The sequence below is a fragment of the Triturus cristatus genome, chromosome 5_1 (genome assembly GCF_964204655.1).
Source record: "Triturus cristatus chromosome 5_1, aTriCri1.1, whole genome shotgun sequence".
NCBI classification, from domain to species: domain Eukaryota; kingdom Metazoa; phylum Chordata; class Amphibia; order Caudata; family Salamandridae; genus Triturus; species Triturus cristatus.
In genome coordinates, this window is record NC_140587.1 from 151125551 (window position 1) to 151269729 (window position 144179).

The 144179-nt window shown below is 45.8% G+C and overlaps 1 protein-coding gene across 1 annotated transcript; it reads right to left on the reverse strand.

The window, feature by feature from the left end:
- Nucleotides 1-29479: 29479 nt before the first annotated feature.
- Nucleotides 29480-114025, reverse strand: LOC146830447 (nmrA-like family domain-containing protein 1). The gene is made up of 5 exons (XM_085604685.1): nt 113442-114025; nt 73833-74071; nt 50894-51143; nt 47868-48058; nt 29480-29723 (listed from the first exon to the last, which is right to left on the reverse strand). The coding sequence occupies exons 1-5, from the start codon at nt 113479-113481 to the stop codon at nt 29547-29549; spliced, it is 897 nt and encodes a 298-aa protein (XP_085460811.1). The 5' UTR covers nt 113482-114025; the 3' UTR covers nt 29480-29546.
- Between the last annotated feature and the right edge of the window lie 30154 nt (nt 114026-144179).

Genomic DNA, 144179 nt, shown 5'->3' on the forward strand with positions numbered 1-144179 from the left:
GTGAGTTCAGAGTCACTACAGTGGAATTCCTGGGAGTAATGCTCACTCCTTTGGGTCAAGAGATGGCAGAACGGAAGATCAAGGCAGTGGCGGAATAGCCTATTCCACAGAACATCAGGGATATTCAGCGTTTCTTGGGGTTCACAAATTTCTATCGTAGATTTATAGGTCACTTCTCGAATCTTGTAGCTCCAATCACCAATTGGCTGTGGAAAAAGTCACTGTTCCAATGCACTGTTGAAACTCAGAATAGTTTTGAAGAATTGAAAAAGGTTTTTGTGTCCGTTCCAGTTTTGGCCCATGCCGATCCAGAAAGTCCATATGTTGTAGAAGCCGATGCTTCAGAAGTAGCTGTACGAGCAGTGTTGTCCCAGTGCCATCAGATGACAGGGCAATTACATCCTGTGACCTAAATGTCTATAAAATGTAACCCAGCCAAGAGGAACTACACCATAGCCGAGAAAGAACTATTGCCAATAAAAAAATGCCTTTATGGAAAAGAGGCACTTACTGATGGGAGCCAAACACATAGTCACGGTGTTTACCGATCACCGTAATTTCCAATTTATGAAAGCTGCTAAGCATCTAACCCCATGCTAATTGAGATGGATGCTTTTTTTTGCTGAATACAATTCTGTAGTGATATATCTACCTGGTAGTGAGAATAAGAAGGCAGATGCATTAACAAGGCAAGGATCTCAAATCGCACTAGAAGAGAGACCCACACATGCTATTATTGAACCACAGAAGTTGCTTTGCATCCCATATACTGATACCTTCTTGAATAGAGTAGTCCAAAAAATTCAAACAGAAGAATGGAAGACGTGGTTGCGAAAACATCCCTAGTGGCAGATTAAACAGGGCCTACCCATAAACAGTAACCAACTCCTAATACCCACACTTCCCTTACAAAAACATGTGTTCCATTGGTGTCACAACCTGTCTAGTGCAGGACACAACGGCACAGACAAGACCATTGAGAGAATAGCGAGACAGTTTTGGTGGCCAACAGTACGAAAAGAGATCAGTAAATGGGTGAAGGAATGAATAACATGTACTCAAATGAAGAGTGATAAGACCAAACGGGCAGGACTTTTACAGCCTCTTCTTACGCCTCTGAAACCCTGGGAAAGCATAACTTTGGATTTTATTGTAGGCTTGCCTCGTGATCAAGGGAATACAGTGGTATTAGTGGCTATAGACACCCTTACTAAGATGGCTCACTTCATAGCTTGCAAACAACTCCCGACCGCAGGTCAATTGGCTCACTTACTTTTGACAAACATTGTTAGATTACACGGCTTGCCCCAGGCCATTATATCTGACAGGGAATCACAATTCAAGGTTCAGTTCTGGAGGGTATGTGGGCATCCTTACGTATCTCTTCCAATCTCTCCACTAGCTTTCACCCTCAAACTGATGGGCAGACAGAGGGTTAATCAGACCCTAAAACAATATCTACAATGCTATGTAGACAGCAACACGGAGACATGGGTGGATAGCCTGTGGTTAGCTGAGGTGGCATATATAATAGCTCATCCCATAGTTCCACACAACAGACATACTATTATTGCACATACGGATTTCACCCTCATTTTCTGCCTTTTTTGAACCCCATGAAACATTATCACATCCCAAAAGTAAAGGATAGAATCCATCATATACAGAGTACCTTGAGAGAAGCACGTACGAGGTTGAGAGAGGCTAAATGTACTTATAAAACCTATGCAGACAAACATAGACTTACTGGGTCAACCTATCAGAAAGGGAATTACGTGTGGGTATCCACAAAGAACATCCGTATCAAGAAGTACAGAATTTTCAATCCAAAATACATAGGACCCTATAAAGTAATCAAATGCATAAACCCTGTGGTAGTGAAACTCGCTATGCCATCTAACCTCAGAATACATCATGCGTTTCATGTATCTCTGCTCAAACCCTCTCATACCCCTGTGAAAAGAGCACCTATTCCAATAAGGGTGTACAATGAACCAGAATATGAATAAAGAGGAATAGTGGACTCTAAACTACTTAGAGACAAACTATGGTATTTCGTAGCCTAGAAAGGGTATGGAGATGAGGAGAACTCCTGGGAACCTGCTTTCCGAGTACATGCCCGAGATTTGTTACTGCTTTTCATAAGACATACCCCAGAAAACCTTGTCTCTGTTCTCCAAAGGAGGGTTGTACTGTCAGAGCACATCAGCGCAGAGGTCAGCCTCGCGTAGGAACACTGACACATGCTTAACTAGACAGGAACTACCTGCACTTTGTGCACGAAGGAACGTTGCGGGAAAGAACTACCGTTCCCAGCAACATTTGCAGCGCGTATGTATGCGAGCCAAGGTTACGAGGATGTTGATTCAAAAAGGGAGCTTCCAGGCTTGTACAGGTTCCGAGTATTTTGGATCCTGAGCTACGTCAGACGACCATAGGTCCGGTAAGAGTGCTTGCTGCATCAACAAAGTTTGTTTTACAGCGGTACGCTGTATAGAGATTTGTGTGAAAACATCATTGTGTTGCATGCGCTGGGTAGCGTGTACGACCTATTGACATTTGGCCTCTCCAAGAAGTTATTGGAGAAGCAGTTGGAGAAGCAGTTTGAGCAGTTGTCTCCCCGTTCACTTGAGTTGGAGAGCTGCAAGTTCCGGTAGCTCATGCTGATTGAAGGGGACAAGGGAGTACCCATTTGACTTCACGCACAGCCAAGGCTCAATGTTCAACACTCCGTCCATCATTTCCTTTGGTTTTTGCTTTGTTCGCCATAAGTTGGCAGGGTATGCTCAGATGTGAGTCCCTTGCTCACTTTGCCACTGGATTCAAGCAAGCCTGGCTGAAGACGGCTGAAATGCCAGAAACCGGTCCTAGGAAGCTTGTTTCCGGTCCAGGGAAGACATGGCTTGGCAGTTCAGGCTGGACTGCTCCCATGAGGCACAGGGTCAGACTGATTTGCATATGGCCATGTCTGAACTGGGGTGGCAGAGTGGGCTAAAGAACGGTGATGGATTAAACCCAGATCAGTTGACTGGGGGTGAGTGTTTGCAATGTTCAACACTCCGTCCATCATTTCCTTTGGTTTTTGCTTTGTTCGCCATAAGTTGGCAGGGTATGCTCAGACGTGAGTCCCTTGCTCACTTTGCCACTGGATTCAAGCAAGCCTGGCTGAAGACAGCTGAAATGCCAGAAACCGGTCCTAGGAAGCTTGATTTCGGTCCAGGGAAGACATGGCTTGTCAGTTTGGGCTGGACTGTTCCCATGAGGCACAGGGTCAGACTGATTTGCATATTGCCATGTCTGAACTGGGGTGGCAGAGTGGGCTAAAGAACGGTGATGGGTTAAACCCAGATCAGTTGACTGGGGGGGGAGTGCTTGCAATGTTCAACACTCCGTCCATCATTTCCTTTGGTTTTGCCAAGGATATTGTGCTGCATAACTAGATACTTATAAGGTCCCAAAAGCAAGACCTATTGGCTATGCCAATGCTTGTTCTTTTTTGTATTTGCTTGTATGGATGAGTCCAATGTGCTGGCTCACTTCCTTTACATTATATAGAAATCAAAAGGATGTTGCCAGTGCTTTCTTTTCTATTTTGCTTTTGACAGCAGGGATTGTTTCGAGAGTTCTAGGAAGGCACCATCTCTCCACCCCTGTTAAGACACCAACCACCTATAGTGGGTAGGTGTAATTTTGTTGCATACTTGTGTACACCACCCATACATTACATTGTGGTAACCAATACTCTTTTGTTTTGTTTGGTGTTCTTGACAGTAGATTACATGTGAAGTGGATGACAAGTATCCTTTTCTTCAGACTCACAAAGCATAAGGCGCACCTTTTTATTTTCAGGTATATCATTTGGGTATAATTACCAAAGAAGTATCTGTGAGAATAGCATGCTCTAGCTGGACTTGTATTGATCGCAATTCTTTTGTGTTTTTTGGGTCTCCCTCCCCGCTGTTCCTTTCCTTAACTTCCCCCGCTCGATCGCCTCTAGTGTCTCTAATTCATTCACCAGACACTGGGGATATCGGGAGGTGGACCATAATAGCATCAATCCGATCCTGAGGATACAAGGCCTTGACAGTAACTCACGTCTTTTTTTAAATTCCACAGGTGCCTTTCACAGGGTGACCATGCCCTTTAAATAATCATGCTTATATTTTAAGATTTCTGAAATACATAACCTATAATTCGGTGGATCATAGTCTCCCAGTTACTACAATTAGGGGGTCATTAGGATGGAGGACGGACTTGGGTCCATCCGCCATCCTGTGGTAAACCGGGACCGTCTGCAATATATACGGCTGTCCCGCATACCAAATCAGGATGCGACCGCCACCATGGCGGTCTCATTTTGGTTTTTAACATTGCGGAAGAAGCTCCTCACAGCAGCACCCGCTGCGAAGCGATAAACCATGTTGTGCATTTCACTGCACTACAGGGCAGGCACAACACGGTGCCTGACAAGTAGTGCTGTGAAATGTAGGGGGGTACCCTCACCTCCCCCAACACATGGGGGCCCACAACGGGCCCCCCTAAGTAATACCCACATGCCTTTCCATGGCGGCATCGGCGCCATGGAAAAGCCCGAAATTCACATCATAATTTGGTGGACTGTCCCTGCTAGGCACCGCCACCATTTGATGGTCCCTGAACCGTCTGCCAGGCAATCTGAAAGATTGCTTCTGGAGGACAAGTGGCGGACGGTCTTTCCGTCCACAGTGGCGGACGGTTTTTCTGTCCGCCGCAGTCAGGAAATGATTCCCCCTGCCATCCTAGTTTGGCTGGGGGGAAACTCGCGGTCGCCGGACTGAGGGACCGCCACCGAATGGCTGGCGGTGGCAGTCCTTCCACCATCCTAATCGACCCCTTATTAGTTACTTTCTGTTCGGCTACGAATGGATATTTATTGTGCAGTTACTGGAATTTCAAGTTATGTCCTCACTCTCTGATTTGGAGGTAGTTGGATACCTTACAGATTAATTAACATATATAGGTTTTGTTTTCCATATCTTTTATCTCCCTTTCCATTTGATAAATTATCATGAAACCTTGCCTGTTTTTTAAAATTGGTTAATTGCTTTACAGTCATACAAATAGAATTGGAAGAATATTCTGTTCATTTTACCAAACAATTGGTAGGTATCTACGGTCATGTCTTGTCCCTACGTGTATCTACTCTTCTCCTCCACATGAATGGCTACCGTATCTACTTCATCTTTCATATTTTATGTGCTGGGTACTAAATCTAGGGCATGAATACGACTAATGTATCTTAAAATAAATGAGACAAAGATGTAAAACATTTACTTTGATGTGATTAACCCTTAGAATTAGAACCTTGGGACGAGTATCATTGCTTTTAAATCAATTCGGACACTGATATTTCTCATTCTAGATTTTTATCTTTTTTTGTTAGTTTAGGGTGTGTTTTTTGTATCTTTTGTCCTTCCTTTTGCACATGAATTTTATGGTAATCTGTTTCTAAGCTTTTTATTGTATCTTATTGTCTATTGTCCCTGCTTACTACTGTGTTTTTGGGCATATGTATAAATAGTATGTGTTGCTGTATGTTAATGTGTGTCTGTTCTTTATATTTGTTGTATAAGTGTTTATATATTTTGTATATTCATTGAAATACAGCCCTAAGAAGTCCAATCTCCTTGGTCGAACAGCTTTAGCTGACTAAAAAGAAGCGTGAATAAAGGATAAATAAATACTCTTTGGATTTATGAAAATCATCATGGCTAATTGCTATTTTTTGGAATAATCATGAATATGTTGAATGTGGTGTACCCTTGGTTGTGATGGCTCATTAAATCAGTTATGGTTCATTTGATTGCTCCAGCTGTTACTTGAATAACTGTGGTAATTCTAAAGTTAATACATGCCAACGAGTGCTGTACTCCCAGAATGTGTGCAATTATCAGCCCTAGAGCAACCTAGGCTCACCTGGCCCATTTGGTGACTCTAGATAACCTCAGGCTGATTGCACCCCTCCAATGACAGTGATGACACTTATCAATGACCGCCCTATCAACTTTCGATGGTACTCTCTGTCCCTACCATGGTGGCCACGAGTAAAAGGGAACCAGGGTTTGACTTCAGAGAGGAAATCTGAGAAATGCCTATTACATCCAAGGAGGACAGCAGGTGTGCAAATTACCCACTCCCGAGTCTGGAAGGTGGTGAAAAAAAATATTACAGGACTCTTTATTTGTCCTGTAATTGGAACGAGTGCACTTTAGATCCTTTAACAAGGATTCATTGGAGGGCACATTTGGTTTCCGCAGCCATGGTAATTCCAGCTTCAATAGAATATATTAAAGTTGCTACACTTAAAAAGCTCATAGTTGGATCTTGGGATCAAGCTGGTGGTATGCTGAAAGGCAAGCTACAGCCTGTCCCAGTCCTAGCCTCTTAGCACCCCCTTGATGCTCTTGACTGAGTTTCCTGGGGGTCCGAAGTCTGTACTTTGAAAAAATGTGTGTGTCAAAACAGAACAATCACTTGAATACTTCAGCTAGTAATAATGGAATAGGACTTTGGCTGTACTGTGGTGGTTTTTGGAGCTGGTACCATGATTAAGAGGGTCTGTCAGGTGTATTCTGTATTATGCCAGGAAAGGTGAAACTCTTGGACTGATGCAAGATGAATCAAAGTGAAAGCTTTTGCCAAAATGTTATCATTAATCAAGAACAAAAGATGGTGTTACAAGACGATCAGACTCTGTCATAGTTCCAACCATAAACCATGCTGTCTAGTGATCCAGTGGAATTTTTCTCATGACCCGCTGAACAGCTTCTGGGAAACCAAAGTCTTTGGTCTCCAGGGAGAGTATAGTTGCAAAACTGAAACTTAAAAGAAATGATGAAAAGGCACCACCAGGAGTGTAGCCTGCGGATTAATTTGACTCAACATAGGAAACCTCCCCCAGCCCAGACACGTAAATGATTGATAGATTGCGTTCATTGACAGAACATCAGTAACATAAATATCATGTATACAGAATATTGTGTCAAGAAGTTCGAGGACCAAAATATCAAGACGGTAAGCGCATATAGGTATGTACAGATTTACTATACTTAACTCTACACCTATGTTCCTTGAAGATATATATATGTAGAGTTTTATATAGTAAAAGTTTACTTACTTATTGAAACTTACTGTTGCATCCACTGCTTATATTACAGAAGGCGAAGTATGAAAGAGGAGGCTTCATTAAGTAAGTACCACAGCGAGCGCCTCAGCCACAGCTGTCCAGGTCAGAGCTATTCACAAGACTCACACAAGAGTCTCATATAGAACTTTGGTGACAGTGACATTCCACAGCATTAGCAAAGGGTGCGGGGACAAACCATTAGTGTCGGGAGGAAAGAGCGGGTGAAACTTAACGAGACTCTCCTCCCCTAATATGGAGGATACCACACATCCCCCTTCTTTACAAACAAAAAGTTCACACAAAGGGAAGGCCAGGGGCAGGGCCCATGGACTAGAACAGGAAAGGTAAGGAAAACAAAGAAAGGTGGAGGGAGACCAAATAATCATGAAAACATGAGAAACATTTGAGAGCAGGAGATCTCCCACATTGCTTAGCAACATAATCCTTGAGGTAACTTGGACGACATATCTTCCTTCCACTTGACCTTGGGTGAATTTTGGTTTTCACAGTATCAGTTGCAGTAGGCGTACTAGCTACACCCGGAGTCTCACTCTCATTGCCCCCGAAGTCTCAATGTTTGTAAAAGAAGCAGTATACTTCACCACCCTTCCTAGGTTCCAAATTCTCCCATCCTGAGTTTTGACTGCATTCCTGAACAACTTTATTATTCTCGTGGGCTCTGTGAACTTGGACCACATTGCTCTACCCGTGGGAGCTTTGATTTTGAGGAGATCACCAACCTTGAAACTCATGTCCTTGACGTGTTCTGTCATACCTTGCTTTTCTATCAGCCATGACTCTCTGTTCCCTATCACTCAAAGAAGTCTTCTTAGAGAGAGCTAGCCACCCTTTGTGCCAATTCATCCACCCTGGCACTAATATAGAGTTGGGTTTCCTAGCTTTCAAAAGGCGTCATGTTGGCAGTTTGGTGGGGAGTTAACCTGTATGCCTCCAGTCGCTTCACAACCTCTTCCCTCCAGCACAACCAACTGGCTCTTGCTAACTGGACACCCTCCTTGATGGTTTTGTTTAGTCTTTCCACTATCCCATTAGCCTCCGGGTGATAGAGAGCACATAATTTGTGTTTTATCCCATTGCACTCCAAGAACTCCGTCATCTCTTTGAAGCAGAATTGGACCCAGTTGTCTGTCGGTTTGGTGCTGGGCAACCCCTCCCTAAGAAACACCTCCAGTAGGAACTTAATGACCGACTTTGTGCTGATCTCTGAGACAAACTTCAACCTGGGCCACCAGGAGTCCAAGTCCACCAGCACCAGTACATACGGTATTCGGTTCTCACCTGCTAACAGGCCAACTATGTCTAGAGTAGGGGGGGCGTGGCCGAGCCGAGGACAGAAATGGCCACCTGGCGTTGAAGCTCCGCCAGCCGACCAACCACTCCTGCAATTAAGCCCTTCTCCTGAGTGATTGAGCGGTGGATGACGGGATCGATATCCCCCGGAAACGAAACAGACTCATTACTGACGTCCCCAAGATGCCACGGAGCCTGTGCGATCAAGATATGGGAGCTGACGCCTGAGACGCAGTAATGCAAGAAAATGGCAGCCTTCAGGATCATCGGGCCGGAGCACAGACGCTGAGAACCTCGGACACAGCTGCTTCCCTGTATCGGGCTTTGCATTGCCGGTGAGTGTTTTGGGTGCCAGTCGGGTGTGTCTCTGCTCCTCCCCCCTGCCTCCCCTCTGGCGCTTCGTTTTTGGATGGGGAGCTGACGCAGGTTGATGGCTTGCCGGGCTGCCGGGACACTCCTGGTCCGCGCTTCCGCCTAAACCCCTGAGACTGAAGTACTGGGTATTTTAGACCCAGCGGTGCAGGGGCACACACCCTATGACTTCTGGGTTCACCCTGTTCCGGACCTACAGAAACACAGAGTCTTCTGGGTGAAGTCAAAGATTCGTTTATTGGCTGCAGACCAATGACAGGTATCCTAGAAGTACAACAGCGTGTATGTTCTCAGGAGACTGCTGAAAATCATAGGAGCGGGCTTCTCCTTAAGTACAAAATATCATGCTCCAGGCACACATTCCTTGGTTTACGATATGGCCATTACAAGTATACATTACAAACGAAAAAGCAGAGTCATGATGACCATCCCACATTCCAGTTCGGCCAGCCCACAATGATTTACACAGTAAGGTTCAGATCCCACATCGGATGTCAATAGACCCCCCAATAAACATGAGCATCTCCTGTTTTGGGAAACAAGTCATAAAGCAGGAACAAGCAGGTGTGGAAGAGATTAGCCGGGGGATTGTATAGAATGAAAGGGTTTTATGACGGGTCAAGCCCTGATGCTAATCACAGGTGGACGGAGGAAGGGGAGCTCGTGAGACCGGTTTGACCTGGGGCAGCAGAGCCAGCTGCCCAGGTCACAGAGAAGTCAGAGGGAAAGCCCATGTACTGTGAGGCCCGTATTTACTCCATTATAGCCTATGTGAGGGCAATGACAAGATGGCCACTGCTTCCAAAATGGAACCCGCGTAGTGAAGCAGAATAACGTGTACACAGTGCATTCATAGCTAGAACGATATATAAAGCACTCGTACATGCCGCATTTACCATTTGCGGTTCGCTAATACCAAGATAGACAGGGGTAGGGCCCTGTTCCCTACGCGGTCCCGAATATTAAAGTACGACAGACCCTCCTTTTGCTCTTACATAGGCAATCACTATACTCATCTTAATCCGAGTCTAGGTCAATGTTCACAAAGTCATGGAGATGTTGCTGTAGCATCATCCTATTACTTAGTTCGTCCCTCGATACAGGTTTCCTTACACATAAGGTAGCACAGAGGCCACATATCGCAGGAGCACACTGTATGCACAGACAGAACAGGAAAAGAATGGCTAAGATCATTCCAATGACCATCAGAACTTTCCAACCCCAGGCAGATATCAATTCCCAGAACCACCCCACCAGTGACCAATCTCCCTTATCCACGTGTATGGATTCAGATATTTTATGGAGTTTGGAGATGGCTTGATACACTGTTGGAGCATTATCTGGTATGAAAATGCAGCAACTGGATTGGATGACCTTGCATACCCCACCGCGGTCTGCAAGAATAACGTCTAGAACCATGCGGTTCTGCAGAGTCATGAGGCGATCCGCTTGGAGCTCAGCTGTCAGATTACTAAGGGCACCAGCCGTTACATTGACAGTGGATTCAACCACACGAGTCAGCTGTCTCAGGTTCCTACTATTGACCATAGGTCCCCAAAACGGCAGGAAACCCAAGAAGAAGTCTCCCGCTTCCTGACCGGCAGTATCCTCCTTACTAATCACACCTCTCACAACTCTGGTTTTGTGATAGTCAGAGGCAGCAGTAAATGTCGGCGGTAGCAAGTTCGCAATATAACATGTGCCCGAGAAATCAGGGGGCAGCCATGTATATGCTCGGTCATTACAGATGAAATATGTGCCCTTGGCAGCCAAAAACGCAGGGGAAAACTGTGACGGGAAAGTGTACGTTTCAGTACAGTCACTCCTTCCCAGTTGAGCTCTAGGATTCTGACCATTACCCTGTAAGCAGAACCGACCCATGTGGGGTACGACCCAGATTGGAGACGAGATTTTTCGCTGTCTTTCACCCAGACTAATACTATACCCCGTCGCGTTCCATCCTACATAAGGTCTCAACTCTTCTTTGGGAATGGATGAGTATGCATCGATATCCCTACTCATATCGGCAACTCCTTTCATCAAAGCCTTATTATTGGTGATAGGTCTGATGGAACGCGGTTGGCGAGGGGAATATGTATCTAGAGCATAGAGAAACATGGTTTGGAATGCCCATGACGATCCATTGTAACTGTACGGCAGCACCAGGTAGGGAATACCCTTGTTAATGGTATGTGGCATTAACCCACACACCCAGCAATTGGTCGTATTCATTACCAGTTGGTGCTGGTGCAAGAGCTGGATAAACGAGTTATTTACAAACTCTGATCGTCTGGTCTGTTCGTGCTCAGGCAAAGGGTGAAAAGAGTGAGAGGAGGCAGTAGAAAGAGGTATAGGCTGTTCAGTGGGTTCAATGGGCTTTTGAGCGGAGAAGAACACAAATCCTACAATAAACATCATGATACTACACAGTGTAAAAAGGCACAAAAAGACAAAACATTTACTTTTTACAATTCTACACATCCTTGCGTTAAAGTTCATTTCCTCAATCTGTCTCTCCATCTTAAAAAACTCCATCCTCTACTCGGGCCGCTCGCGGTGGATGAGTTTCTTCTGCTAAGGAGTACGCCTGTCAGTCCAGGGAAACGCCCTAGACCAACCAGAACCGTTGACCTAGCGTCTTCGGCCTGTACCCCAAAGTCTTGGCACCGCGACCCTGCGGCAGAACCCGGATGGTGGTTCGAAAAACAAAAATCAAGAAAGTCCTTCAGATGGGAGAGCAAAAATGTCAAAAAGGAAATAGTGAGGAAATCTTTATTTGTCCATGGGCCTAGGTCTCAAATTATAGCGGAGACGGCCAGGTGCTGTTTGGTCTTGAAACAAAAGTTCAGGCTCAGTGGTGTCCAGTCGATTTGATGGTGGCACAGCTTCCTGCAGAATATTGTCACTCTCTTGGTCTGAAACTGTGTCTCTTATGCGTGCGTCACTGAATGGTACAAAACGAGGTACAGTGTCTGTCTCAGAGTCGGCGATACCCTCCTTGACCCACTGGTCATATGGCAGAGGCAAGGGGACTACTTTACAGTGGGTACCATGGATCCAGTGCTTCTTCCCTTTCACTCGCACAGCTGATCTTGTCGAAAGAAGAACAAGATGAGGGCCGATCCAGCGAGGCTCGTCGTTGCTCTTGCGCTGGAAATTTCAGACTAGCACCCACGTACCAGGGTTGATAGGGTGTCCAGGAGGTTCAGAAGCTTGGGGAAGAGTATCATGTACCTGTTGGTGCAAAACACGCAGTTTAACAGTCAAATCATACAGGTAATCGAGCAGTACCGGATGCTCTATCTCACTGAACTTCATGGGCCTCGGTACACCCCATACATTGGCCGGACGGCCAAAGACAACCTCGTAAGGGCTAAGTCCCACTCGTGAGTGTATGGTCATTCTGGTGGACAGGAGTGCTAAAGGCAGAGCGTCAGGCCATTTAAGACCGGTGCTCGCCTGGATTTTGGCCAGCTTGAGCTTTAAGGCTCCATTGTAGCGTTCTACTAATCCAGCTGATTGGGGGTGATTTGCAGCATGGAACTTCTGCTTTATCCCTAGCCCCTCACATACGTTCTTCATCACTTTACCCACAAACTCACTTCCATTATCACACCACACCATTCTTGGCATCCCAAACCTAGGGAAAAACTCTTTCACAAGGGCTTTGGCTGTGGATAGGGCAGTGTTATCTTTCAGAGGATAAGCCTCTATCCATTTTGAGAAAGCACAAACAACCACCAGTACATATTTCAGGTTGTTGCATCTTTCCATGTGAATAAAGTCCAGCTGCAAAACTTCAAATGGACATGATGGGGGTGCAAAGTGACCAGCTGGAGTTGGGGTTCCCCTACCAGGGTTGTACTTCAAACATACTATGCAATTCTTGACCACATTCTCTGCACACTTGGGAATCCCAGCATTCTGCCATACTGGAGCCAACAACTTGCATATACCTTTCGTACTGATATGTGCCATTCCATGTGCCATAGTAACCACTGGAAGCACATATGCATCAGGCAACAACCATCGCCTATGTTCTGTCAGATCAACCCAACAACCATTCTCATCCAACTTACCCATACTTTCTCTCCACTTGCTTAACTCTTCCTCTGTGGCTCCAGCTTGAAGCGACTTCACACTCTCTATTGTGTTCTCACACATTCCCACATCATTAACCCATCTTGCGGGGCCTGCAACATACATTCTAGTCTTCACATTCTGTGCTGTTTCTCTCGCGGTCTCATCAGCAAACGCATTCCCACGTCCAACATCATCTGTGACTTTCCTGTGCGCACTGCATTTCATGATCGCAACTTGCAACGGTAGGGTCAGTGACTCAAGGAGATCATTCACCAACTTGCCATTCTGAATTTTAGCTCCATGCGACGTCAGGAACCCACGCTCCTTCCACAGTCACCCAAAATTATGAGCCACGCCAAAGGCGTACTGGCTATCTGTGTATATATTCACTCTCATACCTTCAGACAACACACATGCTCTCGTGAGAGCGATTAATTCTGCTGCTTGGGCCGAATTATGTGGCACTCGTGCAGTTTCCACGACCGTGTGCAAAGTCGTGATAGCATATGCAGCAGTCGTGTCACCATTAGGGAGCTTGAAACATGAACCATCTACCCATAAAGTGCCATCACACTCAGTCAGGGGAGTATCTTTTAGATCTACTCTCCCTTTCGTCTCTTCTTCTGTTCTGAACAGACAGTCATGTTGCTCAATCTCATCTGAGTCTGCTGGAATTGGCAACAATGTAGCTGGATTCAGCATATTGCATCTCTTTATGTGTATGTGATTTGCTAACAGTGTAAGTTCATAACCTGATAATCGCGCACTAGTCAAGTGTTGTGTCTTGGTCCTATTTAATAATGTGTCTACAGCGTGTGGAACCATAACAATCAATGTATTGTCCATTACCAAACCAGCAGATTGTCGGATAGACATCGCTGCAGCAGCTGTCGCTCTCAGACAGCTTGGCAATGCCCTCGCTACAGGGTCCAAGGTTGATGAAAAATATGCGCATGGGCGCGGTCTGTCGCCAAAAGGCTGTGTTAACACTGATAACGCACATCCATCTTTCTCGTGAACATACAATGTAAAAGGCTTACTGTAGTCAGGGGTACCCAACACAGGTGCTGAACATAATGCATTACGCAATTCCACAAAACTTTTCTGGCACTCTTCAGACCATGGGATAGGATTCGGTGTGTCTTTGCATGTTAAGGCTAACAAAGGTTTTGCCAGCAAGGAAAAACTAGGGATCCAATGCCTACAGTATGAAGTGATGCCCAAGAAAGCACGCACTTCTCTCTGTGTTCTTGGCACACTCAACTGTGCAATGGCTTGAATTCTTTCTGGGGTCAGTTTCCTTCCCTCCTTCGATAAGAGATGACCTAAGTAGGTCACTTCTTGTCGACAATATTGCAGCTTAGAGAGAGACACTTTGTGATGGAAAGCGGATAAATTGCGCAACAGTGACAATGTGGCTTCTTTACAAATCTTTTCAGTATCCGCAGCGATCAGTAAATCATCCACGTACTGAATCAGGATAGCGCCACTAGGTAAAACAAGTGCATCAAGCTGCGCTTTCAAAGCTTGACTGTATATTGATGGACTCTCACAGTAGCCCTGGGGAGCGCGTTTGAAGCGGAAGCTTCGGCCTCCCAGACTAAAACCAAAAATGTCCCTGCTCTCTTCTGCAATTGGGATACTAAAGAAGGCATTCTTTAAATCGATCACTGAAAACCATGCAGCAGAGGCTGGAATCATTGTTAACAAGGCAGTTATATCGGGGACAACCGGAAACTGTGGCACAACAATCTTATTAACCTCTCTGAGATCGATCACAAATCTGTAAACAGGTGGCTGTGAAGGATCCGTTCGTTTTAAGACAGGTAAAATCGGACTATTGCAAACGTTGCCTCTTGTCTCTTCTATCACACCCTTATTAATCAAGTCGCTGACAATGTCTAACAATGCTTTCTGCCCTTCATTAGAGATCTTGTACTGGGGAATACGTGGCAGTCTGACATTAGCCTTTAAAGTCACCACATATGGCGGTATCTCCAAGAGGCCCACATCATTGGGACCAGTAGCCCAAAGGGCATCCGGAAGGGACGACAATTTAGATGGCATTGTATTTTTAGACAAATACATTGGGGAAATCACTTTCTTGCCTAATGTAAGTTGTACTCCTGAAGGAGAACAATACAGTGTAGCGTGCAATCTTTTCAACAAATCTAATCCCAGCAAATTCTCACCACAACCTGTTGTCAGAATCAGGGGTGCTTTTAGCTCGCAAGGTCCAACAGAAAGTGACATGGGACTAGAAATCGGGTTCCTAACAGGGGCGCCAGAAAAACCTACTGAAACATTTATATCGCCAGACAAAGGTGCGCCAGGGAGTTTTGAATGCATGATTGAACTCTTTGCAGCACCAGTGTCTAGCAGAAAAGGCTCCGTTACATTTGCTGTAGTCACCTCAACATACGGTCCACTCTGATCCACTGGCACTGAAACAACTCCCTCTCTCTGTCTACGGCTGTCCTAGTAGTCATTACTTTCTGCATCACCGTCCTCTGCATAATAATCATTATTGTAATACTGGGCCGTATTACTAATCGCGTTAGCTTGCTGATCAAAGCTATTGATGGTATTTTGAGGCGGCAGAGGACGCGCATTCTGGGGAGCATTTCCACACCCTCTGCCTCTAGGAGCTTGCTGACCACCCCTACCTCTTGCACCATACATATTGCCGTTACGCTGCACCAATTTAGGGCAACTGTATTTAAAATGACCTTCCTCTTTGCAGTATGAACATTGGTTGGGACCTACAGGGACACGTGGTTGGTAATACCCGTTCATTTGCTGGTTGCTCTGAAACTGTTGGGGTTGGTGATAAACACCTTGGGGTTGCCTATAATTATTCTGACCTCCACGTGGCGGATAGGCCTGCTGTAAAAGGACCTTTGTCTTTAGTTCCTTCGTTTTCTTTTCTGTTCTATCTTTCTCGTCTTTATCTCTATTTTCATAATACTGTGCAGTAGCCAGTATTTGCGCTGAAGAAGAAACAGCCCAAGAACTTTCCGAATCCTTTAACTTTTTACACAGGTCAGGAAGTAAATTCTGCACAAACTTATCCACAAATAACCGTTGGCCACCCTCAGTACTCATATCCTGCCCACTGTGATCAATAAACGTTTCTTCAAACCTAGTAAAGAAGTCTGACACTGTCTCATCTTTCTTCTGCTTGCATGCAGATAACTTGTCCCAATTTACGCGCATCGCAGGCATTATTGTCTTCATATACGTGATGATTCTACCAGGCAGTTCAGCTACTAAAGGTTCTGGTTTCGCACCACCAGTTTGTCTAGCATCAGCAGCAACAATGTTAGCCCATGTGTCCCCTAGTTCTGCATTGTGATCTACATTACGAATTGACCCCCATAGAGGCTGTGGAACAACATTACCAAACAACATGTCTATGTCGGCCAGATTCATAATGCATGACCCTGCCGTCTGTGACAACTCTTTATAATAACCTTCTGGGTTTTTACGGGGATCAGGCAAGGACTGCTTAAACGCTAACACCTCAGAGCGCTTCCATGGAACATGCACCCAAACACGCTGGAAATGCGCTGCCACAGCGGGGTTACCACCGGCAGCTGCAACCGCTTCCTTCCATACCGGGGGAACTTCTCTCATAGGGTATTGTCGCGCTTTTACCTTTTTCCCCATAAGGACATCTTGTTCAAACAATGATTGTTGGCAATCATCATTCCTGAAGGACAATACAACCGCAACTGCTTTATCTACTCCACGGTCCACAATTATACCAGTTCCAAAATCGAACCTTACTCTACACAATTCCTGCGGGTTCGGATTTTTACCACTATCCTCCAATTCTTCACAGAGAATTTCGCACATTTTCACGAACACATATCTCTGTTTCGGGGCATCCCACTGATGGAAAACGTTGACAACTGATTCCACATCATACAGTGAAGGAAAAACAATCCATCTACGCGCCATGTTATCTATCACCTTTTTCTCATCGGGGTTAGGCAATTGGCTACGCAATTGCTTACGCTGTAAACCAGGAGTTGCACCAGATGACTCAAAGAGAGGAGACATTAATGTAGTAACCACATTAGCTAAGCGCTGTCGCGCTGAAGGAGAAGCTGAGGCGAGAACAGGGGGAAAAACAGAGGGAAGAAAAGAGGATGTAGAGACAGGTACTGGAGTGGTGGAAGGAAGAGTGTCAGGGGAGGCAGCTGCTGTATTAGGCAAAGTCGCAGGAAGTGCGGGGGCAGTTGGAAGCACAACCGGCGGCCCTTGAGAGGGCTGCGCTACATGGATAGGAACCGGCTGCAAAGCAGCTGGCGGTTGCGGCAAGGCTTGCAGTATATGCACTGGAGGTGGCATATTTACAAGCTGGGGAGGCGCCGTGGCAGTTTGAGCATACGGGGGTGGCGAACTCAACAAATGTGACATCAGGGGATCTTTCTCCTTTTCTTCTAACTCATTCTGCTTAGAATGTGGTAAAGCTGGGTAACATTTGTCAATCCCTAACTTGCGCTGCCTATGCAATTGCTCACTCATCTGCTCCTCTTCATTGTCTTTAAATTGTACAGCTGCTTGCATCACTGTCATACCTTTCTCTCTCTTATTCTTTTTCGCTAACTTAATTTCCTTTTGTTTGGCTTCCTTTCGCCATAAGCGGAAAGAGTCAAACATCGCCGGCCGGGCTTTCTTCTTAAACAATTTAATTTCCAAATTATCTAAAATATCGGTATCAAAACTACCATTTTGGGGCCATTTTAAAACACCATCTTTCCTGGTGTAGTGGATCCATACTTCGTTATATGCAATGGGGCCTACGCCATGTTTTACATAGAGCTCATAAGTTGGAGTTCCAACCGGAGGAACCGGACATGATTCCTCTAGCTGGAAATATTTTCCACAACCCAAACAGAATAATCTACCAAATAGTCCAGAACCAGGCATCTTTGCTCACTAGTCTAGATCCAAACGTCAAAGGATTATCGATTACGATATTCTCGTGAATACACGAGTCCTCTGGTTTTGGCGTTTGCAAACTCCAAAGTACCAAATTACCAAATCAAACGATCCCGAAGGATACCAAAAACAAATAGGAGACGCTCCACTTATACTTAACTGAATATTGCTGATCGATGGCGTCACCAGAAGACTCTCTCGATTGTTTCGCTCTCTCAGATTCGTCAAGGGTCCAAAACAGGTCGATTAATCAGGGCAGCAGTCCTTCGTAGCCGTCGGGACACAGAGAACCTCGCAGAAAAGACTTTCGGACCACGTCGACATGCAGGGGTCGATGAAGTGGCGGCCTTCCTCCGGAATTTCCACACGAAGCTCCTCACGAACCTCTGGCTTGGACCGGTACCGCTGAAATCGTCCCGAGTTGGGCGCCAAACTGAAGTACTGGGTATTTTAGACCCAGCGGTGCAGGGGCACACACCCTATGACTTCTGGGTTCACCCTGTTCCGGACCTACAGAAACACAGAGTCTTCTGGGTGAAGTCAAAGATTCGTTTATTGGCTGCAGACCAATGACAGGTATCCTAGAAGTACAACAGCGTGTATGTTCTCAGGAGACTGCTGAAAATCATAGGAGCGGGCTTCTCCTTAAGTACAAAATATCATGCTCCAGGCACACATTCCTTGGTTTACGATATGGCCATTACAAGTATACATTACAAACGAAAAAGCAGAGTCATGATGACCATCCCACATTCCAGTTCGGCCAGCCCACAATGATTTACACAGTAAGGTTCAGATCCCACATCGGATGTCAATAGACCCCCCAATAAACATGAGCATCTCCTGTTTTGGGAAACAAGTCATAAAGCAGGAACAAGCAGGTGTGGAAGAGATTAGCCGGGGGATTGTATAGAATGAAAGGGTTTTATGACGGGTCAAGCCCTGATGCTAATCACAGGTGGACGGAGGAAGGGGAGCTCGTGAGACCGGTTTGACCTGGGGCAGCAGAGCCAGCTGCCCAGGTCACAGAGAAGTCAGAGGGAAAGCCCATGTACTGTGAGGCCCGTATTTACTCCATTATAGCCTATGTGAGGGCAATGACAAGATGGCCACTGCTTCCAAAATGGAACCCGCGTAGTGAAGCAGAATAACGTGTACACAGTGCATTCATAGCTAGAACGATATATAAAGCACTCGTACATGCCGCATTTACCATTTGCGGTTCGCTAATACCAAGATAGACAGGGGTAGGGCCCTGTTCCCTACGCGGTCCCGAATATTAAAGTACGACAAGACCCATCCTAATATTGGGGAGGCGGATGCGGGGTGTGTTACGGCAGCTCAGTGGTCATGTTTGGGGTGAAGCCTGAGACCGCCCATTGCCCCGGTGCCTAATTCCTCTCCCGAGCTGCCCCCCCAAAAAATAGCGGCAAGTCAGCTCTACCGGCGCATGATTTTAAGCGGCACTCGGCTTTTACTGCCGCCTGGTCTGCAACCTTGCATTGCCTGAGCTGCAGTTTCCCCATTGGATACCCACACCCTGCATTAGTTTAGCAGCACCCTGATACCGTCCGAGGTTCCCGGTGCCCAATTCACCTCTCGAGTTGCCCCCCTGCAAAATGGCGGCATGTTGGATCAACCAGGGCCTTATTTAAATGACACGCAGACTGGGCTGCCGTCTGGTCCTCCCCCCGCGTTGCCCAAGTTGCAGTTTCATCACTGGACGCCGGCACACTACATTAGTCCAGCAGCAGATAACCTCAGGTCCCCTGACAACCTACCTCGCCATGGCGTGGTCTCCCGCGCTTCATGGACAGTTCCCTCTTTGCTTCTGTTGGATTCTACATTTGGTACTGGGCGATGTGGAGGATTGACTTGGAGCGCAGGGGGTGCTGTTTTGAGGACTGCAGTGGCCTGTGGACCCCGTGTGGCTGCGGAGTCTGAGTGTTGCGATCATACCTGGGCCTTGGGTGGCGCTCCCTGCAGTGTTTTTGGGCGTCTCTGATCTAACTTCCGCCAGATATCCAGCGGCCTGGGCCACAAAGACCCAAAACAAATAACACTCCGGTTTGAAAAGCTGGTGGAACAAACCGCGGGGGAGGGGCCGGACATGGCAGAATGAAGTTCGAGCCTAGATCGAGGCTTGGCCTCTGCGGCCCCCAGCAGAGTTGCTGCAGGAGATGAGAGCTGGCTTTAAGGCGCTGGACAGTCGTTTTGACTCCCTCGCTAAGACTCTTGAATCTATGGGCACTAAGATCCAGGCGCATGACAGGCGTCTGGATGTGGTGGAGGCCTGGATCTTTGATACTGAAGATGGGACTGCGCAATCGACTAAGAGGTTAGATAGAATGGAACACATATTCATAAAGAACGAGGATCTTGAAGCACGCAGTTGGCGCAACAATGTCCGTATCCTTGGGTTTCCGGAATCCACTGCCACTGGTCGCCTGGACACTTTTGTGGAAACGCTGCTGGCGGATCAATTCGGGAGAGACTCCTTCACACCTGGATTTGTGGTGGAGCGGGCTCATCGTACTTTAGGTCCGAGGCCTAACCCAGGCCTTCCCCCCTGACCTCTTATTGCCCGCATCATGAACTTCCGGGATCGGGATACTGCCCTTCGATTCACAAGGGAGCGCGGAGAAACCATCGACAGGGATGTAAAATTGCTCTATATCCTGACTTCACGGTTTTGGTGCAGGAAGCCAGACGCAAGTTTACCGGGGTGAAGGCCACGCTGCGTAATCTTGGCCTCAAATATGGCATGATGTATCCTGCACGTCTGAGAGTGGAGGTTGGAGAACGATCACGTTTTTTTGAGAACCCTACAGAGGTCCAGGAATTCTGTCGCACCTATAAACGTAATAATGAACAGCTACAAGATGACAGGGGTGGATCATCCCCTCCTCCCAGTGGTTCTGTTGCCAGCCTAGAACTTTTTTCAGGTTCCGGGATTGGGTGACTTTGGTGTACCGATATCCTTGAGTGTTCTTAAATTGAGTTGGGATTATATCATGTTGCAGTTTCAGATAAACATCAGTTGGTCGACTGACGTGGCGTTGCCACCCACTTTGGTGGAAACCTTGGGAATATTGTTGTTGGGTTGGATGTACCCTTATGTCGTAGCATTGTATCATTGTACAAATATTGGGTACTTTGTTTTTTGGTTACAGATTGGGGTATGCCTTACTTTTATTGCAGCAGGGCTGGGTGGTGGGTAAGGGGTGTGGGTATGTTACATTGTTTTCATTATTGATTGTCATTATTCTCGCTTAGGTCCTTTGCTTTATTATTGAATCAAAACGCGTTAGCGTCCTTTCGGTTTACAAATGGCTCAGCCAGGTTTGATTAAGGGTCCCTCCAATTTATCCATGTTGTCTTGGAATGTTCATGGCTTAAATAACAACCGTAAAAGGCAGCAGGTGGTGCATTAATTGCTTAGACATAACATAGATGATGCCTTTCTACAAGAAACGCATTTACCGACTTAGGACACTGCTCGTTTTGCTTCAAACTGGGGGGCACACAGGTACTTTGCTAATTTTAGCAACTATGCGAGAGGAACCGCAATTCCCATACACAAGAGGATGTAATGTAATGTAATGTAAGGTGCACTTGTATAGCGCGGCTGTCACCCCAAGGGTATCCTGGCGCTTATATTACCAATCAGCGGATATCAGAACTGAGATAGGCGAAAGTCTAGTCTCTAGGGAACAGTCTGGTTTTTAATTCCTTCCTGAAGCGTGACAGGGTGTTCAGTTGTCTAAGCTCCGGAGGTAGTGCATTCCAAAGTCTGGATGCTGTGAAACTGAAAGATCTGCCCACCATTCGAGCTTTATTGACATGGGGAACACAGACCAAATTTGCAGAAGAAGAGCGCAGGGATCTAACAGGAGAGTACCATACAAACTTCCTTTGTAGTACTTTAGGCCCAATGTTGTGTAATGCCCTGTAGACAACACAGACTGCCTTAAATTGAACTCTTTGCACAATGGGCAGCCAATGTAGGTCCTTTAGGGCCAAAGAGGCAGAGGCTCCATATGGCCGATTAAATGCCAACTTAGCTGCCATAGTCTGTACTCTTTGTAATTTCTTTGTCAAAGAGGCTGGGGCACCCAAAAGGAGTGCATTACAATAATCTATTCTGCTTAGAACAATGCTCCGTACCACTTGAGGTCTAAAAAGAGTGGGTAAAAACGGGAGCTCGAAGCAGAAATAGACAGATATTCACTGTTTTACTTACCTGAGAATCCAGTTGTAAGTTGCTATCCAGCAACACTCCTAAATTGCGCACTGTATTAGCGGGCACTAAGGAATTGTTAGCCGAATCTGGCCAAAAATCTGCTGGAAGAGGACGCTGAATTTTACCTGCGGTATTGCACAGGACTTCAGTTTTTTCCCCATTAAATTGTAGAGAATACTCTTTCAGCCATTCTGCCGTTCTGTGCATACAATTGTGGAATTTTTCCAAAGACACTGCATTGTTGCCGTAAACAGCGAAGACAAGCTGAGTATCATCCGCATAGTTATTGACATCAATGCCGAATGATTTTATTAAAACAATGAGAGGGCGAAGATATAGATTAAACAAAATTGGGCTGATGGCCGAGCCCTGTGGGACCCCCTGTTTAACATCTCTGTTCTGGGAGATGAATGGCGACATAGTCACTGCCTGCTGCCTATTAGAAAGATAAGAGTGCAGCCAGTCTCACGCCCAGCCTACAACGGCCAATTCCTCCAATCTCTTAATCAGGATCCGATGGTTAACCGTGTCGAACGCGGCCGACATGTCAAGCAGCTTTAAGAAGGCTGCTTGACCACTGTCAGCCCGCATTGTCAGGTCATCCAAGACTGCTACCAGGGCAGTCTCGGTGCCATGTGCAGGGCGAAACCCAAATTGGACTTCGTCCAGCAGTTCATTGTCCTCAACGTATTTTGAAAGAAATTTAGTCACCACCCTCTCCAGAATCTTAATTGGATAGGGTAGCAAGGAAATGGGTCTGTAATTAGAGGGACACTGGGGATCCAGTGTAGCCTTTTTTAGTAGTGGAGAGACAACTGCCTTTTTCCAGCAGTCCGGGACTACAGCGTTAGTTAGAGATTGACAGCAAATATGGTATAAATGCAGAAAGAGTTCACCACCAAACAATTTCCAATACTTGTGTGGGAGTGGGTCCATGGGGGAGCCTGAGGAAATGCCAGCAGCACTTGCATTAAATTCCTCTTGTGAGGGATTCTGGAAATGATCCAGAACTGTCATGTGGTCCCTGTCAATTATGCCACACTTTATTAAAGTAGCATCGCCAGTATGCTTGTGTGCATCATCATCCACAGAGGATTTGAGTCCGATTGAAATTTTATTAATTTTTTCCTCAAAGAAAATTGACAAATCATCACATAGTTCTTGTGATGCCGGGATTTTAGATTTAGCACAGTCTGGGTTGGACAGGCCTCTTACTAAGCTAAATAGAGTTTGAGTTTTATTAGCTGAGTGTAAGATAGTCTCCTCAAGATATTTAGCCTATCGACTCTTTATAAATATAGAGCAAATCTTTTTGAACCGTTTTGTCTATCTCTAAATAATTCCTCCTCCATTTCCTTTCTGCTTGTTTACAGCTAGTCTTCATCCGCCTCAGCTCTTCATTGTACCATGGAGCAGAAGGCTTTTTGCGACTTTTGGCTTTCCTCAAAGGTGCTAGCTGATCTAGCGAGTTGGTAATTTGATGGCATAGATTCAGGTAATTCACTTCCACTGAATCATGCAGGACATAACTGTCATCAACAAGCAGGGGGAGGTCCATTGATTTTGATATTTTAGGACACACTACTAATTCGAGTAGCAGACCTATAGACATCTTGTTGTTGGCAGTTAACTACTTTCAAGGAAAAGAGAACCAAACAATGGTCTGTCCAGCATTGTGGAAGTATTTCCTTTACAACTGTAATATTTTCATCAGCAAAAACAAAATCAAGCACATAGCCTTTCTGATGAGTAGGGTGTAATACCAACTGTTGAAGATTAACGTTCTTACACCCCTGGCAAAGCTCTTTAAAAGCTGTCTCAAGAGTACCATTCTCCCAGAGATTCAAATCTCCGAGGATCAGTAACTTAGAATGAGAGTGCGATAAATTGTATATATCGCATCAATCAGTTCTTGATAAACATGAACAGCTCCACCTGGTAGTCTATAGCAAAGTAGGCCAGTACATAAAACACCACTAGTGTCTTTAAGTGAGAACCCCAATGATTCAATCCCCGGGATGTCCTCTACACAGAGTGGAGTGATATTCCAGATGTCTTTATGGATAAATACTACTCCTCCCCCTCTCCCATCCCGCCTCGGTTTATGGCAGATTTTATAACCTGGAGGACAGGCTAAGCCAAGCTCAACTTCTCTGTCTACTCATGTCCAAGTTTCTGTAAGAAACAGGACATCGAGGTTATAATCATCCAAAAAATAAAGATCTCCAGATAATGTTTAGCCAAGGATCTGGTATTAATCAATCCACAGTTAAGAGTCCCTGATGTTACCTTCTTAAGGAGGTTCTTACCAGATTCAGTGCCACTTTCATTAATCATGATCCTATCCCTCCGAGTATCAAGCCGAACAAGCTTGTCTCTGGAATAACCCAGACGAGGGGCAATGGAGGCAGCATGGCTGGTGCTGTGTGCGTCCAGAGCGCGGACGGGCGCAGACGAGCTTGCCTTTGGCCTTCACTTTTCAACTAGTTGTTAGTGACATGGAGGGCAGGTATACTATTGTCACGGGGTCCATGATGGGACATAGGATCACATTACTATGTGTTTATGCGCCTAACACTGATTCCCCAGAATATTTCCATGGACTGTATGCGCAACTTTCCAAGTTGGAACCTACTCGGATTATTATGGGGGGGGATCTCAATCTTCTACTTAATCCTGATTTGGACAGTACTGCAGCAGCATCAGATAAGAAGCCAAGAGCGCAGCGCGCACTGTTAGAGATATGTGACCAATTCTCTCTGATTGACATCTGGCGTAGGCGTAACCCCACTATTAAATTCACACATTATTCAGGTCAACACAACACATGGACCAGGATTGATTTCTGGCTCCTATCCCCGAAGTGTCCTCGTGGTATCAGACACTGATTACGCTTCCTAGAATCTACTCTGATAATTCCCCGATCCTTCTTCGCCTCCGGGTTCCGCGTCTGGAGGGATACGAGAGGCAGTGGCGCTTCCCTGGTCGGGCCCTCCTTGGCGATCTTTTTTGCCACGAAATCGGCGAAGCAATAGAGGACTATTTCGCTCTCAACACTGGGTCGGTGGACACCTGGGCAACGCTGTGGGAGGCATTTAAGGCCTATATCCGTGGCGTCTGCATCTCTAAACATGGGGGGGGGGTTTCTAAAATCTCTGCGCACAACTCTAGCCAAATTGGAGGATGATTTAGTAGCACTCGACAACGAGGCTCAAGCTCCCTCGGTATCACCCTCGCAGGTACTGAGGCTGGCCCTCCTCGCAGAATACAGGGAAGCAGCGGATCGCAAGATCCTTTTTTTAGGCAAATATCAAGCGGCCCGTTGCTGCGGAGAAGGGGACCGCCCCGGCCGTACACTGGCGCAAACGCTTTGACCACCCTATAGCAAGGCCTGTATTGCCGAGATTCGGGATACGGGACCTTGCTCACAATCCCCACTGATATTCGGGATGAATTCCAGTCGTACTACAATACATTAAACACATCTAGGCTGGGCCGAGACCCAACTGAGCAGGAAGCATATCTTTCTGAAGTGGCCATGGTATACCTTGAAAGGGATATGCATGAATTCATGGCGGAACCTATAACCGAGACCGAGGTACGTGGAGCAATAAAAGTGCTACAGGGCTCCTCCGCCCCTGGCCTTGACGGATTTACTGGGGAGTTCTATAAAGCCTTCTCTGACCTACTGGCGCCGAAGTTGATTGAAGTGTATGCCGAGGCCCTGGAACGACAGACTCTACCACCCACACTGAGTGAAGCGTTTATCATTCTCCTGCCAAAGCCCGGTAAAGACCCCACCCTCTGCGGGTCCTATCGTCCGCTTTTGCTATTGAATGTTGACTACAAAATCCTCGCTAAAATTGTCGCCAATAGACTTTCCCAATTAACAGAATACATCATCTCTCCAGCACAATCAGGATTTGCTCCCCATTTGTTCTGTTTGCAGTGCTCCATAGAATAAGTCCTGAGATACCGGCAGCGGCAATATTACTAGACAGAGCTGGAGCAGGTGCATTACTATCAGGGGCCGCACAGCGCTCCGTTAGAACTGTCAGTGTCGAGGCACTTCGTCTCTGAGGGAGAAAGAGTGAAGCAAACCCAGTGTTGATGGGGGCGAGACAGAGCGGAATGCGAGAGTGACAGATTGTCCATAAGCGCTATACCGCAGGAGTGTTACAGACAACCTGTGATGACTGATGGACAGTGGAAGGAGGGACAGTATGTGACAGGACAGAGAACATCGATGAACATATCAAAAGTGTGAGGATGAGGGCTAGAGAGACAGTGATTAATGAAGGCCAGTGGGAGAAGAAGGGGCAGAGACTTCGGATGATTTGAGGGGCAGTGGGAGAGGAAGGGACAGAGTCGGCAATGCATGGAGGGGAAGTAGGGAAAGACAGGACAAAATGTAAATAAAAATAAAAATCGCCCAGGTAGGGGGGGGGGGGGGGGGGAGCGGGGATCGAACTCCCAAATCTCAAAAGGACGAACGGTACGTTCAAACCTCTGAGCTATTGTCGGACCCATTGACTGTAAAGCAACAAGCCCGCGAATGATGCGCGCGAGATGCGGGAGCTGCTGGTGTGTGCGCGCGGTTACGAGCAGCAGCATAGGTTTCCAATTATCGCGCCCGTGTCTGGGCATGATATTTGGAAACATATGCTGCTGCAGCGCGTAACAGACACCAATAGGCCATGGGCGGAGCAATGCGCCCGCCTTTGGCCAACTGCGTGCTGTCTTTATTGAAAAGATGCACGCAAAAGCCAATAGCATGGCCAAAAAGGAAAAGCACACGCACGAGCATGTGCAATTCATAGGTCAGTTTCCAAACCCCCTACAAGAGGTCTCTCACTGCGCGAGCAGTCCTGCACACTGCAACGCTAGGCGCGAGACCTAAAAACGAGTTCCCTATAGCTACGCACAAGATGGATAAGCGAAAGCATTGAATAAGACGCAAGCAAAATGAGTGATAATTAAGCCTACCAATGGTAAACAATGGGCGGGCAAAAATGGGAAAAGTTTTTTTTTTTTGCCCCCCTCCTTTAACTTTTTTCCTGTTGGCAGATCTTCACAAAATGTGGCATGCCAAACGGGTTGTCTGACAGAATATCAATTGAAAAAAATGGTGTGGACGGAATATCGTGTCAAAAAAACTGAGGACCAAAATATCGAGTAGGCATGTTCCGATTTACTATTCTTAACTCACATCTATGTATCTTGATAATATTCATAATTCCTACATAACTTGACAATATATATTATCAAGCTACATAGATGTGGAGTTAAGTATAGTAAAATGTTGCTTACCCATAGAAACTTCCTGTCACAATAATTTAGTCATCGATATTCTGTACACAATATTTTGGCCACATTATATTTTTCCTTTGATATTTTGTCCAAACACCTGTCGAATTTAACAGATACAGTTAGTGGCTGGGCAAGTTTCGAGCAAATCTGTCCATGTGGTCAAAAGTTACAAGCAAATCAAAAAATGGCTTTTTATTGGAAAGTGTGCCTGAACCAAAACTACACAGTGGCGACAACCATGGTAGATAGAGAGACACATTTTCTTTTTTATGTTTCTTTATCCCAAATTCTATGTCACCTTAATATATAAATATGACTGAGTCTATAATACCTACACTGTAGATATGGTTATTACAGCAGTTTAACTAATGAATGTCCTTTTGCTGCAGTCAGTTGTGGGGAGATTGTTTGCCAGCTGTTTTCTTTGGTATTAAACATGCAACACTCTTGGAAGCTGTTGAAGGTTGGGTAGAAATATCACAAAAAAAGGTGAAGGTGCTGATAGAAATGGCAGTCAGCTAGAAAGGGAGAAGTACAAAGACAACGTTTTTCTTTTTTTAAAGAATAGCTCTGAATGTTTATCATTGTTCTCAGTAGGTCTCACCATATGCGTGTATCTCATTTAAAAAGGCCCAAGTGCATTGGGTAGACATGGGCAAGTGTAGATGCCCGCTGTTAAAAATGGCATGGCCGATGAGCTTAAGATGACTATGGAGTTGCCTTATTCAGGCAGTAGAAATAAAAATCAGCCTGTTACTGAGAGCAAAGTTGAAATGAGGTAAACCAGCCAATTTGAGACTGTACTCATTAGTTTAAGAACATAAGAGAATGGAATGGGCGTAAGAAAACATACCACGCCACAGTCAGCCAGCGGTATGAAGGGAGCACAGGACACTACACAGCAAATCTCTGAAAATTAGAATGCATTAAGAATAACATTTCATTGTAATGATGGTGGAAGGCACAAGCATGAAATGAGCATAGGATATCACACGCCATTATATGGGGAGGTAAAGGGATACAATGAACATGCCACATCATAGTCAAGGAAATTAATGAGTAGATGCATCACATTCCAGGACCAGGAATTAAGAGAATATCATTCTCTGTATCACTATTGATAAAAGTATAGAATAAGCATAGAATGCCAAACACCATTCCCTTTGACATTTAAGGAATGGAAAGAGCACAGAATGTCATCTATGAAGCAATAGAGTCCACTAAAGACTCTGGGAGACAGAGGAATGGAATGATCAAAGAAAATTACAAACCGTTTATCATGAAGGAAGATAAATAAAATGAGCGAAGAACATCACAAACCATGCCTCTGGAAGGCCGAATAATGGAATGATCTAAAAACATCACACACCATGCATAAGGAAGGCAGAGAATGAGCTAAGAACATCACAAGCCATGCCTTTGGAAGGCAAAGGAATGGAATGATCTAAGAACATTACACACCGTTATCAGGTAGGCAGATAAATGGAACGAGCCAAGAACATCACATACCATGCATTAGGAAGTCAGAGGAATGTAAGAGCATCACACAGCATGCGCCAGGAAGGGAATGGAATGGAATGAGCTACAATCATCACACATCATGCCCAAGCAGATAGAGGAACTGAACAAGTTTAGGACATCTCACACCATGCCCTCTGAAATCTGAGGGATAGACTATCCTAAGCACATTGCATACCATGCCCCAGAAAGGAAGAAGAACTAAATGAGTTAGGGGCGCACCTTAAGAAGGCAGGTATATGGAAGGAGCTAAAGTCAGTAGAAGCCATGTCCCATCTGAAGAAGTGTAGTTCTTCACTCAACATGCCCCAGAAAAGCAGAATTTAATGAAAATTAGATATCACAGTCCACAGCCCTGCAATTGATTTTGAATTATGGGGAATACAATATGCGTAGGACAACTAGGACATCTAGAAAGATGAAAGAATGGGGTGAGCACCAGGAAGGCAGAGGATGGACTGAACAAAAGATAAGACGAAAAGCAAAATAATGAGATGACAAAATATACTTTCTTGCAAAACAAGTAATCAGCTACAAAAATCTTTATTACTACCTGACCCCAATCCAAAATAACAAAAACAACATTCCTTCCAATTAACATTTCAAGGCCTCTTTGTTGTCGGAGAGGAACTGGTGAAAGGTCTTGACATTTGGGTTGAGCTGGTGTGTTAGTTCGATGTTGCGGTCTATCTTTGTTTGGTAGAAACGGAACATGTCAGCAAGTTCCTTGGCCCCAGGGAATCCCAGCTTCTCATAACTTTCAGGAGAAATCTAGTAAAAGATAGCAGATGGCAAAAACATAGATTTAGTCAAATATTTTGTTGCAATAGCCAGGGCAGTTTCTTAAAAGGCGTTTATATCATCAAAATAAGACCATAGCGAAAGACTGCAAGAGTTCAACTGGTGTCATTCTCTGCAATGGCTCATGACGTGTATGTATTTAGGGAGACTAACTGCCTGGTTTCTCAAAGTGGCCATTCCAGAAGGCAAAGCAACTTGACTATATTTTTATCGTTGTGCCCAAAGAGCTTGGATAGGTAATTCCCAGGGCTGGTAGATATGAGGGATGTTTCACCGGCCAGGGAACTTTCTACATACATTCCTACCACCCGCTGTATGGAAACTCACGCTCAACATTCTTCACACAAATATGAGGGTAGGACACTGTGTAGTAGCAGAGGCCAAGCCAAGGGAGGGGAAACTCAAGGTAAGTGTAGTGTCCTGTCCCCTTGTGACAGTGGGAGGGAGGATGGCCCTTTTTGTTCAACAGTGGGGTTCAATATCAAAAGATCTGTGGGTATTACAGACCGAATTCCGAATTCTATGCAACCCCAACACAGACCAGGAGGCCTTTGCCAATACATTTTTTCCAGGAAGGTTGGAATCTGGTCACCGCAGAGGAGGAAGAGATGTTGCAAAAGAGGGTTATAGCACCATGTCGTTTACACCCCCAGGGTTTTCTGAGCAAAATCTTTCTAGTGCAGAAGAACAACAAAAAAAAATCATCCAATAATACATTTGAGGGAGCCCAACCAATTCATTCTGTACCGCCATTTCAAAATAGAGCAAATCATATGCCTGAGGAGCATCCTCCTTTAGGGAGGACCGGATGGTGTGTCTGGATTTAAAAGATACCTACCTGACAGTACCAATCTGTCCAGAGCATAGACAGTACCTGCAGTTTCTGTGGCAAAGACATGTTCAGATTGAAGCCCCTTCCAATCGGTCTATCCTTCTGCTCCTTAGTGCTGCACAAAAGTGATGAGGCCTCTGGGGGAAACCCCCCTCAAAGCACAGGACCAGAGGATAGTGGAGTGCCTGGGACATGAGAGAGGGAGGTTGGTGAATCAAGATCAGGGGGCCTCAGAGTTGATTCAGATATAGGGTTTCATTATCAATGTGGAAAAAATGAAGCTGGTGCCCTCAGGAAGGGTGGAATTCTTGGAGTTTTTGGTGGATTCCGAAAAGATTTTTTAGCTGTCATAAGCAAAGGTAAAAGGTATAAAGAAGGAGTCGAGGGTGATGTGCTGACATCAGACATCCCTCTGTCAATTGGCAAGGCTGGTGGGCCAGCTCTGGTCCGCAATTCAGGCTATTTTTCTAGGACCCTTTTATTACGGGGCTCTCAAGCGCATGAAGATAATACACCTTCAGATTGGTCTAAAACATTCACAAACAGTCCCTGTAGACCCTGAGTCAAAAGAGGAGATAAGTTGGTGGCTATTCCATTTAGATGCATGGGATGGACAACCCATCGTCCCTACGTCCGCAAATCATGCCTTAGAATCAGATGCAAGTCTTGGGGACTGAGTTGCAAAATGTGGCAGCTACTCGACTGGAGGAGGATGGTCCAGGAAGCATTTCTTAATGCACAAAAACGTTTTAGAACTTCTTAAGCCTTCTTTGCAGTCCAGAACTTTGCAAAAATCAGGGTCAAATGTATGATGCTCCTCTGCATGCACAACATTACGGCAGTCAGGTACATAGACTGGGAAGTAAAAGGTTAAGGCTACTGGTAGGTATAGGTAGGTTCCTTTGGTAATTTTGATTACAGATGAAAATATCCATGGTGGCAGAATAAATTCCGGGACCGACAATGCAGTAGTGAAGAAGTATTCAAGGACCACATATGAAAGTAGTGAGTGGTGTCGTGTTCTTCAAGCATTGCAGGCTCTCAACTAGACACGGGATCCTTTCAGAGTAGACCTCTGTGTCATGCTTGACAGTTGTACTAGAAGAGTTTACAACCAGAGATTGGATCCCGAAGCTCTAGCAACAGATGTTTTTCTTCACAATGGATCCAGTGGAAATCTTTATGCTTTTCCAAGATGTGTTCCCAAGATCTGCAGAGTTTCCGAAAGTCACATTGGCAACTCCTTTGTAGATGGTGCAGCATCGGTTCTCCTCAGAAGTGGCAGTATATTGTCAAATTCTTACTCCAACCATTCCTCAGGTGTTATGGGACCCACATGGGCAGTTTCACAACATGCTTTTAGAGGGCTGCCTCCCTCTGGTGGCATGGAGCCTTTCAGAGTGCTCACAGGCATGCCACACCTTTTGGAATCAGCTACTACTTATATCAGAGCACCCTGGGTTAAAGGTACAAAAATGGTCTAAAAGTCAGAATAGGACACCAGGAGTTGCTGGTGTGTGGAAAAGGGTATTGATCCCATTTTCTCTCAAGTCACAAGTGTTCTAACTTTTCTCGCTCACTTCGAAGTGGGACAGAAGGCTAATAGATCTATGAATGCTTATAGACCAGCTATATCAGCAGGAAATCAGAAAGTTGAAGGTAAACTGGTTGGGAAGCACCTGCTGGTTTGTTTAAGGGTACAGGTATACACATACATCGAAGCATAGGTATTCCACTTTATTGGATGTAGACATGGTTCTACGACTTATACTATCATAGGAGGACAATAACAGGTTGTACTCTTGTCAGCAAAATTGGTAAGGTTGTTATGTTTGGTCTCTTTTTGAAAACTAGAAGATGCTAGAAAAGGGGTGTGTGAATCACATAATTTGCTTTCGCGTAGTAAAGCAAAATAACGTGCTCTTACCAAAAATGCAAATCTGTCATTTCATGCTATATTTAAGCACAAAATGCATCCTCCTGTCAATTTTTGGCATGAGGATGTTTAAACAAGGGAACTGGGAATATCGGCTCGCATTTTGTTATTCCTATGCATGTGCGGTAATTTTGTTACTGCAAATTACAGCACATTGAACCATTCATGGTAAATACAATCCCTCTCTTGCCCTTTGATTTATTGGCTGAAACTTTACTTTCAAATACCCAAATGGATCCAAGATTACCACGCGGTCCTGCAAAGAGCGAAGCATATGAATTAATAACTATCTTCCTTCGAAGTATTGGTCACCTTTGAGTCCACATTATGGCTTCCACTGCTGCTTGAAACTTCTGGCATGCTTCGTTCCTTTTGCATTCAGCTGCCCTACCGGTCTATTGTCTACAAAAAATTATTTTTACTTGTTAACGCACGAGCCTGTTGTCTCCCCACCAGTTCTGACATTTGGCATATGTTCAATCTAATGCTACATTTCCATCACCATCATTGGATAGTTTATATTTATCTATCAGTGTCCCATCTCAAATTGTCCGCACCTGTATGCAATGCATGCCCTGTAGGAGTCAGTCAGGGGCCACCAGCTAATGGAAGAATAAAAGTGCCAGAAACTCTTCTCGGTTTTGGTAAGAAAACAGATCAGGGGAGAGTAAGTGGTCACAGACTGTGCAGTTATGCATGTGGGCCACAACAAGGAAACAGTGTAGTGTTTGGCTCCTCCGTGTCTCAGATTCACACCCTTTTCTTCGGTTGAATTTGTTTTTTATTTTAACAGTGAGTGTCACAACCTCACCTGATTTGAAGTTTTATATCTATTGTTTTAGGCTGGTGCTATGCCTCCCTTTATGCCTGCCACAATCTTTAGGCATTATTTTTTTTTTTTTGCCTACAGGGCTTCGGGTGATGAGCCTGTGCTGTGTGCACCAGCAGTGAAAAAATGCTTCATCTCTAATACTGTCTGCAGCTGAACATCTGGGCAAATCTGAAACTATTGAGGACTGCATGTCAACCTAGTTAGCTGTGACTTGTAAATTCGGCAGTTGGCATGAAAAAAATAATTTGTGATCAGGTTACCATGCATACTAATGACTCAAATTTGCAAGGGAGACTTTGGGTGAGTGGGGATAATTCACTCAAGGACATTGTAGCCTTGATAAAAAATAAAAAACAAATAAAGGAGTGAGCTGTCCAAAAGATGCGCAAAAGCAGCTCATTCCTCTACCACTACTAAGGTTGAGTCTTAAGAGAGTACTTTGGTATGTAAGGGTTTGAAAGCACACAAATCTAAAACTACAGGGGTAGAGGGGGGTTGGAGAACAAAAAGAAATTTGGTACTGGATGGTAAGGGAAAGATTTGGCTTGTTATAGGTGTGGCAGCAAAGATCACGTAGCCAGGAATAAGACTTGCCCTTCGTTAAGGGTGAGGCCTGCAGGAAGAAAAACAAAGGTGTGCAATGTGTTAAACTGCTTGGCAATAGATTGGATTCAGAACAATCTGATGAGTGTCAAGAAGAAGAAGTAGGTGTCATGTGTAATATGTCCTGTTCTAAATTTGTGTGGTTTAGCGAAGAGCAAACCGATGTGGGACATAAACATTGGTAGAGTTTAGATAAGTATTACTGCAGACTCTAGGTCACCATTTACCATTGTTAACAAAACAGTGTGGGAAGGTGAATTTAAAAATGTGGTAAAAATGCAGTTAACGGATTCAGATATCAACCCGGTCACATTCACAGGAGAGAAAATACCTATATGTGAGGGTATTGTGGGTTACCTTTTGAATTTAACGGTAGAGTGACTGTGGGTAAGCTGTGTCTGAGGTAGGTCCCTCAGTGTTAGGATGGCTAGATCAAAAAACAGTGAACATCACATTAAATCCCAACAGTGTACACCAAGCTCTAGTGCTAGAGGACAAGTTGCAGAGCTTTGAGGACAAACTTAGGAAAACATTTTCAGGAGTTTTCTGGAAGGATAGGCAAGCTTAAGAACTTTGTTCATAAGGTTGTTTAAAAAAAAAGAATGTTGTACCTGTAACCCACAAGGTAAGGAATATTCCCTTCAATGTTAGGGATGAAGTTACAAAAAAACTAGACAAATAGAACATAAAGGGATTATCGAAGCGGTGGAATGTGCGTGGATGGCATCACTCGTTGTGGCTAGGAAGGGAAATGGTAAATTGAGTTTGTGCATTGACTTGAGGGACATCAACAAAAATATTGTTGTGGACAAGTTTCCGCTGCCTAAGATAAACAAATTGCTGGCCATGACCAAGGGCATCAAGTGGTTTTCCACGATCAATTTAGCTTCAGCTTACCACCAGGTGACTCTGCATCCAGACAGTAGAGATCTCAGTGTGTTCATAATGCCAGTGGGGTGTTTCAGATTTATTTGCATGCATTTAGACTAGCCATGGCAGCAGCAGTTTTCCAAAGACTGATGCACAGACTCTTTAAGGATCTGCCTGGGGAAACATACTTCCAGGATGACATATTGATCATGGGAAAGAACAAAGAGGAGCACAATCGCAGGCTATACGAAGTTTTGAAGAAGCTGAAAAGATGTGGGGTGACTGCTGAAGTAAACACAAGTAAGTTTGGGAAGCAGTTTGTGTGTGTGGTAGTGTTATTACTCCCAAAATGGAAGTCTTAGAGTCTATTAAGGATGCCCCTGATCCATCAAGTTAAGAGGAGGTGAGGTCATTTTTAGGGACAGCCCAGTTTTACGCCAAGTTTGTGGAAGGGTTTGTAGAGAAAACGTATCACCTGAGGCAACTACTGTGCTCTTGGCAGGTATTTGAGTGGAGTACTGTATGTCAAAAGCAGTTTGAGGAAATTAAACTAGACCTTTGTGAGGCAATACCCTTATAAGGGTTTGACCCCAGGGTCAAAACTGTAATTACCACAGACGCTAGTGGTAAAGGGCTTGTCCCAGTGTTGTCCCAGATTTCTAGTGATGGAGAGGAAAGCATAAAAGGGGACCTCTGAAACTGGATTTTAGGAATCGCTATAGCATCAACTGCAACTGAAAGAATAATTAAGGCAGAGAGAAGGGAAGATGGGTGTACAGGGGGCTGTAAGAATGAATGTTCACTAGAAAATGTTGAGGGGGGGCGTGGTCAAGCTGACCAAGATGGCAGACGTACCTTCCTAGTGCTCCACTCGGCAGCCCGCGCAATCAGCAGTAATCCATGCCATAATCACCCCAAAACCCACTGAAACCAGCACCGGAGCTGGCGACATTCACATGGGTTTCCTTTGAGATCCGGATCGTAGACCGGGAAGCGGTTCTCGCGCCACTAGAGACTTCCACAGCTGTCCAGCAACGAGGCCAACATGGTGGCGCCTACCTGACATTGACGGCCCGCCGCGGAGGTGGAGGGTTCGAGACATCAGTCAGGCAGTTCCTTGTCCTTTGCCAGCGCGGCGGGGAGGAAGGTGAAAAACCCCTCCCGAGGTTCCGAGCATGGCAGGTGAGAGTGCAACTTGCGGATGGTGGGGCCCCGGGAGGAGGCTGAAAACACTCGCAGGCCCCGCACGGAACGGCCCCTGCATCGTGGACTTGACCTGGAGGGTCCCTTGCCTGCCCCCAGCGCACCGTGCTACACCCTACGCCCCATCACACCCAAATACTGTGGCCTCCCCCCGCACGGCACTGGGACTCGAGGTGTGCGGCGGGAGGTCGGGAAATGCTGGAAGCCTCCTGGTTGTAGCTGGCCTCATCGACCCACCGCAATATCCAGCCTAGGCCTGGCCCATCTTCAGCACCACGGGGCAGCTGGCAGTAACACGCACTCTAGATGTACTGTTTTGGGCGTGAGAGCTCTCCTGGACGCCGCCTTCTGCCTCCGCCGGCTCTCCGGGTGCGCGGGTGCACCGCTGTGGTCCGCGGTCGATCAGGGCAGAGGTGGGACCTCCAATCGTTTGCTTTCTGGCCCGGAATACCGATGCGTCAATGCCTCGGCTCCCCACGGAGGAATGAGCTTAGTCCCTCACTGAAGCAGGAGGAGCACCTCTGTTGGACCTGGCCATCTCATCCCCTCTCCATAGGCCCGTCTGCAAAGCGCCATGCACACAACGGGCGAGCCAGGACGGGATCTCTGCTGTTGAGACGCTCCTTGCACCCCACCACATCGAGATACGGAGGCCTTCCCCCCACGCGGCACCGGGACTCGAGGCGCGGGACGGGAGGTCAGAGGGGGCTAGGTGAATCATGGTCGTGGCAAGCTGCCCTGAGACATGGGGGTACCCCGCTTGATCCCGGCCCGGTCTGGCCACGGTGGAGGCGATTGCAGCCACACATCTCCTGGGTGCATCATCGCAGGGAGGAGGGGACCCTTCCGGATGCCATAGGTCTTCTCAGCAGGCCCTGTTTGCATGACGCCAGGCTGCGAGGCGCGCAGTGGGTGCGCCTAAGCAGGCACTCCAGAATTGAGCAGGCCTACAAGTCAACTGCGATTACGGCAAAATCCGGGGCCCGCACTATTACGATCAGAAGCTACGAAGTAGCGAGGGACCGCGGTGGAATGAGATGAAGGGGCTGCCATAGCCTCGGGACTGTGGGGCCTCACCCAGTTATATTGAAAGGGATACACGACAATACCCGCCTAACCCTCTCCCTCCCTCGGTGAATTCGCTGCAACTGTGGACCCTATACTGCCAGTGGCATAACATCTGCCCATAGTATCCGTGGGGCGGCAAATACTAAAAGTGGGTATCCTTCGCAAATGACAGCGCCTACGACAGGTGAACCCCAGTAGACGGGCCAGGACAACAACTAACCGTGGAAAGCGGCATATAGAAGTCCACCGCCATCCAGCCACGTGTCGCCTGGGCGCAGCTCAGGGGCCAGCCCGAAAATGACAACAAGGTATGAGGACAACATGAGACGTCAACGCATAACAGGAGCATCGCAAGCACCGGCGACCAAGAGACCGACCTCCCCAGACCCCAAGGCCACCCAGTTGGAAGGGGAGCCCTCCTACACAGAGTCCATGTCCGACAAATTAGATAAGGTCCTAGCGGCAATCATACATTCAAGAATGACCATGGAAAACAGATTTGGAGAACTGGCCACGGACCTTAACCTACTTCGGGATGACCACAGGAAGCTGGCGGACAAAGTTAAACAGGGGGAGAAAACGCTCCAAACCATAGAACCGCAAGTGCAGCGGCACCAAGATGCCATTAAAGACGTGAAATCTAGGGTGAAGATTCTGGAAAACAAAGCGGATGACCTGGAAGGACACTCCCGCCGTAGTAATATCCGCATCCTCAATCTGCCGGAGGGGGCAGAAGGGTCCAACCCTATTCGATACATGGAAACATGGATTAAAACGTTTACCCAGGCAAAAGACTTAACTCCTTTCTTTTCTGTAGAGAGAGCACACCGGGTCCCGGCCCGTAAACCACCACCACCACTGGGATCACCGCCCGACCGTTCCTACTGAAACTGCTCCATTACCAAGACAGAGATACTGTTTTCCGGGCTGCTAGACAGAAAGGGCCACTTCGAGTGGAAGATAAACAAGTTATGCTATTCCTGGATTACTCCCGTGCTGTCCAGCAACAAAGAGACATTTTTTTGGCAGTTAAATGTGCCCTGCACCAAAACAACCTACAATATGCTCTCCTATTTCCTGCCTGTCTCAAAATTATACATGACGGAACCGCACACTTCTTTACAGACCCTGCGGAGGCAAGTGACTGGGTAGAGCAACGATTGGCGGGCCTAGACAGTCACAGGAACACACAAAGTCATCGGCCCTCTGGCCGTCAACGGCGGCAATACAAAAGAGTCACCCTCACACAACGGACCCCGCGATCTGATTCATTTACAAAAAACTCCCCCGACCGCGAGCAAATCATAGCGGAGTGCAGGAAAGCACTACAAGCGGCCTCGGTGGTGAGCTCGACAGGGGAAAGCACGGATGGAGAGAAGGGCCCACATCTATTCACCTCAGAGGAGGAAGTTAGCGATGCGAACACCTCCCATGATGGCTCAGTCACACGTCCGATAGTGACTCCTCAAACAGCGGACACGCTGATATGACGATCACTCTGTTGCGAGACGGCCGCAGGGTGATGTATCCTCTGAGACCTCAGTACCCGGAAAGAGGACACTGCTATGAATAAGCGGGACACCGCGGTAAGGTATCCCGAACATTACAAGACTATATACCGGACTGGAATGCTGTGAGTGGGAGGGGGTGAAGGGGAACCCTTAGACATTTCTAATCTATCGTCTAATGGTGAGCGGGCGTGATGACAGCGGCTTGCGGAGACGTATGGCCACTTCCCTCAAACAACGAACTGAAGACAATACATGAAGTGTAGTTTGGACGTATCGCCCCAAACAATAGGTCCTTCAAGTTGGGAATGCTTCCCGTTGTCTAGTTCTATTGTTGCCCTATCTCAAGTTCCCCGATTACCCTTAGCAGAGCAAACTAGCAGAAATGTATTCGGGTGGTTAGCATTCTACTGGGGGGGACACGAGAGTTCAGCTAGGCATCACGCACAGACGTTCTTCTTTTAGACACCAGACAACATGGCCACTAAGATCCCTAACAGATATTAAAATCATGACATTAAATGTCAGGGGCATGCATACAGCGAACAGACGATACGCCATCTACGCATCTATAAAGAGACAGCAGGCACAGATAGCTCTCCCACAGGAGACACACCGGACAGCGGTCGAGGTGGATCACCTGCGTAAGAAATGGTGGGGTATTATTTGTGCAGAAACATACTCAGCATTCGCTAGGGGTGCCCTGATCTGGATTCAGCCTGGGATTCCCATCAGGTAGCAAACGCGTATCATAGAAAAAGAAGGACTGTTAGAGGGTCAGTCAATACTGTTAGGAAGCATATACGCTCCTAACGTAGAACAAGACCCATTCTGGAGTCACCTTATAGGAGTGTTAACCCAATACACATCGGTCCCGTGGCTCTTAGGGGGCGATTACAACTGTGCCTTGGACATCCGTCTCGATAGATCCCACCCCCCCTCGGCGAAGTCGCCTGCGCACAAGCAAACAAAGCAATAGCAAACTTGGGTAGAGCAATGGGCATTGGCGGACGCATGGCGGGAGCGGAATCCAGACACTAAATTATATTCCTTCCACTCGATTCCACATAACTTGCGAGTGCGACTTGATAGATTTCTCTGCGCCACAACAATACTCCCGAGAGTACAACACACAGACTATCTGGGTAGAGTACTATCAGATCATGATGCACACATAATGACCCACAGGTGGAAGCCACCCCACCCCCCGTACCCACCTGGAAACTACCACGGGACTGCCTCACAGACCAGCGACGTCCAGACTGATAGAATGGGATGCATTCAAAGTCGCAGCCAGGGGACATTGCACACAACAAATAGTAAGGGTACGTAGAACACTCGAAAGATCACTGCAAAGCACAGAGGTAGCACTAGCGCCTTTAACTAAAACAACTGATAAGGGCGAAGTCACCCCAGACAAAGTAGCAGCAGCCAAGACATCCAATGCAGAGGCAATGAGGGACCTACGCAATTATAACTTTAGGGTCTCTGCTACCAAGGTGCATCGAGAAGGCAATAGAGTTGGGACGCTCCTAGCTTGGCTAGCCAAGCAAGACAGAGATATGAACCCGATCACGGAAATAGACAAAACCGGGACCTCTTGACATTCATAGATAGATATCTTGCACATCTTTCACGAGTATTACTCAAGTGTCTATCAGGCCCCAATGCAGGGAGAACACTATGCGATAACCCAGTTCCTCCGCCCATTGCTCATAGCCTGCATTCCATCCACAGACAAAAAATCATTAGAGGCGAGGATCAAGTCCCCGGACGTCGCCCAAGCAATGAGAGCATTGGCGCGCAACAAAGCACCAGGAATGGACGGCTTCCCGCTCGAATAGTATAGCACCTTCTCAGCCCAACTGATCCCCGTGTTGTAGCCATGTACGAAGACGCGCTGGAAAGAGGTGAACTCTCAGGCTCACTCAGGGAATCTATCCTAGTTACATTACCAAAACCACATAGAGACTGAACGCTTCCTGCCTGTAAAATATTGGGTAAAATACTAGCGGACCCTTATACCCAAATTCTCACACCACTGATCCACCCAGACCAATGTGTATTTGTCCAGAGGCGCAACACCTCGCAGAATCTAGGCAGGCTGTTCCCTATCCAAAACAGGGCGAGAACGCAGTTCCCCAATGAAGCGGGTCCGATTCTAGACCCCGAAAAGGCCTTTGATACTTTGCTGTGGCCATATTTATTTGCTGTCCTCCGTAGAATAAACATAGGACCTACCCTGATGGCGTATACACAACTCCTCTATAAAGGCCTCACCTCGTGGGTGAGAATAGGTAAATACATTTCTGCTTCATTTTTTATAGAAAGAGGAACTAGGCAGGTGTGCCCTTTGTCCCCCCTCCTATTCGCCCTGGCAGTGGAGCCCCAGGCGATACGTTTACGTTTACGTCTGGAGGGTGAGGCATGGGGTATTCTGATAGCAGACACGGTACACTGTGTATCACTGTATGCAGATGACCTCCTGATATATGTCCGAGATGTCACAAGTGACCTCACCCAAATCTGGACGACGTTACAGGACTTTGCAGAGGCCTCCGGCCCCAAAGTCAATTGTGACAAATCCACGATTTATCCATTGAGTCCTCATTTGGCCCCTCTTGACATACCTGTTGGAGCTCAGAAACTTGCCTGGAGTGCTGCGGTGCCTAGATATCTGGGGGTGAGGCTGTAACACTACCCCTTGCCCCCATTGGATGAGTAGCCCTTGCCAAAATGATCATGGTTCCCAGACTACTCAATCACTTCACCAATCTCCCAGTAATACCACTGCACCCTTTCTTTCGGGAGCTGCATACACTGCTCACCGCGTTGACATGGGGAGGAGGTCGACATAGGGTAGCCTTAACCACACTGTACTTGCCCACGAATCAGGGAAGGCTGGGAGCTCCATCCTTTGAAGCATACTTCCTGGCAGCTCAACTCCAGTGGTTATCACACTGGACAGCAGAGTGTCATACAGGAGAAACTATTACTGATGAGGGCCGCGTACCCCTCCTGGCAATCCGGAAAATGCTCATGCCAGGTACCAAGCCACTGCGCACCTACCCCCTGCAGGTGTCCATAGCCCACACGTGCACCCTGAAAATCCATTGCATGTCCAGAGAAAAACCCATATACTCACCTCTACTCCCACTAGTAGGGTTCCCACGAAAGAATAAATAGTATACCACCCGTGCCCTTCAGGTTTGGACCGAACACTCAGTAACAGAGGTAGAATCCCGGTTCGAAGATGGACAGCTAAGGACTTACGCCCAAATAGCTGAACACTATGACCTCCCGCCGGGCCAGTTCCTGCTACACAGGCAACTCTTAGACAGCAGCCATCGCTACTGGGATCTAAATGAGGGGGAACCTCCGACACACCCGGTGCTACACACAATACTGCATATGGGAGCGGGTAGACATTTAGTTACCTGGCTTTACAAAGCTGTCCGGGAACTGATCCTCAACCCTCTACACTCATTACGACAGACATGGGAAAATGAAGTAGGACGGGTATTTAATGATAAAGAATGGGAGGTGGCACTAGAATATCCAAAAAAGGTCTCCAGGAACGCACGTTTCAAGAACATTCAATTCAATATCCTCCACAGAGCATACCTAACACCACACTGCCTCCACCATTTTTATACTGACACACACTTTGCATGCCCCCGTTCCCAAAACAAGCACATGTTTTGGGATTGCCCCAATATCCAACAGTACTGGGACAAAGTACATCGGACACTCCTAGTGACGACCAACATTATGACCACGTCACATGGAAGATGCCCTCGGAATCTTCCGCAGGCAGAGGACTGAAAAGGTGCAGAGCCGCTTTGCATCCCTAGCCATTCTCTTAGCAAAAAGCGGAATAGCCATGCATTGGCAGGCCCGGCGGGACCCCCCGAAGCAGCCTGGGTAGGCGCCATGAAAAAGTGCGGTGCAGTGGAAGAAGAGGTACTGAGGGATGAGGAAGTGAAGGGAATATGTAAACATACCATATCTCTGAAATGGGCACAATTATTGTACCAATTCACACACGAAACAGCGCAAGCTGAATCACCTGCAGCCTCTCAATCTTAGACTCCACCCCTATCCCCCATGGGACCGACAGGAGACAGTACAAGGCAGAGCATTGTGTGAAGTGGAGTGGCATTGTGTGGCGTGGAGTACCATGGAGTGATATTGTGTCGAGTAGTGACACTGTGTGATGTAGAGCGGCATTGTGTGGAGTGGAGTGGCATTGTTTGGAGTGGAGTGGCGCTGAATGGAGTAGCATTGTGTGGCATGAAGTGGAGTGGCATTAAGAGGAATGGATTGGAATGCCACAAAGGGGTAGTAAGCGCAACGAAAATACAATTGCAAATGAGTAAAGTGGAGAGGCATCAAATGGATTGGCGTTTTGTGGAGTGGCATTGTGTGGAGTGGCATAGTAAGGGGGTGAAGGGGAGCAGCATTGTGTGGCATTGAGTGACGTGGAGTGGCATTGTGTGGAATGGAGTGGAGCAGCATTGTGTGGCTTGGAGTGGCATTGAATGGAGTGGCATGTGCAGCGTGGAGTGGCATGAGCTGCGTGGATTGGAGTGGCATGTGCAGCGTAGAGTGGAGTGGCATGTGCTGCGTAGAGTGGAGTGGCATGTGCTGCGTAGAGTGGAGTGGCATGTGCTGCGTAGAGTGGAGTGGAGTGGCATGTGCAGAGTGGAGTGACATGTGCAGCATAGTGTAGAGTGGAGTGGCATGCGCAGCGTAGAGTGGAGTGGCATGCGCAGCGTGGAGTGAAGTGACTTGTGTGACAAGGAGTGGAGTGGATTGGCATAGAGTTGAGAGGCATTGTGTGGTATGAAAAGTTGCATGAGTTGCCAGTGAATTGCCCTATAGTGCTTCAAAGCCTTGTACTATACAAATGTAATTATAATATGTTACCAATTATTCCGACCTAAGATCCATGTAAACATCCAATGCCTTTGATGCAATACAGGAGCTTGTTAATATGTACAACACTTCTGCAAAAACTGGTTTGTTTACAAAAAAATGTATGTTAGACCAAGAGGGGCTAGTAGGTGAGGGAGCAACATATATTGTACCGGTTGGGGATAAAGGAGATGGAGTCAGGTAGGTGCAGTGTTGTGGAGCTACAAATGTTAAACTCCTTTCCTAAACAGGAATAGCAGATGTACTCAGTACTCAATCATGATAGTGAATGACAATAACAATCACCTTGTTGTGAGAAGAAGCAAGCAGAACAGACTGACTTTTATATCAAAGATATTACAGAGTTGACAATCGGAGAGCGCTAGGACGATTCAATCAAACATTGGTGATGGGAGTGGTATGGGAAGAACCTACACAGGGTGGGTGGGAGGGGAAAGAAGCACCAAGGACCTGGCGGAGTGGAAGGGGAAGAAGAAATGTACCTCAATCACAGCACGAGCAGTAGAGAAACATAAATTAAAATTAATCAATCTGTGCTTGATCCATGATCCATAGAAAGAAAAGGAAGTGACGCTTGGCACATGCTGGTCAATTGTGCATGGTAGCAAAGAAGAGTGACAATGATGCCAAAGAATGGTAAGCAATGGGCAGGTTCCAAGCGCCTTTTATAGTAAATAATACCCCCTGCAGCGACAGCACTTGCGCTATCAGTAGGTGAGATCTAAAAAGGAAAAAAGTTCTTACTGCCCTTGGTTCCAAGTGCCCTAAAATAGCTCTACTCCAGGAATCTCACCTCTCCCATAAGCAAAAGTGACAAGTTGAAATATAACTGGGAGGGAAAGTACTCTGAGTAACAGACATGAGGCACACCACAATCTTTCTACCCCAGTGGCCCACATGGAAGGAGGAGTGGCTATATTGATAATTAAATCGTTACCTATAGCGCATCTTCAAGACTTGGACAGAGTGAGATGGAGGTTTTGTGTTCATTAACCCCTTGTGTGCCACGCCCTGTGCCGGGCATTGCATTAGCGGGCGGGGTTCATGACGAGCTGGACTCGTCATGGGCACAGCGCAACCGCGGCCCATGACGAGTCCAGCTCGTCATGGGCACACAAGGGGTTAAGTTAAAGTTGCAGATTGTGACACTGGTGGTCAGCTCAGTGCAGGACTTCTACTGGTGACAAGGGAGATTTGCTAGCTTCAGTGTCCAGAATTCTACTTGAGGTGGGGAACAATAAGTTTGTGATGGACAGAAATATTTAATGACAGGCCATTGCATGGCTGATCAATGGAGACAGCTCCACCGATCTGAAAGATTACACTTTAACCTCATGCATGCACTGGTTCTGCTCCTGTATTAATTACTTCCTCCTTCTTGCCTCTACACTGAGTTGAGTATTGGGAGCCTCCATTATACCAAACAGGGTGTCTGACCAAGATACACAGTTGTAGGTGGAGGCAGGTTTTCGGTTCCCCCTCTGGAGTCTGGTTAATGAATGTTCACTGCTATGGAGTGCCTACTTACAAGACTTGATTGCAATTTTACCTGACAACATACTTTGAGGATAGTGAGGGCTCTGCAACATTAGCCCAGCTATTGTACGCAGCCAGGAAAGCATGTGTAAGGAGATTCTCAAAGAGCTATGCAGCACTAGCCAAAATGTTGGCTAGGAATCACAGAATGGAGTGTAAAGAGAAATTGCTGATCTAACATTTCAATATAATACATGTCAATACTTTGTATTTCAATATAATACTTATCCCCAATACTTTGTATTGTGATGACTGATATAGGCGAAATAGGATCTCAACTCTCATGAATACGCAGCAAGGAAAAACATTAAGAGAGGGGAGAAATAGCAGACAGTTTATTAGCTCTGCAACTCAGCAGAAGAACTCAAGGACACCAAGCCAGCGATTAGTGAGGAGAATGCTTCTTTGCTGACCAGTCCAGTCAAGTTCACTTTGGTAAAGGGTACAGATAGTTACGAAGAACACTTTGCCCGGATTTAACTATGTTTTTAGATGGTTCCACTTGTGCCCCACTGGACCTTATGAGCTCCATGGATAGGAAAATTAAGGTATTTGTTACGGGATAGTCATGGTCTAGATTTAAAGCCTGAGGCTTCACGCTCAACAGATTCCAGAGGCTTATGCCTGCTGCACATAGAACACTGTAGGCTGTCACATCAATTATCACAGGGTATGTACATGCTGCTCATATGCATGAAATGTTAGGCCTGTGTACTCATGGCAGTTTTAATCAGGAGACAGACTAGTCGCTCTATATATCAAGGCATGATGAGATGGAGAAAGTCAAAACCTTATTCTATAGTCCTTGCTTTATGCTTGGTGCAGAGTACATAACAAGTTGTGAGTCCGATGTAGTTTACACACAAGACACCATAGTGGTTAAATGGGGAAATACTGATTGACACGTGTTTCATAACCTGCACCAGTTGGAAAGCAGATTGCATCCAGACCTGCTGTGGATGGGCATTTTAAACAGTTCACTGACCCCCAACCTGACCATAACAGGGGGTACTGACAACTAACCCCTTGCCTTTGTGGCCTGCTGGGCCCAGTGACTCACCCTGAAATATATATACCCACTTGTGGTCCTACATAGGAGTAGTGTCCGGTCTTTACGAAGTACTCACTGATCACTGTTACTCACATTTGACAGTTCGGCACCTCAGACAATGGTGGGAATGGCAAATGGCGATTAAGTACTTGACGGGCGACTGAGATGCCTTATTCAGGGGACTATGGAAGACTCTAAGGGCACCCAACCTGTGATATTTGGCTGAAAGGCATGTTTGAGATGGCCTCCAGTGAGAAAGTGATATACAAGTTGAATGACCAGTTACCGAGATTTGAGGAGACATGGGGTAATTTTTTGATTTCCTAATCTGAGTTGCAGGCAAGGAAAAGAGACACGGAATGTGGAGCCCTCTACAGAGATTTTAGAACAATAATAGAGTGGTGATGCAAGAGGGAGGGCTTCTGGGATCTTGGAGATTGGGTCTTGCGGTATCATTTTATTTTAGGTTTCCTTTCTGTTTAGCATTAGAGCTTGTTGGAACTTAGCGTTTGGGCCTTGTATCTGTGACGGGAAATTTTTCAGAATGCTTGAAATGTTCAACGCATCATGATAGTTGTCATTCTGTTTTCTGATGTTTGATGATAATAAACAGTTGCAACCTAAGACTGCCCTCAGCCACTGTGCTGATGCCAGTCATTCCATCCTTGTTTTTGACCTTGTTCCTCTGTCACTCCTGTATGATGCTCTATTGCTCTCCACCTGGATTTGCGAATGTAAAAACAATACACACATTATATTATACCATTTAGGGGAAATAAACAGGTTTTTCACAACACAAAAAGCGGTGGATTCTGAATTGTCTAATCTTCATAATGAAATCAAAAAAATCTACCTACACTCAAATTAAAAACAGGACTGGATACGTTACATTCCCGCTATAGGACAACTACAGAAGTCATTATTTTGGTGGGTCCATGATGCATAATGCTTTGAAAAACCAAACTGAGACCTTGCTACTCCAAACCCTTTGTTCACTCCAGATGAAAGAACCGGTCTGGATTCACTCACTTGGAGTAAACAGAGTGGTCAAATAATGGTCTCCGATGGTAGAGTAGAAGTGAGGCAGCCACCAATGCCATCTTGTTGAACTAGAGTGCAAGCTCCAGGAAACTACCAAAATAGAGCTTTTCGTATACATTTTCTCTAGGAGCTAGAACCTGACTAATCAGTACCAATCTTCAAGACTGATGAGTTAGGTTGGCCCATGAGAGACTATTACCCTTTCATGGGCAAAACTAGTAATAGGTGATAATTGTCACATCCAATAAATTCCAAACACCTTGTTGCCTAAATCACTGCATCTAAAACCTGGCCATTCGTAATGACGGTCAAATTGTTTTAACTGTATTTTTATTTTTACGAAGGTAGCTGCTGGTTTAGAGTACATTTAGAGCAGGGCGGTAGGGCTCGTATAGGCACAAATGATTTTAGCATTTTTGAATGCAAGGAGCTTCAAGCAAATTGTGCTTGTTTTAGTATTTGCTCGGCCACTGCGAGTTGGTGCACCAAACGCAATACATGGGGACTTCATATACACACAACATACACCAATAGCATGCATTACTCTCCAATTTTAATCCTGGAGAGGAAATGACTCCAATACCCGAGAGGATGATTTTAGCACTGGGTTGGTTTTGCACCTGCAGTTAGCACATGGCTAGAAAACATCCTCTTATTTTTCTCTTACATTTTATTTGAGCACAGTACGCTTCTCACCTTGGAATCCAGTACTGTCTTCCCCATGTGCTTGGACAGTATCTCTGCGTACTGCTGGACTATCAGACGGTCAGCGCTCAGTCCAATAGCCTTGCCAAGGTAACCATCAGGGGACTGGAAGATGCTTGCCACAACAGGTCCGATGTCAGCCACGGATATCCCATCCAATGGAATGTCCGCCATGGGCAGCACTAGTGTAGAAAGACAAAGAGAGATAAAGTGTTAGCAGATGCGGAGTGAGCAATATGAGTGGGGAGAAGAAGGGAAATAACACTCTCCTGTTTGGAAGGAGAAACCTATTTTGGGTATTGGTTTTGCTATTATTGGCTCACCTCCTTCCACTCCATAGGTCTCATCATAAATGCATGTAGATGGCATCTTCTTCTCTACCCACCAGAAAACCCGCAGATGTTATAGACCTAGAGGATCATCTGAGCTCATGAAGTGCCTCAGCTGTCTTCTTGAAGGTACAGACAGGTAGCGTCACCTCTACCAGGGCATTGCAAAGATGGCTGGTCCTTTGCACCTCACTTACCAGTATTCAAAAGCCAACTTACAGGTGAGACTTGCAGAACCCTCGTGTCACCAAGACAAGTGACGCTACCAAAAGAGGTCATGTGCTTAAAAGGTCCACATTTTAGTACCACCCAATTACAGATGGCCAGAAGTGCATAACTTATGGAGGACACAAGCGACTGTCAGATTTTGATCTTCCATTTGGTACCTGGCAAATCTGCTGACTTTCTTAGGTTATTAAAAAAAAATACATCCTCAGGAGGTGTATTTTATAGTTTCACGATAGCCAGATCTGATTTTCAAACATTTCTGAGTGCAGTAGCGAAAAGGCCTCCTCTCGATATGATACCTGGGCTATAGGAATCACCTTGCCAGGTACCTTAAGCTTGCTCCCTACTTATAGTGCTTCATGGAGTGTCATCTCTTCACGATCTTTCATCCCTTGAACTAATAACCCTTTTGCCTTCACGCACCTCATATCCCTCTCACCTTCTTCAAATTACTTCAAATGCCTCTTTTCTGTAAACGTCCAAATGTGCTTCTGAAATTCTGTAGGAGTTACACATTTATTTTGCTATGGGAAGTCCTCTACTACCCAAGTAAATGTTTGAGTCTGATCAAGAAATCCAATAAAATAGAAAAATAATTAAAATGCATTTGCTGTGTTTAATACGATTTTTAGGATACAATTTAATTTTTTTAGTTCATAAGTACAATAAAGATTGATAAATAAAAGCCTATCTCTTGAGCTTATTTGATTCCTTACCAATGCCTGAAGTTAGCCCTGCTCCCCTCCCATAGCAGGCTTTCATGTACATTAGAGGCCTGCTGCAGCATTGTATATTACAAGGCTATTAGTACATTCCACCCCATGAGTTCATATCCACTCGGTCATTGCAGCATACCCCTGTTGTTCAGAACCTTCATTGGCTTGCTTCCTTTTCTGTTCTAGAACTCTGAAGAGAGGCCACGGTGACATATAAAGCTTTATAAACAAAAATGCTATAAACAAATAAAATGTCCCTCCTAACTGTGAATCAGACTTCCTCATGTTTATTTCCTCACATTGAACTTCTAGATCTTCTTGCCTCCCTTATGCATTTCCTCCTGCATGAGTTACATTAAAATGATTGTTCTTCTGTCGCCACAGCCCTTCTGGTCTGGCACTATGCTAAATATACGAATAAATGAACTCTTAATCCTTACCTAATGAGTGTCAGCCCACCTGTAGCAGAGCTAGATACTGTTAATATGTAGCAAGGTCGTTTTATACAGTTACAGCCAGACTGGACTTTTGTACAGTGCAAACACAAGCAAATGATGGACTGTGCACTGAAACTTTTCAGACACTCAACACCTGTGACAGATCTGGGTTGAATTCGTAATCGTTCTTTAGCGCACTTCATCACACCAGTTCAGACCCAGCCGTGTGCAAATAAGTCTTGACCCTGTTCCTCAAGGGAACAGTCCAGCCTGAAATGTCAAGCCAGGTCTTCCTTGGACTGGAAACAAGCATCCTGCGACTAGTTTTGGGGTAACACCTCTCATCAGCCAGGCTAGCTTGAATCCAGTGGCACAGTGAGCTAGGGACCCACATCTGGGCATACCCTGCCAACTTAGCGCAAACAAATCAAACACAAGGAGATGATGGACAGAGTCTTCCCTGGACCGGAAACAAGCATCCTGGAACTGGTATCGGGGTAACACTCATCATCAGGCTAGCTTGAATCAAGGGAAGGCCTGGCTTGGCAGTTTGGGCTAGACTGTTCCCATGACGCACAAGGTCAAGACTGATTTACATATGGCTGGGTCTGAACTGGAGCGGCAAAGTGAGCTAAAGAATGATGATGGATTCAACCCAGATCTGTGACTGGGGGTGAATGTCTAAAAGGTTTCAGCACTCCGTCCATCTTCTTGTGTTTGCTTATGTACAGTGACCAGCCTTCCCCTTGACTGGGTCAATAGCTCTGTTCTGCAGAGTACTGGTCATGAGACAGCTCAATGAGTTAGGGTTCTACTTAAAGGAATCAAAGCAGCTATTCATTCTTCTAGTGTGAGATGAGACGGATATAAATTTATGATAAAGTGCAATGTGGGTATCGGATTTATAACAATACTGTGATTAAGGGGGCTGGAGGCAGCTCATGTTACTGCATATTTTCCTGGCTCACAGAGTACCACAATAACACCTCCCGGGCAGGATCCAGCTGTATTCTTAATCTGAAACAATGGTAACCGCTGGAGGCATCCCAGTTCGGTTACTCACAATCTGCACTATGATATATATATATATATATATGTATATATATATATATATATATATATATATATATATATATATATTTGTTAGTTATATACTTCAAGGTTCATGCACCCATAGTCAAGAGTTTTGTGCAAAGTGAAGGTAACTGTGAAAGTAACTGTTCAACCTTCTCTTGGACACCGATTGTGGAAAGGATCTCAGAATCATGAAGATAATCCCTACAAACAGGACCATGTGTGTGACGTACCTAGGTTGTAATGGTCACCGTCCTGTGCCTTCACTGGCTTCATGACAGTGAGAAAGTTCTCAAAGTAGAAGCTGACGCGAACACTTGTCATGGGCACCCCTATGTCCCAAAAGTACTGCTCCACCTCGCCCTTGCTGTCAAAATGCAGCACTTCCAGCTTCCCGCCTGTAAGCGCCTTCACATTCTCCAGCCCACTATAGACCACGTGCTTCGTGCCCAGTCGCTTTGCTACATCTGCCACCATTTTGCCCTGTGGAAGAAAGACAACGTTGTTTCAGTCAGAGAACATATTATGCAATGTCTCCAGCATGCACGTGTATAGAGAAGCTTTTCTTTATTTAAGTTATAAAAAAAGTAATTGCAAATGATTCACTCCCTCTAGGAGAAGTATGCCAACTTTAGAGTCTTGTCTACCAATTGGAACTCTTGGTCCTTCTACAAAGAAGACTCACAGATATACATTGTACAGCATTAACTGGACATCATCTCTGTAGCAAATACCTCTCCCCTATAGAAAGACAGAAGACAAGGAAGCAACTTTCACAGAATCAGCACTTCAAGCATGGCTTTCGCAAGCACATATGCTCATAAACACCCCCCCCCCCAAAAAAAAACAAGCATTGGCATCGCTTTCGGGATTTTATATGTTTTTAGTTATGTTTTATATTATTGTATGTGAAAGTTCTAATAAAAGTATTAAAACTTTCACATACAATGATCTAAAACATAACTAAAAAGTGAGAGCGGGGGCGCAGAGAGTAGGGGCAGGGTGCTGCGGCAGAGCTAAGCAGGCATAAGGTATTGGAAATATGGGGTGAGAGCAGGGGGCTGGGAGGCAGAGAGTAGAGACAGGGAGCAGGGTGCTGTAGCATAGAGCGGGACAGGCAGAGGGCACCGGAAGCACGGAGTGAGAGCAGGAGAGGGCAGAGAGCAAAGACAGGGATGGACAGTGGTGGGGTTAGAGCTGAGGGAGGTAACGGAGAGTGAGCATGGCACCAGAAGCACGGCGTGAGAGCAGGGGCAGGGAGGCAGGGAGTAGAGACAGGGTGCAGGGTGCTGTGGCATAGAGTGGGACAGGCAGAGGGCACCAGAAGCACGGGGTGAGAGCTGGGGTGGGGGGCAGAGAGTAGAGACAAGGAGCAAGCAGGGTGCTGTGGTATAGAGCTGGACAGTAAGAGGGCACCAGAAGCACGGGGTAAGAGCGGGGCAAAGAGTAGAGACAGGGAGCAAGCAGGGTGCTGTGGCATAGAGCCGGACAGGCAGAGGGGACCGGAAGCACGGGGTGAGAGCAGGAGAGAGCAGAGACAGGGACGGGCAGCGGTGGGGTTAGAGCTGAGGGAGGTAACGGCGAGTGACAGTGCTTGCTGTGCTTAATTTGTGCCAGTGTTCTATAACAACATAACTAAAAAATGCAATTCCAAATACTGATTCGCAAGTGCCTTGAATACTAGTGTCAAGAGGCAATGTGGGTGCTACATAAAAACAATAATACATAAATGACTACCAGAGGCAATTACAATGATTTTTAGATTCTGTCAGTATTTGGTGACCTCAACCACCTGTGATGCAAGGGCTATTGCGCAGACATATGTTAATGATCTAGAGTGCATGTGGAAATATCAAAAGACAGCCCTTTGGGGGCAGTAAACTTAATCAGTGAAAGAAAACACAAGTTCCTGATGAAACTGACGCTGCCAATTTTGGGACACAGTGATGCTTTCCCTTACTACTACCTATACCCAATGTATGTTAAGGGGAAGATACTATCTAGATTCTGCATTTTCTCTCCGAATCACATTAAAAATGAGGTCATAATCGGAGCACGACAGACTTCCTCGTTCTGAAGATTACCCGTAAGAGTACACTAGCGACCAGTTTCACTATGCCAATTGAAAACATGATTTTATCAATGTGCATCACATCAACTGAGAGTTAAATTACTAATTTACCATAGCAGTGAAGTATGTACATTGCTATAATAAAAAGTGTACTTCCAAAAATGCCTCCAGGCTGTAAATATAGACAGAACAGGTGAATTGCCGCCGCCCCCACCCTTTCCGTGCAGATCTCATCGTGCTCGGAGGAAGGTCCAGCTCCATGTGCACAGACTGTCGGTGTCACTTTCATACCAGCCTTTTTTTTAACGATTTTTATTGACATTTCGCTTAGTGTTACATTGACAGTATATTCCTCATGATGTACAGACATAGATGGAATAGTGTGCAGTCTTTAATTTGATCTCTTTCCCTATTAGAGACGTATCCTCTCAAACTCGTTTGCCCAAATGAAATCTCACAGCGTGATCCATAGTTATCATACAGTACTGTGTGCTCCTTCACTAGTATCCGACTCGGACTCATCCAATGGAGAGGGCTCACATATGTTGCCTCGATAAGTGTTCCACCCTCCCCAGACCTTTGTCCATTTTTTGGGGCACCCTTGATGGATATATACGGACTTTTCCGCAATCATAGCCATGTCCATATCTATGCACCATTGAGTAAGAGTAGGGCTAAGTCTGGATCCCCAACGTTGTGCAATGTTGCGTTTTGCTACTGTCATACCTAGTGTTACCCAGTCCTGTGCAACCATGTTCAAATCTGTGGGTTCCCAGATATTGAGGGGACAGCACCTCGGGTCTGGAAGTATCGTGACACACGTGACTAGGGAGAGCGTACGCATCACCGCCATCCAGTAACGTGCTATCTCTGGGCATAGCCATATAGTGTGGTAAAATGTACCTGTTTCTCCACATTGTCTGAGGCAAAGCGGCGTATCTATGCGGTGTATCGTATGCAATAGCGTCCTGGTGTAGTACGTGCGGTGTAGGATTTTTAATTGCACTAATCTAAGTCTTGTGGTATTGAAGCCTCTCTAGGGGATGCAAGCGCCTCCCGCCAATCAGCCTCATCTATGTCCCCCACTTCTAGCTCCCATTTGGTCTTCAACGCCGTCGTGGGGTCTGGGCAGTTATTTACTATTTTCCGATAGGTCTGTGAAATCGCCTTTTTGTGGAGATGGTCTGTTAAAAGCCTATCCTCTAGCGGGGAGGATTCTTCGGGTTGCATTCCCGGTGGTACTAAGGACTGAAGTGCGTGCCTGATCTGCATGTAACGAAATAGTTCTGTCTGCGCTAATCCGTAAGTGGCCTGTAGATGGGCAAATGTGACTATCTTTCCCTTTTGCCACAGATCTCCGACTTTCGATATTCCTATCAAATCCCAGCTATGAAAGCCTTTGGTGTTGCGCAGCATCCCCAGGCTCTTTGTATCCCATAACGGCATTACTTGTGCGACCACCCCTTCCCAGCCTAATGCCCTTTGCGCCTTAAACCACGTGTGTACCGTGTGCGCCGTTGGGCCTGTGAGATTGTGTCATCTTGCTTTGTTGTAGAGTGCCCCCATGATCTCTGACGGGGCCAAGAGGTGTCTGTCCATCCGAAACGCTGGATCTTCTTAGGGGACATGGAGCCATTGGTTAATAGCCACCAACTGGGAAGCCCAATAGTACATTCTTATATCAGGAAGAGCAATCCCGCCATCATACCAGCGTCTGGTGAGTTTTTGCATAGCTATACGGGGAGTTTTCCCGTCCCATAGCAATGTTGTCACTTCCGCATTTATTGCTGTGAAGTATGAAGAGGGGACAGGGAACGGTGTATTCTGCAGCGCATAAAGAAACCTGGGAAGTGCCATAATTTTGAATAGGGCTGCCCTTCCCAGTAGCGTCAATGGTAGTGGGCGCCAATATCTGACATCGCTATTGAATCTCGTCAATGGCTGTGTCAAGTTTTTGGCAGTGAAATGTGCATGATCATGTGCTACAAATATCCCAAGGTATTTAAAGCCATTAGTTGCTATCTGAAGTGCACAGCCACTTGGGAGCCGTGGGCAGGAGCCGTGCAGGATATAAAGAAGTGACTTTTCCTAATTGATGTGTACCCTGATACTCGCCCATAGGCCGCACATATATCCAAAAGGCAGTTAATGGAGCGTGCTGGGGACATTAGGTATAATAATATGTCGTCCGCATATAGCGATATACGGTCTTCCCAATCATGTGCCCATCGCAACCCACGAATCAACGGGTCCTGCCTAATCCATGCCGCCAAAGGTTCGAGTACTATTGCGAATAGAAGTGGCGATAAAGGACATCCCTGCCTGGTTCCTCTACCTAATGGGAATTCAGATGAGATATGGCCATTCACTACTACCTGCGCAATCGGCTGGGTATATAATAATTGGATCCACGCACAGAATTTCGGTCCGAATCCCAGATGTTCAAGGACTGTGAAAAGGAAGGGTCATTCCATTGTCTAAGCTATCTACATACGTAGGTGTGGCACAAGTTGGTGAGCTGCTCGTTTATAGAATTCAACAGGAATCCCGTTGGGTCCTATCGCTTTTCCTGTGTGTAACGCTCTAATTGCCTGTGTAAGTTCCTCCGGTGTAATATCATCCTCTAGAGCTGCTGCTGCTGCATCTAGATCTAAGGCAGGCATGTGTATATTGTGGAGAAATGCACGGTTCTCCATCGTAGTTGCAGTGACAACTGGTGTGTATACTGTCTTGTAATGTGTCACCAGTGCTTCAGCGATTTGCTGCGGTGCAGTTACCAACTTTCCGTCATGTAATCTAATCTGAGTCACCCAGTTGGTAAACCGTGTGTTGTGTTCTAGTCAGTTTACTAGTGGCCTCTTCACGTGTGTATGCTTTATACTTCTGTTGTGCCAGGTGCAGTCTGTGCGTCGTCCCTTCAGTAGTGTCTGCCACAAGTGTCGCCTCTGCCAAAGATACCTCCAGTTCTAGCTTATCTATGTGTTTTTGTCGCTCTCTCTTCTGTCCCACAATTAAGGAGATTGCGTGTCCACGAAGTACCATCTTGTATGCCTCCCATAAGGTCGTTGGAGAGGGGACTGAGTATTGATTTTCTTCAAAGTAGCACTTTGTCGCCTTGATGAGGCCTTTACTTATTTTACAATTTTTGAGATACCCAGGGCGAATGGGAAACAATCTTTGGTTTTGTGGAGCAAAAGGTGCATAAGCAATGAGCACTGGGGAGTGGTCCGATATACCCCTGGGTAGATGCCTGATCTCTGTCATTCCTAGCATTCCTGTGGCTAACGTGAAGATGTAGTCAAGTCTGGAGAGGCTATTATGTACGCCAGAATGAAATGTGTATTGCCATTCTTCTGGGTATCTGATCCTCTATACATCCAGCAATCCGAGTGCGTCCACAAATTGTAATAATCTGTGGGTGGCTCCGCCTGTGTCTCTAGGGGGCTGTCGGTCTACGGATGTATTCATGGTGGCATTGAAGTCATCCCCATAATCAGTTCTCCGTTGGGAAGTGCGAGTAGGAATTTCCCTAGGTCCAAAAAGACAGTCTGATGTAGCGTCGGCGGTATATATATATATATATACTGACACGATGTTGTACAGCATATCGTCCCATTGGCATGTTATTGACGCAAATCTCCCCTGATCGTCCTTGTGCAACCTGGTCACCATCAAAGGGAAACGTTTGTTGATTAGGATCCCTACCCCTTTGGAACCAGAGGTGAAATCAGAGTGGACTATCATTCTAAAGCCCCACGGGTCCAATGCCTTAACGGTCGATCCCTGCAGGTGCGACTCCTGGAGGAGTGCCACCGCCGGATTTTTCCGTCTAAGGTAGTGTAGCACTAAACTACGCTTAATCTTGTCCCCCAACCCATTTATATTCCACGAAATCACTGTCAATGGAGGGCCATGTCTTTGGGAGGTCTGTGTCTGCGGGACAGTATCAACGTCTTCTAGGTTTGCGTCCGTCATAATTATCATTTATAGTCAGTCTACCTTGGACTGTTTGGAACTTATCTACTTCAATGTAATCTAGTCTGATCCTTGCTGTAACACCACATTTAAAAATTGTAATCTTAGCTAAAATAAACTCAAACTGACCCCAACCCTCCACCCCCCGCCCTGCCTCCCTGCATAGCGGACTTAGAACTACCTGCCTCCCCAACTCTGCAGAGTGCTTTAGTCCCATAACTGTGAACTTGCGTAAGGGGGTCGAGTCACTCCGTGTCCCCCGCACATCCCCGTTTGTGTCCTCGAAGTCTGGGGTGTGCGATCTGCATCTTGTTTTTTCCAATCCCGGGTGCGTCTCCTTATATGGTCTCTACAATGGTTGTCTTTCAGTCAGTAGGATCAGAGACCCCTCTATCGACCGGACTGTCTGCCTGTAGGTCGTTGTCTCGACAGGACGCAAACATGTTCTCAAGCATGGCAGTATTGCCCTGATAGCGTCTTGTGGCTCCTAGTGTGTCATCCAGAATGTCATTCTACGTCGCGTCCGTTCCCTGCGCCATTGCTTGCTCCCGTCAAGATCTCTGTCTCCCTGGGCTGTGCAGTTTGTGAGGGTTGCTGTCTTTGTCTTGCTCCAAGTCTATTGTTTCCTTTGGCTGGACGCCATCCTTCCAGCCAGTCTTGTGCCTCTTCCGGCGATGTGAAGAACCAGCTCTTACCTTCAGCCTCGACTCTTAGCTTTGCCAGAAAGAGCATCGCGTATTTGAGTTCTCTACTGCGTAGCTCTCGTTTGACATCTAGAAAATTCCGACGCTGCTTAGTGACTGCCGTTGTGTAGTCCGGGTATAATGCCACATCACTGTTGTCTACCCGCAAGGTGGGTGCGACTCTGGCTGCCTGCAGGATTGCATCTCTGTCTCTGAAGCTGAATATTCGTGCCAGAATAGGTCGTGGGGGGGCTCCAGGCTTAGGTCGCCCGTCCGGGACTCGGCGGGCTCTTTCCACCGTAAAATGTTTTGAGAGTCCACACGGTTGTAGCTGTGTTTGGACTAGTTCTTCCACGAACAGATCTAGTGCAGGCCCCTTGACACTTTCTGGGACTCCCACCAAGCGTCCACTTTCTCAGCCATCTGCTTGGTCGCAAGCCCTAGATGACGTACCTGCCGTTGCAGGGTCGCCGTGTCTGTCGATAAGGCCGCCGTGGTGGTTTCAACCTCCGTCATTCTAGTGTTCATTTTGGAGACATCCGCCCTGAGCAGCATTATGTCGCACAATATAGTGCCAATAGAGGTTTGCATTTGTTGAAGAGTGGTCATCACATCCTGCAAGGTGATCTCTTTCGGTTTCGCTGGCTGTTGGCAGCGCTTGGGGCCATGCCTGGCATATCCTGCTGTTCTTTGGTGAAAGCATACTTGTCTATACGATTACTCTGCACCGAGAGCGGTCCTCTGTTGCTCATGGCGCTCCCAGACCCAGGAGGGCAGACCCGTCCAAGTGGCGCAAGAGGGGCCGCTCCCGTTGCTTCCTGACTGTATCGGGGCAGTGCTGGGTGTGATCTATCTGCTGCTTCTTCTGATGGCTGGCATTCGACTTTGCTCCTCAATAAATAAAGTGTTGCACTAGGATCGTGTTTTGTGTCTCTCGGTCCAGCGCTCACTTCTCCCCCGCTGGGATTCAGCCTGCGATGGTTGGAAGGGGTTGTAATCTCAGTAGGCTGGGGCGGTTAGTTTATTCAGTTCGCCAGCAAATTATCTCCATGGCCTCGCCGCGGGTCCCTCCTCCAGTAGGCCGGTGTTCCCTCTCCCCTGGTAGAGACCCAGTGTCTCCACTGATCACCGTGTCAGGCTTGGCATGGGGCTTCCACTGATTCCAAATTGTTGCCACCACTCCCTTCTGGGGCGAATAGGTGTTGCCCTTGGGTCCTTCTCGGCTACCCCGCTCTACAGTTTCTTTTGGCCGCCCGCTGCTCCTACAGCCTGACGCTGCGGCCGTGTGCTGTATTATATACTCTACGGACTTTATTGGTTCCCTTGGGCTACCCCTGCCAGACTGTTATGGGCAGTATCGGCCTGCCTCCCAGTATGGTGCTCTGCTGAAAGCGCTGCCCCAGCGCTCACCTGCTGCTGCACTTCGACAATGCACTCAGCTCCCCGCTGGGCTCTCACGCCGGTTCTCTGCCTCTCAGCGCCAACCTCTGCCCCCCTGCACAGATCCGTCTCCTCTCTCTCGCTCTCTTTTCCTATCACCCCTGCTTGCATTCCTGGGGCTGCATTTGTTGAAACCTATCAGAAGCAGCTCTGGAGCTGCTGTGACAGCGGCATGCTAAAGATGCAGAGGAAAAAAAACAAAGCCCCAGATGGTGCAGTGCACAGTTCATGTACAATATCATTCTAGTTTTCATAAAAGGACAGCGAGGCAAACTTTACATCTCTAGCAGGGGTACTCCACCCCCAGTTTGAACGTTATACTACACGAGTGAGCGATCCTGACTTCCTACGGAGCCACACTGATATATGTACATCTACTTCTCTTTTTCTTCTTCCATTTATTTTGTTTTTCTGGAAGCCATTCTTTTCACAGTACCGTCAAATGTGTCCGCTTTCCCTCGGCTTCCTTTTTAGGTCTCGCGTCTAGCGTTGCAGTGCGTAGCCCTCCTCGCGCAGCAAGAGACCTCTTGAAGGGGTTTGGAAACAGACCTAGGAATCGCACACGCTTGTGCGTGTGCTGTTCCTTTTGGGCTACGCTATTGGCCTTTGCGTGTGTCTTTTTAAGAAAGACAGCACGCAATTGGCCAAAGGCGGGCGCATTGCTCTGCCCATGGCCTATTGCTGTCTGTTACGCGCAGAAGCAGCATATGTTTCCAATTATCGTGCCCAGACACGGGTGCGTTAATTGGAACATATGATGCTGCTCGCAACCGTGCGCGCACACCAGCCGCTCCCGCATCTCGCACGCACCATTCGCGGGCTTGTTGCTTTACAGTCTATGAGTCAGACAATAGCTCAGAGGTTTGAACGTACCGTTCGTCCTTTTGAGATTTGGGAGTTCGATCCCCGCTTCTCCCCCTACCTGGGTGATTATTATTTTCATTTACATTTTGTCCTGTCTTTCCCTACTTCCCCTCCATGCATTGCAGACTCTGTCCCTTCCTCTTTCACTGCTCCTCAATTCATCCGACGACTCTGCCCCTTCTTCTCCCACTGGCCTCCATTAATCGCTGTCTCTCTAGCCCTCATCTTCGCGCTTTTGATATGTTCACCGCTGTTCTCTGTCCTGTCACATACTGCCCCTCCTTCCACTGTCCATCAGTCATCACAGGTTGTCTGTCACACTCCTGCGTTATAGCGTTTATCATGGACAATCTGTCACTCTCGCATTCCACTCTGTCTCGACCCCATCAAAACTGGGTTTGCTTCACTCTTTCTCCCTCATAGACGAAGCGCCTCGACAATGACAGTTCTAACGGAGCGCTGTGCGGCCCCTGATAGTAATGCACCTGCTCCAGCTCTGGCAGTGATGTATTTCAGTTTGACTCGGGTGTTGCTTCTGGCTGGACAGGTTGCTCTGTAGCTTTTGTTTAAAGTTATGTTCGGTTTCGATTCTCGTTGATTCTGGGGATCACATGATCCCCAGCGGGTTCTTGAAGACAGGGTTCCGCCAGACCTTACACGTCATTTCACGCCCCTGTCAGGAGTGAGAGAAGGGGAGCCCTCATGAAGAAGAAGGGGAGAAACACAGCAGAGCAGCCCTGTGAGTTTAACTTTATTTGAAAAGTTGTTTTCGTTGCTTTGCAGTGGTATAACTGGGCTGGGCCCCAGACCCGTTGATAATTACCATCGGTCGTTGAAACGGATACACAACGGGTCCAGTTAACTGGCAAATAACACTGATCGATTTTTGAACATTAAATGCAAATGCTTAAAGGTAAATCGATATATGCCATATAGGGGTACATGCATCAAAGGTTTTTGCGAGCGCAAATGGTGCGAAACGCAAAAATCGTCCATTTGTGCCCGCAAAAAAACCTTCTGCGATGCATGAAGGGTAATGGCACTCGCAATTTGAGAAATCGCAAATATTTGCTAGTTCTCAAATTGCGATTGCATTTAAGGAATCGCAAATTGAGATTCCTTAAATGCAATCCATTCAGGTAAAAAAAATTGCGATTTCGCTAATACGGGGTGCAAATTACCATGAAGTTGGACTAAAGTGCATTTTTCAAAGTTCCATTTTACACACACACACACACACATCCCCTTGGGGCATGTGTGTGTCGAAGATGAACTCATATGCAGATTTCAGGGGTGCAACAGGGTGTCCTTTTGACACCCAGGCACCCTTGAAATTGCAAGAGGTAATAAGAACCAGGTAATAAGAGGTAATAAGAACCGAGGTAATAAGAACAAGGCAATCAACCCCCTGCGAAGATAATATATTTTACGAGTACAAAATAATGTAGGTGTTTTCTTAAATGTAAACAGCATGATAGCTGCTTTACTTCAAATAAAAGATTCCAGCATGTGAAGGCGCATTGTGCATACAGGATATGTTAACAAACAAATTATGGTCCCATCTGAAGACACGGCTGAGATGTCACTATAACGTTTGGACTTAAGTGTAAACTCAAATTACCACGATCACGAGCTCTGTAATGCACTTGTAAAATAAGAATAGGACACACCGACTGCTCTGGTGACAGGAGGCGGACCCCACCGGGACTATTCTGATCCACCCAGAGGCCTTGCCCTGCTACCCCATGTGAGTTCAGAATAAACAAGCATTTGCAATGCAATAGGTCTCGCATTTACAGGAGTTTAAGCTATTGGCATTGTAAATGACAATGTCTTTTAGTTATGCTTTAAAAACGAAAACAAAAATAAAAGGCATTGTCATTTGCAATGTCAATAGCTCAAATTCGCGTAAATACGAGACCTATTGCATTGCAAATGCTTGTTTGTATTTCATGCATGCATTGCCTTTGCACGCTTTTCCCTTCTTTGCACCCTCACACAATTTTTCAATGACCATTTTGCACTGTCGTTTTAATCTCCGTCACCTCGTTTGGCTTCTGTGCCCCCATACTCAGGTCAAAGTTAAGGGTTATATTAAAAAAAGATTTCTGCCCCAGTAGCGCCCCCCCTGAAGAAGATTTAGGGGGGCTACAATGCGCTCCCCGACCAGGTAGTGACGTTTAGATTATTTTTTCAGGGGGGGGAGGGGTTTCAGCAGCACCATCGGTTTCCTGAAAGCACAGGAAACTTGGAAAACAAACTGAAAACACCACTATCTGGCAAACATGGGCAGGTCTGACGAAAAGTGTGGATTCAACGCCGACCACCATCAGGAGTGTGTGTGTGTGTGGGGGGGGGATTAGGGGAGGGGGGCGGGAAAGCCGCACCTATGGCCGCTGTTGAACTACTACAATGATAAATGCAGATTTCTGAAATTGTACTTTGTGAAAAAGGGTGCAGCTGGAAACAAACAGGGTGCAGAGGCATTTAATGGTGTACCACAAACCCATCGCGGGGCTTGCAAAACATACAGCGCCGAGAAGCTACAATCGTGGACCATGCATTATGAAAAAAAGTTGCCAGGGGAGTTGCAAGTGAGTGTACTCCATGTAGAGACCATTAATGACCTAAACGGGTAAAAGCGCTTTTCTTTAAACACTGGACCAATGATTTATCTGAATATTGGCGATATCAGCTGCCACTCACGTCAACCGCCAAAGCCACTTCTAGCGCCTACTACAGGGGCGTAACTTTTCTAAAGCACTTTCAGTTTTAGTAGACACGGTAACCGACGCCGAGAGGCGTTGATTTCTTTACATTAAGGTAAATTCCTATATGGTACCAAGAGCACACAGCTAGAAAACAGCAGGGTTTCAAACTGCTTCTCCCAAGTCAACGTTATCACACGAGTGCCGCCTGTTGGCCACATCTCTCATAGTTACCAATGGTAAGGAGGCGCTACTAAGCGGCCGCTGGGTACTTCCCAACAGCTTTTTTTAAATAGGTTTATGTGTTGGGCTTCTTGGCGCTATGGAGGTTCACAAACATTGCCCGCAGAGGATTTCACACCACTACAGAACCCAGTAAGCGCTTCTACTTAATTGACGCCATGCCTTTTTTGCAGAGGTTAAGTGCTACACCAGTGAAGCTGGTTATTACACCTGCTAGGCGCTAGCGGTATTTGAATTTTAGCTGTAAAGTCACCTGCGTTTTAACTTAAAACGCAGGTGACTTTACAACTAACATTCAAATACCGCTAACTGGTCAGCCCAAAACGGTAGTGCACATTTTCACCACAATGTACATTTTATTGTTGCCAGTAGTGCATCAAATCATATTTAGCACAATTAAATAAACGCCGATAGGTTTTAATGCCACTATATGCAGATAGCGCTGACATCTATTCATGGGCTGCACCACGTACAAGCGTGCCATGCTTGAACTACAATTTGGAAGACAATACCACACACTGGGGACACATTAAACCCGCAAACAAGCATCGGAAAGCCAGTCTTTCACATTTTTCCCAGGGGCACCACATTTACTAAAAATTATTGCAACCTGTACAAAAAAGTTTGTGTGCACCACATCGACTCAGATTTTTTACATTTTAGCGAGTATTTAAACAGTAAAGTGCTGGGTCTTTACATATAGAATTGACTTCTCATTCCTGGGCACCAAGTTGGACTACAAACTTTTACCTACCCATCTTCAGACCGCTCTAGTCGTACCAAGAAAAGCTTCCAATCCAGGTTCCTCGATCCATTTTGAAAAACTGAGCCATGTGTATCCAATAATAAAGCCAGGGTCACATCTCCTAAAAGGCAAAGAGACGAGCCCTGGACAGGGGAAACTAATTACCCAGAAGCCTCGGAAACTAGGCAGCGATGGCACGATTTATCAGTGGTGTGTTCTGAAAAGTTCATGTTAACGTTAAAACACTTGTTAAGCCTCCTGGAGAACGCCTAGTCCCCCAGAAGTGACCACAAGCCACCCATATCACGGCGAATCATTCTATTATCACCCAGAACAAACCACATGCCACGGAGTATCGCACTGATGTGGGCGAGTGGCACTAACAGTGCGGGGACGGCCCGTGAACTTCCCGCCGCCATTTTCCCTGCTTCATGCTGAACGGAGAGAAATATCTGAATGGGTGGCTGGGTCTGGAGCGGACACAAACGGTGTGGGAGCACCGACAGAAGAACGGCCAGGTATCTGCTGTGACCGGACAATCTCCCTGAGCTGCCTGCTTATCTCCTGAGAGACGAGTGTTGGTAGGGAGTCACAGAGCAAACATAGATGATCAGAGACAAAGGGCCTGCACTAATGCCACGCTGACGCGGGGAGGTCCGACATCCACAGGTGACTACCTAAAACAAGGGGCGAGTGCCTGTGAAATTCACTGGGAACCAACAGAGGAAAGATACTCTCGGTGTCCCAAGCTTTGTGAGAACAGCGCTGCCTGAAACGCGGGGCACCTAACGAGGCGGTGCCCTGCTCCCCATAAGCGGATATACGGGCCATGGCTCTTGGTTTCCCAGACACGAGACTCACTGAGGGGCAGTCGGCCTGTGGTGTGGCAACTGGTGGTCCCAGACTTGGAGGGCCCGTAGCCTTCACTGTATGATTCCTGCAGCATTGGGAGGCGGAGACCCACGCGAGGGAGCCACCGGAGATGAGACACAAGTGAGCAGTGGTGCACGCGCCACAGCAAGCGATCTGTTTTCAATTATCGCGCCTGTGTCTGCGCGCGATAATTCAAAACAGATGTCGCTTCTGTGGGTAACCGCAAGCAATAGGCCATGGGAGGAGCAAAGGCGGGACATGCACCCGCCTTCGCCCAATTGTGTGCTATCTTTCTTAGAAAGACGCGCGCAAAGCCCAGTAGCCTGTGAGGAAAGCGAGTTAAACAAAACCACACGCACAAGCGTGTGGGTGAGCTTTCTGAAGCCCCTTACTAAAAGTCTTGCAGAGCAGCGCATGCACGCTGCTCTAGGCTCGACCTAAAAACACAAGACGAGGCAGCAGCTCACACAATATCAGCACTGCAAGCAGTGTTTTAAATGGGCAGATACTGGCCCTTCCCAGGTGCAATCAGGTATTCTTAATAGGGAGTAGTGATAGGCTTCACTTCTATATTTACATTTAATGCACTGACTGCAAGCACAAATTCCATTATGCAGGCAGACCTCTTGCAGTACCAGCACCGAATGCATCACCTTCGCAAACACCTCTCCATATACTAAGATTCTCCAACCTTTTCTATAGGGAGAGCTACTTCTGATCAGTGAAAATCATTGTAAGCTACTGAAGGCTCAACAACTCCCCAATTGTTACCAGACACCCCCATGCCCATCTTCATGGACTTTAAAGCTAATGTCCATAGAGCCAGATACTATAATAAAATTTTTTTTTAAATGATATATATATATATATTTTTAGATATTTTGGCTAGGGGTACTTTGAGAAGATTGCTATATTTACCGTCAGTGAGAGTGTGGTCTTACGGATGTATGAACATGTGTTCGTATGAATAGGAAATATGTCTATGAGTGACTGTGTGCCTGTGTCATATATACTTGTGGCACAGGACATACCTCTCGCTATGTGTGGCACCATTACATGTATAATACAAACCTAAAACCATTTTTTAAAAAATGGGAGAAATTTAAAGTGCAGAAAGATGTTCTGCAAAAATGTTCAAAATATGGAACATTTTTTGCACTTTAAATTGCTACCATTTAAAAACGGACTGTATTTTTCCGTTCTACATATGGCACAGTGTCTACTAGCCATTAGAAGCAAGAAGCCTGCTGTTTGCAAATGCTACCCTTTAAAATGGGAGAAAATGAAAGAGTTAACTTCATCTTTAAGATAACTTACATTTTCTCCCATTTAAAAGCATTCAGAAACATCATTTTGTTCTCAGCTCCAATATGGATTTGGCAAGGACTTTTATTTAAGAGTTAAATACCTCAGTGCTTCAGTTCTGCACCTCTGTGCCTCAGCATGGGTCATAAATCTGACTGAGCACTGCTCATTATCAGGCCCTCCTCTCTGAGGCCTGATGATAATAATGTAAAAATTACACGGCATTCCCTTAACTTTAAAAGGAAAATGGGACCCTGTGCTTATTTAGAGATGAACTCAAAGCTGCGAGCTAATCTGAAGGTGTCTGGGAGCTCGCAATCGACTGCTTGGAGACACATGCCATTTACAAACACATAAGACAAGGCATCAATTCTTGCAGTCCCAGCACTGCATGCACCTTTTTTACAGCCATACCCCTCGCCTATAAAAACACAGCAGGCGAGACAGCAACTCTCGCAGTACCAGCACTGCACGCATCATCTCCGCAAATGCACCTCATCCTATACAAACACAGCAGAGAAACCAACCACTTTTACAGTATCAGCAGAGCATGAATCATCTCTGGAGACACATCTTTTTCCCTATGTAAACACAAGACAAGACAACGAGGCTTTTGACTACAATACCACATGCATCACCATAATCTCCAAATGCGCTGGGGACCAAAGCAAAATCCACCACACCTCGTCTTATACAAAAGCAGCAAACTACAAAGTGTAAAGTCCTGTAACATCAGCTCTGCAAACACTGTCTTTTCAGACACACCTCTTCCTGATGCAGAGGCACAGGAAGGAAACACCACCACCCCAGCGCCCTCGAATCAGACACAAATGCGATCGTGGAGGCCAGTGCTTAACTTGAGCCAGTGGTTTTCAGTGCTCGGCACTGGCATATAATTGTCCACATTGGCGCTTGTGACAGTCGGCCACAAAGTGGCGCTGTCTGACTAATTTTGAGAGGACTACAACAACAGTTAATTTATAATTCAATATACATTAAAAACAAGCATTTGCAATGCAATAGGTCTCGCATTTACATGAGTTTGAGCTATTGACATTGCAAATGACAATGCCTTTTATTTTTGTTTCCGTTTAAAAAAAAAAAAAGGCATTGTTATTTACAATGCCAATAACTTAAACTCACGTAAATGCGAGACCTATTGCATTGCAAATGCTTGTTTTTCTAATGCAGTCTTTGACACATAATTTTGTTTGAGAAGTCGCTGCTTTAAAATAAAAGTGTTCTCTGCGCAGAGTCCAGCTGTTCCTGCACGTCATAGATCTGCACTTAATTAAACACTAATTATCTGGCAATGGAACTTGATTTTGCGGATGGGTAGCATTCAGCCACAGAAGAGAAGAACAGAAGCATCATGGACAGGGGAAATAACAGACATGAGATGGGAGAGGCTGACATAGGAAGTCATGGAAATAGGCAAATGTGGGAAGACACACACATACACCAACACAGGGGACATGAGAGGAGACAGGAAGATGGGGGTAATTACAAGATAAAACATAGATTTGGTAGGTACAGGAAGTGCCTGACATAAGCATACACTAATTTACAGCTACATGAACAGCCAAGACACAAACACATGAAGACCAGGGAAGGTCTAGAAAGTGGACAGTGACATGTGAAAAGGGATATGGAGAAAAGGGAACAGTGGGAACCACGAAATCAGAAAGACATTAAAATGGGAGCCATTTGCTTTACAAATACGATCTAATGTAACATAACTTACAATTATTCCTAACCCTTTTTAATTGGTGTCTGGTTTATTAAAAGCAAAGAACTATTGGTGTGTTCCATAAAAATGTATAAAAACCCTGCAGGGAAAAGGTTTTGGAGGTTGTTTTCCCATTAAATAAATAGTCTTGGTAATGTGCAACGGAAAATCAGCAGCCCCACTAAAAATGTTTAAGCTGTGGCATTACAGCTATTACAGCTCTGGCTAGAAGTGCAGGTATTGTCCATTAAAAGCGCAGCAGCACTTCTGAGACATGTCAGTACTCTCCAAAAAACTTATGGGAGGCTTAGCCTTACTGAAAAGTGTTTGTCCTGAATATGAAATTGTAACTGACTTGCTGAGAAATTATTGAATACCGGTTTTTCATATTTGTTATGATCTTTTATAAGGAGGAGGTTTTAGTCAGAGAATGCCTGTTGCACACCTGGTGACAAATGTTTGTCCTGCCCCAATACTTGTCTGGCAGTGCTGCTAGGAACTGTCAGTAATGGCACAAGTGTAGCAACACTCATGGGAAGTGATGGTATTGTTCACGAAAATGTACATCCCAGCTGAAAGAAGTGCAGTTATGGGGAAGACATGATGGGTAGCTGAATTATATTTAATTTGAGCAGCCTGCCAGCAGCCTAATTCAATGAGCCACAGTTGTGTGCCTAGTATTCCAATAGCCCTGCGCAGCCCGGTTAAGCTGAGTGACCTTGTTTTCAGTTTCCTACACAGGCAGGCTTCAATGTCTCCTACAGTTACATTGCACAAATCACACTTAGCATTTGAATGTCTGTCCAAACTGGTTAGGCAGATGCCTGAACACTGTTACAACTAGGCCTCAATGCACTAGGAATGCTACATATGGTGGAAAGGAGTTCTTCTTTTCTTAGGGGATGTTACATTTTTGCAATGTACTTACTCAATGCTGTGTTCTTTTTGAGGAAGACAGCACATGTCTGGTTGGTATACTACCTGTTTGGTGATAGTGGATAAGACAGGAGTAACCCATACACCCAACAGGGACCTTGGTAATCTTTGTACCAAACAATAATGTCCCAGAGGAAATCAATAAGGAAAGAACAAATATATGAATGCTTACAATACTAAAAAAAAGCGAGACCTATTGGCTATCAATTAACTGCATTTGGGAAAAAAAGTGCTCGATGCTTGTCTCTTTTAGGAAGCTTTTTAAAAAAAAAATTTTTTAAATTGTGCGTGGCTTCCTGTGTAACACCCTTAACAGACGCCCTGTAGATGAACTTGCAGAGCAATACATTATTTTAAGATCTTCTAGGACAGTCTCTCGTGAGCAAGAGAGAAATACGTGCTTAACATGAGTTTCGTGATGTTACACTGTCCTCTTTCCTTGCTCGAGAGCAGTAGTCTGTTTTCAAGACTGTTTCTTTTACCGGGCTTTGGGGAAGAACTTTTATTACCATACAGCTGCCACACTGCACATAAATCTGTGGTCAGGGAAACCCACAGATGGGATGTTAGCCATATTAGATTACTTCTTTCCACGACAGAACACCAGCCTCTCTAAGGATCGGGGTTCAAATTGTGGGCAGGTGAGCGAAAGGAGGCTTTAGTTATTGCTGAGTGCTGACGACAGTTCTTAGCCAGGATGCCAGTTGTGTTTTTAAAAGCAGTTTTTATCATAATGCTCATGAAAGAGTCTTTAACTTTCGTGGCTGTTTTGTAGAAATATGGTGTTTTTTTGTAATTTGTATTGGCTGCAGAGCAAAATTAATATATTCCCTTCACACACATACTGCAAATGCTGTTCTAGCATTCAGAAGAGGAAGCATGCAATATGGAGACAACATGCTGTGTCGCCTAGCAACAAAAGTCGACCTCGTGCGTATCGTACAAAACACGTTTCGCAGAAAAACCTCTGCTACCGCTTCATTTTTTTAAGTTAAGCACGATACGCTAGGGAAATATCTCTTACGTTTTAGTTAGTGAAAGTAGCTAAGTGAAAGTACAGGAATATTGAAATAAGAAAGTTTACAGAATCACATTTTACAATTTAAGTCATATGTGATATCAGCAAAAGTAATTACGCAGAAATGTTCTCTGTAGATTGTGAACACAGAACATGTGAGTGGGCTAATTTTGTAGTACCTGTGCATTTGCAATCACGTTCTCTAAGACAGTTTATTTAGTTGTATTTATTTTATATTTTCTGATTTTGAGCGCTACAGGCTGCCCATTGGCCATTTCTGCGCATCACTAGAAGTGATGAGCACACCGAAAGGACTGGGAAAACATCACAATGCAAATAAGCATTGGCCACGCGGCGGCGAAAGTGAAGCAGACGCGGCCGCGATAACGAAAGCATTAACATACACAAGTGAAAGTGATCGAGATTACGATCACGTGCTACGGAGGAAAGACACATGGTGCCGCGTGCGTGCACGTTCACGTGCACTGTAGCTTTAGGCCACGGCAGCACTTTGAAAAGCCCAGTAATAAAATGTCTCTTCGAGCCTTTGGCTCGCGAGACCTAATAACTTGGGGGACTGGAATAGTCTGAATTGTTACACTTGTAGGAGTGGGACTGTTAGTAGTTGTGTTGGTACAATCACTGGCAGCATAGCAGGGGTAATTGTGGTGCAAGCTGCCGTGGCCTCCTGACGAGAGCCCTGGCACTTATTTTTTTACATATTAAACACTGGTGGAGGCGGGCAGCGTAAACAATGGAAAGTGAGAGAGGACAGCGGACGCTGTTGGCAAGCCTGCGTTTCTTTAGAGCACCATCTGTAATGGCTGCTACGCTAGAATGATGCAAGGGAGAGGAGGAGGCAGACAAGCAGGGAGAGGATAGAGAGTGGGGAGGGTGCACCCTTGGGTAGAAGAGTGCATCTCGGGCCAGAAACCGCTTAGGGTGTAAAGCACGAGAGCAGCTACAGCAGGATCAGGGCAGAGCTATGCCAAAGGGTGAGGTAGGGGAACTAAAGGGTGCAGGAAGGACAGCGAAGGAGCGGGCTGGGGAGAGAGCATAGAGAGTGAGGCCACAAGAGGAGTGGGGAAATGGGTGTGGGTACTGGATGAGGGCAAGAGCAAAGAACAAGTAGAGAAAAGCAGATCTTGGGCCTTCAAGGATTCATAGAGGCAGCCAAGCTGAAGGAGCAGCACTCCGGAGAGTCTTGTGCAACTCCACCACCCCAAGCGGAAGCAACAGCACAGTCAGCCGGGTGTAAGCAGCCCGACCTCGGTGTGGGACGACAGTGTGAAGAAATGGGGAAGGTCTGGTGTGTGCTCCTTGGCAGAACGAGCATGGCAACCAGCAGATGAACGGTGATGCTGACATGGGCGATGGCAAAGTGCTAGGGACAAGCAACCTAAGCCTAGGGGTGGTGGATGCGGGAGTGGTGTCAGTTTTGGACTAGGAAGATGCAAAAATTGAGGAGGGGAGTTGGTTGAAGGTTTGCGGGATAATGAAGGTGCAGCGAAGCAGTGCTGCTTCGCAGAATATATTCAAGGGCGAGGGTGGAATGGGCAGTGAAAAATGAGAGAAGATTGGTGCTTTGCAGGACACAAGGAAGCATAAGTCACTGGCTATGGAGAAAAAAAGGGTTTTAGAGAGGAGATTGCTGCCGGGATGACAGGCATCGGCCCAGGCCCGGACTTCAAAGCCGGGTAGGAAGACAGAGGTCAGCACAAAGCTGGAAATGGTATCAAAAGGGGTTGGGGAGAGCTTGAGGTGCCACAGGATGGCTGCGGGTGAAACTACACAAAGGCAGATATGTGTCTGATCAAGATGTGGGTACAGAAGGCTTTGAGAAGAATGTGGCAGGTGTTGAGAAATGGAAGGGCATCCTTTGACTGAAGATGGAAAAGGAGGTAAACAGAACGAATGAGGGGGAAGCAAAAGAAGGAGAGAAAGGAAGGGGACCCAAAGGAATGAGAGAGACTGGGGACAAGGGTAAAACATAAAGTAAGGAGCTTAAGGTAAAGGAACTGCACTATGTCAGATTTATGAAGCCCTCGGGGCATATTCAATGGCTGCCACGAAGGAGAGGATATAAAACAGGGAATACATTGAAGTCCTTAAACTATTGCACTGACAGGTGCAGGCAAAGAAGGGCTCAAAAAAGGAGGAATATGAATTAGTGAGGAGGCCCAGGGTCACAGTAACAATTGAGGATTGGACAGTGGTGTTTCTGATCTATGCCAATGTATAATGTGAGCATTACCCTGAGCTGCGCGTGGCACTCTATAAATACATGGATATTATTAGAAAGGCACACATCATCTTTTGGAGGTAAGATAAAACAAGGACATCAGGGAACGGCTGCTGGAGAATGCAGAGGGGAAAATTGGGTGGAGGAAGTAGGATAATGACTCATGGCAGTACACAATGGCACCTGCTAGGTCGGTAACAACAGATTTTACAGCTAGTGGTTTGCCGTTAGTATATTGTCCCTTTAGGGGCATCCCCCCCAAAGGCAGTGGGTAGAGAACAGACAGGACAAGGGGGTGCTTGCTGGGTATTTAACAGGGGCAGCTCTATCAGTACTGTGAATTTAGACAGGAGTGCTTAAAATGTGGGGTATGCCACCTACTCATACACTATATAAGTAAATAGTAGGGGAACAAGGAGCGTCAGGGGGTGAATGGCAGCAGCTGAACAAGAGGGGTTGTAGAGGGGAGTACATATGCCCATGTGGAAGAGCTCATACTCCAGTTAAACTGGACCGGTCAGCATACTGTGTGATGGTATGACAACAAGGTGGACGGACAATTGTTACTCACAGGTCTTAAACAGAGGTCCAAATTGGGGTATGACAGGCTGAGGGGTAAGAGGTGGGCAGGGAATTTGACATTTGAAAGGTACACCACGAGGTGGTAAGGAGCTAAAATGTCAAAGGGGACACAGGAAGGCATAATGGCAGGTCCATTTCAGGACAGGCTGAATATGTCCCCGATTGGCGTGTGCCTGAAAAAGAGAAGGGTCAGACTCTTAGGGCTGTTGGAGGATGTAGGGATGCCACTCGTGGAAGAGAAGATGGTGGAGCCAGCTGCAGTGCTATCTTTCCTAGGGATTGAGCTTGTTTCTACTAAGATTGAGTCAGGTTGCCGAGGACAAGAGGAGAGCAATTATTGAGCTGCTAGAGGTGAGGTTGGCAAACACCAGGGTTCAGGTACGGGATGTTGAGGCACCACGTGATCAGCAAAATTCTGCATATAGAGTGTTGAGAGGAGTTAGGACCTTTTGGAGACGATTGGGTTTGGCACCGTCTAGTTTGCTGCTTCTCATTCATTGAGTTAGGCAATCAGTGGGTGTGTGGGTCAACTTGAAGATATAGAAGCCATTTGTGGAGCAATTCAATAGCATCTTGTTGGTGGGATGGGCGATGATGCAAAATGGTACATACAGATTTTCTCAGATTAGGTTGAAGAAGCAAGTTTTGGTCTTTTTCAGTAAGGCAAGTGGTGTGTGGAGCAATAGCTGGACTATAGAAAAAATAGGGATCGTAGCCTTCCTGGAGTTTTTTCAACTGGTAGTAGCATTGGTATTGCGAGACGCAACATTTATCGATAATGGAGAGAAATCTAGGAATCTGTGGCACAGAGAGGAGAGGAAGTAATGGGAACGGTTGGACGAGAGGCGATGTGGTACATTTCATAATGGATATGACAGAAAAAGGTTGGTTGCGGGTCATCATTGTGGGTAACATGGCTGGAATAGTCTTTTTCAGTAAGTGGTTATGGGGTTATGACCCATAGCAGGTGAGTTGGAAACCAGGATTTTGAAAGGCTGGGAACAGTAGAGAGGGAACTAGGGCAAATTTGGGAGGCCACTGCTTTGGTCAGTGTTGCAGAGGGTTGTGGGAATGCCAGCACACCGCTTCAAGACTGCCAAACCCGTACTCAGCCCGCCCACCATATTCTGACTGGAATACAGGTTGTGCGGTCCTGCGGCGGCTACCCACATTTGTGCCTTTTTAAGGTTCATAGGAGAGCCTTAGAAAGGCACCGTTGTAGGAGTGCCACAGTCTGTTCCTGCACTGACCGAAATGCACAATGTTGTGCATTTCGTTTTGTGCAGGAACAGGGGGTGCATTTAGACTGAGGAGCACACTATGTGCCCCCCTAGATGCACCCTCATGCACAGAGGCACAGGGCCCCCCTCAGTTTCCTCACCACCACACTTTTCATGGCAGGCTCACAGCCATGAGAGGAATTACAGTGAGGAAACTCGTAACATGTTTGGCCGTGCTGCAGCAGAACACCAGCATATTGCAGCCTCACAATGCTGCAATACCCCTGAGGGATCACAGATCCCCAGCAGTTGCAGTGGTCCTATGGCAGTCCAAATGCCAAACTCTGAATATGGCAGTCGCACCGCCACCAAGTGTCAAACTCGTAATCCGGCCCTAAGTATTTTACACATTTCAGGGTGCAACATGTCTACAAGTTTCCAATAATTGGGAATTTAAATAAACATGGGAAAAGGAACCTTTATAGGAAGGGCAGTATCTGGCATGTTGCACAATCAAAGGAAGACTTTCTGGTATTACCTGCTGCACTTCCTTCTCCTTGCTGAAACTGTCAAAGAAGTTGGTCACCAAAAATGTGCCATGTGCCCCATTCATGGCCTCCTCCACACTCTTCTGGTTGTCCAGGTCTCCTTTCACCACCATGGCTCCCAAGTCACGAAGGGCCTGTGATACCGGCCGGTTAACATCACGAGTAACAGCTCTCACTGCAAAATCAGGTCTCTGCAAGAGTGCTCGCGCAACCGTCCCGCCCTGAGCACCTAGGTGTACAGAACAGACATGGTGTAGTGATTTAAAAGTATAGGCCACACTTCAGAGTACTTTACTGCACAAATGACATATTGTGTCGGACTATAACAGAGGTAGGTGCATAGACAGGCTGTGGTGCCGCAGAAGCGGTATGGGAGGACGTCACAGTGGTAAACTGAAGCTTGACAGCAGAATAGTAACAGTTTAGAGAGGTGAGTACATGCGATCAGCACCACGGTAGTCGTTCGCACATAAAGATGAGGAGTTGGCCTAACGGCTAGGGCGGTCGACCTCGAATCTGGGGAACTGGGTTCGAGTCTCGGCAATTACGCGGAACATCCTGTGATTCTGGGCAAATCACTTAATCTTCCCATGCCTAACAAAAAAATTAATGTGTCCTCATGTAACGCAACTGGTGCTATGTAAAGCGCTCTGATATCCAATACCTTTGGGTCAAGTTCGCGCTATATATATTACTCTGTAAAATAAAAAATAAAAAAAGATGGGAAAGTAAGAGCTAGAACTAAGTAGGAAAATATACTCCAGGAATCTTGTAGAGTTTAAAAGATTAATACAAGATCATGAAATAAAAAGTTCACAGCTTCATTTAAATATGAGGTATAAGAGAAAATATTTTGCGCACATGATAAGCGAAAGGAACTGCACAGAAGTAGGAAAGAAGTTTGCAATAAAACATCAGAATGAAAAAGTCGAAAACAAAGAAAAAGTAAAACCAAATAATTAAGAAAAGCTAAATATTAGGCTGAAAAAGGTACAATTTACAAACACGTTGAAAAACTAGTGTAAAAACTAAATGTGGGCATGCAATGAGGTTAAAGAGAAGTTTAGAAGTGTTTGGTTTAAGTTACGTTTAGGGGTTAGTGTAAGGCAATATATATGGGTTAGGAGGGGGTAATGCATAGGCTAATTTTAGGGGTTAGGTTAGAAGAATTGCTTGAGAATATGAACACACACTAGCATGAAGTCAAATAAACATAGAGAAGTTAAAAAAAAGTTACAATCAGTGAATGCAAAAATACAACAAAATACTGATGGCAATAAAAACCATTAATAGAAACAAACCTTGTGTTTACCCGTGTAGGCCCACTCACCAGCAATTCTTCCAGAAGCTTGCAGACAGGCGGGACTGGAGTGTGATTAGCATGTAGCATGGGAGGCAGTCCTAGCAGTTCAGTGGAGGGCACGTGTAAAGTGGCCCCTCTCTGAATCAGTCCAGATTGAGTGGCTTACAGATGCAAGTCCTTCTTCCTGAGCTACTGCAATCCCCTCCTCACAGCATCACTCATAATGATGTTATGGAAAACTGGGATAAGGCCATTGGAAAGGTCAGCCCCACTCTGTAGCATAGTGTGGGATATCCATTGGTACATGTTGTGGAATTATACAGGGCAGAACATAAGGATTTGAGGGGTCTGTCATCTCCCTAAACTTTTTTTGCATTTGGGGGAATGTGTCCATTTGAGCATTTCCCTCTCCTTATAAGTGAGACATGCCTCAGACGCATGCTGCATGGAGACCCAAGCGTGGCTCAGAGTGGAAAGAGAATTTTTTATGCCCGCTTTCTGTCCCTCTAGGTCTAGAAGTATTGGTTAGTTAAGATGTAGGACAGGTGTAAAAGTTGATCATCAAAATCCTGTCTCCTCGAGCGGTCCAATGAGGGAGAATTGCAAGCTGCGATCTAGTCAAGATGGTTCTGCACCGCAGGCACAGTGAAATGGTTTGGCTCTGCAGGTTTCATCAAGATCTTTAATGATCTGGAGAAAAAAGTGACTCCTGGCTAAGGATGACCAACTTGTCTGTGATTGGCTAGTACAGAAATCAGTTATTGTGTTGTGAATTAAAAGTAGGATTATTCCTGAAATGGATCTGCAAAGCAGCCACTCCAAGTTGATTAATTGCGACTCTATTTATATTACCTACTGGCGGTCGCCAGTAGGTAGTTATAGTTAGGACAGATTATCCATAGAAAATCTACAACATTCTATTTGGAATAACTTTGGCGCCGGTTGACGAATCTTCACAAACTTTTCAAAACTCGTGGTCCGCTCCGGTCCACTCCTATCCTGAAAGTCTCGGGGTGATTCGTCAAGCGGGGGCCGAGAAAAAAGGGGGGTCCCAAAACGTGTTTTCCCCATGCAATTTTCCATAGGGACCTTTAGTCACAGCTACATCCCGAACTGCTGAACGGAATTACACCAAATTTGGCAGAAAGGTAGACATTGGTTGAGAGTCGTGCCTTTTGCTGAAATGTCGTAAATCCGTTCAGTAGTTCCTGAGAAAATCAAAATCACATATATATATCTGGCCGGAGCCTAACCACATATCTCATCGTGAGATCTGATTGGCTGTCAGCACTTCATCCAAGAAGTGTTGGCAGCCATCTTGGAACCAATATACATAATAGCACCTCATTAAAAAGAATTGCAGTTAATAGAAGGTTTTAAGACTTTAATTACATTATAAATCATTTGTTGATGGTACCATACTCATTTTAGGAATTGTGGTGTGTTCTGAGGTGATTTTACCATGTGAAAAAGCTTTCTGCTGGGATATCATGAATCATGTTTGAGAGAAAACTATTTTCTCATGCTTTTCCCACAGAGGTTTGGAAGGTGATCTATAAGCTAAACTGAGAGCATATTTTTTGTAAATTCACAGTATCTTTCTCAGTCATGTGAGAATGAAGTCTGACATTCTCAGTAAAACATGTACATCCAACAAGGGCAGAGACCGTCAGTGGATTCCTTTGTGTTCTACTGCAGCTTCCCAGAGTGTTCTAAAGAACAACTAGAGCGCTAACAGTCCTACTTATGACAAAAGAATGGCACACCTGAAGCCATCTTGATTGGAATAAAGTGGTAACTCTTAAAACATTTAATTTTAAAAGGAACAGAATTAGGGGGTTCATTTTGCCATAGAAATTAGGATTAGTGCTGCTGAAAGAAAAATTAGGGCACATTTTGACTTCTCAAATTCTCTTCTATTTCATTCAAAAATTCTGACATGCAGACTGAAACATGCACTTTGAATACCATCACCATACTTCCCTGGTGAGCAGTAGCTTTACTACAGTGATCTAATGATCAACTAGAGTGCTAACATTCAGAATTTATGGCAAATGAGTGACACATCTGGGGAGGCAAGATGGCGGCCGGCAGTTCGGCTGAGTGAGCTGGTTCAGCGCTTGTTCCTCCGATTGACTTGCCAAAAGGAACCCATGGATCCCTAGCGTCAACTGACCTTGTTTGACGACCTTGTTTGACGTACACATTCCGGCATAAGGAATGCGAGGAGTGCTCCATCTATCTCCAGACTACAGGAGTAGTCGTCTTGCCTGGATTCTTTCTTTCTCGAAGCAAGTTACAGTCTGTGGCTTCTGGATAGCTGCGGCTGCTCGGCTGCTGGGTTTGCCGTTCGTGGAGATGCCTCCAAAAGCTCAGGCAAGGGGAACTGCTTCTGCTGCCCCTACAGCGCGCATTGTAATTTCCAAGGGCTCAGCGAAATCCGGCGGAGCAATGGCACAATCTCCTTGCGAGACCGGCCTCGTGGCGTGGGCCCTCCCGACCAGCAAGCCACCCTGCAACCGCACCTGATCCCCGATGTCACAGACTTCCGGCCACCATGGCCCAACAACCCGATGGCCGGCCGGGGCCCCAGCAACACCCAAGACCCTACCACGCATGCCCGGCCGAGAGAGCGAGAATCCCCCAAGCCAGACCAGGAGACGCCGTCCCTGTCACACCTCTGGTCTCCTCCCCAAGGAGGGTTTCGATCGGTCACCAGGCCCCCGGTGAGCGGGCGCCTCGCCTGCTGGGCGTCTGGAGTCCCTCCCAGACCCACCTGAACAGATCAAAGGGCCGAGCGACAGGAAATCCCGACACACCGCCCCCAGGCACCAAGACCCCTCTCAGCGAGGACTCCGGACTTCAAAGAGGAGGGGGAGTATAACAAGGGGTGCTGAAGGGACGGGAGGCAGAGAAGACCTGGACCTACGAGAGCCCTGCTGACCTGGTCGCGGCTCCATCGCCCCCTGAACTGAAGAACGCTACCCGAACTCTGAACCATCTGAGCCCTGCTGACGCTGTCGCGGCTCCCCGAACTCTGAACCATCTGAGCCCTGCTGATGCTGTCGCGGCTCCCCGAACTCTGAACCATCTGAGCCCTGCTGACGCTGTCGCGGCTCCCTGAACTCTGGACCATCTGAGCCCTGCTGACGCTGTCGCGGCTCCCCGTACTCTGAACCATCTGAGCCCTGCTGACGCTGTCGCGGCTCCCCGAACTCCGAACCATCTGAGCCCTGCTGACGCTGTCGCGGCTCCCCGAACTCCGAAACCACCTGTGCCTGCTGAGTGACTCGCGGCACTCCCCACCAGGAGAATCGGCAGCGATTGCCGAAAGAAACAACATCCCCCAGCTCGAGGATTGAGAGCTGTGCGTAGGATACTCCGCAGAGACACTGAACTCAAAGACTGTCCCGCTACCCCTATACCCCCATCACGAGTTCGCCGCCGCTTATGGCACTGATTCAATACCTGCATTTCGGATCATAAAGATCCCTTGAAACTATCGATAAAGTATACTGTCTTACGAAGAACTACTGTGTGGTGTCCCTCTGTCAGATAGTGCAAGCTCAGCGTGTGCGATCCTAGGAACGAGACCCTTCCAGGAAGGGCCTCCCCACCCTTGCTCGGCCTAACTCTGGGAGAGGTGGGTCAAAGGGTGGTCAGGAACGTATTCCGAAGCCTCCCGGAGAACGCCTTTCCAACATTTGGTAGCAGACGACGGGATCCGAGCCTCCACCTAGAGATCGTGCAGTAAACGGCTGACGCACTACCGAAAAGAGATGGAAGGAGAAACCTCCCTAGGTGCCGCAGGTACCGACACAAGCTCGACATTCCGAGAGGACCAGTTGGAATATTATACGCACCGAGAATTAAAACAATTCTGCAAAGACCTTGGAATCGCTACCACCGGATTAAGCACGAAAGAAGATTTCCAGGGAGCATTGAAGACCTGGGTCGAGGCAGGAGCTTCCCTGGCCCAAACAGAAGGAGAGCCACCAAACGAACCACGAAGCATCCCGGTAAGGAGCAGCGCCCCAGAAGGGGGCCTATCCCCGGAGGAACTAGCAGACCGAGAAAGGGGCCGCAACCAGGAACTAGAACTAGCAAAGCTGAAAATCGAGGGAGAGCTAAAACTGGCCGAGAAAAAGTTGGCGGTAGAACAATTACGCCTACAAGGAGAACTTGAGGAAAAGAAACGCCAGAGAGAACACGAAGAAAGAAAACTCCAACTAGAACACGAACGCAGCCTGAAGGAGATCGAGCTCAAGGCTAAAAGTGAGGAGTCCAGACCCTCGGGAAATCAACCACCCTCCTCCACTGTGGAACCAAAGATCCACATCCCCAAGGATGTGGTAAAGGAATATTACAAGAACGACGACATCCAGCAATGGTTCAAGGCCTACGAAGTTGCCATGACCTCCCACCGAGTTCCGCAGAAAGACTGGGGGGCTGGTTTGTGGGGCCGGTTCCTGAGCGAGGGAAGAGATACCCTGCTGGACCTGCCCTCCACAGTGCTGAACTCCTACAGCCACATGAAAGAGGCCCTAGTAGCCAGATATGGGCTCACCCCCGAAATGTACCGGCAACGGTTTCGAGACTGCAAGAAGATACCCGGTACCACATGGGTAGAGTACGTGAACTTTTACAGCCGGGCCTTGGACTGGTGGTTCAAGGGCAGCAAGGTCTCCACCTTTGAGGAGTGGTTCGACCTAATCGCGTGGGAACACTTGTTCGCCCATTGCTTTGTGGAGTTACGCCAGCACCTCCTGGACAGCAAGCTCACTGACCCGCGAAAACTGGCCGTCGAAGCTGACCGATGGGTGCACACCCGGGCCTCCCGGGGTCCTATGGGAGACTACAGTCGCCACAGTCAGGGACCCCCCCGCCAGAGGGGCGGAGGGAACCAAGGCCGACCGAGGGAATTCCCGGGGGGCTCCCAGCAAAGTACCCCCCAGAGGCCAACCTCCGCACTTTCCAGCCCCACCTCCAGCCAGCACCGGGCCACCGGGGAGGTCGGGACCCCGAGTCAAGATCACCTGTTTCCGCTGCCAACAGACCGGACACTATGCCAGTGACCCCCAGTGTCCCATTTACCAACGACCCGCAACAACAACCCCTCCGGCTCGACACATGGCCTCCGTAGCCCTAGAAGAGATGGAAGACTCCGAAGAGTGGGAACCAGCCGCCATGGCCCTGGTCTCCCTAGGGGACCGAGAGATGGTCCCCGGAACACCCCTACCCGCCAACACGAAGAAGTACCGACAGCAGGTGACGGTCAACGGTCACCGCGTCAAGGGCCCCCGCGACACCGGAGTGAGTGTCACAGCGGTCCACTGCCACCTGGTCTCCGAAGACCAGATCCTGCCCGACGCCTTCTGTCCAGTCATATCTTCGGACAATTCCGAGAGCCTATGCCGGATGGCACTGGTACCCTTCGAATGGGGGGGGGGGGGGGGGATGGAGAGTCGCCGGTAAGTTGAGGGTGGCAGTCCGAACCTCCCAACCCGTAGACTGCCTCCTGGGCAACGACCTCGAGAGTTCCCCGTGGGGACAAGTGGAACGAAGAGCCCATCTAGAGATGATGGGCCTACCCGAATGGGTATGCGCCACCACACGCTCTATGACGGCCCGATTGCCTTCCTCCGAGGGAGTTAAGGCCATGCTGCTGAACACCGTCGCCGTCCCCGAGGTCCGGGACGCGCTACCCGAGGCCGACGACCCTCTTCCGGAAGAAGAAACCATTCCCGATGACGGGTCAGTGCATCCAGATCCCGAGCCCCTGACCGAGCTCGGGGACCTGCCCGAGATGGCCCAGTGGCACTGCGAGGGAGGTCCCTCCAGAGAAGAATTCTGCCAGGAACAAGCCACCTGCCCTTCCCTCATTGGACCCCGACAGCAGGCCGAAGCCCAGGCAACAGGCGACCAGTCCGGAACACACTGGATATATTGGGAAAATGGCCTCCTGTACAGCGAACAGAAGACGGCCGAGCTGGGATCGGCCCGAGTACTGGTGGTACCCCTGCGCTTCTGAAGTCTCCTCCTGGGCCTAGCCCATGATGTACCCCTGGCAGGACACTTAGGCCAAGACAAGACCTACCAGCGACTAGTTACCCACTTCTATTGGCCCAAGATGCGAGCGAATGTGGAGACCCACTGCAAGTCATGCCTCGCGTGCCAGGCCAGCGGAAAGAGTGGGGGGAAGCGCAAGGCTCCGCTACAACCCTTCCCCGTTGTTAGTACCCCTTTTGAGCGGGTGGGAATCGACATCGTGGGACCCCTGGATCCCAAGACCGCCCAGGGCCACCGATTCATCCTCGTCCTGGTGGACCATGCCACCCGCTACCCCGAGGCCATTCCCCTCCGCATCGTGACGGCCCCCGTGGTAGGCCGGGCTTTCATGGGGATCTTCTCCCGCGTGGGGTTCCCTCGCGAAGTTGTGAGTGATCGTGACACGCACTTTATCTCCAAATACATGAGGTCCCTATGGCAGCAGTGCGGGGTATCATACAAGTTCACCACCCCATACCACCCCCAAGGGAATGGCCTAGTCGAGCGATTTAACAGGACCCTGAAGGGGATGATCATGGGCCTCGAAGAACCCCTACGCCGGAGATGGGACGTCCTCCTCCCTTGCATCCTGTTCACCTACCGAGAGGTTCCCCAAAAATCTCTGGGGTTCAGCCCGTTCGAATTACTGTATGGACACCCCGTCCGTGGGCCCCTGAGCCTGGTCATGGAGGGCTGGGAAACGACTCTCCGGGGGACCCCTCCTGACGTGTTCCGCTATATCCTGGCGCTTTGCAACCAGACCCGGAAATTCCGAGAACTCGCCGAGGCAAACCTCGAGGCTAGCCAAGAAGAGATGAAGCGCTGGTATGACCAGAATGCCACGCTGGTCGAGTTTCAGCCGGGCCAACAGGTCTGGGTCATGGCCCCGGTGAAACCCTGCGCCCTCCAAGACAAATGGACTGGTCCCTTCAAGGTGGTCGAGCGGAAGAGTCAAGTCACATATCTAGTTGATGTGCAGTCCGCGCGGAACCCCCTCCGGGTCCTCCACGTGAACCGCCTCAAACCCCACTTTGTGAGGACGGAGTTGAGCTTACTCCTGGCCACCGACGATGGGACTGAAGAAGACACAGAGCCCCTTCCAGACCCCCTGTGTGCTAAAGAGACAGATGGCTCCGTAGAGGGGGTGAGACTGTCAACCACCCTCACCCCCCAACAGTCCGACGACTGTCGCCGGCTACTAAGACAATTCACAGACCTCTTCTCCCTAACCCCTAGGGTCACCGACTGGTGTGTCCACGACGTAGACACCGGCAACAGCCCGCCAGTGAGACACCGAGCCTACCGGGTCCCTGATCGGGTCCGAACCTGCATCCAGACCGAAGTAACCAAGATATTGGTCCTCGGGGTGATTGAACCCTCCGACAGCCCCTGGGCCAGCCCGGTAGTCCTGGTCCTGAAGCGGCTGCCCCTGGTGTCGCCCCCGAGCTGAGATTCTGTGTAGACTACCGGGGACTCAATGCGGTCACCCGAGCGGACGCTCACCCTATCCCCCACGCAGACGAGCTCATCGACCGCCTCGGGGCCGCTCGCTACCTCAGCACCTTCGACCTAACCTGCGGATACTGGCAGATTGCGCTCACTGAGGGAGCCAAGGAGCGCTCCGCCTTCTCCACCCCGGATGGGCACTACCGCTTTAGGGTGATGCCGTTTGGAATGAAGAATGCCCCGGCCACCTTCCAGCGGCTGGTGAACAGGGTCCTGGCCGGACTAGAGGGGTTCAGCGCAGAGTACCTAGACGACATAGCAGTATTCAGCTCCCAATGGACCGAACACCTCCAGCACCTCCGGCAAGTACTGCTGGCCCTGCGCCAGGCCTGCCTAACCATCAAAGCCAGTAAATGTCAAATTGGACAAGGCTCAGTGATCTATCTGGGGCAGCAGGTGGGAAGCGGGCAGGTGGCCCCCCCTCCAGCCGAAGATCGATGCCATCTTGTCCTGGGAACCCCCAACAACCCAACCGGAAGTCCGGGCCTTCCTAGGCCTCACCGGTTACTACCGGAGGTTTATTAAGAACTATGGCAGCATCGCAGGCCCCCTCACAGAGTTAACCTCCAAAAAGCACCCGAAGAAAATACAATGGACTCCCCCGTGCCAAAAAGCGTTCGACGCCTTGAAAGCCGCTATATGTACTGCTCCGGTACTCAAAGCCCCCGACTACTCTCAGGAGTTTGTGGTCCAGACAGACGCCTCGGAACACGGCATCGGGGCAGTCCTCTCACAGTTCAACGACAAAGGCATAGATCAGCCCATAGCCTTCATCAGCCGAAGGTTGCTACCTCGCGAACAGCGGTGGAGCACCATTGAAAGAGACCTTCGCAGTAGTCTGGGCCCTCAAAAAGCTACGGCCCTACTTGTTCGGAACCCACTTCCAGGTTCAAACGGATCATCGACCCTTGCGGTGGCTGATGCAAATGAGAGGAGAAAACCCCAAGCTGCTACGATGGTCAATCTCCCTCCAGGGGATGGACTTCACTGTGGAGCATCGCCCCGGGACTGACCACGCCAACGCGGACTGCCTGTCCCGATTCTTCCGCTTCAGCGAGGAGAACCCCCAAGTGGATGGGTAGTTCTCCCCGCCTTTCAGTTGGGGGGGGGGGCACGTGTGAGACCGGCCTCGTGGCGTGGGCCCTCCCGACCAGCAAGCCACCCTGCAACCGCACCTGATCCCCGATGTCACAGACTTCCGGCCACCATGGCCCAACAACCCGATGGCCAGCCGGGCCCCAGCAACACCCAAGACCCTACCACGCATGCCCGGCCGAGAGAGCGAGAAGCCCCCAAGCCAGACCAGGAGACGCCGTCCCTGTCACACCTCTGGTCTCCTCCCCAAGGAGGGTTTCGATCGGCCACCAGGCCCCCGCTGAGCGGGCGCCTCGCCTGCTGGGCGTCTGGAGTCCCTCCCAGACCCACCTGAACAGATCAAAGGGCCGAGCGACAGGAAATCCCGACACACCGCCCCCAGGCACCAAGACCCCTCTTAGCGAGGACTCCGGACTTCAAAGAGGAGGGGGAGTATAACAAGGGGTGCTGAAGGGACGGGAGGCAGAGAAGACCTGGACCTACGAGAGCCCTGCTGACCTGGTCGCGGCTCCATCGCCCCCTGAACCGAAGAACGCTACCCGAACTCTGAACCATCTGAGCCCTGCTGACGCGGTCGCGGCTCCCCGAACTCTGAACCATCTGAGCCCTGCTGACGCTGTCGCGGCTCCCCGAACTCTGAACCATTTGAGCCCTGCTGACGCTGTCGCGGCTCCACGAACTCTAGACCATCTGAGCCCTGCTGACGCTGTCGCGGCTCCCCGAACTCCGAACCATCTGAGCCCTGCTGACGCTGTCGGGGGTCCCCGACTCCGAAACCACCTGTGCCTGCTGAGTGACTCGCGGCACTCCCCTCCAGGAGAATCGGCAGCGATTGCCGAAAGAAACAACATCCCCCAGCTCGAGGATTGAGAGCTGTGCGTAGGATACTCCGCAGAGACACTGAACTCAAAGACTGTCCCGCTACCCCTATACCCCCATCACGAGTTCGCCACCGCTTGTGGCACTGATTCAATACCTGCATTTCGGATCATAAAGATCCCTTGAAACTATCGATAAAGTATACTGTCTTACGAAGAACTACTGTGTGGTGTCCCTCTGTCAGATAGTGCAAGCTCAGCGTGTGCGATCCTAGGAACGAGACCCTTCCAGGAAGGGCCTCCCTGCCCTTGCTCGGCCTAACTCTGGGAGAGGTGGGTCAAAGGGTGGTCAGGAACGTATTCCGAAGCCCCCCGGAGAACGCCTTTCCAACACTCCTGGAACAGCGGGACACGGTGTAAGCGGCAAGGTAGAAACAAGTGTGCAGGGAGCTGAGCAGACACCCAAGGGATCGGGGGCAAAATCCAAAACCAGACAAACTTTGCCATTAATGTTTAAAAATAAAACAGACAAAACGATAGTGGGACACAACAATAACAAAATACAAAATGTTAGCACACTGGATTTTGCTCAGACATTGCCAGATCTCTCACAACTTCCCCCGGACCCTCTCAGTGGGGTAGTTACTAATCCAATCACAGTGAAGGGTAAAATTATGGAGGGGAAGGAGGAAGCGGAGGCTGGGGGACTGGTAGGGGATAATTCCCACAAAAACCTTTCTATCATTGAAGGTCAGAAGGATCCTATAAGTCAGCCAAGAGAGATGCTGGGATGCGTAGTCCACTCAGACTCAGTGGTGAATATACCTCTAGTAATTAGGCCTTCAGGTCAATCCACCAAACAGCAGATTGCGCAAGAAAGAAAAACTCGAATCCACCCACAGAATCGGGTATTGGACATTGACAGCGATAAATTCTTTTCTTTATCAGATCATACGGTCTCCTCAGACGATGATGATGCTTTGAGTAGAGAGTGGATGAATGATGACAGTGATTTAGGGGATTGGCGTACTAATGAATCCCTAAATACTGATGCTGTTTCTAAAGGTCTGGGTACAGTCCGCAAACTGCATAAGGATCAGGGGTCTTTGCCTCAGGGGACGGACACAGGTTCCCTAACCTGGGATTATTCGTTCCCTATTCAACCGGGTTCAGAGGAAAATGTGGCTACTCAAAATGATACTGGGACTAATCTATCTTCAGGCGAAATGACGTTTGCAATTATTTATCAGACATTAATGGCACATCGGGAGGAGGCTCGCCATGAGAATGCCCGGTTACAAGGGGTATGCCGTCGTGTTCAAAATTCTATTTGGAGGGTAGTTAAAACATGTTCTGAAATTACCTCCAGAGTTGGGGGAAACAGAAGTGAGGATATCTGCCCTAGAAGACGATATGGCAACCCAGAGGAAAATAATGGATACAATTCGGTCTCAAAGAGACGACATTCATTGGAAGCTCGCCGATCTTGAAAACAGAGCTCGGAGGAACAATCTGAGAGTTCTGGGGGTGCCTGAAGGGTTGGAAGGGTCAGATGTTAGAAAGTTCCTTGCGGAACTCCTTACCGAGGCGTTTCCTGAAGTCTACCAATGGGACTGGCAAAGGGAAATACAGAGAGCCCATTGCTTTCCATTTAAGATTAAGCAACGATCTGGGCAAGAGGGCAGTAGGCCTCGAGCGATTCTAATATTTTTTTTGAATTTCTTAGCAAGGGAAAAGATCTATTATCTGGCAAGACCTGATAGAAAAAGGGCTGGCAGGGGTGCGAGTTCTTTCTCAGGCCTGATCTGTGTCCAGTAACTGGAGCGGAGGTGGCAGCTCCGGCAGTTAATGGGGCCCCTGCAGTCCAAGGGAGCTCAAGTGTTTTTGCTGTTTCGCTCAAAACTAAACATTATTTTTCAAGGGCAGACAAGGTTCTTTGTTTCAGAAATTCAGGCTAAGGAGTATTTAGATTCACTGTAAGATTATTGTTGTTTTTTACTGATTATGCTACTCTTTCTTAGTGGGGGATCCTAGGGGGATTTGTTCATTCAAAGAAGGGCACTGCACCATATAGGGAATAGTTTTTTTTTCTCCATTTAGAATAGGAAAAATCATTTTTCTTTTTTTCTCTAGGTGCAATGCCCACATGGGCATTAAGGGTTCTTCTTGGCAATGATACGGGAGGGGACGGGTGCTCAACCAGCCTTCCCATCGAAAGGACAGAGTGGGGGGGTGTAGGGGAGAGGGAGGTAGGAGAGTTGGAGGGGGGTTGGGGGAGTGGATGGTGAGGGGGCACATGGGGAAAGAGGTTTAGGGTGGGGCAGATGGGACTGGGGCAAAAATATTTTTAAAAAAGCTTGAATCAACAATGTAATTATGGTTTTCGTACAATATGTTTTTTGTTAAAAAATGTGTATTTTTGGGAGGGAGAGTTATTGTGGTTTTTTTTTGGCTGGCTTCTTCACTCTCAAAAGTGAATGGCGCAGGGTAAAATTCGCATAGGGTCCTGGAATATCTGTGGCCTCAACGATGGTAAAAAAAGGGCGTTATTTTCAAAAGTCATTCAGGCTTTCCATCTTGAGGTGATTTGTCTGCAGGAAACGCATGTATCCTGGAGTGACCGAGCATATTTGAAAATTCCTGGGTTTGATTTGGTTGGGTGTTCTCAGCAATCTGCTAGGATTAGAGGGGTTGCAGTTCTCTTGAGGCATGGTTCTGGGGTATGCAATAGAACCGCACAAGACAGTAATGGTAGATGGGTAATAACTGAGTTGGTGATTAATGGCAGTCCCATAACTATTTGCACAGTTTACTGCTCAAATTTTGATGACCCAGCAGTTCTACATTACCCCTAATTGGCTCTTTGGCCTCACCCTATATGTTTTTGTGGGGATATGTGCATTAACCTTTCAGCTGACTTTAATTAAGGAGGGGCCCAAATTTATACTGGTAAAAAACCCAGAGTCTTCAGGGCTCTTCAAGCTCTGGTTCAGGAACATCGTTTGGTCGACTCTTGGTTTTACAACAATAAACACTTAGATGGTTATACATTTTTTTCAGTACCTCATAACAAGTTGGTTCAATTAGATTATTTTTTTTCTGTCGGATCAGGTGGTAGAAGCTACATCTATCTCAGTTTCGCCCAGGATATTATCGGATCATAACCCCCTGATAATTGAATGTATGCTCAGGGGTATTAAAAGGGCTCCAAGGATTTGGACTTTCGAGAGGAAACTGCTAGTGGAACAGTCCTATATAGATCATATGAAGAATTGGATGGGGGAATTTTTAAAAATGAATAGAGGCACAGCTTCTCATACAATAGTCTGGGATACGTTTAAAGTGGCGGTAAGGGGGGAAGCGAAAAGCTTTTAGTTTTTTAGGCAAAGACTCGCTCAGGATCAGATTAAGCGGCGGATTGAGGAATTGGGGATTGCAGATACTCAATTGACATGTGCAATTAAGGAGGGTCGAGAGATATCAGAAAATCAGTCACAGATAGCCAGAGTAAGGGCCTCTCTGCTGGAGTTTTTTGGGCAGGATCTTGCTGCAAAATATTTACAATTTAGGTCAATGATGTTTGAATTCGGGGAAAAAGCTGGCAGGGTTCTGGCCAAGCGATTACAGCAGAGATGTTTGGCTAACCGTATTATAAAGATTCAGGACTCCCGGGGTCATATACAGGATACATCGGAGGGGGTCATTGAGGTCTTTAGGCAGTTTTACTGCTGTCTTTACTCAGAGGAAGCTGTTGATTCAAATTCAGAGCTAGAGATAGAAGTTTTTTTACAGGATCTCAATACCACTCAGGTTTCTGCTCAGCAGAATGATACTCTCTCAGCCCCTATAGAGTGGGAGCAGGTTGAACTGGCAATTAAGTCATTAGCCAATGGAAAAGCCGCAGGCCCGGACTCCATTCCTCTGGAGTTTTATAAGTTGTTTTGCTCGGAAATTCGGGCAGAGCTGCTGGCTATTTTTAGAGGGGCACAGGGAGGATATATACCAGATTCATGGCGACAAACAACTATAATTCTTATTTAAAAAAAAGATAAACCTGAATTGGATCCTGCATCGTTTCGTCCGATATCGCTAATAAAGGTAGATAGTAAAATATATTCGAAAATTCTATCCACCAGATTGGCCGCCGTGATTTCTCCATTAGTGTCTCTACGGCAGCATGGTTTTATTCCAGGCAGGGACACAGCCGACCATGTTCGGCGTGTAATAGCCCTCCTAGATTGGGCTCAGGCCACTCGGAGTGATCCTGTTAGACGCCGAAAAGGCGTTTGACAGGGTCGCCTGGGGGTTTCTATGGGCGGTCCTGTGATGGAAAGGGTTTAGTTTGGAATTTCTTCAAGCACTCCGATCATTGTACATTTCTCCGGAGGCTATTCTCTTGGTCTCAGAGCTGCAATCAAGATCCTTCAGCATCGGCAGGGGCACTAGGCAGGGTTGTCTCTGCTCGCCCCTGCTGTTTGCACTGTATATAGACCCTCTCTTAAGTAAAATAGAGAAATTTGCAAATATACATCCAGTTAGGGTCGCTACAGTACAGTATAAGGCATTGGCATACGCGATGACATTGTAGTTTTGACCAGCAATGTGGCATTGGCGTTTTTAGCTATTAAGAGTCTGGCAGAACAATACGGCCTTTTTTCCGGCTATAAACTCAACGTCACGAAGACTCAGGTGATTCAGTCAGCAGCTATGGACCCATCAGATGCCCCGGTGGTGCAGAGCGCAGGGTATTTAGGGGTTAAAATTATGGCGGCAGTAGAAAAGATTCCAGATTTGAATATCTAGCCTGTAATCAACGCAATTAATTCTACTTTGACGAGGTTAGACAATCTCCATCTGTCTCTATATGGTAGGGGGAATGTACTAAAAATGTTGGTTTTACCAAAGTTTTGATATCTTTTCAGGACCATTCCACTCGAGTTTTCTCACACAAGTTTAGCTCAAGCTGAAAGGTGTTGCAATAGATTTCTTTGGGGTTATCATCGTCCTCGGAGGGCAGCAAAATGGATTCACCTCCCTCGGGAGAGAGGAGGATGGGCAATACCTAATTTAGTGCTGTATTACTGGTCAGCCCTTATTCAACATTTTGCTATACCACTTTTCGGAGATAGGGCATGGGTACCATTATTTTGCAGGCCTGCTATTTTTGAAATAGGACTGGGAGAAAAAGCTAAGGGGATATTAGTGTGGGTGTTAGAGCCCAGTTATTATAAAAAGACTAAGTTTAAGGTTATAACAGCAATGTTCTCGGTCCGGCGCAAGATTCGTTGTAAATGTTTGAGTCCCAATATTAACTACTATACACCCCTTACTGCGGCAGGGCTCTTACCTCCCATCTTTCAAGATCAGATTACATTTAGGTGGATCTCACAGGGAATAAGATCGTTGGGCGACCTTGGAAGTGAAGGAGTAATGGCCTCTTTTGAGTTTGTAAGGGAGAAATTTAGCTTAAATACTCACGATTTCTTTAAATATCTGCAGATCCGCAGTTATGTAGCGAAAGCTAGGGAGCGAGGTTCTGTTTTTTTCAAGAAAAATCTACTTATGGAACTTATAATAAAATGATCTAGAATAGGTACGTTGTATCAACATTTATTTTCTGGCCTTCCAGACGACAATATTTTTACAAAATGCTAAATGGGAAAGGAAATTGGGTAGGGCAGATTTAGATATATCTCAGGCCTTAGAACTCTCAAGCAGTGCCTTTATATCAGGAAGTTTACGGTCTCAAAGCTATATGGCACTGTTTGACTTGTACTACACCCCGGCTAAAATTTCTAAGTGGGGAGGTAGAGGAGGTCATTGCTGCCCGAGGTGTGGGATGTTAGCGGCCAACGATTTGCATATGTTTTTTTTTTTGTCCTAAACTGAGCACATTTCTCCATGACGTAGAAACTTTTATAAATTCAAAACTCAATATTCCAGTTGCTCTCTCGGCAGAACTTGTTATACTTGGTTGTGAGAGTAACCACTTGAAGGGGAGAACTAGGCATATAATTGCCTTTTTGTTTATAGTTATGTCTTTGGTAAGGCATAACATCGGAGTGGATAAGCCCTGACGCTCCCACATTTTTAAATTGGAGAGCAAGGGTCCTGGCTCTGTACAACCTAGAGTCAGCTATTTTCTTAAGGTGGGGTAAAAGAAGGTGTGAGATGGGGCGACGTATTTGGGATCCTTTGGAAAAGTGGATTAAGGAATAGTCAGAATTGGTTGGTTATATACGAACTCTCTTATTCTATTAGTATGGGAAGGCCTTATAAGTTATGTAATTTTTTCTATGTTTTATTTTTTTGCTTTTCCCTCCTTTGCAGGCATTGTGGAATTTAATTTCTGGGGGACTTACTGAGTATTGTATGAAACCATGTTTTCTTATTCAATGTTGACTGTTTCAAGATTTATCTATAAAAATAAATAAATAAATAAATAAAACTACACTCGTCAAACAAACACAAGTGACAAACGTTTTGTACCACCAAGCCCACGTATGCATGCAAAAAGTCTACATCAATCTTAACCCGATTAGCACGTTTAGCATGCTCAATTAAAACGCAAGAGCATTCCTCATGATATTATTTGACATCTGTCCTAGGACTAATCCCTGACGAAGGGTATTTGAGAAACCCGAAATGCATTGGATAAAAAAAATAGTCCATACACTATGAGTTACCAAAAAAATGGAATATGAAGATATAATGTATGAAGAATAAAATACATGAATAGACAAAAAAAAAAAAATGTGTGACACATCTGAATGCCTTCTTGATGGAACCAAAGTAAACAAGCATTGAAAATGCAATAGGTCTCACACTCGTTTAAGTTAAAGCAATTCTGTTTGTAATTAGGTGGCTTTTTAGCTTTGCTTTTATTAGTGTTTTTCAAACTTTCATGTACATAACATGCATATGTATGCATATATGTATATGTATGCATGCATTTATATTTATATAGATATTCAGATTATATATATATGTTTATATATGCATGTATGTACACATACATATATATAAATGCATATGCATATATATGTGTATATGTGTGCGTGTAGAGAGAGGTAGAGAGAGGTGGAGAGAGGTGGAGAGTGAGTAATAGAGAGTAGAGAGTGCGTAGTAGAGAGTAGTAGAGAGAGTAGCAGAGAGTGAGTAGTAGAGAGTAGCAGAGTGAGTGGTAGAGAGTGAGTAGTTGAGAGAGAGTAGTAGAGAGTGAGTAGTAGAGTAGTAGAGAGTGAGTGGTAGAGAGTAGTAGAGTAGTAGAGAGTGAGTGGTAGAGAGTAGTAGAGAGTGAGTAGTAGAGAGCGAGTAGTAGAGAGTGAGTAGTGGAGAGCGAGTAGTGGAGAGTAAATAGTAGAAAGTGAAAAGTAGAGAGAGTAGTAGAGTGAGTAGTAGAGTAGTAGAGAGTGAGTGGTAGAGAGTAGTAGAGTGAGTAGTAGAGAGTGAGTAGTAGAAAGTAGTAGTAAAGAGTAGTAGAGAATAGTAGAGAGTGAGTAGTAGAGAGTGAGTAGTAGAAAGTAGTAGTAAAGAGTAGTAGAGAATAGTAGAGAGTGAGTAGTAGAGAGTGAGTAGTAGAGAGCAGTAGAGAGCGAGTAGTAGAGAGTAGTCAGTCAGTGTCAGTTAGTCAGTGTCAGTCATTGTCAGTCAGTCAGTGTCAGTCAATCAGTGTCAGTCAATCAGTGTCAGTTAGAGCAGCTCTGCTGACCTGGTTCTCTGGCTCTAAAGCAGCTCTGCTGACCTGGTTTCTCTGGCTCTACAGCAGCTCTGCTGACCTGGTTCTCTGGCTCTAGAGCAGCTCTGCTGACCTGGTTCTCTGGCTCTAGAGCAGCTCTGCTGACCTGGTTCTCTGGCTCTAGAGCAGCTCTGCTGACCTGGTTCCCTGGCTCTAGAGCAGCTCCGCTGACCTGGTTCTCTGGTTCTAGAGCAGCTCCGCTGACCTGGTTCTATCGCTCTAAAGCAGCTCCATTGACCTGGTTTCTCTGGCTCTAAAGCAGCTCCGTTGACCTGGTTTCTCTGGCTCTAAAGCAGCTCTGCTGACTTGGCTCTCTCCCTCTAAAGCAGCTCTGCTGACCTGGCTCTCTGGCTCTAGAGCAGCTCTGCTGACCTGGCTCTCTGGCTCTTGTAGAGAGTAGTCAGTCAGTGTCAGTTAGTCAGTGTCAGTCATTGTCAGTCAGTCATTGTCAGTCAGTCAGTGTCAGTTAATCAGTGTCAGTCAATCAGTGTCAGTCAATCAGTGTCAGTGTCAGCTAGAGCAGCTCTGCTGACCTGGTTCTCTGGCTCTAAAGCAGCTCTGCTGACCTGGTTTCTCTGGCTCTACAGCAGGTCTGCTGACCTAGTTCTTAGGCTACAGAGCAGCTCTGCTGATCTGGTTCTCTGGCTCTACAACAGCTCTGCTGAACTCGTTCTCTGGCTCTAAACCAGCTCTACTGACCCGGTTCCATGGCTCTAAAGCAGCTCTACTGAGCCGGTTCTCTCCCTCTAAAGCAGCTCTGCTGACCTGGTTTCTCTGGCTCTACAGCAGCTCTGCTGACCTGGTTCTCTGGCTCTAGAGCAGCTCTGCTGACCTGGTTCTCTGGCTCTAGAGCAGCTCCGCTGACCTGGTTCTATCGCTCTAAAGCAGCTCCGTTGACCTGGTTTCTCTGGCTCTAAAGCAGCTCCGTTGACCTGGTTTCTCTGGCTCTAAAGCAGCTCTACTGACCTGGCTCTCTCCCTCTAAAGCAGCTCTGCTGACCTGGCTCTCTGGCTCTTGAGCAGCTCTGCTGACCTGGCTCTCTGGCTCTAGAGCAGCTCTGCTGACCTGGCTCTCTGGCTCTAGAGCAGCTCTGCTGACCTGGCTCTCTGGCTCTAGAGCAGCTCTGCTGACCTGGCTCTCTGGCTCTAGAGCAGCTCTGCTGACCTGGTTCTATGGCTCTAAAGCAGCTCTGCTGACCTGGTTCTCTCCCTCTAAATCAGCTCTGCTGACCTGGTTCTCTCCTTCTAAATCAGCTCTGCTGACCTGGTTCTCGGCCTCTAGAGCAGCTCTGCTGACCTGGTTCTCGGCCTCTAGAGCAGCTCTGCTGACCTGGTTCTCGGCCTCTAGAGCAGCTCGGCTGACCTGGGGCTCTGGTTCTAGAGCAGCTCTGCTTACCTGCTTCTAGGCTCTAGAGCAGCTCTGCTGACCTGGTTCTCTGGCTCTACAACAGCTCTGCTGACCTGGTTTCTCTGGCTCTACAGCAGCTCTGCTGCCCTGGTTTTCTGCACTCACGATGCACACACCCAACTTCGCGAAAATATATTTAAAAATAATATACGTTTATTATAGGTACAAATATATTATTTTTATAAATATCTTAAATAATCTCTTGCCCTAATATGTATATTAAAGACACATACCTATCATTTTGGAACATACATTTTTTTTGCGGGAGTCGCGCACCAAGCGCGCCACAGCACGTATATGACGTCACGCGGGACCCGCCACCGCGCAAGCATCTCGTACCGTAATGCACATGTGTTGCGAATGCGCGGGAGCAGGAGTCGCGGACTGGTCGCATACCAATCGCGCACATCACGTAATATAAATGTATATGATGTAACTGAAAAACATGCAGGCATCACACACCGTACGTGGATCCTTCACGACTTTTCTAAAATGGCGGCTAGAATCCGCACACCCATCGTGATGTGTACGCTTTGAGTGCGCGGCTCCGAAAATAAATTGGAATTCTTTTTTTTTTTTAAAGGATATAAAATAAATTAAAATAAAAAATGAAAACAACAAATGTAATCAATATTTCAGTTTGAATTTTTATTTTGCAATTATAGAAAAATATATAATGTTATTTAATGAATAAAATACTTATAAATAAACAGTTAAAAAACTGTAGAAAATCAGTACAAAAAAATAGGTATAACTACTATCACACTTAAAAATTAGCATTTAAAAAACCTTTCAAATTCACTGAAAAAAACATAGGTTTCAGAGACGTTATAGTTAGAAATTAGCAGTTAAAAAAGCTTTGAAATTTACTGAAAAAAACATAGGTTTCAGAGACGTTATAGTTAGAAATTAGCATTTAAAAAACCTTAGAAATTCACTGAAAAAAACATAGGTTTTAGGGACATTATAGTTAGCTGGACATATCACTCGTACAAAACCATAGAAATTCCTCCATTATAGTTAGTTCTGCTAACTATAACTCGCGTGCCCGCAATCCACTGCTGATGATGTCACATATTACATAATTCATGACATGGTCAGTGACATCACTGATGACATCACAATATCAAATTTCTCACACACACACACACACTTTAAAAAACATACAATTAAATATTTAAAATACATTAAGTTAGATAAGTCAACAGTAACTTAAAAGTAAAAATATCTAATATACACAAAACATATACATAATCTAATTTAAATATTACAATATAAAATGATTAAGGTTGTCAAATAAATAATATATATTTATTAAAAAATGTTTTTTCAACAATTATGACACCAACATCAAAAATTACTAAGAAATTAAAATTAACAAAGATTTTAACAGTAACATAGCAATTCAATAAAAATAGTGATTTTTTTTTAGGTACATTTAAATAAAATATATTTCTTTACCAATAATATAAACATTAAACAAGTGCAAAATAATTTACAAAACAACACTAGCAAAATTGCTTGCCTTCAAAGGAGTGAGATTAAACTAATCTAATTCCAATTTAAGCAAAAGTAGAAAAAGTACTAAACTCTGGATGAGTTACACTTACTATTCCCCGTACAATGTAAGAAAAAGTAGAGAAAGTGTTGGATTTTGGAGGGGTTACATTTACTATTCCCACTCCAACGTAAGCAAAATTAAAGAAAGTATTGGACTTTGGAATGGTTAGATTTACTATTCCCACTCAAATCAAACATCAGGAAAAATGATGGACTTGGCGGTTAAATTCACTATTCCTACTCCAGCGTAAGCAAATTATTGAAAAGTGTAGACTTTGGGACAGATAGATTTATCATTCCCACTTCAGTCTAAACAATAGGAAATATATTGGAATTTGGACGGGTTGCATTTACTATTCCCATGAAAATCAAACAAATGTAGGGAAAGAGTTGGCTATAGGAGGGGTTACCTTCACTAGTCCCACTCCAACATAAGTGAAAACATGGAAATTATAGGCAGGGTTATATATTCCATTCTAAATCCTACTCATTTTCAAACAAACATTTAAATAGCTACCAAAATGATTAAAACATATTGAAAAAAAAAATATATAGTATATAAACAAATAAAATCAAACATGAGAACAATTTAAATTAACTCCCCAGCCTATCCAATTAACTTGCAACTAAAATATAAATATCCTTTAACTAACTCCCCACCCTATCCCATTAACTTGCATCTAAAATATAATTACTTATTTAACTATAGAATAATAAATACATTTAAAATAGAAAAATACACTTAAATTAATATAAATCAATTTACCTAATTAATCAGTTAAACATTTAACTAAGATAAATTAATAAAAAATAACACAATAAATGTAAATAACAGCTCATGCTATTTACCTGCTAACCCAACAACCGGTTACTAAATTATAAATTACTAATTAAATGCAAAAAAATACATATGAAAAATGACAAGCTATACTTAAAAAGTTGTAAAGCACTTACATTAATGATATTAACACCTAAAAGTATTAGAACTAATATATATGAATAAAAAAATGGTATCTAATACAACTAAATCAGAGTACTGCTATTGTATTTAACCATCTTTTTTAAACCATATATATGTCACCAGCTTGTTCTTCTGATACAGATATATATTCTTCACATTCCCTTTTTAGGTCTTGCATAGGCCGGGAATGCTGCCTTTACGAGGCATCAAGTAATCAGTATGTTGGGGTGAAGCTTCGCCTCTTGGCTGTCATTTCTGTTGCTGCTTCCCATTGGTTTTACTTAGTCATTGCTCTTGCTAGGTGTTTTTTAATTGGCTGTTGATGCGATATTTACTTCAGTTTAGACCGGAAGCAGCAGCGCCTAACTACTGTGTTCGTCCGCGCTCTAAGCGCAATTATACATCGTCCGCTTTTCGGTGTGCACTATATTCTCTTAGGCGGCCACGCGCGCTTTCGATGCTGGCAGGATACTTGCGACTTCTCGCACCATGCCAGGTTCTCTCGCAGGTGCCGTTTCCCACTCTCCCTCCCTAATTTTGTGGAGTTTGTCGCTTCTTGTGCACCCAGTGACAGAACTTCCCACTCAAATCGAGTATGTTTCCTCGCGGGTGCGAGCTCGCACTGAAAACAGTCTACCCCGCCTTCTGGAGAATTCACTTACCAAGGTTTCCCCTGAGCCCGGATGGATGTCACAACCCCTCATTTCTCACAACTACCTAAAAGGCGCGCAAGTCATGCCTTTCTTGAGAAACCCCTTCTGTGGAGATCTGCATGTGATTGTTTTTGAGAAGTGTGGGAAAGTAACATTTGGCAAGTAAATATGACGGAAAGTTCACAGGTAATCATTACCTGTTAACTTTCCGCCATATTGACCAAATTGGGCTTTGTCAGAACGTCCCGCATTACCAGGTAATGCGTGACGTTCTGACAAAAAAAGCAGAGTTTGGTGATTGCTGGTGTCACGTCCTCTTTATGTCACCTATATGAAAGTACAGCAATAGACTTTAGCGGAAGGGGTGCTTTACGGGGGAAGGGACACTTTACAAATTCCATTCCAGCACCATCGCAATGTAAGCACGGCATAGCGCCAAGCGCACCGTGTTCTCTTGGGTACCCCAGCACCAGTGTAAAGCAGTGTTAGAAATGGGATTTCTGGTTGGCTAAGGCTTGCGCCAAAGCCAGGCCGAAACCACCACTCTAGTCAGGGCAAGGGAGTTACACGCCAAAGATAACCCCTGCTCACCCCCTTGGTAGCTTGGCACGAGCAGTCAGGCTTATCCCGGAGGCAATGTGTAAAGCGTTTGCGTGCGCACACAGCAACAACACCCTAGGCCCACCACAAAAGAAACTCCACACAAGGTTATATATAAAAATAGCCTTTGTATTATAAGAAGCACATTAGATAATAATCACACAAATTTACACTGTGCCAACCGGCACTGGGCTGTATCTACAGGGGATTATTTACACACGACAGGGCCAATGGGGCCGCTGTCAAAACCATCACAAATCACCACTGGTAAATGTAGCACAAATAGTAAATGTAGCGCACAACCAGTAACTACTGGTTAAGTTAGGAACTTAGCATTAGATTCTGCAACATAAAACAAAGGATGCATAAATCACCTTGCGCAGGAATCACATAGACATCAAACCACAGTATGCGCCAACTTCATAAACATAACTCTCATGAGGTAATAGGCATCACCGATATAAACAGATTGGGCCTCACATTAGGGCATTGTGCCCTACCAACACTCCACTGATCCCCCTGGCCAACTGGCCTTCCTATGGGGCTCAAATGCTCTTTTGTCCAGAAATGTCAGGGCGTAATCAGAGGACCTCTCACGGGCCCTCGGGCTGCCTCAGCAGCGAAAGCACTGGGCACAAAGCACTCTGACCGTTGGAGTCCCGCTCTGGGACTCTGAGTATAAACTGTGCCCAAAATGTTGCAGTCGCTTGCGTTCCCCCAGGGCAACGGGGAATTAGGCAACACAAGCTCTGGCACTACGGTGCCTCTGGGGCTCTTCACACAAATTACCCCCCTCTTGGTGCAGCTGGAAACTGAGGTGACACCCAAATGTCGCATCTGCCCGCTACGGCGGTGCAGCTGGACCAACAAGCACCGGTACCCTCCATGCCTCGGGAGGGTGTCCCCAGGGGGGAGGCACCGATAATGTGCCTCGATCGCACCCCCCCAGATACACAACACAGCCCCACTCACTGAGGATGCTTCTGCTCTCCCCTGGTGCTGCCTCTGTCACTCTTCAGCGTCGTGGGGCCTGTGCCTGCAGCCAGCTGCCGATGCGAGGCTCTCACTGGCACAGGAGCCTCGCTGGGTCCTGAGGTGCACGTCCCAGCGCGGGGTAGGCTCCCGCCTGGGTTTTCTGGCTTCCTGGAACACAGGCACGACTCCGCCTGTGTTCCGACCGCGCTTTCCTTCCGGACCGCTGGCCTTCACGGGCACACACAGGAGCGTGGGGTAGGCTCCCGTCTGCTTCCTGGCTATGCCACGTCCACATCCTAACACAGGTTACCTGGCTTCCTGTCCGTGCGGGGCTGCGGCGGTGATTTCGGCGATTCCTTTTCTGCGGCACAATACGGGGTGGGCTCCCATCACTAGCACGAAGCCTCTGGCGGGGTGGGCACCCGCTAGGGGTATAAATCAGCGCAAAGTCCCTGGCGGGGTGGGCACCCACTTTCCGACAAACCAGCGTTCCCACCACCAATCACGGAGAACCAAAAGGACGAAAGCACGATTGCGGGGTGGGCACCTGCTCGATAAATGGAATTAAAGAGTGCGATAACGAGGGGTAGGCTCCCTCTTCTCCAAGCAGACAAAGCAGCACAATTGCGGGGTGGGCTCCCGCTCGATCTCCAGCCAAGTAGGGGAATCGCACACGATGCAGCTTTTGCGCTGCAGGCCAGCATCAGTCCTCCTGGGGCAGAACACAGTGCTCACAAGCCCAAAAGTCAAGCGTTTTTAGAAATGAAAAATAAAGCGCACACAGGCGCTGCAGTCCCAAGTCCAGGGAAGTCTGTTAGGATGCAGGGGGGCAAAGGCTGGGCCCAGGGGCCAGCTCACAGGGCCCTCCAGCAGGGAGACAGTCCCCAGTGGCGGTCTCTCCGGGCGCCCAGCAGCAGGCCCCCCTCAAGTTAGGAACACAGAGAGAGAACACTTTACACGGGGTCACAGCCCCTTTTTATACACAGGTTTCCTTTGTCACCAAGGTGCAGGGAAGGGGCGAACCAGATGCAACTGGTTCCTGAGCACTTTGTTTTACTCAGCCCCTCTCCCTATTCACAGGACAGGCCAGGGACATCAGACGCACCACAGGGGGTGGAGCCAGCATTGTGGAGGGAAAGCCCAGCCCTATTCAGGTCCCAGGTGTACTCCTCCCTGCCATCAGCATGCAGATCTCTCCATTCACCATCGGGGCAGACCCATCCTGACTCCTGGAGCCAGGCACACCAGCCAATCACAAGCCAGACAGTCACTTCACATTTATTACACAGACATGCCAGCTTCTAGAAGTGGCACTTCTACACTAGACACAGTAACGCCGCACACATCATCGTGCAGCATTCAATCTCACGAGTTCGCACATACCAAACTCGACCCTGCACTCCTCTCACATCAGGATTTAAAACGGTCACTCAGATCCCCATGCATTCCTACGGGAGGGCAGATCAGTCTCACTAAATGTAACACAGAGCGCACGCACTTTACACTGGGACAGTGTTAAAGTGCCTAGAGGCCTAAAACAACCAACATCAGGTCACATTAAAAGGCAAAATGTTTTAGGGGTGAACCTGCCAGAAGGGCCAAGTCCAACAAGCAGCACTCACCAGCACGCGTTGCAGGAAGCATACCATAGTCTCAAGTATCCCGAGGCCGTCCTCCAGCTGGGCACGCGGTGGGTCCCTGCCGTTAAGGTTTCTCTAAGGTGAGACATTGTTGAAGCCGCTCCGTCACCGCAGGAGTTAAATGCAGACATGCCAACCCTCCCGATTTAGGCGGGAGACTACCGATTTGAAGGCTAGTCTCCCGCCTTCCGATTCATGCATCTAGAAACCCGATCTTTACAGGCGAATAAACGGCCCGCTGCTGTCTGCGAAAGAAAAGACTCACCCCTTATCACTATTGTTTCCTGCTCCTGCACACAACCGGCTTTCACTTCAATAAAGATAAGGCAAAACAAGGGCTCCCCTGCTGCTCTCACAGTGGAAGCTTCCGCATGGAGACAGTTGACATAGAATGCTGGGGTGTTATATATACACATTATTATAGTTAGGATAGTTCACGCAAATGTGATTTATTTATTTTTTACACAACTCTCATACTGGGAAGAAAACAAATATCTGGTTACACTCGGCTGTGTGTTAGGAAAACTGTTGCTAAAATGTACTTTAATTTTAACCTTTACGTGGCTAGAAAAAAATACACAACTGCAGCAGTGTGCATAAGCAATGGGAAAGCACAGTGAAAACAGAGGCCATGTCACATTATATGAGCATTGTTGTTGAATCACGAAATATCTTTATAGTACACATACATGCCAAAATACCCGATTGCGATGAGAAAATCCTGATTGCGATGAGAAAATCCCGATTCCTGAAGCCAAATATAGCTTTATTATACCCATCACCATAATGAAATTGCCTCTGCTTCAATAGAAGTCCCTGGGTAATCCATTCTCTCGATTTTTTGTCAAAATATCCCACTTTTCGAATCTAAAATGTTGGCAGAAACCGGTTGTGCAGGATGTAAGTTTTAGGATTACAGAGCAGGCAAAAAAACAGAACACGCTGCCACCAAGCCGGCACCTGGATCAAAGTCAAGGCCTGTCTGTGAAGTCGTCACAGGTCCTTTAATTTAACCAGATACCTTAAAACGTCTCAGACATGTGGCCCTGTGTCCTCTCGGCAGGACTAGGCTAGGCCCAAATCACGAGACCCAGATGTATGCAGAATAAAAGCTTGCGTCGAGGACCACTCCATTAGTTAGTTGGGCGCGCTGGGAATGCATAAAACAATATTCTGTGCAGTAGCGCCCTCAGTGTTCTTTGGAATTTAATATTGATGAGATAAGTGCAATAATAAATGCTTGCTTTTTAATATGAAACTAATACGCTGTTTCAAAGTGATATAATAACCCAAATTAATGGTACTCAATATACTGATTTCGGAAGGAAGGGAGGCAAAGGTGGGATTGACTCGCATTCTAACTCGATATCTGCACAGACGCTAATGACGAGGCACCTCCCTTCTTAGGCCTGGGTCACCTGTGGGGGTGAGGTATTTATTGCACCTGGGAAATTAAAACACTTCGGGGTTCAGCGTTTATCAGGTGTGGAGAATTCTGAGGTGTTCTTGTGAAAATGAAGAATTACATGTGGAATTCAGTGTGCCCCAGGACACCATTTCTTGGGCATTTTCACGCTCTATAAATGCCACTTCTTCCATCACTGTAATTTTTGACCTGAAACATTTGACAGGTTTCACCCGGCAAAAGTCATCAGATGGAAATGACTGCAGTGTTCACCACCACACACATTATAACTGCAGTCCCTGTGTAAAAAGAGGTTGGAGGAGGGATCCGAGTTTAGCAGCTCGCTTGGACTATGGCCCTTACTCGCGTGCAAACATTGAAACATGGTGAATGTCGTGTTACATAAAAGATGTCCTACAGGTTCTGGTCTTGTCACACCCTGGAATATTTTACTTTGTGACATTGCTGGGTGGGCCCTGTCAAGGAACTAGTTGGAATTCCGCAGTCATGGTCAGGGTATGAGACCCGGATCCCAACCCAGCACTGACAACCCCTAGAAAAGTGCACCCGATGCCGCCCATTTCCAGCTGTAGGGTGTGTTCCTTCTCCTACATTCTTCATAAAGTGTGGGACGACTGCCACTGCACATCAGAGCCTCCTCATCACTCCTGGAATTCTACAAGAAGCTGAATGAGTGGCTGTCGAGTGGTCCCACTAGGCAACTGGTGTGACTACACTCACACCTGCTCAGCGCTGGGATACCCCCCCCTTTGTGATAGCGCTATGTTTTAACATTTGTAGAGGGCATGGCTGCCTCAGCAATAGGGCGTCCCAGCACTAGTCTCGACAGAGAGCCAACTGTAGGGGGAGATAGGATGACTGAGCCGGCAGAGCGCCAGATAAACTGAATGTTACCGTCGCACACAGTGTGACCACTTCAGATCAATGCCTCTTGCCTTTGTGGAACAGAAATCATAGCATCTAGTAAGGAGCCGTGCATAAAATAAATCCATTCAGGCATGCTTTTGTTACCATGGTGGCTGCTCTGATACAGCCTGGCACCACCAGTATTATCTTTTGAAATGTAATACTTTCACTTTTCTAAATTACTTGTGGAAAACTCCAGCATGGGCAGAAACCAGCAGCAAAGTACTCATGACCAGTATTCAGGTGAGGACAAGCATTTGCAATGCAATAGGTCTTGCATTTGCGATAGTTTAAGCCATTGGCCTCGTAAATGACAATACCCATTATTTATCTGTTTTCAAAACCAATACATAAATAAAAGGCATTGTTATTTACAATGCCAATAGCTCTATCTTTCGCAAATGCGAGACCTATTGCATTGCAAATGCTTGTTAGTTTATATAGTTTGGATCTCAGCAACTCGGTTATCATGATTCGTACCAAATTCAGAATACATGTAAGGAATCAAGTGTGATTTCATGAAAACGAGCCTTGTTCAAAGATGGATATACATCTTTTGATAATTTCTTTTAAAGCTCTATCCGCTTTTAGGGTAAAAACACGGATAATTGTATTCCCTATCACACAGTCTATATGAAGTGCAAGCGAACATATGGTCATGTGTATAATCAAACATGACGCCAGATGACAATTCGTCGACTACAAATACAAAACAGTCCTGCCCAAGGGGGCCTTGTAATGTCTCTTCTCTTTCTGTTTTACTGAACATAATCCATAAATAACAGTGTCAACCGCAAATGCAACACAGTCCTGCCCAAGTGGGCCTTGTAGTGTATTATCATGCTGTTTTACTGAACTTCGTCCCGCCCAAGTGGGCCTGTGGCATCTGCCATATATGCTCAATACTCCGTCATGCGACAAATTTGTCGAATGAAAGTCACTTGTGTTCCTCACAGTTTGAGAATTTTCCATAAGAAATGTTGTTAATTTATGCAGTTTTCTCCAGTATCTATAAAGACCTATTTACGAAAAACGGAAAACAAAATATCAAAAAGCAACAATACATAAAATCCTATATACACTTTAAAATATTAAATTTAAAAAAATAAATAATTTTTTTCTTCATTGTCATATCGATCCATCTATATCACACTCAATGTATTATATAATTTAATCTATGTTGGTGATATTTGTGAATCTTAACCAGCTTGTGTTCTACTAATATCGTAATTCTCTTATCCCAAGTTATCCAAGTTGTATAGCTAGTTCTTCACTAGAATTCAAACCCACAGGAAATAGTGTCCCAAATTCAATGATATATTTAGATTCTAAAACTCTGAGTTGGCGCTCTCTATCACCACCTCTCATCTGTAGTACTACCGCATCCAAAACTACAAATGATAAAAGTTTGTCATTTTGGCCATGGAGAGCTTTAAAATGACGAGCTACAGTATACTGCTCATTATTGTAATGTATTGCTCGCTTAATTAGTATGGGAACAAGATTACCTACTTATTACACTAGATGTGACAAGTTTAAACACATCTATTCGACATGACTTGGGGATCCATGCCATTCGCCACTTTCTACGGGCAAGATCAATCTCACTGTCAAAACAAACCGTAAGCGTTGCCTGAGCCTCGCTTAAATGTTCTCCCTATTTTATGTTTGTGTAGTAGGATGCAAGCTTGTGTCCCACTTGTCAGTATTTGTGTTTGTTTATATCCAAAAAAACTTGCTGATAAATTAAATATTGAACCTCTGTCCGGCTGGATAAGTTAACCAATACAGCACTGATTGGGTCTGTATTCATTTGTTACTTCCTATCCCTACCTCCCTAGGGACCATTGCAGCACAAAATAATTGATTCCCGAGGTCCCTGGCTGACTTTACTTGGGTCCCCTTGTTGTTTGAAAAGATACATCTCAAATTATAATCAGTCATGGCATCAGTGATAACATCATCCAGTGACTGAGTGTTTTTAAAAAGGTTTCAGTGTTTAATATATACCAAGGTGTATTGGTGTATGGGGACTGTATGGATGACTCAGTGGGTGCATGACTGACTGTATAAGTGAGTGATTATGTGTCTCAGTGAATGTATGGGTGAGTGGCTGGTTGTGTGAATGTGTGTATCTGTCTGTCAGTTGAAGTCTAAGTGGGTGTATGAGTGTTAGTGGGTATGTGAATGGCTATATGGCTGATTGATTGGTTGTCTGACTATGCCTATGGTTGTCTAGGTGTCTGTGTTTGTGGGTGAGGAGGTGTGTGACTGCCTGTATGGGTGAGTGTCTGTATGGCTGTGTCGGTGATGGAGTGCATGTGTCAGTATGGGTGAGTAACTGAGTATGTGAAAGGCAGCATACGTGAGTGACAGGGTATATGAGTGACTGTATGTGTGAGTGAGTGTATGTGAGTGGCTATATGAATGAGTGGATGCTTCTGTAAGTGACTGTATAGCTGAATATGTGTTACTATTTTGTATGAGTAAGTAAGTGGTTGGGTGTGTAAATGGTTGGGTGAGTAAGTGGCTGTCTGAATGACTGAATGGGTGAGTGTCTAGGTGTGTGAGTAGTTCTATGGGTGACCCACTCAGTGTGTGAGCACCTGTATGGCTGTATGAGTGGCTATGTCAATGGCTGTATTAGTGAGTGAATGGGTCTGAGTGGCAGTATGGGTGAGCGAGTGGATGTGTGTAGATCAATGAATCAGTAAGTGGGTGTGTAAGTACTGGTATCGCTCTGTGAATAAGTTTGTTAATGGTTGTGTGGGAGTGGCAGTGAGTGTATAAAAGATTCTATAGGGGTGTAAGTTGGTGCGCCAGATATGCTGTGGATGATATCATCACTGATGTCATTTGAGAGGTCAGTGAGTTCACTGACCATGTCATGAGTGATGTAATATGTGAGGTCATAAGCAGTGCACTGCAGGGGCGCGTGTTATAGTTAACTCCACTAACTAGAACGGCTGAATTTCTCTGGTTTTGTAGGAGTCAAATCTGACCCGAACTATAACATCCCTGTTACCTTTGTTTTTTTCAGTGAATTTCCAAGGTTTTTTAAATTCTATTTGCGAACTAGAACGTCCTTGTAACCTTTGTTTTTGTCAGTGAATTTTTAAGGTTTTTTTTTTTTTAAATGCTAGTTGCCAACTAGAATGTCCCTGTAATCTTTGTTTTTGTGAATTTCTAAGGTTTTTTTAACTAGCAGTCACGTTTGCAGAGTGGTGCAGAAAAGGAGCTAGGCCTCCAACCAGCTCTGAGGAATTCCGCTGCGTAGGACTTACAGGAGGTGCCAGGAGGGATTCTTGGCTTCCAAGGTCCCTCAGGAGTAAAGTGTACATCATCCCCCTACCAGTAGTGCGCCAGGAGGTGCCTTTGCAGAGTGTGAAGAAAGGGGGCCGTGGCCTCCAAAGACCTCTTAGCAATCCCACTATGTGGTACTTCCTGGAGGTAAGAAGAGGGGTAGTTGGCTCCAAGGACGTCCTTGTGGACAAACTACCCCTCCTATTACCTCCAGTAAGTCACGCACAGCAGGATTGCTGAGTTCTCATAGCAGGCCACGCCCCCTTTTTCACCACTCTGCAAACGTGCTTCCTGGCACGCTCTTGGTTGGGGGATGAAGCCTCCTTCACTGCTGGGGCTCGTTAGGGGCCAACTAGCCTACCTGTTACCTCCAGTAAGCCCCACACAGCGGGATTGCTGAGAGGTGGATGAAGGCCATGCCCCCTTTCTCCACCACACTGCAAACACGCTTCCTGGCGCGCTTTTGGTTGAGGAGTGAGGTCCCCTTGCCTCCTGAGGGTCCCTGGGGTCCAACTAGTCCTCCTGTTACCTCTAGTAAGCGCCATTTGTATCTTCTAAATTCTGTTTTTCGATATGTTTGTAGTGACAATAGTTTTGACACATTCATTTCACACAATATTTTTGCATACATGTTTTTGTCATTTCCCCTGCGAACCCCCGCTGCACATAAGTTTCGGTCACTCTTGCAAAGTTTGCGAGGAGGGCCTGGCCACAGGACAGGGCCGCTGGCCAACCACTGCTGCATGGGCCCTACTGTCAAACACTGCTGCTAAGAAGGCAGTGTACAGCAAAGGTTGGCTACACAAAAGGTTAGACGCAGGGCTTGATAGTACAAAACCAGAATCTGTGCTCCAAAGGGGTTGGCAGATTGGTGGATTACATATAGAGTTGGGCAACAAGCCCTTTCTGCGAGATGATAAAGTCCATGATCAAGGGGCCTTGGCTGAGCAACTCCTGCTGCTGAATTCCAAAGTCTGTATGCACTAGGGTTTAGCCACACAGTGGGATGGGCATGGTGCCTGGCTTATTGCCATCCTCAACTGTGCATAACCTGCGGCACTAGGAAGTGCAGAATGTGTGCCTCCTTTACTACAGATCAAATGCAGACTTTATAGCGGGGTGGCATGGCACACTACCAAGGGCCCGGGATGGGGGCATATCGGGCACTGAGAGGCTTCCCCTGCTTGGCTGGGTTCAGAAGCTCTGACCGGAGCCTCGGTGGGCCCCAAGGTGGGCTTCCACCCATACAGGGCTTGGTTTTTTCAGTGACTTTCTAAAGTTTTTTTAATTCTAATTCCCAACTATAACGTTTCTCTAACTGTTGTTTTTTTTAAGTGAATATATACACATATACATACATACGCGCGCAGGTAACAGGTTCTAATCTTGAGAAACATTTTCCATTGGCTATGCAAGTGAAGCAGACATCATGTGATGTGTTGCAAGTCATTGTAAAACTTGATGTTTTGACCGTTGACATTTTTTTAATCTGAAAGCAATATTATTATGTAGCCAAATAGAATGTGTGCTGTATAAATTGCAGCTTAGAGTAAGTACACATATGATGATGATGCACTGGATATTATTGAAGGAATTAAAACAGGTTCCAAGATAGCAGCACCAACTCTCATTCTGGTATCAACGCTCAGGGTAGGTGATGTTGGAAGCATTCTTCATCTCTTGGCCAAGTTTTAAAGAGATGAGGCAGTTTACATCTCTTTGTTTCCCCATATGCCCTGAAGAATCTGTAAGCCTAGATTTTTTTCTGCCTACTTAGGGACAATAAAAGCCTTCTATTCGAAAGTGGGCTGGTTGACCTTTCTCTTATATCTACTCTCTGCTCTATTTTCCAGCACAGAACACTGTCTTCAGGAGCAGCTTGCAAGGACGGCTTTTTTTATTTTTTAAGTCTTGCGTTACCCAGACATTTTGATTTTAGTAAAATTCCACATGCAATATACTTATGTATAGGAGCTTTCATCCAGTCTTATCATGCATTGGTCTGTTGTGTCATTCACAGTTCTCTTCCACCCACTACCACACACAGCATGGTGCAGTGGGTCATCGGATAACATTATTGTGAGTGACAGCAGTCTGCTCTGTCATAAGGAGGACATCCGGACACAAAGTAGTTTCCTTCAATTCCATTGACATACATTTAGTTTTTTGAGACAAAATATATGTTTACTTTTTTCCATTTATTTTTTATTTTTGCGAGGGCCCAGCAGCTCCCATAACAGTGACATTCTATAAACAACGGAAAAATAAACATTGACTAAACCAAAAGACTGGCAGCCAATGCTAAACTGATTGCATTGGACAATGCCCTCCCTGCCATACTGTCCGGCCTCACAAGTTTTGCCCCTCTGTTTGAAAACTCTTGAGCTCGAGGCACCACTTGTGCATAACTAGGCCAGGAAATTGATGGACAAACCTACCAGAGCATAGAGGATTAACCTGCGCACTTCAGCTCCACTACTTCTGCACAGACGAAACCACCTGCCGGTCGCTCTTTGAGGAACGATCCTTGGCAACTGCAACTCTTGTAATCTTGTTTTTTTCACACATGTAAAGCGCTCTGATACCTCCGGGTCTAGCCAGCGCTATATAAAACGTTTCAAATAAAAAATAAAAAAAAGAAGAAAACTTAGACTCCAAACCTACCTTTGGTAAATACATGTCATTCCGAAGACATTCCGTAATCCCTCTATGAAATGTAAATACATTTTTTTATAAACTGTACTGTTCCTTTAATATATTTCCACCCGCCTTCCCAACACATTTTGTTTTTTTGCAATCCAAATTCAACTTTATGTATGGCACACAATGTTTGAGGTACTCCGGGTGTAATAAAAATGTGCTCTGGACATACTTGGCGATAGAGTCATACTATATAAAACACTTAAAAGTGGCTATTGGGTCATGGAGAACAGTTTGGTCCATGTCACCAAAGGCAGAATGATCTAGTCCTGGGGTTTTCTTTTGCCAGTCGTTTTTAGGTGTGTACAATCAACTGAATGAACTGAATCAAAACCACAGCTGGCAAAATTCACTTGCTTGCTTAAAAAAAAGCCACAGGAGCGACGGGCTGCATGCTTGGTGACATTGAGTCATCTAGGAGCCTTGCGTTGGACACTCGAGTTCTCAATACATCACATAATCCTTTAATGTTTTGTTATACAAAATCTCTTGGGTGACAGGTGGGTCGTGGGTTATAGATTGGTATTTGGGGGGTCCTGTTAGGTGGAACCTCGTCAGACTGATAGTCTGTTTGCTATCGTAAACGTATGCATCACTGGTAATAACTGAGGGGTGTGAAACCTGCAGAATGTGAATACATGACTGGTGGGCTCTAAGTGCAGGTAGATAAGAGCTATCAAATAACATCTGATGAGCAGATGTTGGGACAAACTCCATAGGGTGCTGTGCCGCTGAAATTGTGGTTACTTAGTGGGTATGATGTCTACGTCCGGTGCTGGAGAAGGGGTGATCGTTGGCTGCTTGCATATGTTTAGGCAATATCACTTTGCATTCTGTGAAGTGTACTTTCAGATCACCGGCATATACGTTCCAGCGAGATGACGTGGGAGCACTTTCCATCTAAATACAGGTGAGTAATATTGGTCGGGTGTGTAGAAATCCTGCGCTAGAAGCGAGTATAATTCAATATACAAGGTTAGAAAGTGGTTAATCGATAGAAATGCACGGTCACAAATATAGAACTGTCAAAATGTAATAACGGCCTTAGAGATCGGACATCGAACTACGTGTCCAACATTAACTCCCTGTTGAAAAGTGCTGGTCGGGTTGCACATTTTGAAGGAATGTCACGAGAAGCTACTCATAGTTTGAAAATGTACAATTTGAGAGGGATGGTGTCTGATGTATGGGTAACAACTGGGGGTGATGTCCTAGGACAGGTGCCCATGGGTGCAAGATATGAGGGTTGGTGATGCAGCCTTACTTTGCTATATGTTCCCCGGCAACATGATGTTGACAGGAAGAGGGTTCACACCCTGCCACAACTCTCCCCTTTCACTCACCTCTGGGGCCACATAAGATATAAAGGTGGGCTTAGCAGGTTTCGGTCCTCCGACGTCTCCCAATGCCCCCAACATCTCGCAGGAAGCCAGGTGTATAGGTTACCTTTTCCTCCACTACTACCTCAGCCCGCCCGACACAACCCACAATAAACAGACGGACCGTCTCCGTACATGGACACAGAAAAGGGACTACAACGACAAAACTCAAGACAGCCATTGACTAATAGAAAATGTTCTAAACGCCGAAGGAATTCGCCATATGGCACAAAAACAGCAGCCATCTTAGAAGTTTTAACTTCTACTGTCGAATATGGAACAAAGCCATACCGCTGTTATTAAATCGGATAGTTTTTACAATTTCCTCTCATAGTGGAGTTATATTTTCAATGTAATCGATCTTATTTTCATAGTGCTTAACTCTATTTTTAAATGCCATTTCATGTCTGATTCAAAATGTCTATTGCTTAGTGCTGCTTTATTAGGCAGCGTCTCAAGTAAGTAAGGGAAAAAAGTGCAAGAACATAATATTACAGTTAACTCACGTCGTATTAATGGATTCTGATTCGCACCAAACCCTTTTCTGTTCTTCCTTGTAGAAAACTCGAGCGGGAGACTGTATGTAGCTCTGTTGTAGCCAGCTCGAGGCAACTGTCATTTTGGATCAGTATTTTCAATAGCATAGGGCCCTGTGACTTTTCAGTAAATTAAGGTAAGGTTTACACCTGAAGCAGGTAGGTGTAATCAAGGTCTTGTAAAGCCATGAGCCCAACCAGAGCTGTCCACTTTTCAGTAACAAGCATTGGCCGCACGGCCGTAAAAGTAACGCCCGCGCTGCCGTGAAAACGATCGCGATCAAAGCGAAAGTGATCGCGAGGACGCGCTCTGTGGGAAGCACGCGAGTGGTGTGCGCACAGCGGTGATCGCGCTGGAAGGGAGGCAGATGGTGGCTGTGCGCGTGAACGCAAGCATTAGGCCAGCGAGGTCTGGTAGCACTCTGAAAACCCGTATACTAAATGTCTCGCAGAGCAGCACATGCGCTGGCTCAGGCGAGACCTAAAAAAGGGCTTCTAGTCCTCCCTGTTGCTTACAATTTGTTGGCTTGCATGGCACTCTTTACAGCCTCCTAACTGATCACTGCAAGCCTAACATAATTTCTGTTCCTCTCTGTCAAGGAGGGACCAAGCACTGATTGATTCAACTTACTCAGAGTCCGTCCGCTGCACCGGACGCGATTGAGGTACTATTTCGTTCTTTTTAACTAGCGCCCTGCCAACAGAAGGTGTGTAACTGGCAAAAATGTGCCCTGCAGGACAAACAAAATTGCAAAGGTTTATCATCTATAGTTAACTTTCTTTCATTTTGCCAATTCTTCTTTTCTCACTTTGCACTCCTGTTTGGTTTTGTTTTTGCTCTGGGCGCTGTTCTCAAAAGAAGATGGGTATCTTGTTCTATACATTGCAAAGCAACATGGTTTCGTTCGTATGTATAATTTTTAAAATTATGCAGTGCAGAACACACCAATCCACCCCACTGCAATAAGCCTCACTCCAATCCACCCCAGCTCGCCCCACACCTTCCACTCAATTCAACCCACTCTACTCAATCCAATACACCCCAGACCAGTCCACCCCACTCGCCCCAATTCACTCCAATCCACCACAATCCAATCCCTCCAACCCACCCCACTCAATCTGCCCACTCCCGTCCAAAACAATCTGTCACACTTCAATCAATCTGCCCCACTCCAATCCAGCAGTCAAAATTAATCTGCCCCACTCTAATCCAAAACAATCTGCCCCACTCCAAAACAGTCAGCCCCACTCTAATCTGCCCTACTCAATCCAACGCAATCTACCCCACCGCAATCTGCCCTACTCCAATCCAAAACAATCTGCCCTGCTCCAATCCACCTACCCTCCAATGTGCCCCACCCCAGTTCAGTCTAGTCCACTCAAATCCATTCCACTCTACCCCACTTAGTCCAATCCACCTCACTCCAATTCCCTCAACCGAATTTAACCCACTCCAATCCACAACACTTCAATCCAATCAACCACAATCCACCCCACTGAAATCCAATCAAACTCACACCAAAAAATCCACCCACTTCAATTCTCCCCAGTCCAATCCACCCACTCAAATCCAGCCCACCCACTGCAAACCACTCCAAAGAAATTAACCCCAATGAAACCCACCCCAACTCAATCCGCTCTAATTTAAGGCACCCACCTCAATGTAATCCACACCACCTACCCCAATCCAATTTACCCAATCCACGCCACTTCAGTCCAACCCTATCCAATCGACCCCACTCCAATCCAACCCACCCCAATCCAATTTACTCCAGCACACCCTTACACTATCTAATCCACCCCACTCAAATCCAATCCAATCTAACCCAGTTCACCCCACCCCAATACATTCAGGCCACCCCACTCCAATCCACCTCATTCCACATTATTTGAAGCCACCACACTCTAACCCACCCACCCAATCCATCCCACCCTAGTCCTATCACTTAAATGCACCCACCTCAATCCAATCTAATCCACCCACTGCAATCCATCTCACCCCATTCCAATCCACTACCTCAATCCACACCACCCTAAACCACTAAAGTCTATGACACTGCACTCTTCAACACTCTCTGCCACTGAACCTTTGAACTCTGCTCCCCTTTACGGCACTCTACTATCTTGCCCCGCTCTGCAACGCTCTACTCTAACAAATCCACTTTACGACACTATACGCCCCTCTACTCTAAGACACTACCTTTTAGCGATGCTAAACAACAGCCACACTAGAGTACAACATCACAAAAACACATTGCCAATTTGCCAATGCTTATTGCGTTTCGATTCCTCCCACTAGCACCACCAAATTACGTTTTGAGAGACTATTATTGTTTCCTCGTTTCCTGTAGGTGTTTGTCCATGCTTGTTTAACTTGTTGCTCGTTTCCCCATCCCACCACCCCTCCACGCGGTCTATGCTTCCCCTTACACCCACCCTTCCCCCAACTTTTAATTGTAGCTTGCCCCGTCAACGCTGGCTGCAATCATAGCGCTTTTCTTTTCTTAAATTTCAAATGTGGTTCCAACTACCACACAAGAAGTGTGGCTACTCCTCCCCCCTACAATTTTACAGAGTTTGAACTGATTTGAGCCACCCGGACTGTACTCTATCGTGGAATACGTCACTACCCTCAAACTCAGATGCCATCAGGGAAGTGACGCTTTGTTTATTTTAACTCACCGGGCAGATAACTACATATATTTCGAAATCACTACAAGAACATCGTTTGTTTTCCGTGTCCGAACTAAATAGATCTCGTTTGATTTGTAAGGTCAGATGGTGAAATTAAAACCGGCAATAACACAATGGCATAGCCAATTAAGTCGGCACTTCCCTTTTGAATGCGGGACCTATTGGCTTTGTCAATGCTTGTCTCTGTGTTGCTCGTTTAACAGCGGAGATGTGCCCCCCCCCCCCCCCTTGGGAGTAGCGACGCCAGTGTTTTTCTTCCCAGCCCACCCCGCTTTATCAAGTGCGATTCAATGCATCTCTGAAGTTTTTAGCAGCTCACGCCCACTTTTCCCTCGTGCCTTTTCGTCTTACCTGTCGCCCCAAACACGGTGATCACCTTCTTGGCCGCCATTTTACTTGTTATGCAAAGTTCGTGCTCGTTGGAAATCTGGACGACTACAGAGGCGGGCGAGCAGCTGCTGCCAGGCCTGGGAGTTTCTGCAGCTTTATAGAAATGCACTTCATAAAGTCAGTCCTCCCGCGCCTCCTTTAAAAGGAATTCTGCACAGGCTCGAATTATATCGTTCTCACCATGACCAAGCATATCTCGGGCCCTCCCTACGCTGCGTGCACGCCTATACAGAGAGAGTGTTTACTGAAGTAGGGCCGCCCCCGCCGGGGGCTTTCTTTTCACTGTGAGCGCTCGTGAGTGCTACTTGTGTGCAAGACGCAGCACGTGCAGAGTGTGACGCTACAGTTTTAAAACCAAGGCAGCCGGGGCGATTCCAGGTTTTCTGGTTTCACACTCAGCAACTCAACCACTATGGATGTCTCTTCCTTGCTCCTTTTTAGGTCTCGCCTGACCAGCGCTTTAGCGCTGCTCTGGCGAGACTTATAGTAAGCGCGTTTTGGAAGTGCAAACAGTGGCTTTGCAGGCCTCCAACTACAGTGCATGTGACCCGTCCGGGCGCGCGCACCATTTGGAGTCCTGCAACCACTTGTTTGCTTTCACTTTAGCCGTGATTCATCGCACCATTTGGCAGCCTGCGTGCCCGCCCCCACTCCCCCTCCCACTCCGTCAGCTTCAGTGCGCGCTTGTTTTGCATTACGCCACTGTTGTCTGCACAGTACAGCAAACATGACTCTGGAGCAGCAACCGCAGTCCAACAGGCTGTTAGGGACTTGGCTTTATCATAACAAAGCGTTTTTACGCCTCTAATACAGTATGAACACGGGCTCTCAACATGCACGGGGCCTGTAGAATAATGACCCCTGCCCCTCCCAGGCTTCTGAAGGGCCTAGTTACATAATGTACAAAAATATCACAGTTCCATCCTACTTTTTCCCCAAAACAGGCGCTTTGCTGTTTGCACGATCTATTTTGGGATGGGGTCGAGCGTTGGTCCATTTTCAAGTTCTTTGTGACAGTTCTTGACTTCTGCTTTCCTCCTGATTCCGTGGAGGGGTGGTGAATACAGTGGACCAGGGTGACACCCCTCTCAACTCCTCTAGACGTGTGCACGGGTGGGGTAAAAGAACAATTTGTACATGTCCGTGTGCATCATGTGGAAAATGTGCCACACGTCAAGGAGCCATGTCAGAAACAATATGCTGTCATGCAAACACTGATTTGTGCACCGTCGTTTGCACAGCTGTCGTCGTATTTCAGTCATTGTTATGCCGAATCATTAAGTTGTGCACACACCCGGGTTTGTGATAAACGCAGATGCGAATATTACATTTTCGGCAGCTGTTGCACATTTAAGTTGTGTCTAACAGAGAATCTGAAAAAATATTATTTTGACATATTCTCATCTAAACACAAGTCTACACCGATACATCAGGCTGGGGTTTGTTTTATTTCTCTGCACCTGGTGTGAATGTTTTCTGAGATGTGAGTTTTTGAACATCTAAAGATCTGCTATGAAGACATTTCCAGCTAAATCGAGTTGCTTGCATTTTTAAACTGTTTATCGTGCCAGTGCCTTTCTACTACATATTTTTTTGTTAACTTGTAAAATTCCCCTTATATTTTCCTACTGGGCATACAATACGTAATGCTGTAAAACCCAGTGCAGCAACTGAAACTAGCAAAACGCCTTTACACAGATTTCAGAATGGAATTTCAACCAGTGAAATGAAAACAAAATATGTTAATTTATCTCGTGACACATGGAATTTGTGTTGTGCTAGTAAACATGGTGGTGCACCACAAAGCACATTCCTGAAGCGCACATTCTCAAATAAAGGTAAGCAAAACATGTTGAGTGCAACTGCCTGGCACAGAAAGGGTTGCTGCCTGCTTGTTAATTTGCGCGAGGCTGAAACCCCCGAGCATCGTACACTTCTTAAGGAACATGTTGAGACTGATGTATTATTGTCTGGGTCAGTAACGTAGTGAGGATGCCACAGGCCCTAGTGGAAGCATGGAAAATAGCCACTTTGACTGCCGTTGGGATAGTAATATACAACAGCATTTACAGGGTTTAAAGGGCCCTCAAGACTATGGACCTCAGTGGCACTGCCCCTGCTGCACCAATGACAGCTACACCGTTAGGCGGGTGTTATCACAGCGAAGCATTGCGACGTGAACAGCCACTTATTTGGTCTTTACAGGATGTATCAATCCAGCACAGAGGATGTTTGCAAGCAGTGCTTAATTTGAGCTGGTGTTGCAAGTGCCCAAAAGGCCTGCTGGGAGGAAACTTCTATTTGTAAACTTGCAAGGACGAGGGTTGCAGTGCCAAAATAAATTCTTCGGAGAGGGCATCAGGGGCAGCATGCAGCATCCCATGAGAGCAGTGTCTGCTTCACCAATGTGTCTGTTTCTCCACTGCTGTCAGTCACAGACAGCTTCTACTATGAGAATCCTTGCCGACTTACAAGGGCAGCCAGGAGCCTACTGGATAAATCCTACAGCATTTATACATTTCCTTCAGATTCCAAGAATAATGTAGAACCTCTTTGCCATCCCCCCTTTTCTTGCAATTCATACGTAATCACAATATTGACACTGTGACTCTCAAAGACATTTGCATCTTGCCGTGCCATTAAACTACATTGCGAATTTGCACAGCACAAGTTTTGCCAGGATCATAAGCTTTTAATGTTAACATTATTACATACTGTGCTTTTGACACTCATGCAATATTGCGGCGTACTTGGCCATGTGAGCAATGCTGCTCACTAAAACTGTCCAGTCAACACAACGATAGATGACGCAATATTTCAAAAGTACAGTGCATGTGCGCCGTCCGGGCGCGCGCACCATTTGGAGGCCTGAAAGCACTCGTTTGCTTTCACTTTCGCCGTGATGTGATCGCAATCGCGATCACTTTCAGCGCACCATTTGGCAGCCTGCGTGCCCGCCCCCACTCCCCCCTCCCACTTCGTCAGCTTCAGTGCGCGCTTGTTTTGCATTACGCCACTGTTGTCTGCACAGTACAGCAAACATGACTCTGGAGCAGCAACCGCAGTCCAACAGGCTGTTAGGGACTTGGCTTTATTATATCATAACAAAGCGTTTTTACGACTCTCCTAATACAGTATGCACCTCCCATCACTTCCTCCATAGGAGGATAATTCGATGTCTACTCCCGGTGTCCCACAGACGAAGATTAACATCAGTATGTGCATTTCGCTACATCAGGGGACCAAGTTGCCACATCTGACATCTGACACCTTGATGGATGGTTCTGCAGTTTTATATCGCACGAACTCGACCCCAAAGTATTGGAGGGCTTTACATGAGCAGCAGTTACGTTACACAATGACTCATTAATTGTTTTGTTAGAGCCCATGCCCAGACTCGAACTTGGCTCCCTCCCTCTGAAGACGGCAGCTCTGGACATTACGCCAGAAAAGCTCCACAAATGCCCCTCTCCTGACTCCGGGGCTTTATCTCGCCGGGCTGGACACCGCCCTGGGAGGGCAGTCTGCAGAGCTCATATCCTACAGCAGGCATGGTTTATCAGAAGACCCTGATAATTGGCAGTAATACACTCACTCGGCGACGAGCTGCCACCCGCAGCTTCTCTACCCCGTAGTCCCCTTTGAACTCCCAGATTTACATATTGAAGGTCTCATTAGCATCGGTTCACAGGACATTAGCAGGCAAATCTTCGCTTCACCCGCTGGGGGTACACTTGAGTTTCTTAATCAAGGCTAGATTACATCTCCTCTGCCCCAGACTTTCAAACTACGGCCACACAGCTCTGAGGCGAAGAGGTGGGAGGGACTACGAGGAAGAGTAAACATTTACTTTATCAAGACCTTAGGTACTACCTTCGCTTTACAGTTCACTACATTATATAAAAGAGCAGTAAGTAGGAGGCCTGTATGTTGGCTTCGGCGATATTTGTTTTCTGAAATACGTTCTTTCGAGATCGCTTCAAAATGTATGCCTTGGTACTTTGCAGAAGAGGTAATTGAAATATCCGCCACGTAGCAAACTTACTGACACATCTACATTGAGAGAAGGAGGTTGTGAGAATTATTTTCCATTGTAAAACGAAAACATTGACTGGAAAAAATGAAACCTTTCTGCGAAGCTTCCTGGCTGCATTTTTGAAAAACAAGCATTGGCATAGCTAATAGTTCTTGCCTTTGGGACCTTATGAGTGTTAAGCAGGGCTTTAAGTGGGATGAAAAAACTGCGCGGGTCTCTCAAAGGGGAGTAGCCAATGTAATTAAGGGCGTGGGTTAAAACACTTAAGATAACAAGCATTTGCAATGCAATAGGTCTCGCAGTTACACGAGTTAAAGCTATTGGCATTGTAAATGACAATGCCAATAGGCATTGTTATTTGCAATGTCAATAACTCAAACTCGCGTAAATGCGAGACCTATTGCATTGCAAATGCTTGTTTTACGTGAAAGCTCGCTGCTTTTTTGCATTCATTCTCTGTGCCTGGGTGGCGAGCAGAAGCCACAAAAGAGCTCAGCTTCAGCTTGAAGGTTCAAGAGGACTTCAATCTGAGGCAGAGCCAGACAATCATCTGGCTGAAACTGTCTTAACTTTCAGTCTTGCGCCATCCTCTAAACACGCATTTGCAATGCAATAGGTCTTGCATTACTGAAAGTTTGATTTATTGGCGTTACATTGTTATTAGTAACGCCAATAGTTTAAACCAGTGCTTTAAATTGGAAAAAGTAAGTGTGGGTACTCATTAAAATGAGCTGGAGGCGAGGGGCTGGGGTTAGGGGCGGGGCTAAGGGCAAGACATGATGATACTTAACAACTTCTATATTAGTTGCAGCACACACCCAAACACATGAGAAATGTGTTTATATAAACAAAGCAGATTAACTCATTACACAAAATGAAAGAGAAATGCAACATTAGGCTAACATTTCCCTTTTTTTTTGCAATAGTTGTACCTTCTTAATGTCATACTGTTAATAACTGTTTGACACAATACTATTTATTTTTGAGCACAAGAGTAGGAAGAAACTGAAAATACCTACACTTCGAACCAAAGCTCTTATTGCACCAAGCAAATGAAGCAAACAATCATGACCCTCCCCAGGAGATATCGCTTGTCTCTTCCATCAACCTATCCATTCATCCTTTTATCCTACCATGTACATGCTGATGTCTACCATTTAACCTTTACATTCTATCATCTGTTCAGTCTTTCATCCATCATTCAGTTTTTCACCGTTCCGTCTATCCACCCTTCATATCCAAACCTATCCATCCATCTCCAAACCTATCCATTCATCCTTTAACTCCTCCATCTCTTTATACACCCTTTCCCTCATCCATCAATCCTTTCGCTCATCCATCCATCAACCCTTTCACTCTTTTATTCCATCCACCCTTTCACTCAATCCCTCCTTTCACTCATCCATCCTCCCTACCTTTCATTCATCCATCCAATCTTTCACTTATCCACCCATCATCTGCCCTTTTATCCAATCATCCACCCTCTTTCACCCATGCATGCTTTCACTCATCCATCCATCTATTCATCCATCCATCCATCCTCCCTTGCTCACTCATCCATCCACTCACTCACCCAGCAACCCTCCTTTTCACGTTATTTATGAATCTTTGTTGCCGAACAGACATGTACAAACAAAGTGCCAAACATTTTCTTTAAAATGCCTCCTGAGAGTGTCTTGATTTTCTTTCTCTCACTTTTTTCTTACAAAAACAGACATACAAATGAAGGCAAACACACAAACATAGAAGACACACAAAAGACTAAGGTATGATAAAAGCCATGCTTTCTCTTCACCTACCATGGCTTTCTTAATTGCCACCAGGGCCGGACTGGCCGTAGCCTGATTGCCACTGCCATGATTCCTATGTTTTCACAAATGCAGACGACAGTGTGAATGTAATTGACAGCACAGGGCCTGAATTGACCCTGCTCTGTCAAACACAGTGTGATAGTGAGCACCTGGACATTATTCAAATGAGCCCTGCGGAATAGCTCAGCTGGGCCTCAGATCAGGGCTGCAGAAGCGACGTATTGGCTACCAGACACACGTTCCAATGCTGCTCACCAGCACATCCAATGAGCCTACCTATTCATGAGTCCCCTCGGAAGTAGAGAAGTGCGGGTACTCAGAGTGATAAATACAAGAAGTGCCGGTACTCAGTACCGGTGAGTACCGGCCCATTTAAAGCACTGGTTTAAACTTTTAGTAACGCAAGACCTATTGCTTTGCAAATGCTTGTTTCTTTTACGTAGAGCATAATACTTGAGTTAAGTCTGCTTCTAAGCACTTAGTTTTTTTTTTTTTTTTTGCAGATTTATATAGCGTGAACTCGACCCAAAGGTATTGGGGCGCTTTACATGATCACCTGTTACTTTACACAAGGACACATTAATATTTTTGGGTAGGCATGGGGAGATTAAGTGATTTGCCCAGAATCACAGGATGTGGAGACGACCCCAAGGCTCGAACCTTGGTTTCTCAGCTCCAAAGTTGGCAGTCTAGCCGTCAGACCACATCCTCTCTAGGGAACCCAAAAGATATTAACTTAAAACACAGTTTCAGGCACTCACCCAATTTTAGTCACGCTGTGAAGCCAGGGCAGAGCTACCGGAGACGAGTTGGAAATGTGTACTGGTGCCACAGGGCTGTTATGCGCTAGGTTGCTGCCCCCCTCTGGGCATGCCTGTACATGACTGCACAGCATTGTTCTGTGCAGAATTCCTCTTTATGACTGCGCATCATTGCACTGTGCACTGTACAGGATTCCTGTGTGCACTGTACACTATGCCTGTATGTGACTGCACACCACTGTGTTGTGCACTATGCCTCTGTGACTGTGCATCATTGCGGTGTTCAATGTACAGGAATGCTGTGGGCACTATACACTATGACTTCGTGACTGCACACTACTGTGCTGTGCACTATGCCTCTGTACGACAGCGCACCATTGTGCTGTTCAACATACAGTATGCCTGTGAGAGTTACGTGTATGTGTCATATTGTTAAGTGTGTCTGTCAGAAAATTACGTGTGTCTGTCAGATGTGTTGCAGTATTTTTCCTGACAGGACGGAAACCACTGCCGTACCATGAGGCTGCATACACCACGTTGCACTTGGCATGTCTTTATAGATGCAAAGCTGTCGATTGTAACCGTAACATTGCTTTTTCACTAGCGCTGGGAGGCCTTTGGTAGCCATGCACTCTGCAAGTACTTATTCATTCATTCATTCATTCATTCACATTTGTACACAGGCACTGTAGGTTTCCTTGAGCCTATGCTCTGATTAGAAGACTTCACCCTGTTAACAACAGAGGCAACTAGGCGCCGGCGGGACTTGTTGAGGCGGGTGCGTATTCTACAGCCTTGCAAGCATCCGCCGGTTCCAGCACTTACAAAGTGCAGGCGGTACATTTGTGGCATGGTGGAGCAGGAAGATCCCCGGGAGCAGAAGGAGGAGGTCGGGCAGAGCACCAAATGCTGCGGGAGGACGAGTGAGTATTGAAGAGGTGTTGCCGCCTCATTAAGGGAAAGGTTGCGTTTGTGCTGATTGGGGCAAGGGGTCCTAATGCGAAGCAGGAGGGGGAAGCAAAAAGAGCTTCAAGCAGCACACCACAGCGTGCAAAACAAAAGAAAGCTTGCGCCCACTTCATGCCCGGTTGATAACGCCACGCATACGCAATCCACACCCAAGAACCATCAATCATGCCCACATAAACTGGAGGTCCCAGGCTTCTTTTCCATATGGAGAGAGGCACCAGAGGAACCCACAACAGCAGACAAGTCCTAGGGCCATAGATGGGGCTCACACGACCCTGTGAATGTAAGGGCGATGGAAGTTGTGCCCTGAAAAAAAATTGTGTCCGCCATTGTTGCTAGTTAGGAGCAGCGTGCCGCGGTGCTTTATAAAAGCGGGTGCCTGCTAAAATATGAAACATGGCGCCCGTGTTGTTGTTAATATGAAAGTGGGCACTGTGCTGAAACATTAAGCGTGGTGCCCGGGTGATGAGAAGCAGACAGTCAGCAGAGAGTTAAAAAGCGGTCCCCTGCAGGAAAGCATGTTGTGCGTGCAATAGTAAGGAAATATCAAGGACCCCCTGATACAAATAGAATATAATTCCTAGGACAGGGTAATATACAATGCGAAAACAAATTCCTAGGCAATCTAAGCATAAATCTGAACAATTTAGGTGTGTCAAGAGCAAATTAAAAAGATAAGTGTGACAACTATGGGGCATATGCATCAACATTAGCATTTGCGATTCCTTATTAGCGAAAAATAAGGAATCGCTAATAAGGAATAGCAAAAGGCTATGCATGTAGGAATCGCTATTCAAATAGCGATTCCTTAACATTCCTTATTACCGAATCGGTAATACCGAATCGGTAATAAGGAATACCTACCCATTCATTCCTATGGGCTTGGAGGCCCATAGGAATGAATGTAAAGCCAGTCTGTATTAGCGATTCGGTATTACCGAATCGCTAATAGCGGGAGCACTTTCAAGGGTGCCAGGGTGTCAAAAGGACACCCTGTTGCACCCCTGAAAATGATATGTGCACATATGTTGCACACACACATGCTCTAAGGGCATGTGTGTGCGCAACATGAAACTTTGAAAAATGCACAAAAGTGCATTTTTCAAAGTTTTTGCAAATTACCATGCAGTTCATCTTCATGGTAATTTGCTCCCCTTATTAGCGAAATCGCTAATTTTTTAACTTTGATGCATTGCATTTAAGGAATCTCACTTTGGGATTCCTTAAATGCAATCCCTATTTAAGGAATCGGTATTTAAGGAATCCCTATTTAAAGAATCGCTATTTAAGGATTCCTTAAATACCGATTTCTGCTTTTGGGTTGATGCATTGGGATTGGGTATTTTTTACTTAATACCGGGAGCTAATAAGGAATCGGTATTTTACCGACTGGATTTTGGCTTGATGCATAAGGGTGAAAGTGATATAAAAAATACAAAATTTAATAAATACACATATAGTTAGTGTGGTACACACTAAACATCATCCTATTTTCAGTCGAAATCTAGTTGATATATTTGTCATACATTGAAGGAAATTAACTGTGTTGATTAAAAATGAATCCGACAATATGATACAGGTAGCATATTCATATTTCTTCACATTAGATAATATAGGTGGCAAATAATTGAATCTTCGTCGCGCGTTTCGGCGTGGAACACGCCTTCGTCAGAAAAAGCCACAGATCCCAAAATTAATAAAAAAGACATACTAAACAATAATATAAAATTGTCATCACACCATAATCTAACATTCATCTGTATTATCATTGACACACTAAGAATAATATACAACGACTGAATGACCTTTCATTGAACCTAAAACCTCTTTTATTTAATGGAATACAAAAAAGAAGAAAGAAGATTAAAGACGAACAACTAAGATGTTGAAATTAAAGCAATACAGAAAAGCCAAACTTCCCATTTTAGCTCTGAAAATAACCCAAGTGATAGTTGATTATATCTAGGAATGCTTACTGATTACTGCAATGCTTGTTGTTTGTTGTGCAGTAGGTAATCAGATAGAAGATACTAGATAAAAACCTGTGGATTTATGACAAAATATAAAAGGCACATGAATATCATGTAAGCCATAGACTGAATCATAACCATTGTTCATGAAAAAAGGTATGTTTGATTATGATTACCTTATATAAGTCAATCAAGTCCGTGATTTTGTTAATAAAATGAATTTGGAGGGAAAATAAATGCAACCCAATTGGTGATTTCTTAGATGGTCTGAATAGAATTTTATATGTATAATAAAATTCGAAATCTATAATAAGAAAAGATTAAACCAAAACGTTAAATGGTTTCTGTTAGACCTGTCAGCCCTTTGGCAGTTCCCTCCTCATTTTTTTTTTTCCCTTTTCCTTCTAATTTTTTTCTGTCTACTAACTACTTTTTGGGTGTTAATGTAGAGGCTCTGGGCGCCTCATTCTCACTAGCTGAGGGAGAGGCGCAAGGTGCTTCACTGAAGAAACAGGAAGAGGCAGGTTAGTCTCACAAAATGGTGGTCCCAACTGTCACCTCAACACCTGAGCCATAGACTGCCATGAGAGGTTCCGGAACCTTCTGGGCCACTCTGGCCAGTCAGGCCCCAGGTGATAAATAGAGGTGAGGGCAGGGCGGCCATTTTAGGACTTAGTTGAGCTGTGAGGTAGACAGGAGTAAGGCACCTGAGTGGAGAGGTGGCTGCGCTAGATAGGGAATGGACAGGTCTTAGGGTCTGCGCGACTTCCCTCATCAGTGGACACCACCCTCAACCTTCTGACCGGTCCCTGAATGCAGCCAACGACTTATAAGGACATCGTTACCCTGGGGACTCCCAGGTAGTCAGTATCCCTGAAAGAGGACCCGGGAAGGAATCGCCGTTTGGGACTACCTATCCCTCATCCTTGTTGGGCCTGGATGTTGAATCAGGCTGGCCTTAGCGAGTGTCCATCATCCCTGACTAAAGGGGAGATGTCCGTGCCCAGTAACTAAGAGATCTTCTCACCAGCTTCATGTGAGCCCGGCTCCCTTAATTTCTGCCCCCCCTGCCTGAGCCCTACCTGGACCGTTCACCGCCGCAGTGCCGGGTCCGTGAGGCTGCCTGTGGCCCAGGGAGAGGCCTGGGATCGCCGGGAGGTCTGAGGAAGTGACGGGACCTCTTGGGGAGTGCTGGCAGGCATCGCGTCAGCCGGCTGAGGAGATACTCGCATCCAGGAAGTGCGGGCCGGATCCGGCATTGAAGCCGCCGCCTGGAGTCACGTGAGCGGGGCAGACGCCGAAGCGCCGCCCCGCTGTTGCCAGCTGAGAGAGGAGGCCGCGCCCCCGCAAGCCACGCTGCTTCTGGCGGCTGCGGGAGTGCTGAACTAAGGACGCGGAGGTGAATTGGGACAGCGCCTGGCCTGTGGAGACCGCTAGGGAGTGAGTCCAGCGGGCTGTGGGGAGCGGAGGAGCGAGGCTTCCACCAGCGGAGGAGACCCACCCGCAGGGTAGTCCTTGGGGGAGGCGGTTGGTGGTTGTGCCCTGTTCTTCGCCTTCCCCCCTTTGAGAGATCTTCTTGTCAGCACAGTGAGCCCCGTCTGCCCCGAAGAGGTTGGAACTCGGCTCCGGTTTCCGCTGAGCTTCGTGAGAGGAGGACACCAAGGAAACAGTAAGCTGGGCATAGAAAGAAGGGGGGAGAGCCGAGAGAGCACAGGAGAGCACATGAGAGCCCACATTTACGGACAGATGACGTCCTTTTAGACCAGATTGTCGGTCCCTGGGGAAGCCAGGGTCGAGGTTAAAAACACCGATACATGGTCCTAATCCCACGATTGACTAAAGTCAATGTAGTAGTAATTTCACACATAGTGCTGAAGGCAGCAGATCGAGTTCTGGTAACAGCGAGAGTTCATGTGTACTGCCTAACTGGGAGGGATGAATCGTGATGATAAAGAACCTACAAATAAACTGCCTAGATGTAACTGAGTAACTGCCACCAGCAATGTCATTCTCCAGCTAGTATCTGAATGTAATAAGTTAATTGTCAGGGATAGTATAAGAGTCAGAGAGTATAGCCGTTAGAGAAACCATCTGTCAGAAGAACACAGTGTAGACTAAATAGTTTTTCTGAAATTGTGTAATATGTCAACTTTGGGCGGAGCGTCCCCTGCGGGGATTTAACTTAGCGCTCCTGAGTCAAGGCAGGATGGGAATCCCTGAGGGTGTTTAAGTAGCTGCTGTACAAAAGTAAAGAAGGGAATGGTACTGACAATTTAAATGCAATTAAATGTTTTACTCTGAAATGTGATACTGATTAACCACGTTTGAGAAGGAAAGATAAAGACTTCTGGTAAACTTTAAAATTGAGCGGTGTAGTGTCATTTTTAAGTGGTGTTGCGTTAAGGTGTGAGTTGGGTGTGATGCAAGCACGATCTGCCATAGTGGGATAAAAGCCTGTTGGCCTGAGCCAAGCTACCTCAAGGACGTTAGGTCCAACAAGTTGGTGTTCAGCGGTGGGATCCTGAGTCTATGCTTGCATCCACTCATTAGCAGTTTAGCGCGCGCCACACCCTACACCTGATTGTTTTTATTGGAGTTTTCTCCAGGTTGTCTCCCTGATTGGAATTTTTCGAAAATTGTCCTGTCCTGTGGTGTACTTCCTTTTAAAGGAAGGTTCTCCTATTGCGAAGTTCTTTTCTGCAGTGTTGGGTCCCACCTGGTAGGATGGAGTTTGAGTTGGGTAGGCTGGAGGAGTATACTGTAACTCAACTAAAGGAATTCTGCCAGGAGTGGGAGGTATTTTTCAAGCAGGGGGCGAAGAAAATAGAACTCCAAACTAGCTTGAGAGCCTGGGTTATGGCCCATCCTAGCGGAAAACGGGAGGAGGAGGGACCAGGACCAGACATTACGGAGGGGACCGAATTACTTTTTACCCCTGAGTGCGGCAACATGGACGTAGGACCTAGTGCCCCTTCAAGAGCGGGTAGTAGCGCTTCGGGGGGGAGCCTGTCTTCAGCTGACTTAGTTGACAGGAGGGAGGAGAGGCAATTCAAAATGGATTTAGCCCGCCTGGAAAAAGAAAGGGAGGAGCGGAGGTTCCTCCATGAGCTCCATCTGAAGGAATTGGAACTCAAGGCCCTACAGCTTGGAACCCCCAGCAGTCCCAATGGTGGCAGCGTACATAGAGAGATCACCAGGGAGCCCAGACCCTATCTGCCAAAAGATGTCGCCAGCTATGGTGTCGGGGATGACATTGCTAAATGGTTGGCTGCCTATGAGGTCTCCTTAGAGCCCATGGGATCCCCGAAGCTCAGTGGGGGGGTGGTCTATATAGGTATATGCCTCCGATGGGGAGGGATGCCCTGTTAGCTCTGGAGCAGCGAGAACAGACCGATTACCCCACCATGAAGGTCACCCTAATTAGAAAGTTTGGGCTGACCCCTGAGAAATACAGGCAGAGATTTCGGGGTAGTCAAAAGCTAGCCACCCAAAATTGGGTGGACTTCCTGGACTACGCCAAGAAGGCCTTGGAGGGCTGGGTACAGGGCAGTGAGGTGAAAGACTACGAGGGGTTGTATAACCTGATTTTAAGGGAGCACCTCCTCGAGAAAAGTTTTCCGGAGCTGCGTCAACACCTGGTGGACAGCAAGCTAACTAATCCCAGGAAGCTTGCAGAGGAGGCGGATATCTGGGCAAGTACCCGGGTATCCTCAAAAGGGACTGGAGGGAATTTCCAAGGGGCTGGTCAGGGCGCCCCCCAGAAGAAAGAGGGAGGAGACAAAAAGAAGGAGTTCTCTAAAGGCCCCCAAAAGAGTTCGCAGGGGAAGGGATTAGGATTCCCTCCTGAGGTTGGCCCCCACACACCCCTTTATCTTGACCGTGGTCAGCAGCCTAGGGTTGTCCGTTGTTATGAGTGTGGTGAGATTGGGCACTACAAGGGGGATGCCAAGTGTCCCAAGAGACCACACCCTCCCATTGGAGGAAAGACCCCTGGGGTGGCGAGCGTAGTGCTCGGGGAGGAGTTGCCCCTAGATAAGGGAGGTGAGTGGGCAGGGCTAACCTTAGTGTCCCTAGGGTATTACGAGATGGTTCCTAAGACCCATGTGCCCTCAAATACTAATAAGTACAGGCAATGGGTCACCATCAATGCCCAGAGGGTGGAGGCTCTGAGGGACACTGGAGCCAGCATGACTATGGTAAGGAGTCAGCTGGTGTCCCCAGAGCAGATGATTCCCAACGTAGTCCACCCGGTTGTGATGGCTGACAACCGAGAGGGTCACTATCCGGTGGCCCAGATTCCCTTTGAGTGGGGAGGGGTTGCGGGTCCTCTACGGGTTGTGGTAAGCCCTGCCATGCCGGTCGACTGTCTGTTGGGAAATGACCTTGAACATATGGCATGGAAGGAGGTCGAGTTCAAGGCTCACATGGAGATGTTGGGGATGCCCGAGTGGACTTGTGCCAATACACGGTCCGTGACTGCCCGAGGGGGGAGTTCACAGAGGGTGGAGCCTGGAACAAGGGCCCAATCAGCTGCCAAAAAGGGTAGACGGGGCCAGGGGAAACCTACCCCGGCATCTGCACCTCAGAAGGTGGAGGGGGCAACTGAGGTGGTCCCGGAGTCCACAGAGGGGGATGTGACTTCCCTGGAGGGCTTACCTACCCCTGCAGAATGGCAGGTGGAGGGAGGACCCACTAGGGAGGAGTTTTGTTGGGCCCAAAAGGAGTGTCCTACCCTTGAGGGGTTACGGCGGCAGGCCGAAGCCCAGGCAGCGGGTAACGATTCGGGGAACTTCCACATATACTGGGAAGATGGTCTCCTTTATAGCGAACCCAAGGCTCCGGTGCATGGATCATCCTGGGCCTTGGTAGTTCCCCAGCGTTACCGAGCCTTCCTTTTGGGATTGGCTTACGAAATACCCTTGGCAGGACACTTGGGACAAGACAAGACTTTTGCTCGACTTGTCCCTCATTTCTACTGGCCTCAGATGAGGATTACGTCCGACACTTTTTGTAGGACGTGTGTAACCTGCCAAGCTAGTGGGAAAACAGGGGTGAAGCTGAAGGCTCCCCTGGAACCACTGCCTGTCGTTGGCACCCCCTTTGAAAGGGTGGGCATCGACATTGTAGGGCCATTGGATCCACCCACGTCTGCCGGTCACAGGTTTATCCTGGTTCTGGTGGATCATGCCACCCGGTACCCAGAGGCTATCCCTCTGAGGACCATTACTGCACCTGCGGTGGCGCGGGCTCTTATGGGAATTTTCACCCGGATGGGGTTCCCCAAGGAAGTTGTGTCGGACAGAGGTACCAACTTCATGTCGGCATATATGCGGGCTATGTGGAAAGAGTGTAGAGTAACTTACCGGTTCTCCACCCCTTATCACCCCCAGACCAATGGTCTGGTGGAAAGGTTTAACAAAACCTTAAAGGGCATGATCAGGAGTCTGCCCGAGAGCCTGCGGAGGAAATGGGACGTCCTCCTACCTTGTTTGCTGTTTTCCTACAGGGAGGTACCACAGAATGGAGTGGGCTTCAGCCCCTTCGAGCTGTTGTACGGACACCCTGTGCGTGGACCCCTCAGCCTGGTGAAGGATGGATGGGAAAAGACTCCCAGAAAACTTCCCACGGACGTGGTGAGCTACATGCTGGCCTTTCGTAGCCAAATGGCTAGGTTGTGGAAGCAAGCTTCTGAAAACCTAGAAGCCAGCCAGACGGTCATGAAGGGATGGTATGACCGAAATGCTCACCCGGTGGAGCTGGAGCCTGGCCAGAAGGTGTGGGTGATGGAACCTGGAGAGCTTAGCGCCCTCCAGGATCGCTGGTCAGGCCCCTTTGAGGTCATTGAGAAGAAGGGTAAGGTCACATATGTGGTGGACCTTAAGACCCCCAGGCAGCCCCATCGGGTGCTCCATGTCAACCGCCTCAAGCCTCACCAAGAGAGGCCCGAGGTCACTTTAATGATGGTGACGGATGGGTCAGAGGAAGAGGAAAGTGAACCTCTTCCTGATCTTTTTGCGTCCCAAGAGAAGGATGGGTCGGTGGAGGGAGTGATCCTCTCACCATCCCTAACTCCCGAACAGCGGAGAGACTGCCGCCAAGTTTTGGAGCAGTTTGCTTCCTTGTTCTCACTTATCCCGGGAAGGACTCATCTGTGTACCCATGATGTGGACACAGGGGACAGCCCACCTGTGAAGTCCAAGTCCTACCGTTTGTCGGATAAGGTGAAGGCTAGCATCCATGGAGAAGTCACCAAGATGCTAGAGCTGGGAGTGATTGAACCTTCAAGCAGTCCCTGGTCCAGTCCGGTGGTACTGGTACCCAAAGCTGCCCCGCCGGGCACTACCCCAGAACTCCGGTTCTGTGTGGATTACAGGGGACTGAACTCTGTGACAAAGACCGATGCTCATCCTATCCCGAGGGCGGATGAGCTCATTGACCGGTTGGGAGCTGCCCAATTTCTCAGTACCTTTGACCTTACATCCGGATACTGGCAGATCTCCCTGACAGATGGAGCAAAGGAAAGGTCAGCCTTCTCCACACCTGAGGGTCACTATCAGTTCTGTGTGATGCCCTTTGGGCTCAAGAACGCCCCTGCCACTTTTCAGCGGCTGGTGAACCAGGTCCTCTCCGGGATGGAGGCCTTTTCGGTTGCGTACCTGGATGACATCGCCGTCTTCAGCAGCAGCTGGGAGGACCATTTGTGTCACCTTCAGGCTGTCCTTCAGGCTTTGCAGCAGGCGGGTCTGACGATCAAGGCCAGTAAGTGCCAGATCGGGCAGGGGTCGGTAGTGTACCTCGGTCACTTGGTGGGTCGGGGCAAGGTGCAACCCCTCCGGGCCAAGATTGAAACCATCACAGCCTGGGAACCCCCCAAGACTCAGACGGAGGTCCGAGCCTTTCTGGGCCTCACTGGCTACTACCGACGCTTCGTCAAGGGATACGGTACTATCGTGGCTCCCTTGACTGAGCTTACTTCTAAAAAGCACCCTCGATGGGTAATCTGGACCGAGGGGTGTCAACAAGCCTTTGACACCTTGAAAAAGGCAATGTGTGCGGCACCTGTCCTCAGGGCCCCTGACTTCTCCAGGGAGTTCATCGTCCAAACGGATGCGTCGGAGCATGGCATCGGGGCAGTGCTGTCGCATCTTAATAAGGAGGGTCTGGACCAACCGGTGGTCTTCTTGTCCAGGAGACTACTCCCCCGGGAACAGAGGTGGAGTGCGATTGAGAGGGAGGCTTTTGCGGTGGTGTGGGCCCTGAAGAAGCTGCGGCCATACCCGTTTGGCTCGTACTTCCTGGTTCAGACCGACCACCGGCCCCTCAGGTGGCTGATGCAAATGAGGGGCGAGAATCCCAAGTTATTGAGGTGGTCCATCTCCCTACAGGGAATGGACTTTAGGGTGGAACATCGCCCAGGAGTGGACCACGCCAATGCTGACGGTCTCTCCAGGTATTTCCGCCTTAGTGAAGAGAACTCCCAAGGTATTGGGTAGCTCTCCCCACTTTCAGCTGGGGGGGACGCGTGTTAGACCTGTCAGCCCTTTGGCAGTTCCCTCCTCATTTTTTTTTTCCCTTTTCCTTCTCATTTTTTTCTGTCCACTAACTACTTTTTGGGTGTTAATGTAGAGGCTCTGGGCGCCTCATTCTCACTAGCTGAGGGAGAGGCGCAAGGTGCTTCACTGAAGAAACAGGAAGAGGGAGGTTAGTCTCACAAAATGGTGGTCCCAACTGTCACCTCAACACCTGAGCTATAGACTGCCATGAGAGGTTCCGGAACCTTCTGGGCCACTCTGGCCAGTCAGGCCCCAGGTGATAAATAGAGGTGAGGGCAGGGCTGCCATTTTAGGACTTAGTTGAGCTGTGAGGTAGTCAGGAGTAAGGCACCTGAGTGGAGAGGTGGCTGCGCTAGATAGGGAATGGACAGGTCTTAGGGTCTGTGCGACTTCCCTCATCAGTGGACACCACCCTCAACCTTCTGACCGGTCCCTGAACGCAGCCAACGACTTATAAGGACATCGTTACCCTGGGGACTCCCAGGTAGTCAGTATCCCTGAAAGAGGACCCGGGAAGGAATCGCCGTTTGGGACTACCTATCCCTCATCCCTGTTGGGCCTGGATGTTGAATCAGGCTGGCCTTAGCGAGTGTCCATCATCCCTGACTAAAGGGGAGATGTCCGTGCCCAGTAACTAAGAGATCTTCTCACCAGCTTCATGTGAGTCCGGCTCCCTTAATTTCTGCCCCCCCTGCCTGAGCCCTACCTGGACCGTTCACCGCCGCAGTGCCGGGTCCGTGAGGCTGCCTGTGGCCCAGGGAGAGGCCTGGGATCGGCGGGAGGTCGGAGGAAGTGACGGGACCTCTTGGGGAGTGCTGGCAGGCATCGCGTCAGCCGGCTGAGGAGATACTCGCATCCAGGAAGTGCAGGCCGGATCCGGCATTGAAGCCGCCGCCTGGAGTCACGTGAGCGGGACAGACGCCGAAGCGCCGCCCCGCTGTTGCCAGCTGAGAGAGGAGGCCGCGCCCCCGCAAGCCGCGCTGCTTCTGGCGACTGCGGGAGTGCTGAACTAAGGACGCGGAGGTGAATTGGGACAGCGCCTGGCCTGTGGAGACCGCTAGGGAGTGAGTCCAGCGGGCTGTGGGGAGTGGAGGAGCGAGGCTTCCACCAGCGGAGGAGACCCACCCGCAGGGTAGTCCTTGGGGGAGGCGGTTGGTGGTTGTGCCCTGTTCTTCGCCTTCCCCCCCTTGAGAGATCTTCTTGTCAGCGCAGTGAGCCCCGTCTGCCCCGAAGAGGTGGGAACTCTGCTCCGGTTTCCGCTGAGCTTCGTGAGAGGAGGACACCAAGGAAACAGTAAGCTGGGCATAGGAAGAAGGAGGGAGAGCCGAGAGAGCACAGGAGAGCACATGAGAGCCCACATTTACGGACAGATGACGTCCTTTTAGACCAGATTGTCGGTCTCTGGGGAAGCCAGGGTCGAGGTTAAAAACACCGATACATGGTCCTAATCCCACGTGTGACTAAAGTCAATGTAGTAGTAATTTCACGCATAGTGCTGAAGGCAGCAGATCGAGTTCTGGTAACAGCGAGAGTTCATGTGTACTGCCTAACTGGGAGGGATGAATCGTGATGATAAAGAACCTACGAATAAACTGCCTAGATGTAACTGAGTAACTGCCAACAGCAATGTCATTCTCCAGCTAGTATCTGAATGTAATAAGTTAATTGTCAGGTATAGTATAAGAGTTAGAGAGTATAGCCGTTAGAGAAACCATCTGTCAGAAGAACACTGTGTAGGCTAAATGATTTTCTGAAATTGTGTAATATGTCAATGTTGGGCGGAGCGTCCCCTGCGGGGATTTAACTTAGCGCTCCTGAGTCAAGGCAGGATGGGAATCCCTGAGGGTGTTTAAGTAGCTGCTGTACAAAAGTAAAGAAGGGAATGGTACTGACAATTTAAATGCAATGAAATGTTTTACTCTGAAATGTGATACTGATTAACCACATTTGAGAAGGAAAGATAAAGACTTCTGGTAAACTTTAAAATTGATCGGTGTAGTGTCATTTTTAAGTGGTGTTGCGTTAAGGTGTGAGTTGGGTGTGATGCAAGCACGATCTGCCATAGTGGGATAAAAGCCTGTTGGCCTGAGCCAAGCTACCTCAAGGACGTTAGGTCCAACAGTTTCAATATGCGATTAATAGTTTCCTGATGGCAAGATGATATAGCTATGGAAGATTTTACCTGATATTATTCGCTTTAAATCCTCTTATAGGCTTGATAGAAGTTAACACGCATTAATGGCGGTTCACTGCGGGAGGTTATACTCTGCTATAGGGATATACAGAAGAAGAAGACCGTATGTAACCAATGGATGTATTGCCACCAGGTGTGTAGTATCGTTATAAAAAACATAGGTGCGGTAACTATAACAATGGCAGAATTGGCGTACGAAAGGACAGAAACATAGCTGTTCCAATCCCCATCAAGATATTAGAATACCCTGTAACTTTCAATCGTTTAAAGACATGATTTCAGCAAAGGGAATGATGGTAACTTGATGGCAATTGGGTTGAATTAAATAACAGGTCATACTAGTGATGGAAGACACGAACACTAAACTTTTTATGGGAGGGAGTGAAAACCTACTCGCTATTGGCGTTGTTACAAAGACCTCAAATGCCGGCTTACCGTGGTACAATCCACCAAGATAACAGATTCCGAAGTTGCTGCAGGTTTAATGGCGGCCGTCGCTGCCTGAGTGATTTATATATGGAAAGAAATCCTTGACGGGATTAAAGCGTCAGGTTGACGTTCTGTTGATGTCTCTACGTAGCTTGGTGATTATTCACCAATCCACAAAAAGTATAAAGCTATCCAGCTCTTGGATTGAAAAAAAGAGAGGGGAAGAGATGGGAAAAACTAGACCGCCAACGTGTGTTTGACCCGTGACGATATGTTAATCGAACTGCTCACTCTGTCCGCGATATATATATATCAGAAACGTCTGCTGCGCTTGCAAAATAAATCATAACATGTAATTAATTACCTTGCGTTATGTACTAAAGATTCTTCAATCATGAAGGTAAGAATATAATATCACATATTAATCATAAATCGGGGGGTACTAGCTTGAACATGAACTTAAATAATATCAAAAGCGGTGATCAGTTTAACTTCGGAGTCTACAAAAGGCGGAGGTGTAGTAATCTCAGCGCGTGTGATGGGTGAACTGAATAACCAGCTAAAAATTATCTGCTGTTTCGATTATAGCAAATTTCCCCTAAAATTTCGCTATTTAAACCATTTTTAAAGGTATTAAGGGAAAAAATCCAGTTAACTTCCCGTTTTTTGCAGGCTTTCATACCGCCTCTACCATCTGGAAGGCTGATTTTTTCTAGAATGCGGCATCTGATCTCTTCGGGTTTATGGTTAAATTCTAGAAAATGTTTAACCAGAGGTGCAAAAAGTTTTGCAGTTTTGATAGCAAAATGATGTTCAGTTATTCTTGTTTGTATAGCTCTCGACGTCTCACCCACATAGCCCAATTGGCATGGACAAAGAATTAAGTAGATTACATTTTGTGTTCTGCAATTCCACATATTGGCGGCTTGAATTTTAAATCCATTATGGATCATTGTATCTCCAGATATAATGGAGTCACAAGATTTGCACTTTCTACATTTGACAGTACCTTTAACAGGAAAGTTACCATCTATGGATTTCTGGATAAAAGGTTGACTAAGGTTGTGGTGATTAAACCTAGAGTGAACCATAATATTTTTGAGGTTTTTGTTTCTACGATATTCTAATAAAGGTTTCTCTAGTTTGGATTTTGTGTCTGGATTGCAGTTATGTATATGCCAGTTGGTGTTGATAATATGTTTCACTTTGGTGTTCAGAGTCGAATGTTTAGTAATACAAACTAGCTGATTCATGGCATGTTCCTTTTCTGTTTTTAATAAATGATCTCGATCGTAAAATCTAGCTCGTTTGTAGGATTCTCTCACAAGCCTATGAGGATATCCTCTCTCTAGAAATGTGGCTTTCATCTCAATGGCCTGTCTATCAAAGTCTATTAGATTGGTACAATTACGCCTGACTCTTAAAAATTGGGAGAAAGGGATACTTTGTTTCTGGCTTCGTGGATGGAAACTATTAAAATGTAGTAGGGTATTTCTGGCAGTTGGTTTGACATGTAGATCGACTTCTAATTGACCTGATCGATGTTTAATGAGAATATCTAGGAATTCTACTTGTTGGATATCGCTATGGGCAGTGAATTTTAGATTTAAATCAGTTAGATTTATCCATTGTAGGAATTCAGGGAGAGTATCTTCCCCACCGGTCCAGATAAAAAAGATGTCATCAATATATCTGGACCAGTGGGTAAGAGATTCAAAAAATGGGGCGATCTCATTGTGGATAAATTTAGCTTCCCACAATGCCATGTAGATGTTAGCTATAGATGGTGCTACCGAAGCTCCCATACTAACGCCTTTTATTTGGCGAAAAAGGTGAGGTCCAAATTCAAAAATATTTTCAGTGAGAATTATTTGTACACATTCAATTATAAATGGTTTTAAACAGGGAATATGGAACATGTCTATAAACCATTCTAGAGCTTCTAATGCTTCCTTTTGGGGAATGTTGCTGTACAGTGACTCTATGTCTAGAGTCACTAGTACGTCTGTGATGGGATTGAAGGCTAAATATTCGACTTTATTTATCATTTCTCTAGTGTCTTTAATGTATGACTAAATTTGTGACACATAAGGTCTAATAAGACCATCGACAAATTTCGATAATGATTCTGCGATGGTTGCTAGAGTCGACACTATGGGTCTATATGTAGTATCTTTGATATTTTTGTGTATTTTGGGAATACCATAAATACATGCAGTTTTGCGTTTTGAATAGTTCAAGTAGTGGTATTCCTTTAATGAGATATGTCCTTCATTTAAAGCAAACTTAGTCAATGTAGCTATTCTTTTAGTTATCTTTGAGTTAGGGTTGATATTAATGCTACAGTAGAAAGATTGATCTTTTAGCATGGTTAATATTTTTTGTTCATAATTGTCTGTATCTACCACCACAATTCCTCCTCCTTTATCACAACTTTTTATTGTGAGTGATTTGTGTTGAGTGATCTCTTTCATAGCTAAAAACTCTTCTTTATCCAAATTATACGTAGGTTTAGGTATAAATTTCAAAGATTGTTCAAGCTGTTTAAGCACTACATTCTCAAAGGTGGAAACCTCAGAGCCAAGTTGATCTAATGTGGGTGTAAAGGTAGAAGGTAAAGAAAGATTTTAAAATTGAGTATTGATCTGATTCGTTTGTATATCTGTTTCAAAGAATTGTTTTAATCTAATTTTACGGAAGAAAGAAAAGATATCTTGAAAAAGTTCAAATGTATTAGCAGATGAATGGGGTACGTAGGATAGACCTTTTGATAATAGGGTCATACTAGGACAATCTAGGTTATGGGATGACAAATTGAAAATGGGAATTATATCCCGTGTTTCCAATATTGTCGATTCCGTGTTTCTAGAAGGTATTGAGGGTCTGGTTGGTAATGTTGCCCTTGGTAATTCCCTCTGGATGGAGGTTGAGATTGAAATCTGACTCTCTGTCGTCCCCTGCGTGTCCCTCGATGACCTAAAAAAGATTGATGATTATTTTTATTTGGATTGAAAGGATTATATATTTCATTTGTTTCGTATTGGTGTGAAGTTCCTTCACCCTCTGAATCTGAGGTATCAGAAAAAGCCATGACTTTCTGTTGTCTTGAAGTCTGATCATTAATAAATTGATTTTGTTTTTAAAAATCCGCATGTAAATATGGATACATTCTTTTTAGAGTACAATACCTTTTATCTCTACTAAGTTTATCCGATTTTCTTTTGTTTAGATATTCAACAAACAAAGCTATTTCTCTATTTGATTCTTCTAATTTCTTAGTAGCTTCTTCAACACTGTTATTTTTTCTTATTTTATCTTCTAATTCATTTAGTTCTAATTTTATTGCTGCTGTTAGTTCTTTTGCTGTTTCGAATATTAATATCATGAGATCTCCTAAGCACCTGTTGGCAATCATGCTCCATTTTTCTAAAAATTCTTTATATTGGATGAACAATCCTAGAATATTACGTACCCGTAGACCTTGTGGTATAATACCTGCTTTTAAATATTCAGGCATAAATTGACCGTGTGCTTCCATTCTTTTAAGTTTTTTTTGGAGATCTAATAGTTTATTCATATCATCATTAGTGTGAATATTTGTCTTAGAAGAATTACCGAAGGAATTACTACTACCTACAAGAATGGCGAATTCTTCATCAGAAAACCCAAAAGTTTTTAACTGGGCCGTAATGTTAAGCAACATGTGAAGGTACTAATAATAATGTGTAAAGTAACAAGATAAAAAAAGGAAATATAATAGATATAAGAAAAAGGGAAGGAACAAGGATACTTAAGTAAAGCAAGATTGGTTCAATGAAGGCATACAATTATATAAAAATTGACTTTTCATAAAAAACTGATAATAACAGCAACTGACGAACGGTCCCATACAGACAGGCTGTGGGTAAGCTCAAGGAAATATCAAGGACCCCCTGATACAAATAGAATATAATTCCTAGGACAGGGTAATATACAATGCGAAAACAAATTCCTAGGCAATCTAAGCATAAATCTGAACAATTTAGGTGTGTCAAGAGAAAATTAAAAAGATGAGTGTGACAACAAAGTGATATAACAAATACAAAATGTAATAAATACACATATAGTTAGCGTGGTACACACTAAACATCATCCTATTTTCAGTCGAAATCTAGTTGATATATTTGTCATACATTGAAGGAAATTAACTGTGTTGATTAAAAATGAATCCGACAAAATGATACAGGTAGCATATTCATATTTCTTCACATCAGATAATATCGGTAGCAAATAATTGAATCTTCGACGCGCGTTTCGGCGTGGAACACGCCTTCGTCAGGAAAAGCCACAGATCCTAAAATTAATAAAAAAGACATACTAAACAATAATATAAAATTGTCATCACACCATAATCTAACATTCATCTGTATTATCATTGACACACTAAGAATAATATACAACGACTGAATGACCTTTCATTGAACCTAAGACCTCTTTTATTTAATGGAATACAAAAAATAAGAAAGAAGATTAAAGATGAACAACTAAGATGTTGAAATTAAAGCAATACAGTAAAGCCAAACTTCCCATTTTAGCTCTTAAAATAACCCAAGTGATAGTTGATTATATCTAGGAATGCTAACTGATTTCTGCAATGCTTGTTGTTTGTTGTGCAGTAGGTAGTCAGATAGAAGATACTAGATAAAAACCTGTGGATTTATGACAAAATATAAAAGGCACATGAATATCATGTAAGCCATAGACTGAATCATAATCATGGTTCATGAAAAAAGGTATGTTTGTTTATGATTACCTTATATAAGTCAATCCAGTCCGTTATTTTGTTAATAAAATGAATTTGGAGGGAAAATAAATGCAACCCAATTGGTGATGTCTTAGATGGTCTGAATAGACTTTTATATGAATAATAAAATTCGAAATCTATAATAAGAAATGATTAAACCAAAACGTTAAATGGTTTCAATATGCGATTAATAGTTTCCTGATGGCAAGATGATATAGCTATGGAAGATTTTACCTGATATTATTCGCTTTAAATCCTCTTATAGGCTTGATAGAAGTTAACACGCATTAATGGCGGTTCACTGCGGGAGGTTATACTCTGCTATAGGGATATGCAGAAGAAGAAGACCGTATGTAACCAATGGATGTATTGCCACCAGGTGCGTAGTATCGTTATAAAAAACATAGGTGTGGTAACTATAACAATGGCAGAATTGGCGTACGAAAGGACAGAAACATAGCTGTTCCAATCCCGATCAAGATATTAGAATACCCTGTAACTTTCAATCGTTTAAAGACATGATTTCAGCAAAGGGAATGATGGTAACTTGATGGCAATTGGGTTGAATTAAATAACAGGTCAAACTAGTGATGGAAGACACGAACACCAAACTTTTTATGGCAGGGAGTGAAAACCTACTCTCTATTGGCGTTGTTACAGAGACCTCAAATGCCGGCTTACCGTGGTACAATCCACCAAGATAACAGATTCCGAAGATGCTGCAGGTTTAATGGCGGCCCTCGCTGCCTGAGTGATTTATATATGGAAAGAAATCCTTGACGGGATTAAAGCGTCAGGTTGACGTTCTGTTGATGTCTCTATGTAGCTTGGTGATTATTCACCAATCCACAAAAAGTATAAAGCTATCCAGCTCTTGGATTGAAAAAAAGAGAGGGGAAGAGATGGGAAAAACTAGACCGCCAACGTGTGTTTGACCCGTGACGATATGTTAATCGAACTGCTCACTCTGTCCGCGATATATATATATCAGAAACGTCTGCTGCGCTTGCAACATAAACATAACATGTAATTAATTACCTTGCGTTATGTACTAAAGATTCTTCAATCATGAAGGTAAAAATATAATATCACATATTAATCATAAATCGGGGGGTACTAGCTTGAACATGAACTTAAATAATATCAAAAGCGGTGATCAGTTTAACTTCGGAGTCTAAAAAAGGCGGAGGTGTAGTAATCTCAGCGTGTGTGATGGGTGAACTGAATAACCAGCTAAAAATTTTCTGCTGTTTAGATTATAGCATTTTCCCATAACATTTCGCTGTTTAAACCATTTTTAAAGGTATTAAGGGAAAAAATCCAGCAAACTTCCCGTTTTTTGCGGGCTTTCATACCGCCTCTACCATCTGGAAGGCTGATTTTTTCTAGAACGCGGCATCTGATCTCTTCGGGTTTATGGTTACATTCTAGAAAATGTTTAACCAGAGGTGCAAAAAGTTTTGCAGTTTTGATAGCAAAACGATGTTCAATTATTCTTGTTTGTATAGCTCTCGACGTCTCACCCACATAGCCCAATTGGCATGGGCAAAGAATTAAGTAGATTACATTTTGTGTTCTGCAATTCCACATATTGGCGGCTTGAATTTTAAATCCATTATGGATCATTGTATCTCCAGATATAATGGAGTCACAAGATTTGCATTTACTACATTTGACAGTACCTTTAACAGGAAAGTTACCCTCTATGGATTTCTGGATAAAAGGTTGACTAAGGTTGTGGTGATTAAACCTAGAGTGAACCATAATATTTTTGAGGTTTTTGTTTCTACGATATGCAAATAAAGGTTTCTCTAGTTTGGATTTTGTGTCTGGATTGCAGTTAAGTATATGCCAGTTAGTGTTGATAATATATTTCACTTTGGTGTTCAGAGTCGAATGTTTAGTAATACAAACTAGCTGATTCATGGCATGTTCCTTTTCTGTTTTTAATAAATGATCTCGATCGTAAAATCTAGCTCGTTTGTAGGATTCTCTCACAAGCCTATGAGGATATCCTCTCTCTAGAAATGTGGCTTTCATCTCAATGTCCTGTCTATCAAAGTCTATTAGATTGGTACAATTACGCCTGACTCTTAAAAATTGGGAGAAAGGGATACTTTGTTTCTGGCTTCGTGGATGGAAACTATTAAAATGTAGTAGGGTATTTCTGGCAGTTGGTTTGACATGTAGATCGACTTCTAATTGACCTGATCGATGTTTAATGAGAATATCTAGGAATTCTACTTGTTGGAGATCGCTATGGGCAGTGAATTTTAGATTTAAATCAGTTAGATTTATCCATTGTAGGAATTCAGGGAGAGTATCTTCCCCACCGGTCCAGATAAAAAAGATGTCATCAATATATCTGGACCAGTGGGTAAGAGATTCAAAAAATGGGGCGATCTCATTGTGGATAAATTTAGCTTCCCACAATGCCATGTAGATGTTAGCTATAGATGGTGCTACCGAAGCTCCCATACTAACGCCTTTTATTTGGCGAAAAAGGTGAGGTCCAAATTCAAAAATATTTTCAGTGAGAATTATTTGTACACATTCAATTATAAATGGTTTTAAACAGGGAATATGGAACATGTCTATAAACCATTCTAGAGCTTCTAATGCTTCCTTTTGGGGAATGTTGCTGTACAGTGACTCTATGTCTAGAGTCACTAGTACGTCTGTGATGGGATTGAAGGCTAAATATTCGACTTTATTTATCATTTCTCTAGTGTCTTGAATGTATGACTTAATTTGTGACACATAAGGTCTAATAAGACCATCGACAAATTTCGATAATGATTCTGTGATGGTTCCTAGAGTCGACACTATGGGTCTATATGGAGTATCTTTGATATTTTTGTGTATTTTGGGAATACCATAAATACACGCAGTTTTGCGTTTTGAATAGTTCAAGTAGTGGTATTCCTTTAAGGAGATATGTCCTTCATTTAAAGCAAACTTAGTCAATGTAGCTATTCTTTTAGTTATCTTTGAGTTAGGGTTGATATTAATGCTACAGTAGAAAGATTGATCTTTTAGCATGGTTAACATTTTTTGTTCATAATTGTCTGTATCTACCACCACAATTCCTCCTCCTTTATCACAACTTTTTATTGTGAGTGATTTGTTTTGAGTGATCTCTTTCATAGCTAAAAACTCTTCTTTATCCAAATTATACGTAGGTTTAGGTATAAATTTTAAAGATTGTTCAAGCTGTCTAAGCACTACATTCTCAAAGGTGGAAACCTCAGAGCCAAGTTGATCTAATGTGGGTGTAAAGGTAGAAGGTAAAGAAAGATTTTAAAATTGAGTATTGATCTGATTCGTTTGTATATCTGTTTCAAAGAATTGTTTTAATCTAATTTTACGGAAGAAAGAAAAGATATCTTGAAAAAGTTCAAATGTATTAGCAGATGAATGGGGTACGTAGGATAGACCTTTTGATAATAGGGTCATACTAGGACAATCTAGGTTATGGGATGACAAATTGAAAATGGGAATTATATCCCGTGTTTCCAATATTGTCGATTCCGTGTTTCTAGAAGGTATTGAGGGTCTGGTTGGTAATGTTGCCCTTGGTAATTCCCTCTGGATGGAGGTTGAGATTGAAATCTGACTCTCTGTCGTCCCCTGCATGTCCCTCGATGACCTAAAAAAGATTGATGATTATTTTTATTTGGATTGAAAGGATTATATATTTCATTTGTTTCGTATTGGTGTGAAGTTCCTTCACCCTCTGAATCTGAGGTATCAGAAAAAGTCATGACTTTCTGTTGTCTTGAAGTCTGATCATTAATAAATTGATTTTGTTTTTAAAAATCCGCATGTAAATATGGATACATTCTTTCTAGAGTACAATACCTTTTATCTCTACTAAGTTTATCCGATTTTCTTTTGTTTAGATATTCAACAAACAAAGCTATTTCTCTCTTTGATTCTTCTAATTTCTTAGTAGCTTCTTCAACACTATTATTTTTTCTTATTTTATCTTCTAATTCATTTAGTTCTAATTTTATTGCTGCTGTTAGTTCTTTTGCTGTTTCGAATATTAATATCATGAGATCTCTTAAGCACCTGTTGGCAATCATGCTCCATTTTTCTAAAAATTCTTTATATTGGATGAACAATCCTAGAATATTACGTACCCGTAGACCTTGTGGTATAATACCTGCTTTTAAATATTCAAGCATAAATTGACGGTGTGCTTCCATTCTTTTAAGTTTTTTTTGGAGATCTAATAGTTTATTCAGATCATCATTAGTTTGAATATTTGTCTTAGAATAATTACCGAAGGAATTACTACTACCTACAAGTATGGCGAATTCTTCATCAGAAAACCCAAAAGTTTTTAACTGGGCCATAATGTTAAGCAAAATGTGAAGGTACTAATAATAATGTGTAAAGTAACAAGATAAAAAAAGGAAATATAATAGATATAAGAAAAAGGGAAGGAACAAGGATACTTAAGTAAAGCAAGATTGGTTCAATGAAGGCATACAATTGTATAAAAATTGACTTTTCATAAAAAACTCATAATAACAGCAACTGACGAACGGTCCCATACAGACAGGCTGTGGGTAATCTCAAGGAAATATCAAGGACCCCCTGATACAAATAGAATATAATTCCTAGGACAGGGTAATATACAATGCGAAAACAAATTCCTAGGCAATCTAAGCATAAATCTGAACAATTTAGGTGTGTCAAGAGAAAATTAAAAATATAAGTGTGACAACAAAGTGATATAACAAATACAAAATGTAATAAATACACATATAGTTAGTGTGGTACACACTAAACATCATCCTATTTTCAGTCGAAATCTAGTTGATATATTTGTCATACATTGAAGGAAATTAACTGTATTGATTAAAAATGAATCCGACAAAATGATACAGGTAGCATATTCATATTTCTTCACATTAGATAATATCGGTAGCAAATAATTGAATCTTCGACGCGCATTTCGGCGTGGAACACGCCTTCGTCAGGAAAAGCCACAGATCCTAAAATTAATAAAAAAGACATACTAAACAATAATATAAAATTGTCATCACACCATAATCTAACATTCAGCTGTATTATCATTGACACACTAAGAATAATATAAAACGACTGAATGACCTTTCATTGAACCTAAGACCTCTTTTATTTAATGGAATACAAAAAATAAGAAAGAAGATTAAAGATGAACAACTAAGATGTTGAAATTAAAGCAATACAGAAAAGCCAAACTTCCCATTTTAGCTCTTAAAATAACCCAAGTGATAGTTGATTATATCTAGGAATGCTTACTGATTTCTGCAATGCTTGTTGTTTGTTGTGCAGTAGGTAGTCAGATAGAAGATACTAGATAAAAACCTGTGGATTTATGACAAAATATAAAAGGCACATGAATATCATGTAAGCCATAGACTGAATCATAATCATGGTTCATGAAAAAAGGTATGTTTGTTTATGATTACCTTATATAAGTCAATCCAGTCCGTGATTTTGTTAATAAAATGAATTTGGAGGGAAAATAAATGCAACCCAATTGGTGATTTCTTAGATGGTCTGAATAGACTTTTATATGAATAATAAAATTCGAAATCTATAATAAGAAATGATTAAACCAAAACGTTAAATGGTTTCAATATGCGATTAATAGTTTCCTGATGGCAAGATGATATAGCTATGGAAGATTTTACCTGATATTATTCGCTTTAAATCCTCTTATAGGCTTGATAGAAGTTAACACGCATTAATGGCGGTTCACTGCGGGAGGTTATACTCTGCTATAGGGATATGCAGAAGAAGAAGACCGTATGTAACCAATGGATGTATTGCCACCAGGTGCGTAGTATCGTTATAAAAAACATAGGTGTGGTAACTATAACAATGGCAGAATTGGCGTACGAAAGGACAGAAACATAGCTGTTCCAATCCCGATCAAGATATTAGAATACCCTGTAACTTTCAATCGTTTAAAGACATGATTTCAGCAAAGGGAATGATGGTAACTTGATGGCAATTGGGTTGAATTAAATAACAGGTCAAACTAGTGATGGAAGACACGAACACCAAACTTTTTATGGCAGGGAGTGAAAACCTACTCTCTATTGGCGTTGTTACAGAGACCTCAAATGCCGGCTTACCGTGGTACAATCCACCAAGATAACAGATTCCGAAGATGCTGCAGGTTTAATGGCGG

Bases quoted from the DNA above. Each gene is read 5' to 3' on its own strand.
- LOC146830447 (XM_085604685.1), bottom strand. From the start codon at position 113,481: ATGGCGGCCAAGAAGGTGATCACCGTGTTTGGGGCGACAG. The intron at 51,144-73,832 runs GTAATACCAGAA...TTTCTTCCACAG, and splicing joins AGGAGAAGGAAGTGCAGCAG to GGCAAAATGGTGGCAGATGT. The intron at 48,059-50,893 runs GTACGTCACACA...TTTCTACACTAG, and splicing joins CGGTGACCATTACAACCTAG to TGCTGCCCATGGCGGACATT.